Here is a 134,060-nt window from a genome sequence, read left to right on the forward strand (position 1 = left end):
CATTGGTGTAAGACACACCGATGGATACATTGAAGTGGACCACCACAGTGAGTGGTCCACACATACCCAAAAGATCCTATTGGTAGAAAGCAGCATCTTTCTACCAATCAGAGACATGCATATTAGCGGGGCTCTGACAGCCAGCCGCTGCCAACCCTTTCATAGATGATAAACAGTTTTTAGCAGATTTTAGAGGAAGATCAATTTACAAGCAATACAGTTCTCATTTTACCTAATCTAAGTCACTTGGAATCCTTTCTTATTTAACTTATATTTGTGTATTCAAATATAATTAACCTAAGTAATTACTAAGTACTTACGCTTCCTCATACACGTTGCGCAACGTGTAAGCTAAAGTAGTGAGTCAAGTTAGACCCACTACAACGACCACGTTAATGTGACAGCCGACGTCGAGACCCGATGCGCGGATATCGAGAGGTCCCTCGGCTCGCGATGACAGCCATCATGGACCCGTCTCAACGATCCGAAATTCACCGCGTGGAGCGCCAGAAGGCCCTCGACCTGATCTTCGATACCAAGACGTCCACCATTTGGATGCCTGCTTTGGAGATCGTCAAGGCCCAGAACGTCGTTGCCAACGCCTATGACGCCCCCACGATCTCGCGTAGCCAGATCCACTCTCTCTTAACAGGATCGCGCGCGGTCATCGAAGGCAGCGACCAAGTTGACGCCCAAGCGCCCCTTTCGAGTGTCGTTTGATTTCACTATGGAGAGCTAGGCTGTCCAAGCGCAACGGGTAATCGGTGCTACAGATCCTGACGTCGGGTACCTGGTCCCTCCAACATCAAGTGATACGTGTGCACTACGAGCGCACGCTCAGGCATACAAAAGTCAAGAGAACCAGAAAAGGTGTGTAGAGATACACGAGAACACGACCAGAGGAGACCACTGAAGAATCCGGAGGCCCTCAAGGTAAATGAAGAAGTTACAAAAAGAAAGCAGAAAACAGAGATAGATAAGAGCAAACAGAGTTCGTTTAGCGTCATAGAGCAGAAGTGGTTCCTGTGTAGCAATATATGGGACGTATATTCGTCAAGGGGCGACGACGACGAGGCAAGAGCAACGCACACCCTGGATGGATAGCCAAACGGAAGGCCCAGGGGCACGAGCCATAACAGACGGGCGCCAAGCAACACGTAACTGGATAATATATTGTGAAAAGCACTCAGTATGTCTAATCGGATAGTAAATCGGCTGATTTAGTGGCTTATTTAGATACGGGAACCCTTATTTATTTCGACCCATCCCTTATTTAGAATTGTGTACCCCTAATTATAATCGGTCTTATGCAGCATCGAGTCAAAGCTATTTTAGAGTCGGAATCGATTTGGTCTCTAAATAGGCTGAAATGTCAGCTCCAACCTCGGCATTCCGAGGAAGTCCGCACAAATAAATCCACCGAGCAAGCGGCTATGCAAACACTAGCCAAGATATCAGTCAAAATAGGAGGAATCAACAGGACGAGCACAACCAGCGTCCGTGTCGAGGACGCGGAGTTTCGCTTCGACCCAGAGGGCAGATTTGATGACCTCTACGCGAGAGTGGAAGAGCGCATCGTAGCCGCGCTAGCTACTTTCGATATTAGAACGTTGCGCCCTGATACTAATCTCTACGCTAAGCCAAGTCAAGGCGCCACTCAGCAGGGTTGGATGGCTTTAACCACAGCTCTACATCGAAATTCTGCGGCATACATTGTGTCTCCGCTGTCTCTCTCCCTCACTACTCTGTTCTGACAAGATGGCTTTAGAGCCCAGCTCCCAACTCCTACTTAAGCCGACTTACTCAGATTAGTACCCATATGAACTTCCTATTCAGTACAAATTACCACGTATCGTTTTTGCTCACAGCCCTGATTTACAGAGCTATACGGAGTGACAAAATCACCGGTTTTCACAATACTGTCCACCCGTGTATAAAACCTAACAGGAGTGTCCCGACATATTATTTTTACCATACAGGTGTCCCCGCTGAATCGGCAAAGGTGGGACCAAAAAAAACTGCGAGGTTACAATATCTGCACAGGTTGCGCATAGAAGCTAATGTACTGCTGTTATAGACGCTAATGTACTGCCCAGTCAGCAAGTGCGTGGATGCTGAAAGATCGGTTGCCGGTCTGCTTGTGCACCATCTCGCACACCATGACCTTCTCACCCAGCGTCAGGCGCACGTATGCCTTCTTGTTAACTTTGGACTGGTTCGTCATGAGGACTTTAGGTAAATGGAGTTGGTTGTTGTGTACACTGCATGTCCTGCAAGATATAATGTTCATTGTGGGCCTTTCATTTTCTACCGTGATCTAGCAACTCGATGTTTCACGCAGAGAGACATTGTCCCGCAATGATCTTACTAATTCAGTACATCTCACCAGACAGCTGTGGCAAATCTTGTGCACTGGCAGACTCCCGCACACTCTGTGTTCGCGGTAGATAGCCGATGGCAGTTGCAGATTCAGCGGGGACACCTGTATAATTTTTTCAGGGATACGTGTTTGTATAGTAATTGGCACTAGCACTCGAATCGCCCCAAAATAATACCAATAATAGATCCAAAATGAAAAACATAAAGTGCTGTCTCCATTAGGCGTAACCGCACATGTCTGTCTGTCTACGTTAACCAACAACTGGCGTTTCTGCTTCACGCGCTGTCGGGCGTACACTGGGTCGCCCTATTACTTTGGGTGGGTTGAGTAGGAATGTCAGCCATTTCGCTGGCCTTGTAGAGGCTTGTCCATTAGGAGCGCACCAATGCCACGAACGATTGCAGAAAACTTGTGAGTGCGACCCTGACACATGGACACGAAATCGTGCAGACTTCAGACTGGAATATGTTAGCAAATGAGAAGATACATCCAGGATCGCTCATGGATATGAGGTCGCATGAGTGAAAGCCAGAACGAAAGCGTTGGATGTTATGTCAATTAAATACTTATCGAGACTAAATCTACTTGTTTGTTGCTGGGATTACATTTTCTCGCAATCGATAAAGCTACCGCTCGATGCGGACAATCTTCTCCGAACAACACGAACTGTCCCTGTGGACAAAAGCCCCACAAATACAACACGGTTCACGGGTAGACTCAAACTCGTACAAATCGGACTCTCTCTCCGAATAGATAACGCGTTTTGGCTGAGGTATGCGCTCCTCGTACGTGATGATTTCATCGGCGGCATCCAGGTCAGGGTATGGGTGGCGAGCAATGGAATGTGGTGGGTGCTGCTTCTCGGCACGCTTCTTCTTAGGCACTTGTTGTTCACGAGTCTCGTGAACTTCACGAACGTGACGAGGCTGCCGCTGCTCACGAACTCGCATTTGACGGCGCGGTTGTTGCCGGTATGGCATTTCCATGACGGGGCTATTCTGGTTCCGATTTCGCTGAGTTTTCTTCTCAATATATTCAGCGACTTCCATCGACTTGCCAAAGACTTTAGATCGCTGGTGCTTGACGTTACGTGCAGTCTTGCGAAACTGTATGTACATGCCAAACACGAATAGCACCAAGATTCCTGCGAGGTATCCCCACCAAGCAGCAGGAACCGAGTATACTATTTTGCCCTCAATATCTTCCGAGGCGTATTGCTCCAGATCGTTAGCGCTCGGAAAGCCACCAGTAAAATACCCGACACCCCATACCACCATGCCTGAACCGAACAGACTCGTCGAGATGATCAGCACGGGCTTCCCCACCTTCAATGCCAATGCCCCGAAGAGAATTCCAAGTACCACGCATGCCAGCGTAAGCAAATCTTTCGTGTGCCCAGGGTAGATCATATACCCGAACGAGTTGGTCAGGATCATGGCTGTCATAACTCCAGTCGCTGCGCCAGCGAAAAAGGCGCTCACAGGGTACAGCCACGTGGCCACAGCGCCGCATAGAACACCGCCAGCTCCAAATGCAATCCAAGACGCCAGGGCCACCCACGTTTCGTCACGGAACATCCGCTCCACAATCATGGCGATGGCGACACCACCGACGACAACTCCTATGACGAAGAGGGCCGCGCGAATGAGCTTAAACCCTAAAACGAGCATCACCGCACCGGTGATCATGGCAGTCACGGCCAGAATGCTCCCTCCGAGCTGAATGCCGTCAGCTTTGCCAAAGAGCGACTCCATGCTGTCGGTGGCGGAGTCCATCACTGCCGAGACTTTGGGTAGATGCAGCGGGATTTGAACCAGCATTAGCACAACGAGTGCAAACTTCGGTGGCGACGACATGAGCATATGTGTCGGCGATTTCGGACTTCCTTGGCTTCAGGTAATTTGAAAGTGGGGAACGGAGACGTGCTTCAGTTCCGATCCGTATCCATCGCATGGTGACCACACTTCAGGGATCGCTGAAAGCACATGGGCATCGTGGCGCAATGGCCCTTCGCATTGCCAACGAGCGTCGCTAGATCTCAAGTGCGATTTAAGGGTTCGTGGACAGGTAATGGCCCTCAGCAGCCACTGAGACCCCTCCGAAAGCGAACGGCTAGGCAAAGCCAGGTTTGTGAGGATCATCTGACCATTTGTGAGAAGCACCATCCGACTTCATTCAGCCATGTACGTGTGGATCTTATCCACACAGGGACCAACGTAGCAACTGTCCGGCACCCTACGAAAGCATGTGCAGAAGAGCTAAAAGGCATCGCCTCCGACCACTACTGAGTACTAAGTGAGCGATGAAGGTGCCCAGGAACGTGCTGGCAGTCATTCACTCACTCGTGTACTCAATAGAGATCGCTTTTTGGCAAAGCTACATGTGTCTAAGCTCTGGCACAATTAGCTCGTATTGTTTGCAGCAATGCTGCGAAAGATCATAGCCGATAGCTACTAATATACGAACCACCAAAGTCGCTCGAAATCGATGTTTGACATTAATTCCCCACAGATCTACCGAGGTCCTCGGTCTGGGGATTACATCTTGTCTGCCCTCGAAGACTGCAACGTAACTGTTACTAAAAAGCATTGTCGCCGCACGTTGCGTGCAGCTGATAATTGCTCGGGGATGTCACTACTATATGGACGATAATAATCTCTTGATGAGCCACAAAGGGGACAAACAAACCCAAACCAATGAATAGTGTCCATACACGCACTCACCTAGATGCAGAAAGCACAACAGCAGAACTAAGTAAGATCCATGGCCGATCGGTTGACAACTAGGTTTTTGCCGTGCCATTCATTATGGATACGCGCAAGTAAACTTCACTTTGAGGAGAAGAATTTTACTACAACAACAAGGATAAATACTGAACCAGCAGCATGGTTTAAATTAGTGTCTTTCGCTTGACTACTTCTCTGCCTATTTAATTAGAGTTCCTCTTCCTGAATTTGGCTCGTCACAGTCATCGAGGACGACGGCTGAACGCTTGGCCTCAAGTCCAGCGGGCTCTTCGTCGCTAAAGATTGCTCTCTCGCCTCCAAGAATTTCGACCGCATTTTGGTGAGCGACTGCGCTTCCGTGTTGCGCGAGTACAGCATGCAGAACGTTTCGTTGGCGGGGTACGACGACGAAGCGTCGGACTCTCGAGTCGTCGGGGCAGTCTGGGACTGACCAAGCACGGGAATTGTCGGACGCTGCTTGTCGTTTTCAATGAACGGCACAGCGTCGATCGGGTAGCCGAATCCGTTGGGTTCGAAGCCCTCAAACTCGTCATTTATTCCCGCGTGCGCCACGTTGCGCCCGGTCTTTCGAAACTGGAGGAACGCACCAAGCACTGCAATCACCACAATGCTGCCGAGGTAGGCCCACCAAACAGTCGGAAGAGTGTACACTAGCTTGCCGTTCGCATTCTTGACAGCGTACTTCTCGAGGTTGTTCGGGAACGGAAAGTCACCTACAAAGAAGCCGACGCCCCACACGAGGCTGGCCGCGCCAAAGAGGCTGATCGCGACGACCTCAACCGGCTTGCCGTGCTTCAGGTCGAACGCAGCGAACACGGCGCTAAAAACGACGCACAGGATGGTGAAAAACTCTGTCGTCTTCCCCGGGAAAACGTAGCACGCTGCTGAATTGGCGACGAGAACCGCGAGCGTCATGCCTCCTGACACTCCGGCGATAAAGCTGCTCTTCGGGTGCGCCCACATGACCAGGCCGCCGCACAAAGCGCCACCAAGGATGAACGCAATCCAGGAACCAAGAGCCATGTAGGACTTGTCGGCGAGCATGCCCTCCGTGGTCACCGCGATGCACACGGCACCGAGAGCGAAGCCGATGACGAAGAGCGTCTCGTACAGGAACCGGTACCCGAAGGTTACCATCCCTCCGCCCAAGAGCACGGCGACCACGGCGAGAATGGAGCCGCCCAGTCCGAGTCCGTTGGTAGAGTCAAAAATTGAGTCTTCTGGAGCTGCTTCTGTTGCCGACGCGGTGCTGTTCAACGTGGCCTGTGTGCTGGTCGCGAGCAGAGCCAATTGGCTTAGCATTAGCGTAACTACGAGCACGTTCGAGCTCGCCATTTTGGAGACGCTGTCAACTGCACCGAGCAGCGAGAATCGGGGAATGGGACTCCGCCGCGCTAAGTCGTGCAATGCACTGGTTCTAACGGCGCCATGCGGCACGAGCTCTGCTACCAATATTCCACATGTCCAGCATTAGGCGCTTGACGGACTTGCGGGCCACAAAGTCCTGCTTGCTGAAGTTCTGAGGCTCAACGACAACACGCAGCCGATAGCCTATACAACAGCTGGCCGTTCAATGGCTCGCACTTCACACTGAAATACACTGCGTTCAGTATGATGGGGGACTGCAATGCGAAGGGATAATGCAGATGGCATTAACCCCGCGAAAATGTGACCTGCTCTCTCGCGCCGAGGTCTCGACACTGCGATACAGTACTGTACACCAAACTGTGGTAAGGGCCTGGGAAACGCCTCGACACCTGTCAACTTGCACTTGGTCGCGAATGCCCCTTCAAGATGAGACCCTTGATCCCGTCCTTCAATTAAGGGTTCCCCTCCTCCGTCACTCCACCGCAGCAACCAGTACGTAACAGCAAGATATTTCCAAGTTGGCATTCTTCGACTCACTTTGGTGCAGACGCACGTTGGCTCGACCGGATGGAAACGCGCTAAACGCATCGAGATGCAATCTTTGAACCGGTGAACAGGCAAAGTACAAACAAGTCTGTGTATATACACGCAAAGCTACACGTAGTGTGAAGATGTTTCTGAAGGGTTATCTCAGTGTTGTCGGCCTGAGAGCGTGTGGACGGTGCCAAGGCACTCCATCCAACCTACGTGTTGGCTGTGCGGTGGTTTTCCCTTGAGTACGTCCCAAAAGCCTTTGACGTGACTAACCGGGTCGCCGTAGTGCACGTTATGGTGTGGGGTGCCTGCCTCCACGAACATGCACTGCACGTTCGGCGTCTGGTGGCCCATGGACACTCAGTCCCGGTGGAGGGGTCGAAGAGACCGAGCACGACAAGCTCAGGAATACTGGTCCACCAGGCGGCCGGGATCGACAACTACTCCACGAGTAGAACCGGTTGCCGTTTGATGTCCTTCGTCGCGTACTTCTTGCCACTGGTAAGTACAAGTACACCATGTGCATGTACTAGAGCTTCGCGAAGGCAACTGCTTCCCATCATTTTCTTACCTCGTCCTCCCCTAGACGATTGATGTTATTAAAATACCAGTACGGTATCCCGGCATACACCATAGAACTATGATTCGCCATTCTTCTGTTCTCAGATTTGGCTCATGTGGGAAAAGATGGCCAGGCTCGCGTTGGCCTACCCGATTGTTCGCGTGGCTGGCAACTTCTTCGGTGTCGAGATCGACGATATCTTGACAGTTGACGATGAAGGACGGCGCGTGGTTTCCAGACGATGCTGCAGCTACTCTGCAGTTGGAGGAAGGGGTGCTTCATCCCGACGTTCGGGCGATGTTAAGTGTTAAACAGTTGAAAGCGACGTGGCAAATTAGGGAGGTGCTGGCAGCCAACGACATGGCGAAGCACGCTCCACAGTCGAGGCAAATCCACGTGGTGGTGGTGGTTCAGCGTGAAAGTCAATTGGAGTGGCAGTCAGCTCAACTGCGACCCCACATCTACGACCCCATCTCGAAGTACTTCTTGCGAGAGAAGGAGGTTATGGGTGATTCAGGGCTTCCTCCGAGCCACGTGACGCTCTACTGCAGACCCGCCTTCCACATGCAGATCGAGTTATTGCGTGAAATGGTGCGGAGAGAATGCGGTTGGGGTGGATTCTTGGTCCTCCAAGAACGGGAACGTCAATCACCGCCATGGCGTTCGCGTTAACTGTCGACCGGCGCGAGTGGGTAGTGGCATGGATTCATGTTGACAAAAACCTAAAGTGGCACTGCTTACGTCTGGTTGGTAGCGAACGACAGACTCGAGTCGTTAACGTTACGTAATTGAAGGACGTAGTCGAGTTCGGTGGTGACACCAAGTACCATCTAGTGCTGGTTGATGGCCAGACTGGTGCAGACTCCTTCGCTGACCTTACTCTCAGTCATGTGTTCCGAGTGGTTCTTACAGAAGGACGTCGTCATCGCACGACGACTCAAATTTATTTGTTCTGTGGCCGTTCGTGGTAAAATCAGATAATATGGACCTGTTGAATGGAGCGATGGAGTACCAAGTGTGGTCATGGACTCTGGATGAGTACCTTGATGCGGCTATCGACGGCGATTTTTCAGAAGCGTCACCAAATCTGGATGCCGTGGGATTACTGGTAGGCGATAAATCAGCGATGGTGCGGACTAAGTATTATTACGCTGCTGGATCCTGTCGCTATTTGTTCTGCTTTAACACGGAGCAGGTGATGAAAAAGTTGAATCGCGCTGTGGATTCGTTGAACGGTGCTGCGATTGTTGCTGCAACTGGCCATCGTTCGTTTCTAAGCGTCAATCATTTGTTCGCGATGTTCAAGAGAACTTCTCGAGTGGGTGAAGTGTCGCCTGTGGTGGGTGGCTATGCCCCCGCAAGAACTGGCGTTAGATGTGACCCGGGGACAATCAAAAGATTCATGCTAATGCATCAAGGTGATTCGAACTCCGCGTCGAATGGGTGCATGCTGGAGATGTTATTCTTCTCGAGCATTCGAAATAACGGCCTCGATATGACTGACGCGGCAGGGGACAAGACAGGCAATTTGAAGGAAGCTGTTGTTGTGGTTTCGGATGGAATTCCTTCGCTTCCACCTAACGACTCACGCCAGAAAAATGGAACCAAGGGGAATATGATGCTATCATGGTGGATAAGAAAAATTGCCACGTGCAGATGATACAAAGAACCAGTGCTCACACGTACACACTTCACCTCAACTACTTCTATTTGTGGTTGGATGCGCTTGTCAAGTCGAGAGAAACTTTCGAGATCAACACACTGGACATCATCTTCGTTGTCACGAGTATCGACTGTGATTGAGTAGGAATGGTGAAGTTCGGGTGGAAGCAATTAAAGAGTTTTAGTACGAGAGGATTGTAGGGATTCGCGGTGTATTTAATCTCTCAAAGGCTTAGTATGGTACTGAAATTGCAGCCCCAATTCCATCGTTGGTTTCTGGCACCAGAGCATCATTGAATATCTGTTCGCAAAAGTGACCGACCCGAAATTCAACCGACGTCACTGGCCCGATTTTCGCGTTTGCTATATTCAGTTTTAATTATTAAAGTCCATCCGTTTCGTCACATCTTGGGCACTTGTAACAGACTAGGCGAATTCCTATTTTCTGACGACATAACATAGCGCCTCCGAACAATTCGCGTGAACGCGCCGCGGACATTATTCCATGAAGTAAGTGCTGCTACCAAATACGAACCGCGGCTACTTGCTTCGCATTTTAGCAGCCGTTGGCAGACAAATTCGGTTCAATGCATACAGCGCAGCAAGAAAGAAACAACAGCAGAATTCGGCACATATTGCGTCAATGTATCCGTGAAAACGTCGAATAGCGAGGTGGATGCCATGTTCAAAATCAAAAGCAGACCGCCGAACCTCGTCGGAGCCTCCAAAGCGTCTGCGTCAATCGCCCGAAGTTAGAAGACGCGATCACTAATCCCGAGAACCACTCGGATCGAAGCCGAGACGGCCGAAAAACCGACAGAAAGCTCCCGTGGTAGACGCGTCCGGACCACCTCTCGACGTGGTGTGACCGCGAAGTGTGCGGCCCGAATGGCAGTCTCCATAACGCAACTTGCTCCCACCAACCGAGTCAAGTTACCAAGCTGAAGCACGTGCTCCGATCGACCGAGCAATCGACCGGCCGACCGACAGGATCATGAAATGCACTGCTCTCGCCGTCGCTACCGTGCTCGCCACCGCGAGCGTCGCCGCTGCTGAGTCTCCTGCGCTCCGAGCGCTGGCTGACGTGGCGAATCCCGCCGCCGCAGCAGCAGCAGCAACAACAACTGGAACCGCCGGAGCGGTCGAGGCCGTCGCGCAACCCGCTGCAGGCGAGCCGAAGGACAAGAAAGAGTGGGGCTGGGGAGGTCCGTGGGGCTGGGGAGGTGACTGGGGCCGTCCGTGGGGATGCGGCGGAGGCTACGGAGGCGGCTGGGGCTGGGGCGGTGCCGGCTGCGGCGGAGGCTGGGGATGGTAAATGCCGTCACATTGTTCGCCTCTGCTCGAGCTGAGCTCACGAGCACCAATGCCACAGCTTTGGGTGCTGTCGCCGTCCGTTTGGTCGTTGCATTCGGTCGGCCGCCTTTGAACTCAAGAGCAAGTCGAGCCTCGCGAGCCGAATCCACTGGCGTTTAGTTCGTCTTGCCTAGCTAAACTTCAATATCAAAATTGCAATCGTCATTTGCTTCACTGTCTCAGGTTAGCCATTCCATCGTTGGCTTCTGGCACTACCAGTGAACCCGTGAAAATCCGTCCGCATGGGAGGCTTCCAACGGAGCTTTGTTGCTTTTTGCCAAGTGACAACAGTAAACCTCACTGCCACGATAAACTACGCCAAACCTCAAAGGCAAAATCAAAGGAAGGTAATCAAATAGAGGCAAGATCACACCTCGCACTGCCAGTCTCCTTATTGCGCATTTAGCTGTAGCGTATCCTGGATTCAATCGATTTCGCTGGTGAGATTGTTGTTTTTGCCGTTTTTAATGCTTTCGTTTCGTTTCAAGGGCAGGTTAGTGGTTATGAGAACGAGTCGGCATGAAAATATATACTTTCCAGCGTCACGTGAGCGAATTCGTGGTTTCTGACGACATAACATAGCGCCTCCGAACAATTCGCGTGAACGCGCCGCGGACATTTTGCAATGTAGTAACGAAAGAAAAAATCGAAATTGATTAACTAGCTGCGACACAACTCGTAAAGTTCAAGAAATTGACTACTGACGTGGTACCTAAATGTGATTGTTCTATCCTTTGTAGTGCTACGAGCGGTGAGCTGGCTTGGACGGGTGGTCATGGCGACCTACCTGCCTTACGGAATGCCTGGTGAAAATGATTGTGTGGGGAATGGCTAGCAATATGTACAGCACTTTTGGCCAATCGGATGAAGCTCTCCACCATAACGCGAATGAGATACGCTTTCACAAACAGCGTCGTTGATAAGCATCTAGGATTAGACTTGGTGTAATTATTGGATTGTCAACGCACCAATATTTGAAATTGTAACCTTCATAGGTTGCGCTGGCTCACATTTTTCTATATTGGCGTTACGAAAATGGGAGAATGCCACTTAAACCTGTTAAGAATTGATAGCTCCATTTGGACCTTCTTTGATACACGAGCCCATAGAAAAATATTCGTACTTTACAGGATCAAATCTTTTGAGCATGTTCGGCTCGTCATTGGTCAACAAAAATGACATTTTTGGCTTCTTCGCAAAATTTTACCCCTAGCGTTTAAATAGCTAGACCTACATGTTTGGATAGAGTGGATCAAGATCTTTCGATTCAGCCATCAATCGCAGAAATCGTGTTTTGGGAAAAGTGACATTTTGTTCTGTGCGGTCTCACCATAGGATGGATATGGCCACCTTGAATGAGAACGCTATTTTGATTTGGTTTACTAATGTCACTTGGCATAATTCCGTAGGAAACATCCTTGTCGACGGATTTCCACGGGTTCACTGATGTCAGAAACCAATGACGCGATGGCAAGCCTGCGGTGGTAAAGCAAATGACGAGTTCAATTCTGATATTGAAGCAAGAGAAGATAAACCAAACGCCACCCTTGTGCTCAAAGGCACCCGCCGCTTTCACTAATGTTGTCACCCTATCAGGGCTTCTTAATCCTTTCGTGAACGCTCGGTTTCGACTTGATTTCATTATACTATACAAACTAAGATGTTAAGCCATGAACCGAGGCATTTTGCCCCTCTTGATTTCACCACGGTAGTCGAGGGGTTGTTAGGTGTAGGTGCTCAAATAATCATGACGGGAGGCATTTTGCCCCCCTTCATTTCACTACGGTACTGCAAATTAAATTTTCTCATTAGATAAAAAAAATCAAGTTGAAAAGTTTTATGCCCCACGTGCCAGCGATTTGCTGAAATGGACCAACGATTGGCTAAAACGGTGGCTGAAACGATGACGTATACAATTCCGATCCTGAAATATATCGGTACAATACACTGTACCACTGTTAAGGCGTCAATGATTTGGAGAATGCGAGCACACCACTAGAGCCGTGGAGGCGCTTTCGCGCCATTATCTAATGGAATGAATTACAGCAGAGGTAATGGCGCGGAAGCGCCCGCCAATGCTTACAAGTACGGGCGCCACCAGCACGAGCACTGCACGAACATCGCATCAGCACAGACGCCGCGACACCAGCACGAACGCCGCACTACCAGGAAAGCAGCGCTGACACGAACGTAAAACTATCACTAATGTAGCATCTTCACAAATGGTGTCCAAACAGGAACGCCGCACAAGGCTAACGACACACATACACGAAGACCATCTACCGTAAATTTGGTCCAGCCACAGATAGCAGAACAAGCACATAACGCACTAATTCTAGACACACGCGGGAACAAAGGCACCGTGTCTCCGTACAAGGTAGACGACAAGACCAACACGACCGCTGCGCCGGCACCCCGCGATAATCCGCAGGCAGGGTTCGGTAGTAGTCTCCAGAATAGTAGCGTTAATAGGCATATTATCACTACTATTGCTATTAGTAATACTATGTTCTGGGGTTGGAGCCATTAGTAGTGCTATTATCACTATTAATGTACCCATACGTATGATCGTGACCTCCGCTGATGTTCGGACCTCTCATCCCTCGATTTCGTCACCGGAGTGCCATGTCGGAGACCTCTCCTTGCTTTGTGCTACCACAAGGCAGTCATGAACTGTGGACCACAGGTAAACAAACACTAATGTTCACAGTTGCTTCGTGTCACGATGGTAGGACGAAGATAGTCAACAAACAGACGCTGTCGCACGTGTACTCGTCACATATTCTGCAGCAGAAGTAAATGCAGTCCACTTGCTCATGGCGGACACAACGGGGCACGATGCCTAGCGCTTGCGGCTTGGGCTGCACTGCTTGCAGATGAAGACGGTTGATTTGAGCAAAATGGCGAGTTGGGGGCCGTGGACAAAAAAAGCGGAAATTTCTACAACTATTCGTGTTTGGCACGGCCAGTGCTCAGTCGCACCATACGACACCGCCGCAGAAGTTGGTTTTTAAACGCAGGAGGTATGGAAGGACGAGAAGCCGTAGGAGGTGGGGGAGGATGGCAAGGTGGAGGGGAGGTGGAGGAAGAAGTAGCGATTAAGTCGTGAGTAGTTGCGTTACACAGCTCAGCCAGAAGTTGCTGTGCTTACGTCTAAAAGAAATAGAGGTGTAAAACCGATGGCACGTTAGTGTGCTGCGAAGTATACCGCGTTCTGTCGGTGTTGAGCATATTGACGTTCTTTTATAACTACCACGCTGAATAAGTAAGTTTCCGCACTGTAACTGAAATTATTATTACAACATTTACCACGCCACGAGGCACTAGCAAAAGCAAGTCTCATACGCCCAAGCAACTTGAGCTAACGTGTGGAGATGTGGCTATTATATGTGTTACAGTCCCTTCGTAGGTCTGCTAGATGCAACTCACCGAGTTCGCTTTACTCACGCATAAGACAGTAAGCTTACTTAAGATGATGAAACACACCAATAGATGAGGCTGAAAACGGCCAACCATCACATAATACATGACGCACAACGATAGCAACTACACCAGTAGAGTTCTCTTGTCAGCGAGACCTAGGGTATTGTCCAGAAATTTGACGTAGGCGAACACATGACGATCCTTTGAGTACCCTGAGTATGTCATAATATTCGCGCTTCTACTTTATCTCAGAGGGTTGGTCTGCGGATAGCGGATCGCAGCGGCCATGCCCACCTTTCCTGTTAGCATATAGAGGAACCCGGTATACGAGTCCGAGTTGTCGAATTGCTCAATCAACGGAGGAAGCAGGAATCATGCCCTATGGATGCGTTTTCTCAACCGATTTTTTCGCGATAACTCCTCCAACGACGAGAATTGACAACGAGAGCACTCAGTGACAGCTCATACTTCGCCACAACCGGCTGGAGATTAGGCGTATAGAGGCCAGTAAGCGCCAGATCTGGTAGCTTGAACTCAGTGACATCAGTAGTCACATTAGTACCGTCGAATCCTCACTACTAATAGATATAGCATTCTACTATTGCCCGATTTTGGATAGTAGTAGTAGTATGATTACTAGCCGAAATTCCCACTACTACCGAATCCTACTCACATGATTGTAGGTATTTATCTAGGTTTTATCATGTAAATCCAATGTGTGTGTCTACGTTTCAATATGTAAATGCTAATGTGTGTATGTGAATACGTTTCGGTATCTAAATTAGACAGGCAGACGATTGTCCCAAACGGGGCCTCACAACCGAATCACGCGCGGCCAAAGCAAAAACGATGGAGAGCACCGACACCTCACAGAAGCAGGAGGTGGAGGTGGAGCTAGTCACTGAGTGCCAGACGCAGACGCCCGTATACAAGCCAGTCAGACTTCACTGGAAAGATCAACGCTATCAGCAATCGCGACGAACTCGCAACAGCCGCTGACCGCGGAGAAATTGCATGAGCTGCCGGTAGCAGTGACGTTTCGACCGGAGATGGACGCGTATGGCTTGGTGCAGGCGTCGACCCCGCTGGACTTGTAGCAGGCGTTAGCCATACACGGCTTGAGGCAGGCGCCGGGTGTGAACAACTTGCAGCGTCTTCAGGCGCTGGCGCCGTGTGCCCCGTGCGCCGCATCTTGTTGACAACATCCTGTCACGCTACACGAGCATCCGCGTATTGGCGCACTAGCTGTACTAGCTCCTTGTCGTCGTCGAACGTGAACAGTGTTTGCGTGACTGGCAGATTCTGATTGAGGCGTGTAATTTACCTTTAGTATAGAAATTATTCACGGCCACTTGTTGGTAACGGTAACAAAGGCAACGCATCTTGTAAACCTGAGCACCACGTCGACGCGTCACGTAATATACTTTCATTTGCTGACGCAATCGCTATAGATTTCACACTTATCGGAGTATTTTGCAATTATGTGTGCTACATAGTGGACATAAACGCTAAATTACCGTGATGTATGCCACATTAGAAGAGCTGTGGATAATGCCGAAGCACTACGATTGGTAGTTACAAAAGTGTGTTGAACTTCTGTCAACAGGGGAAAATGCCCCCCTTGAAGGCTTGATTGTCAACTTGTTTTGAACTAGCCTTCAAACGGCGCAAAATGCACCTGTTGACCACGAAAGGTTAATCGGACTTTGAGTGTAATAATCATGATTCTAAAGTCAGTTTATGAAACTGCAAAACGGACGTCGGGTCGAATAACTTTAGCCCTCAGAACTACTTTACATAGCAAGATGCAAGGGCTCCTCTCTGGAACTGAAGAAGGCACGATGCCTAGTACGGTTCGTTGCTGCTTTGACGCTAAAGAAAGGTGAACCACTGAGTAGGGACGAGTGGCTCGATTTGATTTCACAGTCGTATGTCATTGTAAGCGATAAAACCCCTAATGACTACGTGATTCGCGGCATTCGGACTTTCTCGTCCTCTAAGGACTGCTAACTTGCCTCTAATCTGAGTTTTGACATTAGCAAATGTCATGACAAATCCCGTTTTGGACCCTAAACTCGTGTATCTTATTCTCAGTTTAAGGCCCGTTCTCAACCGAGGCGGACGCGTGCGTTTTCGGACACTTTTTGATCTGCTTGGTTAACAGGACGTTACAAAATGATACTGCACAACGCATGCGTTGGCAAGCGTTAACTACTTTTGGCCAATCAGTGCACTGCATTATTTGCATTCTCCCTCGAAGCACTCCCCTTCCTCTGACATGGCGTCGGTCCAGCTTCGACGTGCTTCTCCCCCGCGCTTCACCCACACCGCAAGGTAACGGCGTCGCTGGAAAGCTGAAGAAGGCCTTCTGGTTTGTTTGGTAGCCATCAAGCGACACCAAGCAGCACGAAAAACAAATCCAACAGTTCGAGAGCGGGTTTCGTGGCGAGTGCATGCTTCTACGCTATTAGAGATTCAGCTTTCAAAAGATACTACAGGGGCTTGGTGGGTTGGACCAGCTTCGCTCCCCATTGCCGGACCGGGGAGTCTTGGTCAGCGCTTCAGATATTGTTGAGTCGTGAACCACACGTAGATCACACAGAGTAACAGTACAATGATTGGATAATATTGATCAAACACTGGACCAATCAAATTTGGTCAGTTTCATTCTCAACCGAGCATACGGGGTAGGGCACGCATGTAACGCACGCGTCGAGAAAAGCGCTTTGGTTGAGAACCGGCCTAAGACAACGACTTGGCCAAAATGTGTGAAAGGCACTTGATAATAATAACGCATTATCGGAAGTGAAAGAGCGCGCCGCCCCCCTCCTCGTCCCCGTCCCGTCGCCGTGCCGTCTCTCTGATAATTCAGTTATCAGAAGTGTCACCCTCTGAATAACAGCTGCTATCATAAAATTTAGCACATTTTTAACCCCAATATTGTCATTCGCGAAAAAGACGGGAGGCGATGAAGAGCCCTGCGCGGGGCGGTGCAGGCCGAATCCAGCGGGCCAGAGGAGAGGCTGCGGCGACGAGGAGGTGACGGCCTCGCGCGCGGCGGTGCAGATGAGCATGTAAGTCTCCATTGAGCGTATGTAGTGGGTCTAACTTGACTCACTACTTTTGCTTACACGTTGCGCTACGTGTATGAGGAAGCGTAGGAGTTTATTAATAATTTGAATTAATTATACTTGAGTACACAAGTATAATATAAATCAAATAAAACACCAAGTAGCTAGTTTAAGGTAAAATGAGAACTGTATTGTTTGTAAATTGATCTTCCTCCTAAATCTGCTAAAACTGTTTATCATTTATGAAAGGGTTGGTAGCGGCTGGCTGTCAGAGCCCCGCCAATATGCATGTCTCTGATTGGTAGAAAGATGCTGCTTTATACCAATAGGGTCTTAGGGTAGGTGTGGACCACTCATTGTGGTGGACCACTTCAATGTATCCATTGGTGTGTCTTACACCAACGTGAGGAAGTATCTAAAACTTTTAACAGATAACCTATCTGTTAAATTCACAAGTGGCTTGTAGCCACTTGTACGTGTAACCCCGTTACACCATCCCCCCCTTAAGGTTAGACGCGCGGGGTCTCCGCACGTCAATCTTCGGAATTGACCACTCGTCAATTCTCCGCGTTTGGAGAAGAAATCCGCGCTCATTCAACGATGAGCGCGCTTCAAGAGAAGAAGACTTCAAAGTCGGTGGGGAGTCATCTCTCCATCGACGACTACTTCGAGCGTCAGAAGGCGAAGTACGGCGACGTCGTCGACTTCGACGACGACGATGAAGACATGGAGGGCGAGGAGGACTCGCCCTCAAAGCGTAAAGACTCAGTGTCGAGCGAATCGCTCGACCCTCACGCCAAGAACGTTCGCCCGCGTGAAGGGGACGAATCGGACGCTTCGAGTTCGAAGCGTTCGCGTACTGAGAGCGATACCCCACTCGCTTCCGCTGGGGCCCTCAGTACTCCGCGCGCTGCTGCTGCAGCGCGTGATGTTAAAGCTCAAGGCGATCCATGGATGCCGTCCGCGTCCGAGATCGCGGACCGGTATGGGAACTCGGTACCTCCGAATGAGATGCCGCTGTACGTATGTAGCGCCATCAAACATGACGCTGTGGCTGTCGAGCTGCACTTTGATGCGGAAACGCATCAAAGGCGCGATTATTACATCGGACTCTTTCATGAGCTCCGATGGTTTCAAAGCAAGAAGACCTCTTCTCGCAGCAAAGTGCCCGAATGGCAGGCACTTTGTCAAAGCTGGAACGCCTTTGTTGAGAACTTCAACAAGAGGCCGAGTGCTTACCGTGATCGGATTAAGCAAGCGCGTGATCGCTTCGAGACGTACTCGAAGCGTGGAAAGCTGGAGCAACTTCATGTTGCTGCTGAGGAGGCAAATGTGCCGTGCGCTGTGCCCGAGGGCTTTCAGTGCACGAAGTGCTTCCCAGGCGCGGTCCGCTTGAGCGACCGCGACCTGAACGGGTACACGTCGTTCCGTGTGCCCGAGAGTCTCAAAGAGCTCCGTGCTAAGTTCTTAGCACGTGAGGGTTCGGGCGCTGGCGATGATCGCAGCGCTCGTACTACTTCCGCTGCGCCAGCGCGTATTGCTCCTCGTACGCCCTCACCATTTCCGGAACGTCCTCCAGCAAGACGTTCCGCGGCTCCCATGTATCTCGATGGGGAGGAAATCCTCTCCAACGAATACGAAAACGAGCCCCTTGAGGGTTCGTTTTCGGGATACTATGGTCAACAATCCGCTCAACAATCCAGCGGGTTGAGCCGCGGGCGTCACGGATCGGCGGTGACGGGGGTGGGAACACGCCCCGGGTATGATCAGCCCCGGGCTGATCAATATACGCCTCTCCACGACCGGGTGACCGTCGTGGAGCGTCTGCAGGGCGCTGAGTTCGCCGCCCTGAAACAGGAGCTGGCGAACCAGAAGGCCCAAGTCGCGGCGGTCTCGCAGACCGCCTCGAATATCCAGGTCGAGCTGGGGACCCAGATGAAGGGGTTGCTCCAGCGCGTCCGCGCGCTGGAGGAGAGGCTGCTCGTCGCCGAGGCCAAGGCTTCCGCTTCTGCCTCGGCTCCTGCCGAGGCGTCGGGTCAGCCGAGCTAGATGGCTCGTGCTGCAGGTATGGCTTCAGCCGTCCGACGTAAAAGGTCGGATGGAGGCGCATGCTAGACGGTATGTCTAGTGTGTATGCGTTGCCGTGCCGTGCCAACACAGTGAACGGCCCGATGAAGCGCGGAGCACGCTTGCTTGCTCCGATATTGTTTAGGCAGGTTTTGAGTAGCTAACAAAACCAATGAACTAACCTTGAATTCATTTGTGTTGCCTCTGCCCACATTGTCTGCGTTCAGCTTCTGTTGGTCAACAGAAGCTGCTACTGCGTCTTGGACAAACCGAATTACGGCTTGTCTTTTGGTGATGAAACTGATTGCATCCGAGCTGAAGTCATTCAGCTCGCTCTCCGCTAGAGGCCCGGCCTCTGCGTGGTTCTTTGCGGTGTCTGCGCCCTGCGCAGACCCGTGGTCGTTGGCCTTGTTGTTGGGGGGAGTCTGCGCCCTGCGCAGACTCATGTGGTTTGTCCATTGTTGCAGCTGACACTGTGCAAGTGTCAGCGGTTTTCTGCGGCTGCTGTATTGCAGTCGTAGATCCTTCCCCACTTAAAGTGGGAGCCCTCACCCCGAGTAAACTCGGTAGACGTGGATGTCGCATGACATTCACGTAGAACGGTGTATGCCCGGTCGAGGCATGCACTGAGTTATTGATGGCAAACTCTGCCATCGATAAGCACTCGCTCCAGTATTGGAACGAGTGAGCGTAGCTCTTCAACATATCGACGAGCACGCGATTCACGCGCTCGGTTTGACCGTCCGTCTGCGGATGATCCGCAGTCGACATGGAAAGCTGGCTCCCAAGAAGTGTAAACACTTCTTGCCACAGGTGCGCTGTGAAGCGCGGGTCTCTGTCCGACACGATGTCGGACGGTGTTTGAACACGTCGACGAGCAGACGGGTCGTCTGTGTCGCGGTCACTTCTGCCGGGACCGTAGCAAGATGTACCATCTTGCTGAAGCGGTCGACGAAGACCACAACACCGGTATTCCCTCCGCTGTCCGGGGGAAGGCCAAAGATGAAGTCCAAAGACATGGACTTCCAACACTCCGACGGAGTCGGTAGTGATTGTAACGGAGCCTGCGCGAATGGCGCAGGCTTTACGCGTTGACATACCTCGCAAGCACGGATGTACTTGCGCACCCACTTATACTGGTGCTACCATTAGAAGTCGCGCGTGAGAAGGACGTAAGTCTTCTCACGTCCGAGATGTCCCGCAGTCGGGGCATCATGATACTCGTACATGATCCTGAGTCGCAGGTCATGGTCATTTGGCACGACAACGCGATCCGCGTTGTCGTCGACTGCATTGTAAAGCAGTAGTCCGTCGTGCACACGAAAGCGGTGTGCACGCGCTCGAAGGTGCTTGGGCAACTTCTGACGAGCCTTGCCAGGTGTTGTGCCATAGGCCAGCAAGAGTTTTGCGTCCGCGTCGTGCGCGTACGCGGCCTTCACATCGTCCAACAGAGACGATGTGGGTTTGCTCGATCGCATGGCGTCAATGGCATTGACGTCAGCAGCTTCTGCGTAGTCCGGCCGACGTGATAACGCGTCGGCCACCACATTCAATCTTCCGGGTTTGTATTCGACCCGGAAGTTATACTCCGCAAAGAATGAGAGCCTCTTTGTGATATGTGTGGCGACTTCACTGCGGTGCGCAGTGAAACATGGTCGGTGTAGACCACGAATGGTCTACTTCCAAGCAAATACACTCGGAACTTTGCGAGTGCGTACTTCATGGCAAGGAGTTCCTTGTCATGTACCGGATAGTTGCGCTCAGCTGGCTTCAGCTGACGCGATTGGTAGTAGACGACACGATCACGGCCCTCGTGATCGTGCTGCATCAATGCGCATCCGATCGCAAAATCCGATGTGTCACACACTACGTGAAATGGGCGATCTTGGTCAGCCACTGCCAAGTTCGGCGCCTCAGTCAAGCCCCGCTTGACTGCATCGAATGCCTTCTGGCAATCGGGTGTCCAATTCCACACAACTTCTTTCTTGAGAAGTTGTGACAGCAGGCGGATCTTGCCCGCGTAATCCTCCACGTACTTGCACAAGTGCGTGGCCAAGCCAAGGAACTGCCTCAGTTCCTTGACACTTGAAGGCGTTGGCCATTCATTAATCACTCTGACCTTTTCCGGGTCAGGGCGAACGCCATTCTTCCCTACGAGACACCCGAGGACGGGTATCTCGCTCGCCCCGAAGATACACTTCTTCAGGTTCGCGTAGAGCTTATACTTTCGCATAAGCTCTGCGAAGCTTCCGGAGATGCACCCTGTGCATCTCAATGTCGGTCTTCCCGTCCACAGCCCGGCTGTGGATGAATACATCATCGAAGTAGCTCGGTGCGAAGTCGCGCACCGAGCGCAACAAGTGCGTCACGCACCTGTTGAAAGTCGCAGGGGCGTTCTTAAGCCCCTGCGGCATTACCAGCCATTCCCAGAGCATGCCGCTTGGCGTGCTCACTGCCGTGAGAGGAATATCGCTCTCACGCATTAGGATCTGATAGAATCCGTCTCGCAAGTCGAGAGCACTGTAAACGGTGCTCCCGGCCATCGAATCGATGATAACATCTTTCGCGGTATCGGCGTCTGCGCGGTACCGTCGCATCGTTCAGCTTGTTATACGCATGAACGATGCGCCATCCGCCCTGTGGCTTTTTGACACAGAACGTCGGAGCACTGTGCGGGGACTTTGATTCCCGCACTTGTCCTGCTTTGCGACGACTTTCAAAGAAGTCGTCGATTGCGTTTACTTGCTCTCGCGGCAGTGGCCACTGCCGCGTGACACAGTACTTCGTGCCCGGCACGAGATCAATCTCGTGCTGAATGCCCTTATCCTGCGGAAGCTCCGCAGGAATGTCTTCCGGGAGTACGTCTTTGTACTCCCTCAACAATTCGTAATAGGGACTCGACTTCAGCGAGTCCCAACCTTGTTCCTCGAAGCGCTCTCGCTTCGTCTTCGCACTGAGAGTGTCTTCACTCTCAGTGGTACTTCCCATGAAGAGCTGCCTCAGCTCTTCGCTCTCGCTCGCCGTTCTTTCGCTGTCCGAAAGAACGCAGACTTGCTCGATGCATCCATCGTGCAAGTCGCGCGTGAAGCGCTTCCAGCTCATGGCTGGAAGCGAAGTCAACTCCGACGCCGTCGGAGGAGGATTAGCGAGTTCCATCCCACGATACTGGAATCCAGTATCGGTGCGCGTCAAGACGCTTAGCGTCTTGACATTCGGCGTCACCGCCGCAGTCTGCCCAGCAGACTGCTCTTGTTGCGTCTCGGTCCCGGACCGAGACTTGCGCAGCGTTCTCCGCTTGCGCCGTCTTCTTGTTGTGCGGAGCCCGGCTCCACACGGTGGTTCTTCTGGTCCAGGAACGACCATGGACGGTTGTTCGCCGGCGGACCCTGTCCGCGGGCGCGCGGTATCAAGCCCGGCTTGATCGCATGCCGCTTCGTCGTGCAGCCCGGCTGCACGACAGCATACAAATTGCGTCAGTGCGGTACGTTTGCAACCGTCCGCACTGTTTGCAGCGTCAACTCCCGGAGTTGACACGCCTTCGCCACCTCGACGTCATTCATTGGCGGAGCCCCTCATCACCGAGGGTGCGTCGGCTCCCGGAGCCGACGCGTCGTTGTCGACCTGACCTCTTCGGGTCAGGGACTGTCCCTTACACGCTTGAACGTGGGTGTTGGTTCACGGAACCAGCACATCTTTTTCTTCCGACGTCGGCAGCATTGCCGACGTGGGTCTCACTTGCGCGCGCCCTCGCGCACTTCTTGGGCACTCCGGGACAGCAGCATTAAGCGCTGTCTCGACTGGTGAGCCGCGCGTACCTGCTGGTGCGTGCGCTGCGGTAACAGGGTCATCGCCCTCTGTTCCGCTGTCGCGGCCGAAGCGCACGAACGTGCGCTTCTTCCAGTCTATCACCGGATTATGCCGTGCAAGCCACGGCATGCCCATTACTACGTCGAACTTATCGTCCAGGTCCAGGACGATAAAGTGTTCGACAAACACTCGTTGTTTGTACGAGAAGCGCACGTTCACGACGCGCTTCTCAGTCTTCAGGATGGCACCTGTTGCCAGTCGTACCTCCAGAAGACTTCGAGGTACATTTACTTCCTCGTAGTCAAGACTCGGCAGGCTCCGTAGTCGAACAAAGTTGTTCGACGCGCCTGAATCTACCAAAGCTCGAAGAGAGTCACTCGCTCTCTTCGAGGAAACCTTCAAGATGACTACGTTCGACCTGTCATCTTGTTTCTTGCAGTGAGAGCTGGTCTCACTGGGGGCTGCGGTCCTCAGTGTCGCGTGCCCGATGTCGGCACGCGCGACTGCATTACCAGTAGGGCGCCCCGCGCCTACTGGATGTTCGCGTTTTTTTTGGTCCGCGGCGATGCCTAGCATCGCCACGACGGTCACCTCCAGGGGGCATGGGAGCTGTGCACTCCCGTGCAAAGTGACCGATCCTTCCGCAACGGAAGCATCGCACGTTACCTCCCTGCTGCTGGTAACCAGCAGTTGTTGCGTTCGAGAGGTCCATTGGTTCCGGACCTCCCGGCCTCGCTACCGGGCGCGGTTGCGACCTCGGCACGTTCACATGCAGTTTAACCTGCCGCAGGCTAAACTCTTCTTGCATGGCAAGAGTAATCGCAGCTTCGAGAGTACTCGGGTACTCTCGGAAGAGATAGGTCTTCACAGGCCCATCTCTAAGCCCCTTCATGAACGTGACGACCTTGGTCGCCTCGTCAATCGGGTTAGTCACGATATTTGATACCAAATATCGTGCGCGTTGCGCGTAAGCATGGATGTCATGTTTACCCTGCTGAAGGTCGAGGAACTCCGCCCTCGACCGGAACTCGTTTTGCGGGGGCTCAAACGCTTGTTTGAGCTCCTCTTTGAATACTTCGTACGTGCTGAAGCACGTAGGATCGGAGAGTCGGCGCCCATACGCCCAACTCCTTGCGCGTCCGCCAAGGCAGGACATGGCGAACGCGACCTTCGACAGCGGGTCGACGATGCGTCGAGCCGCTATGGCTGTGTCGAGCTCGACAAGCCATCGGAGGAGAGGCTCGCCCTCTCTTCCCACGTAATTGCTTACGCTCAACTTTAATGGTTGAGCACGCGGTGTCGTCCCTGACGACGCCGTCACTGAGGAAGCAGCATCACGCTGCTCCTTCATGATGAACCCCAGAGCAACACCATGTTGCTCCGTCGGCGATAGCGTACGCAGCATCGTAGCTATCGCCGCTTCTCCAATGACTGTTGACAGTCGTTGGAGGGCTTCCCACTCTGGGTCAGACAGGTGGGGGCAGTCAGCGCGTGCAACATGCGTTGCAGGCGTGTTGGAGCTCTCCATGGGCACCTTTGTGCTCATGGGGTTCTCGGCTCCGCGTTCGTACACCGCGTACGAACGTCAAGCAGTCGGTCGTTGGACGGACTACAAAGTGCTACCAGGTGTAGTGGGTCTAACTTGACTCACTACTTTAGCTTACACGTTGCGCAACGTGTATGAGGAAGCGTAGGAGTTTATTAATAATTTGAATTAATTATACTTGAGTACACAAATATAATATAAATCAAATAAAACACCAAGTAGCTAGTTTAAGGTAAAATGAGAACTGTATTGTTTGTAAATTGATCTTCCTCCTAAATCTGCTAAAACTGTTTATCATTTATGAAAGGGTTGGCAGCGGCTGGCTGTCAGAGCCCCGCTAATATGCATGTCTCTGATTGGTAGAAAGATGCTGCTTTATACCAATAGGGTCTTAGGGTAGGTGTGGACCACTCATTGTGGTGGCCCACTTCAATGTATCCATTGGTGTGTCTTACACCAACGTGAGGAAGTATCTAAAACTCTTAACAGATATTCTATCTGTTAAATTCACAAGTGGCTTACAGCCACTTGTACGTGTAACCCCGTTACAGCGTGAATATAGTTCTGCGACAAGTGTACTAACGCTACAGTGCATGTGTGGCCTAGGCCTCTCTACCTTTTAGACTCTCGCTCAATGCGTTCAACGTTAGGTGCGATTGTGTTCTGTGCTTCTCCAGCATGCATACTGCTTGCTCATAAGTGACGTGTTGCTGTTGTGCCATCAGGATAACTCGGTCAATTATACGTTTTCTGCGGAAGAAGAATCGCTTTTCGGCTGCGTTGCTGCGCCAGCTCGATCCAAGTTGCTCTTCAAGTTTACGCACGGCAAGGGCCCCCATTTATTCCGACCTCCCATTCCTGCCACAGTCTTGATGGATCTGAGGAGCTTGTACGAAGCTGGAAGTGGTGTGTGACGCGGATGCGTTTCTGTCGAATCCGCTGTACAGCCAGAACGATCTTGTGCACTGCTAGAAGCTCCCCAGTCGACGCTCAGACTGACAGACGCAGAGCCGGAGGTAATTTGGATGAACATTTCTTTAACATGCACCACTGACGTTTGAAGTTCACTGACCTTGTTATCGATGTGTGATATCACTTGCTGCTGCTATTGTTTCAGATGATCCATCAAGTCCGGTACCACTTCGTGTAATTGCTTCACTTGCGGCGACTGATCATTTAGCATTTTGGTTTTCAATTCCTCGGCGAATTCTTTAAAGCCGCCGGAGTTGAACAGAGAGTGCGACCAGACTTTGTGAGCGGGATGAAGCTCGCGCAGTAGCACAGAGTCTTGCAAGAGGACAACCCGAAGGTACAGTAACAAGTTAAGAAACCCCCCTGTGGCAACGTGCGGTGCTGATTGTTGGTTGTAGGCTGTCATGTAATATTCCACAAAAGGAAATACTTCGCGCTGAAGGCTATCGGGCGGAGTGAGTGCTGCCCGCTCCAAGAAAAATGTGCGGCGATCAGGCGAAAACCCAGCCAACGAACGCATTGCTTCTCGAGGCAGTGCAGTCAGGTAACATCCCTCCGTCGCTGTTGCATTCCATCTGCCTAAACGTCTAATTTGAGATTGTGTCGCCCCTGCCAGCTCAGCCATTCTGGACCCAGAGCGGTGAAAGCCTTCACGGTTGCGTCGTAATGAGCCCGGTAAGACAGCGCTTTGTTTGTTTCTATTCCTGACTTGAGCACCTTAATATCATACCAATTTTGTGGGATCAGAACGTCTGGTATCGCTTCCATTTGCACACACCATCGATAGAAAAAATACAAAGCGAGAATGCTCCGATAGGACAAATCTCGACATTGTTGTGTCGAATGCAAGAGCCAAACTCGCGGCGGCCAAATTGATTCGTTTTACCTTGTTCCATAATCATCACGAGCGCTCTGCATTCTGTGAAGCCTTCGTGCTCCAACTCCACACTGAAAAGATCAGGTAATTCCATGTTACGCACAGACTCGCCTCGCAGAAGGCAGGCATGGCACAAGAAATGGCTGAGGCTATTTCGTAAGTCTCCACCACTATTCAAGTTCATGTAATAGCGAGAGATTGCCACGAGATCGTTAGTAGTGCAGTAACCATCTAATAGAGACCCAATACCGCGATCAACGTACTCACGCTTGTTCTTTTCGTGTTTCTCGCGCTTCAACGAAGTCAGGAGAGCCTTAATGAGGCTGTTGCGGGGGTGAGGGTGTGCGTTTGCGCCCCTGCTGTGCTGGTCGTTGTACAAATCCGACAGAGCGTTTACATACATTTCAATTGTAGCTATGCTGACTCTGCGAGTAGACTTTTTGGCACGAATTTGGCGATCTACAACTTCCTCTTGAAGCAAAATATGCATCTTGGATGCTGTGACCTGGTAACGTGTAGTTTCGTGGAAGCCTTTGCGATCGCACTAAGCCTTGAACTCCCTTTCGGCGCGTCCGCGCGAGTAGTATTTGCCGAACGGGCAGCTCGACTGCGATCTAGAGTTGTGTTCGCGCTTTCCTCCAGCTCCACTAGTAGATATGGTGACTCCATGGCTGCTGCAAAATGTTGACTGACTTTTTGACAAAATGCTATCTACGATCCCCAGCCACGGAGGGACGCCGTCCTCCATACTATAGAGCGCTCGAATGTAGTCACACCTACCCCTAAGGAGATAGCCTCTCATTATCTTAGTAATCGAGGCATGAGTAGAGCTGTCGAAGTTTAGCGAAAAACCTACTTAGCCTCCACGCCCCTTGGCAGGTTTCTAAACCTCCAAAAACGTGATCGTTAACGTCTTGTCGTGTGTGGTCCACATCGCCTGAGCTGGAGGTGACGGAGAGCAACCATCCGAAGTAAAGGACGACGCTGCTGATCGAGCAGATGCCACCGAGCGACGCTAGCGACAGCGACGAGAACCAGTATGTCGACAGACCGCGCCCACGGGCATACGAACTGCTGTGCTGCTACAACATTCACTCTCGCTCCACACAAGTAACCTGCTGACGCTGGCACTAGGCAACCCGCAACACGAGGACTTTGTCGAGCTCCGCGGCCTCAGACCGCCTCATAGGCGGCAAGTGCGTCGTAGAACAGCGCTCGACGCACTCCAACAAGGAGACCAAGGAAAGGAGGGCCACAGAGGAGAAGGATGTGACCGCTGAACGGTCAAAGTGGCCAAGGAAGTATGGCTACCTCGGAGGATACCACGGACACGACCGAGGAGATGCCGTCCACGAGCGAGATGGCGAGTGAGATGATTGAGATTGTGGATGGTACGGGGTTAACGTAGGACACGAAGCCCAAGTCGATGAAGCACCGCAATCCGAAGCGCAAGCCAACTGCGGGCACGACCGAGGCGACCGAGGAGGAGACCACGGAAGTGACCACCGAGACGGTCGAGACGGTTGCGACGACCGACGTCAAGCCCGAGGAGATGACGGGAGTGACGACCCAGACAACCGAGGAGGTGCCGTCCACGAGCGAGGTGACTGGTAAGACGACGGAGACGGAGACGACTGGTAGAGACTGCATTGACGTAGGACAAGAAGCCCAAGTTTAACAAACAGCTGATTGATCACACCAACGATCCGGAAACAGAGTAAGGTAGTTGCAGTGACGAAGAATCAAACACAATTACTTCAGTAGATGCAAATTTTTCGTTTTCTGCTGAATACGATTGAATTTAACGCTTACTTGCTCACCCTGCGTGAGTTTTCTGCGATGAAGACCAGATCCCGAACTAGCTCTGGTGCCAAAGAGCTTCGTTTCGCGGTTATGATGTTTCCGCTAGTAGAGAACGCTCTCTCCGAAGGTACACTTGTTGCTACTGCTCCGAGCCACTTCCTTGCAAGCCTAGCGATGTTCGGGTACGTTGATTTGTTGGTACGCCACCATGCAAGTGTGTCGAACTTGTCCCGGTCTTTTAGTGATATCACTATAGGTTTAGCGGCAGCGAGATACTTGCCAAATTCTTCACTGCATGCCTGCTCTGTTCGTGATGCGGCACAGGGCTGAAGGGGTCCAAACATTGCGTCACCAATACAGTCTGGGCTTCGTGTTTGCTCTGTAGAAAATTGCTGGGTATGCGGGGGTGTCGACGGAGTAACATTTGCGAGCTCAGCGACAGCTTTCATAAACTTTTCATCAGTTTGAAGTCGTTCATGTGGCCTCACGTGATTCATTGTCTTCGCTACGCGGGGATCCAGGTACGCAATCCAGGTCAAATCGGTGTTCTTTAGCTTACCAAATCGACTTTGAAACACGCGAAGAATAGTGGCTTGCACATCCGCCATCAACACTTGTACTTCATCAACATAAGCTTCGCTTCCAGCGCCATTTAGTTTGCCGTCCAAGAGATGCTTGTTCTGAAGAACAGTCTCAACACCAGTAATAGCAGATATGACAGGCGGTAGACTAGGATAACGTTGAGCACCTAGCATTGTCGACACTCTTGCAAACTGCCTCAGAAGGAGGCACATGTAGTCAATTGCCAGCCAATCCTTATGCTTTGGCTCCGAAAGCTTGTTGCGCATATCTTTAAACTCCACGTGCCCGTCTGCAGAATGCAAGTGTTGAAAAAATCCATCTAATGCTCCTTGAAGCTTTAGGCATCGCTCCAACATGTCGCAGCAGCTATTCCAGCGTGTTGGACAGTCGACAATCATGTTAACTGCAACAGAGTTGCTGTCACTTTTTTTCTGAATCTCAATGAGCCGGTAGCGTGCTTTCGCTGACCTTCTGAAGTACACAGACAGCGATCGAAATGATTGAACGATTTCGCGCATAGTCTCCATGGCGTTTTTCTCCAGACCAACGAGTACTTCGTCTGCAAACTCTAGAACTTCGTCAATGGCGAGGTCTCTAAGTCGCTCCATGTCACTTCTCTCATTTTCATCAAGGTCATCGTCGCCCTCATATTTAATGGTAGTTGAGTCTTCCTCGTCGTCAACAAGCGATGCCCACGCTGGACGTTCTGTCTCGGATGACTTATTCTTCGATAGTGCTCCAGACACTACAAGGTGCAGCTCGTGTGCGATGCACGGTGTATTTTCAAAGTTTAATAGCTCGGCAGCACCTACAATATTGCTTCCTGAATCGTGAACGAATCGTGTGCATTCATTCCGGTTCAGATTCCACAAACCGATCATCGCCGTCAGTTTTGCTGCGATTACCCAACCTGAATGAATCCCAGGGATCTCCGTCACCTCCAGTGTCCAATTGCGATGCTCCAATTCTTCTGTCACATAATGAATCGTGAAGGAGATATAGCTGTGAGCCGTTCGAGCCGTCCAGATATCACTAGTGATTGAGAAATAGAAACATGATGCATCAATGTCATTGCGAACTGTGATTCTGAGGTCACCAGCAAAACGCACGATATAGCCTCTGTAACGGGGTTACACGCACAAGTGGCTGCAAGCCACTTGTGAATTTAACAGATAGGTTATCTGTTAAAAGTTTTGGATACTTCCTCGCCTTGGTGTAAGACACACCAATGGATACATTGAAGTGGACCACCACAATGAGTGGTCCACACATACCCAAAAGATCCTATTGGTAGAAAGCAGCATCTTTCTACCAATCAGAGACATGCATACTAGCGGGGCAGCCGCTACCAACCCTTTCATAAATGATAAACAGATTTTAGCAGATTTAGGAGGAAGATCAATTTACAAACAATACAGTTCTCATTTTATCTTAAACTAGCTACTTGGAGTCTTGTTCGTTAACTTATATGTGCGTATTCAACATAATTAAGTACTGCCAATCAAGACTACGCTTCACGTACACGTGTCGCGCTAACGTAAGCAGTAGTGAGTTAGATCTGATCCCACGTTGTTTCGGCAGTTGGTCTTTGTAGTTCGTTCATCTGATCGATTGTTGATCGCCAGACGCGGTGTACGAACGCGGAGCCGAGAACCGATGAATCGGAGGAAAATGGAGATCAACACGCCGCAACGCATAGCCAGACGGCGCTGATTGTCCTGTTCTGACCCAGAATGGGAGGCCCTCCAACGACTGTCAACCAGTCATTGAGCGGAAAGATGTACGCGTACGCTATCGCCGACGGAGCAACATGGTGTTGCTCTGCTTCATCATGAGGAGCAGCGTGACGCTGCTTCAGTGACGGCGGTCGTCAGGACGACATCGTAAATAACCATTAAAGTTGAGCGTAAGCAATTACGGGAAGAGAGGGCGATTCCTCCGATGGTTGTCGAGTCGATCGATTGCCATAGACGGTGCCGACGTCGACCTCGCTGGAATCGCAACATGTCCGTCGCCGCGAGTTGCGGCATGATGTCGACCTCCGATATTCATGCGCTTCGTTATGTTAGTTAAGCATTTAGGCAACCAGTGAGTTATTTCGGACTGAATGCGTTTGAGCCCCGCAGACGTTCCGTCGAAGCATAGCGGAGATCCTTCAGGTAAAAATGAACTGTCCGATACATGCAGCGCGTTAATACGATATTTTGGCATATCTCTCAGATTCTTAGATCATGTCGTCAATAAACATGAAGGGCTTAGAGTCGGGCCCGGTACCGAAGACTATCTCTTCCGAGAGTACCGAGCGAATCGCTGCGACCTGCGATTAGCTTCGTGTGAACGCAACGCAACGCCCGGTAAGAGCCGGGAGGCCGATGAAAACCGTTGGTCCATACAGGGTCGCCGCTGCGGAAGGATCGAACAGTGCACGTCTACTGAGTCTGTCGTGGCGATGTTAGCACGCCAAGTAACGCGAGGGCACTGTAATGCATCGCGCGTTTATCACGGCACGTGACACTGAGGACTGCAGCCCCAGTGCGTGAGACCAGCTCTCGCCGCAAGAAACAAGATGACAAAACCGAGTCATCTTGAAGGTTTACCGAAGAGAGCGAGCGATTCTCTTCGAGCTTTGGTAGATTCAGGGCACGTCGAACAACTTTGTTCACTACGAAGCCTGTCGACATTCGACTTCGAGGAAAGCAAATGTCACCTCGAAAGTCTTTCTGAGGTATCGGCGAACAGGTTATCGTGAAGACGAGAGCGCACGAACGCGCTTCGTACAGAACACTTCATCGTCCTGGACCTGGACGATAAGTTCGACGTAATGGGCATGCCGTGGCTTGCACGGCATGATCCGGTGATAGACTGGAAGAAGCGCACGCTCGTGCATGACGCGACAGCGGAACAGAGAGCGATGGCAATAAAGCGTTTGTGCGCAGCGCACGCACCAGCAGGTACGCGCGGCTCACCAGTCGAGACAGCGCTTTAATGCTGCTGTCCCGGAGTGCCCAAGAAGTGCGTGCGCACAAGAGACCCACGTCGGCAATGCGCCGATGTCGAAGAAGATGTGTCGGTTCCGGAACAACACTCGCCTTCAAGCGCAAGGAGTCCCTGACGAAGCGGCGTCAGGTCGACAACGACGCGTCGGCTCCGGGAGCCGACGCACCCTCGTCATGAGGGACTCCGCCAATGAATAGCGTCGAGGTGAGGCGTGTCAACCGGAAAGTTGACGCCGAAACAGTGCGGACGTTGCAAACGTAACCGCACGGCACGCAATTTTATGCTGCGTGCAGCCGGGCTGCACGACAGAAGCCGGCTTGATACGCGCGCCAGGACAGGGTCCGGCGAAGGACGATACGGTAGCCGGGCACGAAGTGAAAATGTAACGCCGGGTTGAAGGGTCTGCGCGAGATCAGGGTCCCGGCGGGCGTTCGGTCAGAAGTTAAATCGTGGAGCCGGGTCCGCACAGAAGACGGCGCAAGTGCGGAAAACGCTGCGCAAGTCTGGTCCGGGACCGAGACGCAAGAAAGCAGTTGCCGGGCAGACGCCGAATCAACGCTGCTGCGTTGACGCGCACCGATAATCGATGATTGCAGTATCGTGACATGGAACTGCCGACGGCGTCGGAGTTGACTTCGCTTCCAGCCATGAGCTGGAAGCGCGCACGATGGACGCATCGAGTTCGCGTTCTTTCGACAAGCGAAAGAATTTAAGAGCGAGAGCGAAGAGCCGAGTAATACCACTGAGAGTGAAGACACTCAGTGCGAAGACAAGCGAGAGCGCCGAGGAATGTGCGGGACTCGCCGAGTCGAGTCTGATTCGTGTTGAGGACAGACGTACCCCGGAAGACGCGGAGCTTCCGCAGGATATTCAGCAGGATTAAGGGCACGAAATACTGTCACGGCAGGCCACTGCCGCGAGAACAAGTAAAGCGATCGACGACTTCTGAAAGTCGTCGGCAAAGAGGACAGTGCGGGAATCAAAGTCCCCGCACAGTGCTCCGACGTTCTGTGTCAAGAAGCCACGGGCGGATGGCGCATCGTTCATGCGTAACAAGCTGAACGATGCGGTAAGCCGGCGCAGACGCCGAAAGTGTCATCAGGTCGATGATGAAGCCGGGAGCACCGTTTACAGTGCTTCGAAGCGAGACGCGATTCTGCGCCTCATATACCTTAATTTCATCAGTTATGCCCTCTACGCGGCAGTAAATGACACACCAAGCCGGCATGGGAATGCCGCCGCCGCACAGTCAAAGCGACCTTCAACAGGTGCGACGCATTGTTGCGCGGTGCGCGACTTCGCACCGAGCTACTTCGATGATGTATTCATCCACAGCCGGGCTGTGGACGGAAGACTTCGACGTAGAGATGCACAGGGTGCGTCGATGCTACTTGAGTGAGAACATTAAGCATAAGCTCTACGCGAACCCGAGACGCATAAGGGAATACGTCCTCGGCAGTCTGTAGGAATATCGAATGTGAAATCAGAGTGATCATCGAATGGCCAACGCCTTCAGCAAGGAACCGAGGCAGTTCGGCTGACTTTGGCCACGTACTTGCAGCAGTACGTGGAGGACTATGCGGGCAAGATCCGCCCGCTGTGCACAGCTTAAGAAAGAAGCGTGAACTGGACACCGACGTCAAAGGCGATGCGGTCATTCGGGCTGACCGAGCGCCGGTCTTTTGGCAATGGCCGATCAAGACGCTCATTTCACGTCGTAGACGCGTTCGCGATCGGATTGATGCAGCGATCACGTTTAGGCCGCGCGTCAGCTGAAGCCAGTAACTATCGGTGCACGACGGAACTCCTTGCCATGAAGTACGCACCGCAAAGTTCCGAGTGTATTGCTTGAGTATCATCGTGGTTCACGACATACCGCACCGCTGTGAAGTCGCCAATTCTCTCAATAAAGAATGGCGAGATGGTCTCATTCTTTGGGAACTCGGTCGAATACAAAACCCGGAAGATTGAATGGTCGACGCATCACGTCGGCTGGATTAAGAACGCTGCTGACGTCAATGCATTGACGCCATTGATTATATCGATGACGAGCTACCCACATCGTTCGCCACGATGGACAGGAAGTCGTACGCGCACGACGCGGATGAATGGTCGCGAAACTTTGCTGGTTACGGCATAAAGCGCCTTCTGACAAGTCAGAAGTTTATGCAAAGTAATATCAATGCTTCGTGCGCACGACGTTACGACCATTGCGCTTTTGCAGTCGACGACAACGCGGATCGCGTTGTCGTGCCAATGACGATTGTGATCAGACCTCAGGATCATGTACGATACGATGTTCCGACCGTGGACAGGACGCGAGAAGACTTCACGTCCACGCGCGACTTACTGGCACCACCAGCATGTGGTGCGGTACATCCGCGTTTTATGCAGCCAGTCAACGCAGCGTAAGCCTCTTCGCCATTCGCGCAGGCCACCGCATCTGTTAATCAGACTCGTCGGAGTGGAAGTCCGATGTCTTTGACTTCGATCTTTACAGCGGAGGGAATCGTCGGTGGTGTGTAGATCTTTGCGTCGTTGCGATGGAAGCGCTTCTTCTGCTGCGGTGCCAGGCAGATCGCGAAACAGACGGCCCGTCTGTTCGTCGTCGAGCGTTCAAACAGCGCATGGTGAAAGATGCCGACCGAATCGGTCAACGAGACCAGCGTCAGCGTGTGGCAGTTACGTTTGTCAATCTTCTGGGACAGCGTTTAATTGATCACTGCGGAAGAGTTCATCCGCAGACGGATAAAACAAACCGAGCGGTGAATCGCGTGCGATATGTTGAAGAGCTGCGCTTCGTCATCAGTTTACCAATATTGAGCGAGTGTTGTCGATGGCAGTTCGCCATCAACAAAAGCGTCGTAACATGGAGATCGTGATGTCGGCGGCGGCATCCACGTTTACCGAGTTTACGGAGTGTTGGCTCCCACTTCATGCGGAAGATGACTCGCACACAGCGAGCGAGCCGACACCTGCACAGTCGCTGCAACACGGACAATCAAGAACAAGCCTGCGCGATTGGCAGGAAGGATCAGCAGGTGCGCTCAACAGCCGAATAGAGCACAGAGGGAACACCGCACGGGTCAATGAATTTTTTAAAGTTGTTCATTAAGCAGGGTGCAGTCACCGCGAAGCCACGCCTCGGGCTCGATTTCGAGCGCCAGCGGGTCAACATGCCGTCGGGCGATTGAATTTGTTCATGTTATGCTGGGACAGGGTCGTACATGGTAGGACACGCCAGACAATGTTCATCCGCCTTAAAGGCCGAAGAGTTCATCTGCCGCATCAACGCGGAGCATGGGTTATCGGAGAGCGAAGTAAGCTATCAGATGACGGTGTTGAGCATATCGCAGATGTTCGACCGTGATTTGCATGCGGTCTGCGACGGCGCAGGTTTTGGTATGCGTTTAGCGGTTAAAGTACCTCTTCGAAACACGCTGTTATCGTGAAGCATCGTCAGCCCTGTCTTCCACCATACCGTTGACTGTCGAATGCCGATTAGCTGACCATATCAGTCACGAATCCCGACCATCGTTCAAGCCGCGAGTTCGAGATGTTCGTCCGGATCGATGGTACAGAGCGGGCGGTGAAGGTAGGCCGTCACACGAGCGCCGTATGAAGGTCATACGCTGCCCGGTCGTTAACCTCCAACTAGCGCTTCGGAGACTTCCGTGGAATACCGTTCAGTTCACGTCTGGATCGTCGCGAAAGTTGTTGATTTCAGCATTAGCATATTACCGGATTGTTTTATTCGCTGGAGAGGTTTCTTTCGACATTTTGTTGGTTCGATCACGAAACGTTCAACACGCACTACTCTGAAAGTGCTCGCCAAGGTAATTTAGAAGATGTTTGATGAGTCATTTGAAAAGTTAGCTCAGCAAAGCTCAAAGCGTCATCGATGGCATATAGCGGCACCTTCATTCGGAACCGTTATCCCGGACGCGACGTTAATCCACGCGCGCTGCAGGCGCAGCGCGCGGAGAGCCTTGATTTAACATCACGCGCTGCAGCAGCAGCGCGGAGGGAGCGAGTATCGCTTTCAGCGAACGCGAACTGAAGCGTCCGATTCGTCCCCTTCACGCGGACGAACGTTCTTGGCGTGAGGTCGAGCGATTCGCTCGACACTGAATCTTACGCTTTGAGGCGAGTCTCCTCGCCTCCATGTCATCGTCGTCGTCGAAGTCGACGACGTCGCCATACTTCGCCTTCTGACGCTCGAAGTAGTCGTCGATGGAGATGACTCCCACCGACTTCGAGGTCTTTGACGCGCTCATCGTTGAATGAGCGCGGTTTCTTCTCAAACGCGGAGAATTGACGAATGGTCAATTCCAAAGATTGACGTGCGGGGACCCCGCGTCTAACCTTAAGGGGGATGGTGTAACGGTTACACGCACAAGTGGCTACAAGCCACTTGTGAATTTAACAGATAGGTTATCTGTTAAAGTTTTGATACTTCCTCGCCTTGGTGTAAGACACACCAATGGATACATTGAAGTGGACCACCACAATGAGTGGTCCACACATACCAAAGATCCTATTGGTAGAAAGCAGCATCTTTCTACCAATCAGACATGCATATTAGCGGGGCTCTGACAGCCAGCCGCTGCCAACCCTTTCATAGATGATAAACAGATTTTAGCAGATTTTAGAGGAAGATCAATTTACAAACAATACAGTTCTCATTTTATCTTAAACTAGCTACTTGGAGTCTTGTCTAAGTTAACTTATATTTGTGTATTCAAATATAATTAACCTAAGTAATTACTAAGTACTTACGCTTCCTCATACACGTTGCGCAACGTGTAAGCTAAAGTAGTGAGTCAAGTTAGACCCACTACAGACAACATCCAGCTCAAAGTCTGCACCAGCTCGACCGCGTAAGATTTAGCGCTCAAGTGGTGACATCCGCACAAATACGCGCCGTCAGCGCAGAATTGTGGAATTCCAATCACATGACAGCCCCGCATCAAGTTATGACGCCAATTCTGATAAGAACACAAACCTGAGTGGCCCTCCTCCTCATTGTGACCCAAGATCACAGCTAGCTGCAACTTATCGTGACTTGTGCGCACCTGGATTACACTTCACGGTAAATCCACCTCGACTGTTTACTGCTCAACGTCAACACAAGCCAGTACTGTGGCAGTTTGTCACTTTGTTTCTTCATCCAGATCATTGGGACATGGCCGATTCAGAAGCTCAAAATCGCTATGCTGCGTTCGCTTTTTGCAAGAAGTGCATGGTGTCGATATACTATGCACCCGCAAACCACAAGGTTTCTGCGCACATGTCGAAGTTTCACCGTGCCGAGATGGTCGAGTATGAACAGAAACAACATGAAAACACGGAACTCTTGCCACGCACAGTCACCCGGGGATTAGCAGCCGTGACAGATGTTCGAAGTATCACCCCAGCGCAGCAGGAACGTGTGAATATGCTGCTTGCGCAATGGATTGCAGCGCATTTTCGGCCACTTGTCATAGTTGAAGACGAGGGATTTTTGAAGTTTGTTTCCTACGTTACTCTTGAGCTTGGCCGTGCCTGCGTGGATATCCCAAAACGGAATCAATTGCGAGGCTGTAGTGGGTCTAACTTGACTCACTACTTTAGCTTACACGTTGCGCAACGTGTATGAGGAAGCGTAAGTACTTAGTAATTACTATGGTCAATTATATTTGAATACCCAAATATAAGTTAAGTAAGAAAGGATTCCAAGTGACTTAGATTAGGTAAAATGAGAACTGTATTGCTTGTAAATTGATCTTCCTCTAAAATCTGCTAAAAACTGTTTTTCATCTATGAAAGGGTTGACAGCGGCTGGCTGTCAGAGCCCCGCTAATATGCATGACTCTGATTGGTAGAAAGATGCTGCTTTCTACCAATATGATCTTTGGGTATGTGTGGACCACTCACTGTGGTGGCCCACTTCAATGTATCCATCGGTGTGTCTTACACCAAGGCGAGGAAGTATCCAAAACGTTTAACAGATAACCTATCTGTTAAATTCACAAGTGGCTTGTAGCCACTTGTGCGTGTAACCCCGTTACACCATCCCCCCCTTAAGGTTAGACGCGCGGGGTCCCCGCACGTCAATCTTTTGGAATTGACCATTCGTCAATTCTCCGCGTTTGGAGAAGAAACCCGCGCTCATTCAACGATGAGCGCGTCACAAAAGAAGACCTCGAAGTCGGTGGGGAGTCATCTCTCCATCGACGACTACTTCGAGCGTCAGAAGGCGAAGTATGGCGACGTCGTCGACTTCGACGACGACGATGAAGACATGGAGGGCGAGGAGGACTCGCCCTCAAAGCGTAAAGATTCAGTGTCGAGCGAATCGCTCGACCCTCACGCCAAGATCGTTCGTCCGCGTGAAGGGGACGAATCGGACGCTTCGAGTTCGAAGCGTTCGCGTACTGAGAGCGATACCCCACTCGCTTCCGCCGGGGCTCTCAGTACTCCGCGCGCTGCTGCTGCAGCGCGTGATGTTAAAGCTCAAGGCTCTCCGCGCGCTGCGCCTGCAGCGCGCGATCTATGGATGCCGTCCGCGTCCGAGATCGCGGACCGGTTTGGGAACTCGGTACCTCCGAATGAGGTGCCGCTGTACGTATGCAGCGCCATCAAAGATGACGCTGTGGCTGCCGAGCTGAACTTTGATGCGGAAACGCATCAAAGGCGCGATTATTACATCGGACTCTTTCGTGAGCTCCGATGGTTTCAAAGCAAGAAGACATCTTCTCGCAGCAAAGTGCCCGAATGGCAGGCACTTTGTCAAAATTGGAACGCCTTTGTTGAGAACTTCAACAAGAGGCCGAGTGCTTACCGTGATCGGATTAAGCAAGCGCGTGATCGCTTCGAGACGTACTCGAAGCGTGGAAAGCTGGAGCAACTTCATGTTGCTGCTGAGGAGGCAAATGTGCCGTGCGCTGTGCCCGAGGGCTTTCAGTGCACGAAGTGCTTTCCAGGCGCGGTCCGCTTGAGCGACCGTGACCTGAACGGGTACACGTCGTTCCGTGTGCCCGAGAGTCTCAAAGAGCTCCGTGCTAAGTTCTTAGCACGTGAGGGTTCGGGCGCTAGCGATGATCGCAGCGCTCGTGTTACTTCCGCTGCGCCAGCGCGTACTGCTCTTCGTACGCCCTCACCATTTCCGGAACGTCCTCCAGCAAGACGTTCCGCGGCTCCCATGTATCTCGATGGGAGGAAATCCTCTCCAACGAATACGAAAACGAGCCCCTTGAGGGTTCGTTTTCGGGATACTATGGTCAACAATCCGCTCAACAATCCAGCGGGTTGAGCCGCGGGCGTCACGGATCGGCGGTGACGGGGGTGGGAACACGCCCCGGGTATGATCAGCCCGGGCTGATCAGTATGCGCCTCTCCACGACCGGGAGACCGCCGTGGAGCGTCTGCAGGGCGCTGAGTTCGCCGCCCTGAAACAGGAGCTGGCGAACCAGAAGGCCCAAGTCGCGGCGGTCTCGCAGACCGCCTCGAATATCCAGGTCGAGCTGGGGACCCAGATGAAGGGGTTGCTCCAGCGCGTCCGCGCGCTGGAGGAGAGGTTGCTCGTCGCCGAGGCCAAGTCCTCCGCTTCTGCCTCGGCTCCTGCCGAGGCTTCGGGTCAGCCGAGCTAGATGGCTCGTGCTGCAGGTATGGCTTCAGCCGTCCGACGTAAAAGGTCGGATGGAGGCGCATGCTAGACGGTATGTCTAGCGTGTATGCGTTGCCGTGCCGTGCCAACACAGTGAACGGCCCGATGAAGCGCGGAGCAAGCTTGCTTGCTCCGAAATCCGAAACTGCATGTCTAGGCAGGTTTTGTGTAGCTAACAAAACTAATGAACCAACTTTAAATTCATTTGTGTTGCCTCTGCCCGCATTGTCTGCGTTCAGCTTCTGTTGATCAACAGAAGCTGCTATTGTGTCTTGGACAAACCGAATCACGGCTTGTCTTTTGGTGATGAAATTGATTGCATCCGAGCTGAAGTCATTCAGCTCGCTCTCCGCTAGAGGCCCGGCCTCTGCGTGGTTCTTTGCGGTGTCTGCGCCCTGCGCAGACCCGTGGTCGTTGGCCTTGTTGTTGGGGGAGTCTGCGCCCTGCGCAGACTCATGTGGTTTGTCCATTGTTGCAGCTGACACTGTGCAAGTGTCAGCGGTTTCTGCGGCTGCTGTATTGCAGTCGTAGATCCTCCCCACTTAAAGTGGGAGCCATCACTCCGAGTAAACTCGGTAGACGTGGATGCCGCATGGCATTCACGTAGAACGGTGTATGCCCGGTCGAGGCATGCACTGAGTTGTTGATGGCAAACTCTGCCATCGATAAGCACTCGCTCCAGTATTGGAATGAGTGAGCGTAGCTCTTCAACATATCGACGAGCACGCGATTCACGCGCTCGGTTTGACCGTCCGTCTGCGGATGATCCGCAGTCGACATAGAAAGCTGGCTCCCAAGAAGTGTAAACACTTCTTGCCACAGGTGCGCTGTGAAGCGCGGGTCTCTGTCCGACACGATGTCGGACGGCATGCCATGGTGTTTGAACACCATGTCGACGAGCAGACGGGCCGTCTGCTTCGCGGTCACCTCTGCTGGCACCGCAGCAAGATGTACCATCTTGCTGAAACGGTCTACAAAGACCACAACACCGGTATTCCCTCCGCTGTCCGGGGGAAGGCCAAAGATGAAGTCCAAAGACATGGACTTCCAACACTCCGACGGAGTCGGTAGTGATTGCAGTGGAGCCTGCGCGAATGGCGCAGGCTTTACGCGTTGACATACCTCGCAAGCACGGATGTACTTGCGCACCCACTTATACTGGTGGTGCCAGTAGAAGTCGCGCGTGAGAAGGACGTAAGTCTTCTCACGTCCGAGATGTCCCGCAGTCGGGACATCATGATACTCGTACATGATCCTGAGTCGCAGGTCATGGTCATTTGGCACGACAACGCGATCCGCGTTGTCGTCGACTGCGTTGTAAAGCAGTAGTCCGTCGTGCACACGAAAGCGGTGTGCACGCGCTCGAAGGTGCTTGGGCAGCTTCTGACGGGACTTGTCAGAAGGCGCTGTGCCATAGGCCAGCAAGAGCTTCGCGTCCGCGTCGTGCGCGTACGCGGCCTTCACATCATCCAACAGAGATGATGTGAGTTCGCTCGATCGCATGGCGTCAATGGCATTGACGTCAACAGCTTCTGCATAGTCCGGCCGACGTGATAACGCGTCGGCCACCACGTTCAATCTTCCGGGTTTGTATTCGACCCGGAAGTTATACTCCGCAAAGAATGAGAGCCATCTCGCCATTCTTTGTGAAATGTGTGGCGACTTCACTGCGGTACGCAGTGAAGCATGGTCGGGGTAGACCACAAATGGTCTACTCCCAAGCAAATACACTCGGAACTTTGCGAGTGCGTACTTCATGGCAAGGAGTTCCTTGTCATGCACCGGATAGTTGCACTCAGCTGGCTTCAGCTGACGCGATTGGTAGTAGACGACACGATCACGGCCCTCGTGATCGTGCTGCATCAACGCGCATCCGATCGCGAAATCGGATGCGTCACACACTACGTGAAATGGGCGATCTTGGTCAGCCACTGCCAAGACCGGCGCCTCAGTCAAGCCCCGCTTGACTGCATCGAATGCCTTTGGCAATCGGGTGTCCAATTCCACACAACTTCTTTCTTAAGAAGCTGTGACAGCGGGTGGATCTTGCCCGCATAGTCCTCCACGTACTTGCACAAGTACGTGGCCAAGCCAAGGAACTGCCTCAGTTCCTTGACACTTGAAGGCGTTGGCCATTCATTGATCACTCTGACCTTTTCCGGGTCAGGGCGAACACCATTCTTCCCTACGAGACACCCGAGGACGGGTATCTCGCTCGCCCCGAAGATACACTTCTTCAGGTTCGCGTAGAGCTTATGTGTTCTCATAAGCTCAAGTAGCATCCGGAGATGCACCCTGTGCATCTCTACGTCGGTCTTCCCGTCCACAGCCCGGCTGTGGATGAATACATCATCGAAGTAGCTCGGTGCGAAGTCGCGCACCGAGCGCAACAAGTGCGTCACGCACCTGTTGAAAGTCGCAGGGGCATTCTTAAGCCCCTGTGGCATCACTAGACATTCCGAGAACATGCCGCTTGGCGTGCTCACTGCCGTGAAAGGGATATCGCTCTCACGCATTAGGATTTGATAAAATCCGTCTCGCAAGTCGAGAGCACTGTAAACGGTGCTCCCGGCCATCGAATCGATGATAACATCTTTTCGCGGTATCGGCGTCTGCGCCGGTACCGCCGCATCGTTCAGCTTGTTGTAGGCATGAACGATGCGCCACCCGCCCTGTGGCTTCTTGACACAGAACGTCGGAGCACTGTGCGGGGACTTTGATTCCCGCACTTGTCCTGCTTTACGACGACTTTCAAAGAAGTCGTCGATCGCTTTCACTTGTTCTCGCGGCAGTGGCCACTGCCGCGTGACACAGTACTTCGTGCCCGGCACGAGATCAATCTCGTGCTGAATGCCCTTATCCTGCGGAAGCTCCGCAGGAATGTCTTCCGGGAGTACGTCTTCGTCCACCCTCAACAATTCGTAATAGGGACTCGACTTCAGCGAGTCCCAACCTTGTTCCTCGAAGCGCTCTCGCTTCGTCTTCGCACTGAGAGTGTCTTCACTCTCAGTGGTACTTCCCAGGAAGAGCTGCCTCAGCTCTTCGCTCTCGCTCGCCGTTCTTTCGCTGTCCGAAAGAACGCAGACTTGCTCGATGCGTCCATCGTGCAAGTCGCGCGTGAAGCGCTTCCAGCTCATGGCTGGAAGCGAAGTCAACTCCGACGCCGTCGTCGGAGGACTAGCGAGTTCCATGCCACGATACTGGAATCCAGTATCGGTGCGCGTCAAGACGCTTAGCGTCTTGACATTCGGCGTCACCGCCGCAGTCTGCCCAGCAGACTGCTCTTGTTGCGTCTCGGTGCCGGACCGAGACTTGCGCAGCGTTTTCCGCTTGCGCCGTCTTCTTGTTGTGCGGAGCCCGGCTCCGCACAGTTGTTCTTCTGGTCCAGGCCCTGCCGTGGACAGTTGTTCGCCGGCGGACCCTGTCCGCGGACGCGCGGTATCAAGCCCGGCTTGACCGCATTTTCCTTCGTGCAGCCCGGCTGCACGGTATCGTGTCCCTTCGCCGGCAGACCCTGTCTGAGGGCGCGCGATATCAAGCCCGGCTTGATCGCATGGCGCTTCGTCGTGCAGCCCGGCTGCACGACAGCATGCAAATTGCGTCAGTGCGGTACGTTTGCAACCGTCCGCACTGTTTGCAGCGTCAACTCCCGGAGTTGACACGCCTTCGTCACCTCGACGCCATTCATTGGCGGAGTCCCTCATGACCGAGGGTGCGTCGGCTCCCGGAGCCGACGCGTCGTTGTCGACCTGACCGCTTCGGGTCAGGGACTGTCCCTTACGCGCTTGAACGTGGGTGTTGGTTCCCGGAACCAACACATCTTTTTCTTCCGACGTCGGCCGCATTGCCGACGTGGGTCTTACTTGTGCGCGCCCTCGCGCACTTCTTGGGCACTCCGGGACAGCAGCATTAAGCGCTGTCTCGACTGGTGAGCCGCGCGTACCTGCTGGTGCGTGCGCTGCGGTAACAGGGCCATCGCTCTCTGTTCCGCTGTCGCGTCCGAAGCGCACGAGCGTGCGCTTCTTCCAGTCTATCACCGGATCATGCCGTGCAAGCCACGGCATGCCCATTACTACGTCGAACTTATCGTCCAGGTCCAGGACGATAAAGTGTTCGACAAACACTCGTTGTTTGTACGAGAAGCGCACGTTCACGACGCGCTTCTCGGTCTTCACGATGGCACCTGTTGCCAGTCGTACCTCCAGAAGACTTCGAGGTACATTTACTTCCTCGAAGTCAAGTCTCGACAGGCTTCGTAGTAGAACAAAGTTGTTCGACGCGCCTGAATCTACCAAAGCTCGAAGAGAATCACTCGCTCTCTTCGAGTAAACCTTCAAGATGACTAGGTTTGGCCTGTCATCTTGTTTCTTGCAGTGAGAGCTGGTCTCACTGGGGGCTGCAGTCCTTAGTGTCGCGTGCCCGATGTCGGCACGCGCGACTGCATTACCAGTAGGGCGCCCCGCGCCTACTGGATGTTCGCGTTTTTTGTTGGTCCGCGGCGATGCCTAGCATCGCCACGACGGCCACCTCCAGGGGGCATGGGAGCTGTGCACTCCCGTGCAAAGTGACCGATCCTTCCGCAACGGAAGCATCGCACGTTACCTCCCTGCTGCTGGTAACCAGCAGTTGTTGCGTTCGAGAGGTCCATTGGTTCCGGACCTCCCGGCCTCGCTACCGGGCGCGGTTGCGGCCTCGGCACGTTCACATGAAGTTTAACCTGCCGCAGGCTAAACTCTTCTTGCATGGCAAGAGTGATCGCAGCTTCGAGAGTACTCGGGTACTCTCGGAAGAGATAGGTCTTCACAGGCCCATCTCTAAGCCCCTTCATGAACGTGACGACCTTGGTCGCCTCGTCAATCGGGTTAGTCACGATATTTGATACCAAATATCGTGCGCGCTGCGCGTAAGCATGGACGTCATGCTTACCCTGCTGAAGGTCGAGGAACTCCGCCCTCGACCGGAACTCGTTTTGCGGGGGCTCAAACGCTTGTTTGAGCTCCTCTTTGAACACTTCGTACGTGCTGAAGCACGTAGGATCGGAGAGTCGGCGTCCATACGCCCAACTCCTTGCGCGTCCGCCAAGGCAGGACATGGCGAACGCGACCTTCGACAGCGGGTCGACGATGCGTCCAGCCGCTATGGCTGTGTCGAGCTCGACAAGCCATCGGAGGAGAGGCTCGCCCTCTCATCCCACGTAATTGCTTACGCTCAACTTTAATGGTTGAGCACGCGGTGTCGTCCCTGACGACGCCGTCACTGAGGAAGCAGCATCACGCTGCTCCCTCATGATGAAGCCCAGAGCAACACCATGTTGCTCCGTCGGCGATAGCGTACGCAGCATCGTGGCTATCGCCGCTTCTCCAATGACTGTTGACAGTCGTTGGAGGGCCTCCCATTCTGGGTCAGACAGGTGGGGGCAGTCAGCGCGTGCAACATGCGTTGCAGGCGTGTTGGAGCTCTCCATGGGCACCTCCGTGCTCATGTGGTTCTCGGCTCCGCGTTCGTACACCGCGTACGAACGTCAAGCAGTCGGTCGTTGGACGGACTACAAAGTGCTACCAGGTGTAGTGGGTCTAACTTGACTCACTACTTTAGCTTACACGTTGCGCAACGTGTATGAGGAAGCGTAAGTACTTAGTAATTACTTAGGTTAATTATATTTGAATACACAAATATAAGTTAAGTAAGAAAGGATTCCAAGTGACTTAGATTAGGTAAAATGAGAACTGTATTGTTTGTAAATTGATCTTCCTCCTAAATCTGCTAAAACTGTTTATCATCTATTAAAGGGATTGGCAGCGGCTGGCTATCAGAGCCCCGCTAATATGCATGTCTCTGATTGGTAGAAAGATGCTGCTTTCTACCAATAGGATCTTTTTGGGTATGTGTGAACCACTCACTGTGGTGGCCCACTTCAATGTATCCATTGGTGTGTCTTACACCAAGGTGAGGAAGTATCTAAAACTTTTAACAGATAACCTATCTGTTAAATTCACAAGTGGCTTGCAGCCACTTGTACGTGTAACCCCGTTACATTGTCCCTCTGCTCGATCGTTGGAAAGATTTCGGGGTCCTTGTAGCTTGGGATGGGTGTTCGCCGAGAGTCCTGGGCGGCGTCTTGGACGCGCTGCGGAGCTGGTATCGGCTGGCCGACTGCTCACGCAACGGAGTCTCGAATTCGTAATCCAATCGAGTCTGATCGTTTGAATAACGACCACGACTAGGTGTATATCTGCGAGGCGTCCTTGCGCCATGACTCACAGCAACTAGAGGCGGCGTCTTGGACGCGCTGCGGAGCTGATAGCGGCTTGGGGAGCGGTCACGCAACGGAGTTTCATAGTGAGTCTGACCACTTGAATAACGGCTACGACTGGGCAGCCATCTGTTAGGCGTCCTTGGCCCATAGTCCACAGCCTGCAGCATATCACTGCATTCTCGTTCCAGATTGGAGCTGGTTGTTTGGCGGGCCGGATCCGGAGCTCGGAGCTCGTCCATCGCGTTCTTCAAAGTGAGGCGCCTCCGCAAGATCCTGCCCTGATTTAACTTGGAGATTGTATGATAGGTTTTCAGAGGTTAACGTAGGTTACGCAAGTTTCTGGAGGCAGTTTAGCTGGAGGTTAGTTTAGGTACGTTAACTTAACTGAGACGACAGCACTAGGCATGAGTGAGTGCAACATGGAAGAGATAGAGTCACCAATTGGCTTTCCAAAACAGCAACTTCAGTGCTGACTGCAAGTTGTGGTATGACTCGATCAACTACACGCTGAATTAGAGTTGCAAACTTAGACCAAGTATCACATGTGTAAAAGCTTCTTGAGCGTTACTATCGAGTCTGAAAATGTGTGGCCTGAAGGCACTGGCCTAGTGGTACATCCTACGTGGTTGCTGTGTGTTGGAATTTCTCTGCCCCCAAAGCTTTAGACGTGGCTGACCGGGTTGCCGTAGCGCACGTTCTGCTGCGGGGTGCCTGCTTCCACGTACTGCACGTTCGGCGTCTGGTGGCCCATGGCGCGCGACTTGTGGTACACTCCGTCGCGGCCGGTCTTGCGGAACTGCACGAAGAGGCCGAGCACGAAGAGCACGAGGATGCCGGCGAGGTAGGCCCACCAGGCGTCCGGAATCGAGTAGACCCAGTCGCCGTTGATGTCCTTGGTCGCGTATTCCTTGAGGTCGCTGGTGGACGGGAAGTCGCCGGCGAAGTAGCCGATGCCCCAGACCAGGATGGCAGAGCCGAAGAGGCTAGTGGCGACGATCAGCACGGGCTTCTCGAGCTTGAGCGTCAAGACACCGCCGATGATACCGAGCACGATGCACAGCACGATGAGCACGACCTGCGGGTGGCTCGGGTAGATCTCGTAGCCGACCGAGTTGTGGATCATCATGGCGAGCGCCACGCCGGCCGCGGCGCCGGCGATGAAGATGCCCAGCGTGTAGAGCGAGACCACGATGCTGCCGCAGATGAGGCCGCCCACCACGAAGGCGATCCAGGAGGCCGTGACCATCCACGACTTGTCGTCGAACACGTGCTCCACGACCATGGCGACCACGACGCCGCCGACCACGAAGCCCACGGCGAAGAGCGTGGCGCGGAACAGGCGGTAGCCCATGACCACCATCACGGCGCCGGCCGCGATCGCGGCGATGGCCAGGATACTGCCGCCGACCTTAATGCCCTTGGCCGAGTCGAACAGGGACTGGACCGTGTCGCTGGCCGAGTCCGTGGCGCCCACCAGAAGCGACACTTGGCTCAGCAAGAGCAGGAAGAGCAACGACATGCCTGGCGCGGAGCGAGTCATTGTGATGATTGTTGTTGTTGTTGTTGTAGTTGGAAGCAAAAAGCAGAATGAAAGGAGCGGTACACGAGTCAAACCGTAGGCGGTAGGACGCACCCACGCGGCCGTTGGACACGGCCAATTTTCTGGGTAACGTTATCCACCGGGCGCAACTAGCAAAAGCGACAACGGCGCCTTGTGATTGGCGGAGAGCGTGGCAATTAAATGGATTTTTGACATGGGTACACTGCAGATCGTGTCGATAGGCAAGTGGTGCCGCATGCCCATCCGGTCGCGGTAACAGGTGGCGCGGAGCTCGCTGTTCGAGCAAGTAGGACACTGCGCTGCGTTCAGGGCGCGGCGGTCAGAAGTGAGACGCAAAATCCGCGTCGCTGAGGTCGAGTCGTGCATGGCCACTGCGGACACTCTGCGATACGACTCGAATAGACTCATATCATACGATCCCCCGCTGCTGTCCTACGTTGAGTCAGCTAATAGGCTACCACTGCAACTTGCAGAGGTCTACATGTACATACCAGAGGTAACCTGTAGGTACAGCACGCAAATGATCTTGATATCGTTGATCCGTTGAATAAGGCCAAGAGAATCCTGTTCGGCGGGTTGGCCATGGTCGCCGCTGAAGAAAGCGCTTAGTCACGCTCACACCATCTGTCAAACGTTCAAGTCTGAACTTTTAGTCCGAAGATACACTCATGCGCTGTGTGGCCAAGCTCAACAGCAGCTCACGAGTCTGTAATGATAGCATTGCGCATTTCACCCCGCCAGGACCAACCAAAGCCAAACAAGCTCAAGGCAAAGCGGATTGACAGGGAGCTATGGACACAAGAACAAGCAAGGTAGGTTGAGATGAAACGTAGTGAAATACATTTTACGAAGAGCACTGTACGGTATAGCTCGGGAGACTGTCGGGGGCTTATACGGATCCCTCGAACTTGCCTTCCTCCTCGCCCTCGAGTTCGTTCTCCTTGTTCTCCGTGGCGTCGTCCTTGACCAGTACACCGGTATCCATCGTCTCATCCTCCGAGGCGTCCTCGTCAGCGCTCGCTTCAGCAGCCATGGCGGCAGTAGCCTCATCGTCGTTCAGCGTCGATCCGCCAGCGGTGCGGTTGCGCACACGACGGACTGCAAACGCGAACGCCACAGCGACCACACCAACAAATGCGCCAACAACCGCACCGGCCTCCATGAAAGTAGAGGATCTCTCTTGGGCCGTCTCGCTAGCAAGGGCCACGCTCTCATCATTCGTCTGCTGCGGGTCCACAGTCACCGTGTCGCCGACTGAGCCCGATCCGGAGGCCGAAGTCGACTCCGTGCCGTTCAAGAAATCCTTCGCATCCTCGTATGCGTCCTCCGTGCCGTTCTTGACGTGTTCATAGGCGTCCTGCGTAGCGCTCTTGGCACTGTCGTAGGCGTCCTCGGTAGCGTTCTTGGCGTGCTCGTACGCGTCCTCCGTGCCGTTCTTGACGTGGTCAAAGGCATCCTGCGTAGCGCTCTTGGCACTGTCATAGACGTCAACAGCGTCGTCAATCAAGTCCTTTTTCTTCTTCTTCTTGTCCGTAACCTCCTGTTCGTCAGCCGAGTCGTAGGATTCCTCGCTCTCGCCCAGGTCGTTGATGTCCACCCACTCGGCGTTCGAGCCAGAGGCAGAGGTCGACTCCGTGCCGTTCAGGAAGTCCTTGACATCGTCGTACGCGTCCTTCGTGCCGTTCTTGACATGCTCGTAAGCGTCGTCCGTAGCGTTCTTCATCGTGTCGAAGGCGTCGCTAATCCATCCCTTCTTGTGCTTGTGCTTGTGCTTCTTGTCCTGCTCCTCGCTCTCGCTGCCCTCGTCGGACTCGCTCTCGCTGCTTCCCTCCTCCCCACTCTCACTTCCCTCTTCACTTCCCTCGTCGGACTCGCTGTCGCTTCCCTCCACCTCGACCTGCTCTTCCTCCTCCTCCTCTTCCTCGCCCTCCTCGCTGTCTGTAAACTCCACAGAGCCATCCAGCGACCCGGACGCCGACGCATCAACGAACTCCACCGAGCCACTGAACGAGCCCGAGGCCGACTCCTCCACGATCACGACCTCCACGTCCGGGTACGAGCCCGAGGCGGACGCCTGCACCTGCTCGCTCTCGTCCACGACATCCTTCTTCACCTTGCTGCTCTTCTTCTTGCCGCTCGTGTGCTTCTTCTCCACGACCTCCTCCTGCTGCTCCTGCTCCTCCGAGGCCGAATCAGACGCGGACTCAGACTCGGCACTCTCGTCCTCCCCGCTCTCGCTCTCGTCTTCTCCGCTCTCGCTCTCCTCGTCGCCCTCTCCGCTCTCGCTCTCTGACGCGTCGGACTCTGATCCGTAGTCCGCCTCATCGCTGTCGGCGCTGCCGCTCCACTCGGGCTCCTGCTGGCCCACCATGTCGGGGACGCTGCCGCTGCCGACGTCGGGGACGTCCACGTCCAGGCTGCCGCTCGCGGACGAGGACAGCTCCGACACCGCCTTCTTGTGGTGGCGGCCGTGGTGGTGGCCCGCCTGCTCGCCCGAGGCTACGCCGGCGGCTGCCAACGCTGCCACGAACAGGAAGAAGGTTCTGCGGAACGCCATGGTCGGGTTTCTACTGTGTGTGTCTGGTGAGAGACTTTGGGCCGAGAGAGGAAATCGGCGAATGATGTGGAGGTGTGAGGGACGGTCTCCAGACGGTTTGACCGGCTAGCCGCGAGCCCGGAAACCGACAAATTCGCTGACATATTTGTTATGGCGGGGTAGTGGACATAGTTCGTGTGGTACCCCTGCGAAACTGACCCGAATTTTATGCGAAGATGGAGGTTTCGTGGGTTGAAAAATCAATGTGGAAATCCGTCCACCTGCGAGACAATCGTCGCTGCAGCTGGCGGTGGGATGTTTGCGAAGGGAGCGCGGTCGCGCGGTTGGGTCCGTCCGTAAGCGCAGCCATGGCCCATGACAAGCATTTCGCTCGGTGTGCTCAGCGTGGCTTGCGTGGGCGTGGGGGACATGATCGCCTCTGGGCTGTTGCTGACGTGGCGACAAGTCTTATTTGAAACCGCCGCCAGTCACCGGCTTCTTCAGTCGTCGTCACGTCCGCTTTGAATTGCGAAACGGGGCCACCACCAGCGCCGCAGCGTTTGCCACCATTGACTGCTGCCGCAGGCTGTTTCTGATTCCTGCGCTGCATGGAGTGGATAGTTGCGGGCAGATGGCCTTGGGCAGTGATCATTGCACCCCGGCTGGCCGTGTGGCGCCGGAGATCACTGCCAGCCTGCCCGCACGCAGCCATCTCAGCCGACTGAGTCAACCCACACGCAACTACGTCATTGCAAGTCTTGCACGGATTGTCCGCCCTCCGCGGCTGCAAGCTGAAGTCAATGCGCCTCACCTTGGTGTTTACGAGCAGCGAAATATCATGGCTGAATTTGGAGACTGGAAAGTGAGTTTTTCAAAACGATCATGGATACGACGTACCTCCTATTTGGTACGGAAGAGTGGACCACACTAATTATACGGCGTACCTTCTATTTGGTACGGATGAGTGAACCACACTAATGAGACGACGTACCCTAATATTGGTACAGTGCGCCGAGTACCGAGGTTTTTCTCGACCTCGCAGGCGACATACATTCGGCGAGAGGTTTTTCCTGCTGGCCGCTCGTCCGCTGCGCGGCGGCGTCCCCCTTGGAGGTCACCACCAGAAGCACAAGCGGAAGCGCAGCGGAACACAGCCAAGCCTCAGCCCACGTAGAGAACGATGCCGCCCAGCGTGAACCTCGTCAAGTTCTGGTCCAAGTTCGGCAACGAGTACGGCCGCACGGTGCGCCACCTGTCGCCGTACGAGGTGCACCCGGTGCGCAGCCTCATCACCACCATGCCGTACAAGACCATCCGCAAGATCAAGGAGAACGGCCTGGTGCTCATCCCGGCCACGCTGCTGCTCGTGGGCACCGTCAAGTGGGGTGTCAAGGCCAACGATGAGGAGCACCGCACCCACTGGAGCTAAGCGCCGCGACCCGCCAGCGGACGCGATCAGAGCTAAAGTGGAGCTCTCAGCAATGCAGGGCGCCGCTCTTCTCTTCTCTTCGGGCGGCAAGCATTCGGCCAGGATCAATGACTGCAGCTTAGGATGCATCGTCTTCTTTGATGGAGTATATGAGCCTGGTGGAGCAAGGCAGCAGCAGGGAGGACAGACGGGTGGCGTCGTGCAGCCGTGCGACTCGTGGGCTTTGGAGCAAGCAGCGATGGAAGGGAAGCTGGAGCTCCAGAGCTGGCGAGACGTTCGGGGTGCTGGGGGTGGTTAAGTACACGAAATAAAAGAAGAAACACGCAGAAAAAATGGTGAACATGCAACACACAGCGCGCTTCTTATGGTGTCCTCTTCCTCCTCTCGCCATTATGGTCTCCTGTGACAGAGCTTGACGAAGGCGTTAGGAGATCCCGTGCACGGTACGTCATATTGGTGTGCAGCACACTGCGGTCTAGGAAAAGGAAGGAAAATCCGTCAGGTTTATTCCCATCTTTATGCTCAGAAAAAGTTCCGTCCTTTGAACCGGCAGTTCATCGCGCGTGCCCACATCATCATCATCGCAGCTCCTGCCCTACGGGACGTCGCAACCGCCTGACCTCCCTCCCTCCAGCCATGCTCAACGCCTCGTACGCCGCCGACTCTGCTGTGCAGCCGCCGCTCTCCAAGTCGGGCTCCGTCACGTCCTCGGCGTCCAGCAGCCGCTCCAACTCGCAGCGCCCGCCGCACCCGATGCGGAAACCGTCGACCAAGGCGCTGATCCTGCAGCAGAAGCAGCAGCAGGAGGACCAGCAGCAGCGTTCCACGCTGGCCAGAGCCGACACGGCGGACGACGCGCTGCTGAGTCGGGCGGAGTCCGAGGCCCCCGCGCGCCTGACGCCGGAAGAGGCGGCGGCGGCGCTGCGCGAGCGCTCCAACTCGCTGGCGGTCATGGAGTCCATGCGCTCGCACCTGCCAGGCAACGGCCACACCATGGGGGTGAAGGCCACGGCCAAGCTGAAGAAGGAGATGGACAACGCGGCGCGGGTGGTGGAGTCGTTCCTGTCCCCGAAGCTGCTGAAGGACCAGTCCATCCCGCACGAGCTGCTCGCGGAGGCCTACGGACTCGTGTTCGTGACCATGTACAAGGTGGGCTTCTTGTTCTCGGGCAAGATCGGAACGGGCTTCATCATCTCGCGCACGACGGGCGGCTGGTCGGCGCCCAGCTTCCTGACGTCGGGCGGCTTCGGGTTCGGTATGATGGCGGGCGGAGAGGTCGTGAACTACATGATCATCTTGAACTCCAGGAGCGCGGTCAAGGTGTTCACGCGGAATGGCCAGGTGCAACTCGGCTCGGAGCTCGATATTGCAGTGGGGCCGATTGGGAGGGCTGCTAGCGCTGCGCTGAATGTTGGGCCCGGAGGCATTGCGCCCAACTACTCGTACAGCCACAGCAAGGGTCTGTACGGAGGTATCGGACTCAGCGGCGGCGTCATTTGCACGCGCAAGTCACTGAATGCCAAGTGCTACGGACCCAACGTCACTGCGCGACAGCTTCTGGGCGGAGAAGTCGCGTGTCCGCTGGCTGAGCCGCTCTGGAGAGCGCTGGACAAGGCGCTGGGCATGCAGCGCGAGTACGTGAACGGTTTCCCGGTGCTGGCGCCCACGTACACGGGTATGGCGTGCGACGCCTGCGGCCACCTCCACACAACAGACATCAACCCGAACGTCTGTGCCAACTGCGGGAACCTGCTGGTCTACAGCGTGAGCGTGCACTCCGGGCGACGCAATACCAGCCAGCTTATTGCTTCGACATCGACGACCAACCCGGCGGCGTGAGTCGTGTGCTTGGGGCTGACGGCGTCCTAGCCCCAGCTTTTTCGTGTGCGCGCGCGTCACCGTGCGCTTTATTTTATACTACTAGTAGTTAAGAGAGGAGGTTTAATCGAGTGAATGAAGAAGCGCTTCCTCTCGCTCCTGTTAACCTCGCTGCTTCAAACAGCAACGTGGAGCAACGAGGCACTTCAACGTGGTCATGCGACGAGGCAGATTTTCCCTCTGGAAAATGATAAATCCGCTCTGTTGCATTGTGTCGGAAGATCTGCGATGGAGTTCGGCGGCGAAGGACTAACGCCGCGCATCAGCGAGCTCTACGGCGCCAGCGGCGGCGCGTTCCGCGTGGGGGAGGCCGACGCGTACGCGCAGGACCTGGACGAGCTCGAGCGCGAGGAGCGCGCGCTGGAAAACATGGTGCAGGAGCTGGTGAACCGCCCGGCGGCGGTGCCGATTGGGGTGAAATTCCACCGCGAAGGGGGCGGCGCCATGCTGCAGCAGGCGGCGGCGACTGACGCGGACAGTTTCAGAGCGGGCGAGGTGGCGGTGGGCCCGGATATGCGCTTCGCAAGGGCGAGTTCGTCCGAAGAGGAGGAGGAGGAAGGGGAAGACGAGGTGGAGGAGGACCTGGACGAAGACGAGATGATGATGGACGAGGACGACGAGGAGGAGGAGGAGACCACGGGGAGAGCGACGATTGTCAGGGGGGAGGGAGGACCTAGAGGAGACGACTCCTTTGCGCGGGATATGGAGTCGGGCGAGGACTCGATGGACATGGAGGAGGAGCTGCCGCCTCCCCGTGACTGGCAGTAGCTTTGTGGCAATTTGACACGGTAGAACAGCCTAGACGTGATGCTCTTTGTTGCGGTGCAAGATTCATCCAACTAGCAGTTGTATCAGTGCTGGGTAAGGCCTTGGTCGGACTTACACGCAGAGCGTGGTGAGCAAGCAGCCCCATGAAGTGGCGCGGATGGTATCAGAAGTGGCCGCGCAAACCAAGCAATGCGCGTGCTTTGCCGCTTCAGCGCGCGTGTTTAATGGGAGCCCATTTCAGCTGTCATCACACTGCGGTGCCGTCGCCACTGCATTGGGCGACGGGCGAAAAGCGCATATTGCGCTGTCACCTTCCGCTCGCATTGCGCTCATGCCCAGCAAGCACATCGAGCACATTCGTCGGCATACAATAAAGGCTTAGGTTGAAGCTAGAGGAAGAGTTGCTGTTTTTCTTCCTCCTGGGGCGTCCATGCTGCAGCTCAGTATCTCTGCTGCAGAGTACGCACCAAGGGCCGCATCGATCGGCTTTCTCGCGCTTCACTCTTCGATTCTCCTCAAGGTGCTCAAGCAAGACTACCTGCAACCAACCAAGACAGCAAACATGCTCTTCCGCATGACTAGTAACATCGTCAAAACCACCGTGGATCACCCAACGGCGCTGAACACGCTGTCCAAGTCGCTATCGGCGAATCTCGGTAAGCGGCGATATTCATGATATCTCGATTCTAGTACCGATCTGATTTTCTGCGTTCGTGCTCGCTGATACTAGCCGCGAGTATTCAGCCCCACCAGCAGCACCGGCCAGCCCAGAAGACCAAGGAAATCCGAGTGCAAGAACCCACCCGGTCTGTCCCCACCAAGAGACCAGTGTCGCCTTGATCAAGACAAGAGTGAGCCTGCTCAAGCGCAACAGCGTCGACACACTTATATTTCCCTACACAAGCCTAGGCCAAGACCGTAGCGTAGCTATCTGATAGTCAAATGTGTATTGTATCCCATACATAATGTATCTTCGGCGCATCCACATCGTCCAATGCTGTTTTTTATTGAGGGGCATTATGGTCACTTAAGCAACTATGTAATCCTAGATGCTCTCCAATGATGTTTGCATCGTTACCGCTAACTTCAAGCAGTTTAGTATGGAACTTGGAGCTTGCCGTGTATGTCTCCGTCGTGTGTTCTAGTTCGATACCGCGGGAAACTTTCTGGACATCGAGATGCCTGCGAGTTTCCAAGTTCTGGCATGCCAAAAACGGATATTTAGAGCGTTGTTAGACCATCACGAATACTGTTCCCTACAAACTCTAGGGCGAGCAGTCAACAATGGCAATATGAAACTGGTTGAGTGGCCTTACGAAAACGTTTGCATTAAGTGTCGTCGTGACGCACTATCAATGAGTGCTACGACTCCTGCTAAAGCTGGGCATGTACACGTGTTAAAATGGATGAACACTTCCCTGATTTTTTTTTTTAGTAATACAATGGATGTAGCTGCTGGAAATGGTCACATGGAAGTTATCAAGTGGCTTCACAAGGCACCCCAGAGAAGGGAACTCGGACTGGGCACCATATAACGCTGCGGAAAATGGACACTTAGCTGCTCTTAAATGGCTCCGCGCACATTACCCGAAAAAAAATCAACGAGACGCAATGGGCGCAGCCGCTGAAAATGGCCACCTCGAAATCGTCCGATGGTTGAACGAAAATCGCAAGAGGTCATGTATACTACCGCTACCGGAGGCCACCTCGACACCTTCCTGTATCTACTTGTGCATCTGCAAATTCACGTAAGGTGCCATTTCGGTTCGGATATCCGAGGTCATGAATGCGCCCATCGAGTAACTACAGTAGTGGTCAATCGACGATGCTGAAGATCGCTTTCGAGCAGCACCCACGTTTTGTCCGCGAATCCTTATCGATGCTGGCGGAGACTGGATGTATTAAGGGTAACACGATGGTTAAACCAATCTAGGATCGAGTGTCATCATATCCGCGATGTTGTTCGAAGAGTACTCGGCAGTGGTTTCAGGAAAATTTGAGCGATGTGGAGACTTGCCGTTGGTGTATCTCGACATTAATCAAGAGACAGCTCGATAAGACCGACGCAACGGATTCACCGTGAGCGAGGCAACGGCTGGACTGAGGTTACGCCGTCGGTCTTGGGTAGTTGTCACCGTAAAAAGAAGGAATGTATCTCATGGGATCGAAAACGGGTTTCATGATCTCCGTTTGTTGAAGTTGTCCCAAAAAAAGCTCGCATGGTCACACAAGTGAATAGTGACATCTCGACAATAAATAATTGCCGCCATTTCGTTTCGCGCAGGACACCCATGAAGGTGGAGGACGTGCAGGAGGACGCGAGCGCCTCGGCGGCCCCAGCGTCGGCGGGCGAGGCGGCGCTGGCGCAGATGAACGCGGCGTTCGCGAGCTGCCTGTCGCTGGTGTGCCCGCCCATCCAGTACCCGCCGCACTGCCGCTTCAACCCGGTGCGAGACGCGGCCGACACGGCGGAGATCGAGGCGCGGCTGGAGGAGTTCTTCCTGCACGCCAAGCAGCTGGAGCAGCTGTTCCTGAACGACGCGGCGCTCGGCCTGGCCGCCATGAGCCTCGAGGCGGCGGACGCGGACGCGGAGCAGGCAGAGACGGCGGCGGGGCGGCAGCAGCAGAGCGAGCTGGAGCTGGAGATCCTCAACCTCGAGGCGGAGCTGGCCGAGAAGAGCGACCTGGTGGACAAGTACACGGACGTGGTGCGCGGCTGGGAGGGCAAGTTCAAGCGCCTGGACCACCGCATGTCGCCCGACAGGGAGTGAAATACACACAAAGATACTGACGAGAGGAGCGAGACACAGCGAGAGAGAGAGAGCTGCATGTTGTGTGCTACTTTGTTGCTTCTGAGGTCGTGCACGTCGTGCTGCTAATGTACTGCATAGGGCAGAAAGCTTTTTACTGCAGCGGCTCCCAGGCCTTGAGCAGTACTGCGGTCTGCTCCGGGCTGCGGACGGCGATGCGCACGAAGGTGGGGAGGTTGTAGCCGGGCTTGCCGCTGCGCACGGGCACGCCGTGCTCCTTCGCCAGCTTGCAGGCCTGCTCGGCCGCGTCGACGGACTTGGTGTCAAGCCAGATCCAGGACAGGAAGGGCTTGCCGAAGAACTCCCACGTCGGGAAGCGCGTGGAGAGCTGCTCCACGGCGTGGGCGCGCCACTTGGGGGTCACGTCCCACGTCTGCTGCAGGTAGGCGTCGTCCTTGACCACGGCGGACACGAAGGCCAGCGCCATCGAGTTGACGGACCACGGCACCTGCTTGCGCTTGATCTCGGCGGCGTGTGCGGGCGTGGGCGCCACGACGCTGCCGATGCGCAGCCCCGTGCAGGACCAGATCTTGGTCCAGCTCGTCATGACCCAGACGTTGATGCGGCGCGTCTCGCTGAGCTGCTGGACCCACTGGCGCTGGTGGATGAGCGAGTCCTGGCGCCACTGCGGGCCCACCCAGGGCTGCATGCTCTCGTCGATGATGATGGTGTGGTCGTCGGGGCAGTGCGTCTCGATGTAGCTCTTCATCTGCTCCACGTCCATGTAGTCGCCCGTGGGGTTCGTGGGGTTCACGAGGCACGTGAGCGCGGCCTTGGGGTCGTTCCACGCCAGCGTCTCGCGGCCGTCGGCCTTGCTGGAGCGCTCGTACTCCTTGTACTGCGTCACGGTGCCGCCGGGGCGCCAGCCGCCGCGCTGCACGCTGCGGATCACCAGGTCGATGAGCTCGCTGGCGCCGTTGCCCATGAGCAGCAGCGGCAGGTTCTGCTGCCACGTCTCGGGCCACAGGAACTCGGCCAGGTGGCCGATGGCCGGCTGGAAGTCCGCGGGCGGGTAGTGGTGCACGGTGCTCATGGCCTGCGTGGCCGCCGCCAGCGCCTGCGTGGGCGTGCCCAGCGCGTTGGTGGTCACGCTGAAGTCCTCGGCGAAGTTGGCCAGGAACTTCCAGTCCTGCCCGCCGTGGAACGTCTGCGTGGCCGCGTCCCACACGGCGGGCGAAGAGGAGGAAGAGGAAGAGGAGGAGGCCATGGCTGCTCTGCAGTCGCTTGCTTGGTGCTTGGACACGTCGGCGAATGGGCACGAGGGGGCAGCTTGTGACGTAGCCGAACGCGGCGCTTGTTGCCGCACGTACTGCGATAGACAGGTAGGTTATACCTTGATAACGAGTTGAAGGAGATGCTATGTTGAATTGATTCCGTTTTGTGATACAGAGCAGAAAATGATATCGGAGTAGAGAGGTTTCGATCTAACTCAAGCTACCAGTATTCGCATTCATTTTCGGGCTCGAATGTAATAAGCAGCCGCGTTTTATTAGTTCAGTCCAACCTTTGCTTCGATCTCGATCAACCCGTTGCCTCGATCTCATCGAGCTGTCTCTTGACTGATTTCGAGAAACACCAACGGCAAGTCTCCACATTGCTCAAATTCTCCTGGAATCACAGACGAGTAACTCTTCGAACAGCGCTGGATAGCATCACGGATACTCCTTTGCGCGCCTTCGTTTTGAAACAAGAATCCGCCATACAACTTCGCGATCATCTCTCACGAGCGCCTCACGCACGAGGTCTCTCTGAGTATCCTCAGCTACCCACCAAACTATCTCGATGTGACTGTAGTTAAAACCCATCTCCGTCGGTCCCTGCTCAACCAGCCACCGCAATATCGGATCATTACAGGAATTTGTAGCATGCTTGATCAGCTCAAGCGACACATTCTCGCGAGCCTACCACCAACGAACTAGTTTTAGTCGCCCGCGTCGGATTGCCAACACGACCAGCTCCGGCCCAGCGACCTCAAACCCGTTCTCGCAAAATCACCGCTACATTTTAACGTCGCCGCGGCGGATAGCGACCGCAATAGGCGTTGTCGAGGAAAACTCAATCCCAAAAAACAGGTACAACCATTCCAGTATTGCAATGTAACCCTTCCTGCATGCAACCCCCGCTAGCATCCGTAAAACACCTTGTTGCCATTCTCAAACGGTCCTTAGGGCTTTCACTAGTGCTGTTATCGTGCCATTGGTATCCTCCACTGATGTCTACGAAAATCAAAGCCAAAATGACACCTAACGGTGAATATCCAGATGCTTCGTCAATGCATTGCATGATGTATGGACGCCAACCTCCCGTTGCGGGAAGTACACACGACCCACGTACCGCTTCATTGCGCCTGGAAATCGATTTTAAACACGCAGTTTTAAAATCGATTTGGTTTGTGGATCCATCACTGACGGTCCAGCTCATTCAATCATTGAGTGAGGCCTAGTTTTCGTTTAATTATTAGGTCATCAGCTAACACGGCGCAACACTTGTCAAGCGATTGCGGCGAAATAAGTTCCTTCTGGAAGTGATAGATGTCGCTCTATCGTTCGCTGAAAGTGCTTGTGTCGTGCTCCTGCATGATCGAGCTCTTTGTTTCGTCGAACTCGCCTTCATCTTCCTCGTTGACTGGAATCTCCCCTCGGCAAACCTCAGCGAAGTTGTGAGCGCAACCGCCATCGAACGGGTTGTAAAATTCGTCCATGGGCGTTTTCAGATAAGGATACTTGTCCTTATTGAACACTTCATTCGTCGTCAGGTTCCGGCTCACGTTGCGAAGCTGAATCATCAAAAGCGTGGCTGTAGGCATGCCAAATACAACCGCACACAGCAGGAGCACGGCATGAATACCGTGCAGCAGTAGCGTCGATTCAGAGTGCGAGTGAGCTCCTCCAGCCAGCGCCCATTCAGGCGGCTGCAGCCACCGCCACGGCCACGATGCAGTGTCTCCGGGACCATTGTTAATGCTGGTAGCAGACGGGTGCAAAGGTACACGACCCAGCAAAATACTCAACGACAGAGTACCGATCGCGAAGCAGAAACTTGACAACGTGACGAGGAAGATTAGGAAGCTGCGGTGGTTACCAATCCCCACGCAGTTATTAATCCACGGACAATGGTGATCGAATCGATACACGCAGCGTCTGCAGGCTGAGCAGTGTTTAGATCGCTGTGGCTTGCGTGTGACACAGGTCGGGCACGGTACAGCGTTATCTTCCGTAGCCAGCAATTCGTAAGCGGGATGCGTGGAGCGCGGCACGTACCCCGGGTCCTTGATGCAAACGTACACGTACATGATACACGTGAAAGTCAAAAATGCCAGCCCCATCGCCTGGTGCCGTACAGTCTGCGCAGGTGTCTGGGGCAGCAGGCATGGCACCGCAAAAATCAGCGACATCGTGGCCGTGGTAAGCACCATACCAAAAAAGAAAAACACGGAAGCGCCCTTACGCGAAGCCCAGGCAACCAGTCGGTCCGATGAACCAGCTTTTAACGCGCTTGCCGTGTCGAAGTGCGCGCCTTGCCGCGCGATGTCCATCGCCGTTCTGCCGTGCTTGTCCTTGGCATTCACGGGCGCTCCTTCTACCACCAGTTGCTTGGCCAGAAAGGCATCTCCAAGAGCGCTAGCGATCATAAGTGGTGTCTGCTTTTCGGAGTCGCAGATCTTCTGGTTGGCCCCGTACCCGACCAGCAGCATCGCCGTGTACTGGAAGCCTTCAAACACCGCCCAATGCAATGCCGTCGCCCCGCGACTGTCGGTTTGGTTCACATCAGCTCCACGATACATCAACAAACTCACAAACGCCGCATTCCCTGTGCTGGCCGCGTAATGCATCGCCGTCATCCCCGACGAGTTCATGGCGTCCAGCGATGCGCCGCTGTCAATCAGCGTGGTGGCGCACGCCACGGACGTACACAACATGAGCGCCGTGGCGCGATGCTTCGACTCTCCGCAGCGACTGTCCAAAAAGTCCTGCAGCGTGCCACACGCCAGTTCCTGTTCTTGCTCCTGCTCCTGCGTCTCGGTACTTGCATTACTGTTGGTCTCGTCCTCCAGCCTGTCCATCTCGTCCTTGTCCGACGCGCACTCGGGGGTGGTCCCGTGTCCGTTCTGCCTTCCCCTGAGATGAATGTGCCTCTTCCTGTCCGCCGTCCTCATCCGGAGCAGCGCGTCCCTGTCTCTCGGGAAGTGCTTCTTGGCCACGGCCACCAGGTACGCCACCACGGTCGGTGCTCGTAGAGCACCGCCAGGTGCAGCGCGTTCATCTGGTGGCGCGCCTCGTGCACCGTGAGCAGGCGGAAGATGCTGTCGGCCACGCGGCGGCGCGCGGCCTCGGTCAGCTCCCTGTCCGTCCTCTTCTCCTCCTGCAGCAGCTGCTGCCTCTCCACAGCCTGCGTGGCCTTGCTAATGGCCATTTCCACGGCGCTCTGGGCCTGGAAGAAGTCTCCTTTCACACAGGCGGAGCCCAGCACCTTGGCGGGCGACGCGAAGTAGGCGTATTGGCTCTCGGTGGCTTCATCTTCTTCATCTTCTTCTTCATCTTCTTCTCCTTCTTCTTCTCCTTCTTCATCTTCTTCTTCGCTCGGCGGGTCGTTGTCCCCGTCCGACAAGAGCGCGGCCAAGTTGCCGGCGCGTGGAGACGGCGCCGCCTTGCGGTCCGCCGGCTGCAGCGCGAAGGGCGAGAAGGCCGAGGACGACGGCGACGACGCCGCGTAGCTGGGCGACAGCAGCGGCGCGCCCGATCCAGAGCCGGATCCGGAGGTGGAGCGCGCCGCGCCGATCAGAGGCGTCAGCTCCGTGGCCGCGTCGGCCTTGGGGGCTGCGCGCATGGAGTCTCTCTTATCTTATCTAGTTCTCTCTCTCTCTCTTCTTCTATTTGTGGCACGACTGGGTCGAGAGTGGGCGTTTAGAGAGTGTTATCGACCGGGTGGCATCCCAAGCGTGGGGCGGAAAACGGAGGCGGGACACTGGAAGATCCGCTGGGCTGGGACTGAGGTCACAGGCGAAGCTGTGCACGGGAAGGATCGGGCTGCAGGTGGCAGAGGACGGAGAACTCAGCGGTCACTGTTCTATGCGTGCGGCGTCAGTCGGCCGAGGGGGGTGCGGGCTAATTCAGTACGTGTTGGAACACGGAAGAAGAGGCTCTTGACTCGGATGTTGGCTCCCGAAACATTGAGAAACAACGAGTAGATCCATCACTTGATTTTTGAGCTAAAGTCTCGCGACTACAACGGATCGTGAAAGCTGCTCCATTTCCCCTTTTTTAAAAGTTGCGTTGCCATTGTCGCATATGAATTTGAATGAAGCAGACCCTGCGCATCCGTACAGCCACGCGAATTGTGTGCAGAGATTGCTTCCGCTCTACGGGAGGTTGGTTTCCGCATGTGCTCCAATGCATTGACGACTATTTGACTGGTGGCTTGAGCCACAAAGCTTTGAGCGCTGCGTGCGAGGCAGGAGCATCGAAACACACTTTGGACTACGTTTTTGACAGGGTCGCACCTGACTGGAAAAAGGCCGTACAAGCAGCCGTACGGGGCGGTCACATACATGTGCTTCGTTGGATGACTGAGCGTGAAGATCGCCGCGGACCATGGAAAATAGATTTTGACAATATGCTCGAACTGGCCGCAATGCAAGGTCATCTCGACGTGGATGCATGAACATTTTCCAGGGTCTTCTCTATCGCTGCAATGGATGCTGCTGCGAGAAACGGCCACATCGACGTTATCACGTGGCTTCACAAACACCGCAAAGAAGGGTGCTCGCACTGGGCACCGTATAATGCTGCGCAAAATGGACAATTGGCCGTTCTTAAATGGCTCCACATTCATTACCCACATACCTTTCGACCTATCGTGATGGATGGAGCGGCTGGATATGGCCATCTCGAGGTCGTCCGATGGTTGCATGAGAATCGTCCCGAATCATGCAAACGTGACGCAATGTGGGATGCCGCTGCAAATGGTCACCTCGACGTATTCCTGTACTTACTTGAACACCGAACTGAAGGATTCTGGAGTTGTGTAATGTATGAAGACCGAGGTATCCAAGTAACGTGTCATTTCAGTTCTGATATCCGTAAATACCAACGCTCCAACCGAGCAACTAGTGATCAGTTGAAGATGCTGCAGAATGTGCTCGAGCAGCGTCCAGCTTTTGTTTGAGGTTGCTTGGGGTGTCTAGCGGCGGTTGCATGTCATACAGGAAACATCGCAATACTGGACTGGGTGAGTCAGTTTGGAATCGAGCTGCTTTCAATAGCACCTCTAGCCGTCGCTGTTGGTGGTGGCCACGTTGAAGTATTGCGATGGTTTTTCGAGAATGGCTTTGAGGTTACAGATCCGAGGCTGCTCGAAATGGCAGTTGAAGACTGTAGACTAGGAGTAGTTCCTTGGTTGTTGGAGCACGGGTATGCTGTGAACTCACTTGTGCTGATCAAAACTGCTGTATATTTCCCGTTTGTGCCAGTATTGCGATGGCTGGTTGAACATGGGCCACCGCTTAACTCGCTACCAGCAGCGCGTTTGATTTTCAAATACAGCTTCCTCGAGACTGCCTGGTGGGTAGCTGAGGATATTCGGAGACTCCTCGTGCTTGACGCGCTGCAGGGATGTAATAGACGAATTCTATGGTGGATTCTCGCGCATACGCAGTTTGAAGACGAAAGTGTACGACGAAGCATCCGTGATGCTATCCAGCGCTGTTCGGCGGATACTCTACGGTGGCATCAGGATAACATGAGTGATGTGGAGACTTGCAGTTGGTGTTTCTCCAAATCAGTCAAGAGGCGGATCGAGGAGACCGAGGCAACGGCTTCATCGAGATTGAAGCACAAAAAAGTTTTGCTAGCGTAGGGCTGCATCGATAAGTCTAGGAATTGCGAGGCTGCTGCTGCGAATGAATTGCCCGGCTTAACGCACACCATTCACTCATTCATGGTGTTCACTTTAAACATTTTCTTACGGCGTGAAGCCCTAGCTCGGAATGGTACCACAGTTCGTGCTTTCGGTTGCACTCTGTAGTACTTCTAGCTGACAGTAGCTGCGTTTACTGCGTTAAAAGTTAATGTACTATTATTGCCCGATACATGTTGTGCTATGTGGGTCCTATTTTACCTGCTTCCTGGTGGTTTACTGACGGAGCTATAACCCTTGGCAGCCTGTACGATCTCGCGAGCGATCTTCTTCTCTTCCTTTATCTGTAACAACTTTTCTCTCTGGCGCGCATTGTTCAGCGCGTCGTGCCGCTTCAACTGCACGCGGCGACGCAGCTCCTCCTCCTCACGCTGCTTCTTTCGTTCCGCCTCCTCGGCCAACTTGAACTCCTGGTCGATTATGAAAAGTTTCGACTTTTGCTTGTCCAGATCCACGATGCGGCCACGCTGGTCGATCAGCCCAAGATCGTTGAGATGGCTTTGAAGCGGACGGCTTTCAAAATGGTGACGCAGGTTCCGATCCAGCAGCGCGTTGTACTGCGGCAGGCGCTCCTGGTGCACACCCGACAGGTTGAAGCCGTTCTCGCGCTGCTTGAGATACTCCTCGCTCTTCTTTTTCGACATGGAGTTTCCAACCATTCTCTCTTGGGAGCTTCAGGGAGTGTTTCTGAATGATGCGCTCTCGTCGCTCTACTGCGATAAGACCACGTTGATCCTGAATTTCTGTGCGCTATTTCAAGCCCGGAACTCAAGTCGAATGTTAAAAATAACGTTGGTGATCACTTGGGTGTTAATGGGGTGGAGACTGTCGCTGCCATCCAGTACGAGGCATGAAGGCGCTCCCATGGCTTCCAGCTGTTGATCAGACGCTCGTTCGTTGATTGACGGACCTCAAACCGCAAGGTGCTGTTTGCACTGCGTTGTTTGATCTCGGCTAGAACGTGCGTGACGCTTTGGACTAAAGCGAAGTCGGTCTCTGAAGTGTCATTTTCCTTCTGGCAAAGATGCTCCGGGGCAGTGACTGCGTCTTCAAGCAAAGACTTCATGGTTATCAACAGTTCCCGAGTAAGATACACCGTACGAAACGCCTTGTCATCGGTCTTCATGTTCAAACTCGCGAACGCAACCACATCCCGAGGAAACATAAACTTGTTCGATCCGAGCAACGGCAGCACCTTGACCACGCTCCCATCCCAACGTAGATGCCGATTGTGAGGGTTGGGTCCAATATCCTTTTCGTCACTCGCGATTCCGCCTTCTTCATGAGCCTGCAGGTCTTGAGTCAAACGCTCGTGCTCCACCACCTCAACATGGTGTTCGTTGCACTCTTGGGATGGCACGAAATCCATCAGCAAGATATCTCGCTCCACGTATTTTTTAAGCTGCGTCAGCTCTTTCGCAAAGCTACTGGAAGGGGATTGCGACGGAGACCCACGCACCGTCGAAATGCCTAACGCGAGCTGAAGAGTATGGAAGTTATCCCAACATGGAGACTTCTTCGACGGAAACGAAACAATCTGCGTGCTTTCAACCAAGACGCAGTCTAAAACTCGTAGCTGTTCATCATAGTGCGATACCTCCAATCCACTTAAGCACAAAATTGCGCCCTCTTTCCAGATATTCTTGTTTCCCCGACGAAAAACAAATGAGGACGACGAACCACGCTTTAACGGTTTGTCTCTTTTAGACTTCGCCATGACGACCTCCATTCCGGACACGCGAATACTCATAAGATGGCAACTTTCATCCGTAACGAAGACATGCTCAACATAACGAGATTCCGTCGGCTTGATAGCTGGGTCGAGAAGTGATGTTTCTGCCTGCCTCTTCGCTGTGATACTTGAATCATCCTGCGTTTCACGACCAGTAACTAGCACAACACAAACGCAGACGTCAACTGTCGGCCGCTTTTCGTTTCTGCGGCCATTCAATCCATTTTCGAAGTTGGTTCTGTAATCGGTTGTCGCTTGTTGAACATCAACACACACTCGGCGACTCCGGTTGAATTGAGTAGTATCCCTATCTGCATTATCGGTCATCACGTGGTCATCTTGAACTTCCTCAAAGCCGCTGTGCTTTGTGGAACTCAGTCTTAAAAATGCATCTTGTCCACGCCCGCCATCAACCTTCCAGTTGACGGTCAAGCTACTGGCGAAGTACTCGGCACCTTCCTTCAGTCCACCGGAAAGCAACTCCTCCGAAGGCCTCCAGATAGTCAAAATGCCGCAACCCACGCCTTGATTTTCGCTAGAAGAGGAATGTGTGCATTCCACATCCACCTTGATAAACGGTATTGGTGGTGGCACGTCGATTTGATTGTCACCCAACCAGTCGTCTGTCATATCGCCCGCACCATCAGGGTGGCTTTTCATTATCGCCATCCGCACATACTCAGACCGAAGCTCGAAGTACAGCGGTAACTGGTCCTCGCAGATAATTCGCGGTCCTAGTGTCCATTCTTTGGACTGGAGATGCAAAACTGGAGAAACGCGAATCACGCGAACCCGCACTGATCGAACCATCCCACCGCCGACCTCTAAGCTTTTCAGAGGCACACTCTTCAACAATGAAAATGTGAGTTGTGGCTGTTGTTTTCGGTGCCGTGAGTTGTTTGGAATCACGTAACGTAGTTTTTCCACTCCCAATCTGGTATCGAATTTTACACGGCGCGTACTATTGTAGCGCAAATGAAGATATGGCCACTGCGTCAGATCCTCTTTTGCCAGCAATGGATTTTTCCACTGTGTCTCGCGAACGATTGCGCACTCCAGCGGATCGATTCCCTCAGTAGAGTTTTGCAATGATGAGTTCCACGTCGCAAGTTTAGTTCCAACAAGATTTGACTTCGAATGAAGCTTCCACAATACCGTCGCTAATGGGGCGTCTGGGATGGCGTACACAGAATACCATCCATCTGTGAGCACGAGAGCCATATTCCAACAGGGTGGAAATTCCTGGTCCACAGTGCTGTAGCTTTCGGTAGGGAATGGCAGCACCGCTGCTACACAGAGAACCATACAGCTTAGTGAGCTTGCATCACGGTGAAGAATTTTTTTTAGGATGGAACGCTGCGCGTTGTTCAAGTCCCGCTGGTATCGATATGTCACCTGCTTCAGGATTTGATCCTTCGTCAAATATTTCCCCATTAGAACGCGAGGGAAAGATCGTTCCATGGCAGCTAATTTCCACACAATCCACCGATAGTGATTCAGGAACCACGTAAATGTCGCTCCCATAGTTTTAAGAATATGACTTCCCGCTCTGAGCTGGCGATAGAGCTCACGCGGACCAATCGTGGCGTTATCAGAGCTATCACGGGAGCAAACCAAGTCGCCATCATGTGTGAAGCGCACCTCGAGAGCTTTTTCTGCCGTGATAGAGTCCAGCACTTGAAAGCGAGACAGATCGCAGCCTTCACCAAACATATCATGATCAAGCTCACGGTCTTCGCGAAGTCCCATGAGTAGAGTAAATGAGATTTTCATGGCCTCTTCGTGAATAAGGGGCCGGGCCTCAGAGCCACCTACTTTCTGCTTCTTGACCACTGTACCTCTTGGATAACGAGTTTCTTCGAGACTTTTTGAGATAATGTTACCCGGTTTCCTGCTTGCAACAGGCGGGCGAAATCGCTTTGTACCACTCAAATTTGACCGAGACCCCACGGATGGCTTCAAAGCCCTTTTAGCCTGTAGTTGTCGCGCAAATTGTTGATCAGGATGCTGGGCAGATAATCCCGAGTTTAATCGATTTGAACCAAGTGTCGATCGCCACTTTGAAGCTTCTAATGCGGCCGTCTTTCGAACGAGAACGTTTTCAGGGTGTACGTTTTCCTTGTCTGCACCTCGAGCATGGCGAGAGGGGGATTCACTTGAAGGATATGCTACTTCCCGCGGCCGTGCGAAAGAAGTCATAGCACCGTTGTTGCTACCATCTCCACTAAACTCGTTCAAAGGTGTGAGTAAATGACCACGAGACTGTCCAGACAAATCACCTACAGAAACCGCATCTCCATCAACAGCAGATCCACGATCGCCTTCCAAGCCATTACTACCAGCAGCGGCATCCGTTATAGCGTTCAATGCAACCGGCTCCTCCGCCGCGCACAGCTTCGTCTCGTACGCCTGCAGCCGCTCCTTCGACACCGACACCGCGCGCCCGGACCCCGTCGTGAACAAACTCGCCACCATTGTGGAACCACTGCCGCCGCTGCCACTACGACCGCCAGCGACACCTACGTTCCCGTCCGCTGCAGGCTGCGTCACAGCGCTCAATGCCACCGGCTCCTCCGCCGCGCGCAGCTTCGTCTCGTACGCCTGCAGTCGCTCCTTCGACACCGACACCGCGCGCCCGGACCCCGTCGTGAACAAACTCGCCACCATTGTGGAACCACTGCCGCCGCTGCCACTACGACCGCCAGCGACACCTACGTTCGCGTCCGCTGCAGGCTGCGTCACAGCGCTCAATGCCACCGGCTCCTCCGCCGCGCGCAGCTTCGTCTCGTACGCCTGCAGCCGCTCCTTCGACACCGATACCGCCCGCCCGGACCCCGTCGTGAACAAACTCGCCACCATTGTGGAACCACTGCCGCCGCTGCCACTACGACCGCCAGCGACACCTACGTTCCCGTCCGCTGCAGGCTGCGTCACAGCGCTCAATGCCACCGGCTCCTCCGCCGCGCGCAGCTTCGTCTCGTACGCCTGCAGCCGCTCCTTCGACACCGACACCGCGCGCCCGGACCCCGTCGTGAACAAACTCGCCACCATTGTGGAACCACTGCCGCCGCTGCCACTACGACCGCCAGCGACACCTACGTTCGCGTCCGCTGCAGGCTGCGTCACAGCGCTCAATGCCACCGGCTCCTCCGCCGCGCGCAGCTTCGTCTCGTACTCTTCCACTGAGCCGCCAGCGACACCTCCACACCGACACCGCGCGCCCGGACCCCGTCGTGAACAAACTCGCCACCATTGTGGAACCACTGCCGCCGCTGCCACTACGACCGCCAGCGACACCTACGTTCGCGTCCGCTGCAGGCTGCGTCGCAGCGCTCCTCACCACACCCTCTCCACCTTCTTCCACCTCACTGTCCTGCGTAATTCCGGCTTCTTCCTTCAATTGCGTGGCCGTAGCAGCTGATAAGTACTGGCTGAAGCTGCTGTCCGCCACTTGTGACTCTTCTGCACTCGCTGTGAAGCTCCACAGCTCGCTGCTCTGCGTGAAGCCGCTCAGGGGAGGGCTGGGAGGCTCCGCTCTCGCCGTCTGCGACGCGCCCGTGCGCCTGCGCTTCCTGCTGGGGCTGCGTGCGGCGTCTCTGGCCCTCGCCGTCCTCCGGCGGCTGCCGTGCTGCGCGTCCTCGAGCGACAGGCGCGCCACCTTCTCGTCCTGGAACATGAGGATCTGCATGGCCGTGTCGAAGTCCTGCTCGAACACCAGCAGCGCGTCGAACGCCGCGCGTAGAGCGGCCGCGCCGCCGCCAGCCGCAGCCTCCATGCTAATTGCGCACTAATTGACTTGTGTGCGGCAACTTTTTGGCGCGCACTGAGTGTTCACCACACTAAATGACCATCACTCTGTGTTTTGTACCCATGTGTATGGGGAATCTTGAAGAGACAAGGTCAACTTGCACCACAACTTGGATACCGTACTATTGTAGTCAGAGCTGCGAAGAACGCGTACCCTCTAGCTCACTTCCGATTTCACCCAAGCGTCTCTGGGCAACATGCAGTCGGCGCTGCGTCTTCTGAGCTCGTGGGGCTTGCTCGAGCCTCCGTCAGCTAGCACCGCGGTGAAACTCCTCCTCACGGCCGCCGTCGCCAGCCTGCTGACGAAGGTTGGCGCGATGTTTCACCGCAAACTGCGTATCGCGCGTGGGCTGGCACCGCTAAGCGGGTCCCCGGGAGTTTGGTTGCTGGGCAACATGCCAGCTTTCATCGAAAACCGCGACCGCATCTACCATTTCTTGGTAAACCTTGGAGCTTTTACCTTCAGTTGGCAAAGCTAACAGTATATTTCTTTTGCAACCAGGAGGACCTGCTGAAGCAACATGGTGGCCGTATGAAGATGCCGTGGCACCTTTTCTTCGACGGCGCCATTTACGTACGCAGGTTATTGCCGAAGGGTGCAGCTTGGAGGTTGTGCTAAGTTATCCTTTGTGTCTTTCACAACATAGATCACGGACCCGAAGGACGTACAGCACATCTTGTCAACGAATTTCAACAACTATCCATCTTCGATGTCGCTTTTGGCGTGCCTCTAAGCGAGGTCGAGGGAGCAGAACATTTTGCTGAGCAAATTAACTTCGTCAACGAGCACTGCGCACAGAGATTGTTTGTGAAACAGTACTATAACTTGTTTTGGTGGGCAATGTCCAGTGAGCGTGAACTGCGACGATGCACGCGGGAAATTCGAGCAGTTGCTGACACCGTATTGCTTCGACGTCTACAAGAATCTGAAGAGAAAATCAACGCACGGTCGGATCTGCTATCGTTGTTCATCCGCAAGGCTCGTGAGCTTTCCTCCGAAGGGACTAAAGACCAGAACGCCGATGTCGCCTCGTTGCTGGGACCGAACACGCTCCGCTCTATCATATTGACATTCATCTTCGGTGGTCGAGACACGATAGCTGAATGCCTTACATACAACTTCTACGCAATCGCTAGGGACCCGCAAGTCCAACAGCGAATTGTGGAGGAGCTGGAGTTGGTTAAGGCGGACGGTGGATCAAGATCCACAGCTTTTACCTGTGACGAAGTGAGCAAGATGAAGTATCTCGACGCTGTCGTACACGAGGCCTTGCGGTTGTACCCGGCAGTGCCTTACAACGTCAAGAGCGCAGTGAAGGACGACTACCTGCCCGACGGCACCTTCGTCCCCGCAGGTGTTGACATCGTCTACTGTCCGTGGTACATGGGTCGCAACAGCGAGCTCTGGGGTGATGATCCATTGAAGTTTCGTCCTGAACGCTGGTTGGAGATGTCCAAGCGCCCGAGCGCGTACGAGTTTCCGGTCTTTCAAGCGGGTCCACGCATCTGTCCGGGGATGAACATGGCCATACTGGAGAGCAAGTTTTTCCTTGCTACCACGCCCAGTCGCTTTCACGTAGCGATCGCCCCTGGAGCGAAGCAGGAGCGAGGCTACGTGCTGAAAATGGCGCTCTTCATGGACGGTGGCCTGCCGTTGCAGATGACCCCACGAGTCCAGCAGTAACTAGCGCTGCCTCTTCTCCCTTCATCAAGTACCGTTTAGCCAAGTCGTAGTCGTAGCACAGCACGATATGCCGCAATACACAGCTACAAGTTGACGTCACGCCAGCGACACCTACGTTCGCGTCCGCTGCAGGCTGCGTCGCAGTGCTCCACACCACACTCTCTCCACCTTCTTCCACCTCACTGTCCTGCGTAATTCCTGCGTCATCCTTCAACTGCGTGGCCGTAGCAGCTGGTAAGAACTGGCTGAAGCTGCTGTCCGCCGCTTGCGACTCTTCTGCACTCGCTGCTAAGCTCCACAGTTCGCTGCCGGGCTGGGAGGCTCCGCTCTCGCCGCCTGAGACGCGCCCGCGCGCCTGCGCTTCCTGCTGGGGCTGCGTGCGGCGTTTCTGTCCCTCGAACACCAGCAGCGCGTCGAACGCCGCGCGCAGGGCAGCCGCCGTGCCTCCGCCAGCAGCCTCCATGCTAATTGCGCACTAATTGACTTGTGTGCGGCAACTTTTTGGATCGCGCGGGGTGTGCGGCAACTTTTTGGATCGCGCGGGGTGTGCACCACACCAAGTGACCATCACTCTGTGTTTTGCACCCATGTGTATATGGGGAATCTTGAAGAGGCACGAGCAGAAACGATGGCTCAGCCCGTGCTCGACCTGGGGCTTCTGGGCGCGGCCAGCAAGGGTGCGGTGGGCACGCGTGGCGAGGAGAGCAAGTTCGACGACGTCATGGCGCTGCAGGAAGAACCCATTAAGGTGAGGCGGGTTATGCAGCGGACTGAAGGGCTGCCAATGACAGGATGACGCTTGTGTATGGAGATCACGTTCCTGCTTCCGGACGACTCGACGGCAACGAGCGAGGTAAGGAGAGTCGGAGCTGTGGATGTTAATAGGTGCTGAGTTGTTGGTGCTGCTCAGTTCAAGAAGGGCCACACTATAGCGGTGCTGAAGGCCTTCCTCGAGGACGAGTACGACCTCAAGCAGGAGCAAACGGTGGGTGGTGCTGCATCTGGCTGGTGAGCTAGGTGGTGGGGCGGTTGTTGATGCTTACACTGTACGAGCAGCAACTTTGTCTGGACGGGACCTTGCTGCTGGACCCGTTCTCCTTGACGGACTTCCCCAGCGTCTTGGAGGCGTCGGCAATCGACATCCAAGTGAGGCACAGCAGCTCCGACGACGCCAAGAGTAGGAAGTGACGAGCAAGGTCGAGCTGCTGGATCGAAGAGGCTCGATACACCCCTACAGGCCTTTATCTATGCTAGATATACTCGAATACAGGTCTGCCTTGACTCTGGGGCAGTATCTTTGAGCAAAAGCTGCCCAAAGTTGCGCGATTTTCGGCACCTTTTTGCACCTTTAACAGTAGCGAAAGGTAGACCAGGCGAACTCCAGACTAACTTCAGCAGCAACTAGATGGACAGCATCATGGATACGTAGTGCTTGCAGACTGCATTTACTACTAGGTAGCATGTTGATGAGAGAAACCCGCTAAGACTTTAGCGCAATAATATGGCGTTTCTACATGTACACGACTGAACTCGGATTAGTCCTGAGTACCAAGAAGACGAATCCTGAGTGGACTTACAATAAGTATAGTTGCACAGCTTCCATTAGATTATGCTCAACTAACGTTATACCTGTCATAACTCCCCGAAGTCGGTCGAGGCAAATTTCTAGGTCACACCATGTATTGACTCATTGCTGCACTGCAACAACTTGCTAACACTTTTGACGTGGAAGGCAGCAAAATTGCGCCTGAGCTGCCTCCACACAGTTGAGTGTCTAGTGTAACCATACGCTAAGCGTACATATCGTGCGTGAATCCTACCTGGTCACGAATTGTGTGGCTTTCCACGTCCGCGGTTAATCTCAACTCTGAAGATGCATGAAGTTGCCCAAGGTGCACGAAGCATCGCACGGGAAGCGCGCTTTTGCGACGATATCATAGCTTACCAAAATTGATGCCATTGGATGATGCATAGAGCTCGCAAATGGTGATTTCCGCCCCGCCATATCGCATCTCTTGGTTCACCTCGGGTACCGCACCCGCCCGACAGCGCAGTTCGGATACCTGAACTTATCCGGCCCATTATATACTACAAACAGAGCCATTCTAAGAGTAGTTCCATCGGTAGAGTAAAGGCGAGGCACAAATTGCTGATTCTCCTGAATTTGTATGAGCAGCTCGCTGTATTTGTATCAAATCTTCTGCGTTATTTTCTGCGTTCGGCGCATACAAATTCGAATATCCATCAGAGTGGTCGAATCGAATAGCTGTCATTTATCCGAAATTATCCTCGGGTGGGTGCAGGTATACCCAAGTCTACCGATAATATAGTCCGCGGTGCATTCCGGTGTCAAGAGCGGTGTCGGAAAGCAATTCCTCCACTGCGGGAACCGTAATGTATAATTCGCGGAGTTTCCTCAAGCGATCGATGCTAGACGATATTCTCGTAATGACATCTAATAGCGATCTCATCGACTGAGAGTAAATCAATTAAAGATGAAATTCACAATATATTGCACGCTTTGTTAAAGCAGTTCCACTGGTATCCATAGGGGTAAACGTGGACTAAAGCTATATTTCCTCTCAGAATGCAACAACAGGTCTGAGAAAACGTGGAGTATATATGCCAACGGGGTAAAATCGGGGATAAATATGGCAGCGGGATCGCCTTGCGGCGTATGACAATGGTAAAAGGATAGCCAATGAGGGCCCGAGGAACCTCGTGAACACCGAGATGGAATAGTCGACGATTTTGTAGCGCCAAGGCTGGTATGACTCCCTTGGCCTTCCTACATGCTTGGTAATCGATAGGGCGAATGCATACGCTGAGTATTTTTCAGTTAGTGTCTTCTTGGGCGCCAATTGCACTCAAGATACGGCGTACTACTAAAGTATTATTCACTTGCATGGAGTTTGTTTTGCTCGTCGCTTTTTCCATCGTTTTACTGCATCCGGTGCGAAATCGGGAAGAGCATATTTACAAACACGTTCATTGTCGCACTTGAAAATTTTGGACTACTCCAGAACCGAAGTTCGGGTACTCGATCGGGTAAGCATTTTACCCGGGTTCGGGTACTCGATTGCGAGCTTTGCAGCATTGGTGCATGAGAAAGAATACCTCGAAGTACATGAGTTCGTGCATGCGCGGAGACAAGACAATAGGTTAACTTGTATCACGGTCAGAGCTGCACCCTCTAGCTCACTTCCGATTTCACCCAAGCGTTTCTGGGCAACATGGAGTCGGCGCTGCATCTTCTGAGCTCGTGGGGCTTGCCCGAGCCTCCGTCAGCCAGCACCGCGGTGAAACTCCTCCTCACGGCCGCCGTCGCCAGCCTGCTGACGAAGGTTGGCATGATGTTTCACCGCAAACTGCGTATCGCGCGTGGGCTGGCACCGCTAAGCGGGTCCCCGGGAGTTTGGTTGCTGGGCAACATGCCAGCTTTCATCGAGAACCGCGACCGCATCTACCATTTCTTGGTAAACCTTGGAGCTTTTACCTTCAGTTGGCAAAGCTAACAGTATATTTCTTTGCAACCAGGAGGACCTGTTGAAGCAACATGGTGGCCGTATGAAGATGCCGTGGCACCTTTTCTTCGACGGCGCCATTTACGTACGCAGCTTATTGCTGAAGGGTGCAGCTTGGAGGTTGTGCTAAGTTATCCTTTGTGTCTTTCACAACATAGATCACGGACCCGAAGGACGTACAGCACATCTTGTCAACGAATTTCAACAACTACGTGAAGTCCCAGGACTTCCTGGATGCATTCCAAGAGGCCTTCAATAACTCACTCTTCATTTTGAATCACCACCCCCAGGCACCGGACAGTGGGGCTGGTTGGCGTCTACAACGCAAAGTCGCGATCAAGGTGTTCACTACGGCCAATTTCCGCATATATACGGAGAAGATTTTCGCCAGACATGCCGAGGAAACGCTGGTGACTGCACAAGTTGAAGCAATCAAGCCAAGAGCCCAAGCGGATCAGAGTGAAGTCAGTGATGGAAGCTTCTGCTGCGATATGCAGGTCGTCAGCGCGAGATACACGTTCAAGTCCATCTTCGATGTCGCTTTTGGCCTGCCTCTGAGCGAGATCGAGGGAGCAGAACACTTTGCTGAGCAAATTAACTTCGTCAACGAGCACTGCGCACAGAGATTGTTTGTGAAACAGTACTATAACTTGTTCTGGTGGGCAATGTCCAGTGAGCGTGAACTGCGACGATGCACGCGGGAAATTCGAGCAGTTGCTGACACCGTATTGCTTCGGCGTCTACAAGAATCTGAAGAGAAAATCAACGCACGGTCGGATCTGCTATCGTTGTTCATCCGCAAGGCTCGTGAGCTTTCCTCCGAAGGGACTAAAGACCAGAACGCCGATGTCGCCTCGTTGCTGGGACCGAACACGCTCCGCTCTATCATATTGACATTCATCTTCGGTGGTCGAGACACGATAGCTGAATGCCTTACATACAGCTTCTACGCAATCGCTAGGGACCCACAAGTCCAACAGCGAATTGTGGAGGAGCTGGAGTTGGTTAAGGCGGACGGTGGATCAAGATCCACAGCTTTTACCTGTGACGAAGTGAGCAAGATGAAGTATCTCGACGCTGTCGTACACGAGGCCTTGCGGTTGTACCCGGCAGTGCCTTACAACGTCAAGAGCGCAGTGAAGGACGACTACCTGCCCGACGGCACCTTCGTCCCCGCAGGTGTTGACATCGTCTACTGTCCGTGGTACATGGGTCGCAACAGCGAGCTCTGGGGTGATGATCCATTGAAGTTTCGTCCTGAACGCTGGTTGGAGATGTCCAAGCGCCCGAGCGCGTACGAGTTTCCGGTCTTTCAAGCGGGTCCACGCATCTGTCCGGGGATGAACATGGCCATACTGGAGAGCAAGTTTTTCCTTGCTACCACGCTCAGTCGCTTTCACGTAGCGATCGCCCCTGGAGCGAAGCAGGAGCGAGGCTACGTGCTGAAAATGGCGCTCTTCATGGACGGTGGCCTGCCATTGCAGATGACCCCACGAGTCCAGCAGTAACTAGCGCTGCCTCTTCTCCCTTCATCAAGTACCGTTTAGCCAATTCGTAGTCGTAGCACAGCACGATATGCCGCAATACACAGCTACAGGTTGATGTTGAAGTCGTGCGCACATAACGATTCATGCGAACTTAACGCGTCAAATCGTTGTTGGTCGCGCGAAGGTCGTCCCAATCGACAAATGTTGCGCGAAGATTTCGGCGGTGGAGGGCCGCTCATTACTCTCGGGGAAGCGGAGACTGAGATGCCGTACCAAGTGCTGCCCGGCCTCGTGGTCATCTCCGTGGCCTTCTCGCTCATGGGCGTGGGCTACGGCGCCGTCAACAAGTGGCAGGCCCGCAACAACATGCAGGTGCGTCCCCCGCCGGCTCGCGCTCCCTTCGCCCCGCACGTTTTTCTGACAAATTATTGCGTTGTTTGTGACGTGCAGAGCAAACTGGAGCTGCTCACGGACTGGGACCGCATGATGGACGAGCGCGACCGGAAACTGGCAGCCAGGGCGGCGGCGTTCAATGCGAAGCAATAGCCGGGCGATGTCACCAGTGAGGAGCGAAGAGCGGCCTCGACAGAGGCGAGCTGGCGTCGCGAGACGGACAGACGATCAGCCAGCAAGGAGGCAGACTCAGGTGCTCGACCAATACAGTACAGGGACGATCGCCAGGGATGTTGCCAGTCTGGAACGTCGTTCTTGCGCTCGCAGCTGACTCGTGTAGCCTAACTGCTCTTTGGCGCTCTGGGGGAAGAAGTGAAGTACGTGAAGGAGAAAAGAAGAAAAAAGTAAGGAAGCAGCCGAGGCAGCACGCACGCTCGGGGTCTCGAGATGTATTTGGTTATATACCCGCGTTCATCAGCTTGCTCGATTGGGTCTTATGGTTCGGTCAATACGTGCTAAATGCCTACGCGTCTACATCGACTGCTCAGCCGGCGCAAGCGGCGCCTTCTGCTGCTCGCTGGACGTGGCGTTGTTGGCCTTGGGCACGGGCAGGAACAGCTTGAACTCGGGCGGCAGCTCCTCCTCGGAGTAGAGGCGGTCGGAGAAGTAGATGCGGCGGATGCGGCAGTTGGCGTGGATCTGCACGCGCAGCGTCTCGATGTAGTTGGTGCCGTAGGCGCGCCGCGTGAAGTCCGAGAGGTTGAACTGGATCTGGTTCCAGCCCTCGTCGAGCCGCATGGGCATGGTGCAGATGAAGGGCTTGACCCGCGTGGAGCTCTGGTAGTTGCTCGCGCGGAAGCGGCGGCGCACGTTCTTGTCGTCCAGCACCTGCACCTCGAAGGTGAAGTACTTCTTGAGGTTCTTGATGATCATGACGAGGAACGGCAGCTTGATGCCCAGCGTCTTGGCCGGCTGCGCCGGGCACGTGATGAAGTTGGTGCTGACGTTCGTGCCCATGATCTCCAGCACTGACGACTGGATGTCCTGGTCCGTGATGCGCTTGATGTGGCCATTGCGCACCTGCTTATCCCAGATCTGCAGCGGTTTGCTCCTGCAGGCAATGGAGATGGCATGAGTCAGCGTCTTCAGTATCTGTATACCTATCTAACTAGCTGCATTAACCCCGCACCCGATGCTGTAGAGGATGGAGAGGAAGCCCGACTGGAAGGTGTTCTTGAACATGGCGCGGAGGAGCTCGTCGGCGCACCGCAGCACGTTGGGAATGCAGCCTTGGAGCGCGACGCCGCGGACACCTCGGACGGTTATGGTGCGGCGCTTCAGCGCTGCGTCGCTTCAAGATGTGGTCGCCACAAATAGCACATCGATACATAAATACAGTCGTTTGTGTCGACAACAACGCGCTGTTCATTGGTCCTTTTCCATTTTGCCATAAGTAAGTCGAACCCGGGCCGCGCTCACCTCATACTGAACAAAGTACGCTAAGAGGACTGACCCGCGGGTCAACTGCTTGTGGCGGACGGGTTTCGCCTGTTTGTGGCTCGAGTCACTTGGTGGTCGCCGCTGGTCGTCGCAATGGCGTCCGCGGTGCGCGTGCTGCTCCCGTCGCAGGCCGCGTCCCCCGCTGCTGCACGAACCTCCAAGCGAAGGCGTCTGAATGACACGTCAGCTCCGGCAATTCACGCGGTTCAAACGCCAGCTGAAAACGCCGCCGCTCCCGACGTGGAGATGACAAGCGACGACGATAGAGAGGTGGACGACGAAGAGGACGACAGTGGACGCCGCGGCTGCACGTGCGCCGAGTGCGACGAGATCTTCGCCAGCGCGGCGGAGCTGGTCGTGCACAGCCAGGAGACGTGGCACCGGCCGTTCGCCTGCCGCCACGAGGGCTGCTCCAAGCGCTACTCGAAGCGCGAGCACCTGACGCGGCACGTGGACGCGGTGCACGTGCGCGGCTCGACGCAGACGCTGGAGGAGCGCAAGCCCTTCAAGTGCGAGCTGTGCGAGGCCAGGTTCACGTATAACCACGGGCTCACGCGCCACACGAAGCGCTCGCACCGCAACGTGAACCGCCCGTTCGAGTGCGCCGAGTGCCTCAAGGTCTTCAAGAAGAAGAGCGAGCTGCAGGCGCACTCGTACGTGCACACGGGTGTGCTCCCCTTCGAGTGCGAGGACTGCGGGGAGCGGTTTCTCAAGAGGTTTCTACTGACCAGGCATCAGCGGACCCATGCAGCCAACAGGGACGGGGACACGCAGGTCTTCGTGTGCGACTGCGGCGAGATTTGTTTCGACGAGGATGAACTCAAGAGCCACAAGGAGGTGGAGCACGGAAGCCAGGAGAAGGCAGATGAAAATGGTGCCGATAGCGGCGCGGATGTCACCAAGCAGCCCGCGTCTTCGGCTCACGTGTGCCTCGTGTGCGACCAGACATTCAGCCGAAAGCAGTATTTGCGCGCTCACCTGCGCACGCACTTCGAGTCGCTGGACAACCGCAAGCAGTACTCGTGCCCAATGGCCGGGTGTGAAAAGGCCTACACGCGATCGTCCAACTTGATGGCACACTACAATGCCGTGCACGATGAACGCAAGTCGAAGCGCTTTGCGTGTCCACGCGAGGGCTGCTCAGCCCGGTTCGGCTACAAGACGGTGCTGAAGCACCACATCGAGAGCATTCACGACAAGCCTAAGACCCCGAAGCGGCGCGAGCGCAAGTCCGCGGGCGTTCTCGAGCGTGCTCTCGGAGTGAACCAAGTGGGCGAGCAAGTGGCGCGGACGATCGTGTTTGCTGACGATAGTGAGGCCAAACCAACGGATGAGGAGGAGAAGGAGCCGACAGCGCAGTCATAGTGCGACACAACTTGTAGAAAATGTATTTTATTGAAAGACGAGATGACGTTAGAGCTGTTGATGTCAACCTCGAGCCGTTGCTAGGCGATGACAACGCCTCGTGTCTAGCAGAGACCCCCGCGGTGGCAAACGCTTCCAACCACTTGAGGACACTGTTGCACATCTACACGTAGTACTCAACGCCAACGTCACTACTGCACCTGTAGACGTATACTGGTAGTCGACACGAGTGTGAGCATCGTGATTCACGACGTGACAAGCAACCAGCCAAGATTTCTGAGCATGCATCAGCAGTCTGTGCATTGTAGTACTGTTTGAACAGGTCATGTCACCCTGTAATTGACACGAGACCACGCACGCACACACGAATGTAGCTTTTCACACATGTTTCTTTACTTTAGCTCGCTCGAGAGGTCGAGACGGCACTGCTGCCGCGGTCTAGCCTCTTTCGCATACTAACTTACAACTTGGGGCCGAACGTGGAGTAGTCCGTGACGCCAGGGGACACGTACTTCTTGAAGTTGTTCACAAACATGCCCGCGAGCTTCTTGGCGGTAGCGTCGTACGCAGCCTTGTCGCTCCAGGCCTCACGCGGGTTCAGCACGTTCTCGGGGATTTCGCCGAGCTTCTTGGGCACCTGGAAGCCGAAGTTCGGGTCCTCCGAGAACACCGAGTCCTTGATGGAGCCGTCCAGGATGGCGTCAATGCAGGCGCGCGTGTCCTTGATGCTCATGCGCTTGCCCACGCCGTAGCCGCCGCTCGTCCAGCCCGTGTTGACGAGGTAGACCGAGGTGTTGTGCTTCTGCAGCTTCTTCTGCAGCAGGTCGGCGTACTTGGTGGGGTGCAGCGGCAGGAAGGCGGCGCCGAAGCAGGCGCTGAACGTAGCCGTGGGCTCCGTCACGCCACGCTCCGTGCCAGCAACCTTGGCCGTGTAGCCGGACAGGAAGTGGTACATGGCCTGACCGTCGCTCAGCTTGGACACGGGCGGCAGCACGCCGTAGGCGTCGCACGTCAGGAACACAATGTTCGAGGGGTGGCCGCCGCTCGAGGTGGGCTCGTGGTTCGGGATGTGGTAGATCGGGTACGACACACGGCCGTTCTCCGTCTTGGACGTGTTGTAGAAGTCAGGCTCCTTGGTCTCGGCGTCCACGAACGTGTTCTCGAGCAGAGCGTCGCGCTTGATGGCGTTGTAGATGTCCGGCTCGTTCTCGGCGCTCAGGTTGATGGTCTTGGCGTAGCAGCCACCCTCGAAGTTGAAGATGCCATCGTCGTCCCATCCGTGCTCGTCGTCACCGATGAGGTAACGCTGCGGGTCAGCCGACAGAGTGGTCTTGCCCGTGCCCGACAGGCCGAAGAAGAGGGCGGTGTCGCCGTTCTTGCCCTTGTTGGCCGAGCAGTGCATGGCCATGATGCCGTCGAGCGGCAGCCAGTAGTTCATCATAGAGAAGATGCCCTTCTTCATCTCACCGCCGTACCAGGTGCCGCCGATGACGGCCACGTCCTTCTCAATGTTGAAGGCGACGAACACCTCCGAGTTGAGGCCGTGCTTCTTGTAATCCTGGTTGGTGACCTTGCAGGCGTTGACGATGGTGAAGTCGGGCTTGAAGTTCTCGATCTCCTCCTTCGACTGCGGGCGCAGGAACATGTTGGTCACGAAGTGGTGCTGCCACGCGAGCTCCGTGATGAAGCGCACTTTCTTGCGCGAGGCCGGGTTGGCGCCGGCGTAGCCGTCGAAGACGTACACCTTCTCGGCCGAGCCGTAGTGCTTGGTCACGGTCTCGTACAGCTCGTCGAACACCTCGGGGCTCACGGGCTGGTTGATGTCGCCCCACCAGATGTTCTGGCTGGACGGGGCCTGGTCCACGATGTACTTGTCCTTGGGCGAGCGGCCCGTGAACTTGCCCGTGTCGATGGTGTACGTGCCGTTCTTGACGAACTGGCCCTCGCCGTTCTTCTCCTCGTGGGCGGCGATCTCGTCGTAGCTCAGGTTGCGGTGCACCTTGGTGTTGGCGTTCGTCACGCCGAACTTCTCGATGCCGAGCGACGCGGCCGTGGCGTTGGCGAAGCTGCGCAGGGCGAAGGGCTTCGCGAAGGCGGCGGGCGTCGACTGCGCCATCTTCATGGCGCCGAGGCGCTGCACGCGCAGGCTCGCGCGCAGGGCAGACGTGAACATCGTGAGCTTCTCGAGGGGCTTCGGCGGAAGGCGGCGGATTGAGATGTGAGCCGCCCAAAGATATAAGGTCGCGGCTGTCGAGGTGCTGACGTTCGGCGGCGGGCAAACCAGCCAATGGGAGTGCGCAGTGCAGAAAAACGCGCGATTCGGATCCTTGATTGGTCAAACGGAATACTTCAACCGGCCGGGTCAGCAGAGACCGGCCACGTGCGACGCGCGCCGTGCTGCTGGCCATCGGTGCCGCCGACTTCGGCGGCGCGAAACATCGGCGCGTCACCGCCTGGAAGTGCTGCAATTGCAGTTCTGGCCGCGCAAAGCGCAGGATGGCGCGCCAACTGGGGCACAGCGCCGGCTTTCGGCGCTTTTGGGCCCTGAACTTCAGGCTGAAGCGGGCGGTCCGCGCTCACGGCGAGCATGCCAGCCGGACCGCTTGCTCGCCGTGACAGCGCCACCGTCGACACGCCACTCTGGCGCGCGTCTATCGCCGCGGCGCTGCGTTTTGGATTTGAAAGGCCCTGCGCTTCAGCTTCAGCTTGTGCTTCAGCTTTGGTACATTTTGCCTTCTGAACTTCCGCTCCGTCACATGCGGGGGCGTCCGCTCTGCAGTTTCACCGCCAAACAACTACGGCAGGCGATGCCTCGCTCCTGAGGCTCACGGGCAGGGACCCAAGCATCGGCATCCGCTTGTTAAAGCCGAACACGTGGCGGCATCGCATCACCATGGGGCATCCAAGCAGAAATAGCAGAAATGGCTGCAGACGCAAAGATACGCTCGCGAGTCGCGCCCCAAGCACCAGCCTTCAGCACCAGGAGATTTTGCCCAGCGTCATCGAACGGGGTCTCTACACTGCACAAGATCCACCGAGCTGCCGCCAAGGCCTCATCAGGCTGATTGTGCCGCCGCGCAAGGAGCGCCACAAGAGCGTGCTGCACGCGGCGCGGCCGCCACGTGCCACCCCGCCGTCGATCGCAGTACCCAATAAGCGACTCGGTGTTGAATGCTTGGTAGTTCCAGCCTGGAACTTCTAGACGCTCGGATACATCTTCTAGTCTAGGCAGGTCCATGGGGATTGCGCGCGGGATGGTGGAAGCCTGATCTGGAAGGCGCAGGTGGTGGTGGCGGTAGGATGAATTGCCATGAGAGGTGCGGCACCAATGTGCGGAAGCTGCTGTGCTCGAAGCTCTTGGTGCGATTGCCGATGAGGAAAAGGCGTTTGCTGGACCACCGGACCGAGGGTGGGTTTCGTGCAATGTCGGAACGTACCTCCTCCCTCTTGTTAAACAGTCTAGCACTCACTGCGAATGACACGCAGCAACCGGAACGCTGTGCTTCATAATGCGAAGGTGATACCGCGACAGAATACTGCCGTGCCACACGCTGGGTGTCATTTCAGTTGGGAATTCGGTCAGTCCAAGCATTCGTTACTCTTCTAACAGGCACCTTTCCGCCAAATACACGCATTACTAGTACTACTAGTAGTTAGATTAAGCTTGCAATAGCTAGATCTGCCATAAAGTAGTTGTTGTGCTTCGACATGCTCGCAAAACGGGAGGGTGCATGCGCTGTAGGGAGCAAACAGCAAAACGTTGAAGTGCAGTACATGTACTGGTATACCGATATTGCGGTACAGACGACGGATAAATCTACTGCGGGCAATACACAAAAATTCGATTGGATCATCCGACCGTAAATATGGGTACCTAGGAATATGCACATGGCACTCATGAGACGAAGGCGTACTTTCACTATTTCTTAGCTTCGTGCCATGACATTTCGGTGAGCTTATCACACCCGGATATGCCATGGACCTCCCAACCTCCCACACCACGGCGCTGCTCGCTCTCTCTCTCCCCGCATGCTCCAGATGCCCCACCACGTCCCCAAGACGGAGGCGCTTCAGCCGTGCTCTATCCTACAAGGGAACTGGGTGGCTCATGAGCATCCTTCCTGCCGACGGCGGCCTGCAGAGCGGCGCCTAGCGCTACCAGCTGCTGGACTTGTTCTAGTCAACACGCAGCGGCCGACGGCGCCAATGCTGCGCTTGCTCGACGTGCTTCCGGGCTTCCTCATTGCATTTGCGGCGTGTACGCGCCCGGATTTATCCGTCGTTGTCCTTGCGCGTCATCCATCCGCACGCAAGTCCGCGGTCTCTACGTGCTCTCTTACAGCTCCGTCCAGCTCCAGGAACGTCCTCCTGCGCATCTCCCTGCTGCTCGTTGCCCCCTGCGGGTGCCGCTCGCTTCGCTGGCTGCTGCGCTGGCCGCCACATCAAAAGACGTGGCAGGAAGCAGCGCACTGGAAGTCTCGAGTCGAAATTCTCGACGCGGGGGGAGAGCCAAAGGGTTGCTTGCTTGGTGCTGGCCGGCGCTTGCTCACACCCGCTTCGTGTGTCTTTGTCGTGGCTCCGTTCATAAAACAGGGAGGGCATCGAGCCCGTGGACGCCTTCCTCCGCAGCGTCAAGCGCCGGTATGCAGGATCGCACGACGCTTCAACACTCGAGTGGATCGTCAGCAGGTTCCCGACGCTCGTGTGGCTCCATGAGCCGCTGCAATGGACCCCGAGCTTCTGCATGGAAGTGATTTGCCTCGTGGGCGTCACCATGTCCGTGCTGGGCGTTATCTCGCCGGCGTGGCGCACTGTCGGGCCGCTGGCGCTCTTGTGGCTATGCTACTTGTCCATCGTGCAGTGCGGCCAGACGTTCATGCAATTCCAATGGGACTCGTTCCTGTTGGAGGTCGGCGTTCTGGCGGTGCTGCTGGCCCCGTGGTGGCGGCCGTGCCGCAAGACAGAAGATACGTTCGAGACACCGGCCGCTGCAATCTGGACGCTACGATTCCTGTTCTTCAAGTTCATGCTCATGTCCGGTGCGGTCAAGATCCAGTCGCGCTGCCCCACTTGGCTTGGACTCACCGCGTTAGATTTCCACTTCGCGTCGCAGCCTTTACCTTTGCCACCCGCTTGGTACGCGCTACAGGCCCCGGTGAGTAACGAGGATCACGCAAGGTGATCCTTAATGGCGATCGAAGATTTATCTGACGATTCCTTTGTGTGTGTGTGTGTGTTTTATCGTAGCCGATTATCAATCGCGTTGCCGTAGCAGTCACTCTGCTGATCGAAGGCCCCTGGACGTTCTTCCTGCTTGCGCCTCATACCGCGATGCGGAGAATTGGTGCCATCCAGCAGATCGTTCTGCAGATTGCGATCCTCCTCACAGGGAACTACAACTTCTTCAACCTGTTGACAATGGTCCTGGCAGGGGCTCTGCTTGACATCGACACTTACGCTGCAAAGGACAATTTTCTGAGCGCGAAGACAAAAGCGACAAGCACGCAGAAGTCGTGGATAGCTCGAGTGGAGCGGGGATGGCACACATTTCAAACTCACCCTGTTGTCACAAAAGTAGTTTTACTGTGCAGCCTTGGATTTTGCATCTACACGTGGGTGGAGGTGTTTGAAATGACGACTCTGAACGAGCCGCCGAGAGCGGAGCAGCAGCGCAGCTTCTTGGAACTGGTGCTAGCTACAAGGATCCGACTACTACCGACTGTGGAAGACACCCAAGCATGGCTTGCGCTGATCTTGCCTCGTTGTGTGCTGTTCGCCGCTGCTCTCACTGTATGTTCAAGCGCCTGGCAGATCGTTCGTTTCTTCTCCCGCTTCGGTCGCAGTTCCAATGTAACATTTCGTTCCAAGACGCGATTCGCGTTGGGGCTCGTGTACCTGGCGATTTCGACGATGGCGAGCTTGTGGGTCTTTATGAGCAGTGCTCTCACTCTATCGGTGTTGGACCAATCTTTCCAGCGGTCGCTACCCTCGTTTGCCGTCTTCGCGTACCACTCGACTGAAAAATACCGTGTCACCGGCGCCTATGGATTATTTCGCACCATGACTGGCGTGGGCACCGTGCAACTGGATGACGGACAACGATTCTCGGTGGTCGCTCGACCGGAAATCGTATTGGAAGGCACGAAAAACGGTGGGCTGACCTGGGAGGAGTATCACTTCAAGTACAAGCCGGGCGATGTGAATTCCGCACCGCGCTTGGTAGCCCCTTTCCACCCGCGACTGGATTGGCAGATGTGGTTCGCCGCGCTCGGCGACTACCAGGGCGCGCCGTGGCTTGTGCACCTCGTTGCCAGGCTCCTGGAAGGCTCCCCCGATGTGAAGGAGCTGCTCGACCTAACTCGCGACCCGTTTCCTGACGCCCCGCCGGACGCCATTCGCGCTCAGCTCTATTACTACGACTTCACGCGTTTGAACACGTCGTGGAACCGAGCTATCCCGACGGCTAAGATTCTGGACAACCACAGCTACTCGCAGTGGTGGACGCGGACCTTCGTGAGAGAGTATCTGCCGGCGCTGGAACGCGGAAACCCGTCCCTTGCATCGTTCGTGCAGCACCACTGGCCGCCCGAGTCCACTCCAGCAGCTTCCACGCTGGCACCAGACACCACCGAGATCTCCGCGTTGCATCAATGGACCGACCAAGTGCTGCAGTGGCTGTGCCAATCTCCGTGGTCGCCCGTGGGTCTTGCAGCTGGCGTCGTGTGTTCCCAGTCCGGTGTTGCAGCGCTGTTCCGCTGGTTGCACAGTCGTACAGCCAAGTTGAAGCTGGACTAAACGCGCGGCGCCGATTGGTCAGCTCGCGGGTCGTAATTGTAGCCAATGGAGACGATTTCGGGCGCTGATTGGGGGATATTGCGTCGGACCTTGCGGAGGGATGACCCACCGCTCCGGGTCGGTGCTGGCTGTTCCATGTTTGACTGGCACTGGGCGCTCGGCGGAGCTCCTCTCGCTTGCCTCCAACGACCCGATGCAGTCACCGGTGAGTCTGCGTCACGGCTCGTTTCTCACACTTGACCTATTCGATCTCCCGCCTTCGCCGCCCGCAACCTCCAGCGGCGATCTTCGGGCTCACTTGGCCCCAGTATGGCCGCTCCGGGTCAAAGAAACGGCACCGGAGGGGGGAGCTGAAGATGTCGCCCCTCCCGGCGCGGCCTTTGGGTCCCGAGGTTTTATGCGGAAAAACCTCGAGCGCCCTGCGACCAATCTCTTGGCGGACGCGTGGGCCTCGGCCGGAGCTCTTCGCGTGTCATTTCTGCGGAAGAATCGGAGCCAAGAGGTCGTAGCCAAGAAGGATGGAGTCTGCCGACCAGCGCAAGTGCCACAACTGCGGCCAGAGCGGCCACCTGCGCCGCGACTGCCCCGAGGCCCCCTCGCAGGAGGGCGGCTTCGGCGGCTACAACAGCGGCGCCGCCTGCTTCGGCTGCGGCAAGGTGGGCCACCTGAAGCGCGACTGCCCCACGAGCGCCGGTGGCCGCGCCTGCCACAACTGCGGCCAGGTGGGCCACATCCGCCGCGACTGCCCCGAGGACGTGCAGCCCCCCAAGTGCCACAACTGCGGCGAGTCCGGCCACCTGCGCCGCGACTGCCCGCAGGAGCTGCGCGAGTCGCGCAAGTGCCACCACTGCGGCCAGACCGGCCACCTGCGCCGCGACTGCCCCGACGACAGCGGCCCGAGCGAGGACAAGTGCTACCAGTGCGGCGAGACGGGCCACTGGGCGCGCAACTGCCCCGGCGCCAAGGCCTAAGCACGAAGGATCCAACTGCGAGAGAGAGGAGGGAGGGGAGGGAGCGAGCGAGAAAGGAGAGGGTATAGATGTGTGATGACGCGCGGAACTGCCCGCTTTGTACTAGTATTTTCCCGACGAGATCTTCGGCCTTTCGTGGTAGCGAGACACGTAGTGAAGGTGCGAGAGAGAGAAGGAGCCTCTGTGCGCGGGACCCTCGGCGCGGTTCCAGCTAGTGGAGTCGCGGCGCGGACCACGGCAGGGCTCGGATTTCTTATTAACTAAACTAACATGTCGACAACACAAACGCACCGAACCGACCTGCACTGCACTGCTCCATGGGTGAACGAGTGGGTTCGTTCTCCGTGAGCGGGGGAGAAGTACTTGAAGCGATCTTTCTGGCGCTGCTTGTTGAGCCTGCAGATGACAGGCGGGACCTCAACGCTACGACCGATGGGTCCCGTGGAATAGCATGGTGCGATGAAGGTGGGAATGCAATTACATGGGTTAAAGGCTCTAGCTACCCTAGCGCTGTAGCTGGTTATTGTTGACTCACTTCCGGGACTTGCCCTTGGCAAATTGGTCTGCGAGCCACTCGATACCCTCCTCCACGCCGCGACCAGTTACAGCGTTGCTAGCTCTGCGTGCCGAGAAGGAGAAACAACGTAAAAGAAAAATGGTTAGCCTGCGTACAAAGGCATAGATTGAGGGAGTAGTTGAGTCAACGTACGTAATGTGCCAGGACTTGCTGCCGAGGTTGTCGAGCTCGAGCATTTGCATGCACTCGACGGGTGTGAGCGCGTTGGGGAGGTCCATCTTGTTGGCGAAGAAGAGGATGGGGACTTTCTTGGACGCCAGCTCCTTGTGCTCCACGAGCTGCTCCAGCTCGTCCTTGGCCACGCACATGCGGATGGTGTCGGTGGAGTCTAACACGTAGATGATGGCCTGCACGTCGCTGTAGTAGTTCTCCCACAGGCTCCGGTAGCGGCTCTGGCCGGACATGTCGAACACGGTGAAGTTGAGGTTGGATTTGGTGAACTCCTCCACCTGGAAGCCGATGGTCGGGACGACCTCGCGCGCCTGACTCTTCTTGGGTTTGAGGTGGTTCACGAGCGTCGTCTTGCCGCTATTGTCCAGCCCCACCACGAGGATGCGGACTTGGGTCTTCTTGATGCCCAACGCGCTCGCCAGCAGTTTGAAGAGCCCCATTTCTCCGGTCCCCAGCGATATCGCGTCCTGTGAGCGAGGAGGATGTCTGTTTATGGCTCTAAACAAGGCCCCAGCGCGTCGAAACCCCGCCAAGAAACGACACCAAAGTCCTCTAATTTTAGGGAACTATTTGCCAGTGGTGTCAATGAACAAGACCAAGTTCATGTTGTGCAGCTAAAGAGAATGCAAAGAAATGGACAATAGTGTCGACAATTTTTTTAGCTGGGAAGTCTTAAGCTGATGCTGCTGACTGAGGTCGCGGGCTCAGTTGAAGCGGCAGGCCACCGTCCATGAAGAGCCCGGATTTGAGGATGTAGCCTCGTTCCTGCTTCTCGCCCGGTGCGATTGCTACGTGAAAGCGGCTGAGTGTGGTGGCAATGAAGAGCTTCGCCTCAAGCACGGCCATATTCATGCCCAAACATATACGTGGACCCGCTTGAAAGGCGGGGAATTCGTACGCACTCGGGCGCTTGGCCATCTCCAACCAGCGTTCGGGGCGGAATTCCAATGGGTCGTCACCCCATAGTGCACCGTCGCGACCCATGAACCACGGACTGTAGACGACGTCAACACCTGCAGGGACGAAAGTGCCGTCGGGTAGGTAGTCGTCCTTTACGGCGTTCTTGACGTTGAACGGTAGTGCAGGATACAACCGCACAGCCTCGTACACGACGGCTTCGAGGTACTTCAGCTTCTTCATTTTATCAAACGTGAAGGTTGTACTGGTCGGCCCAACATTTGCCTTGGTCGATTCCATCTCCTCAACAATTCGTTCCTGGACTCGCGGGTGCCTAGCGATCGCGTAGAAGCTGTATGTGAGGCACTCAGCTGTTGTGTCTCGACCAGCAAAGACGAACGTCAAGATGATGGAGCGGAGAGTTTTGGGCCCCAGCAAGGAAGCGACGTCACGTTTACCGTGCTCCTCTTCTGGGTCTTTGATATCTTCAGAAGCGAGTTCACGGGCCTTGCGAATGAACAAGGACAGTAGATCCGACCTTGTGCTGATTTCCTCTTCGGATTCTTGTAGACGTCGAAGCAAGACAGTGTCGGCGACAGCTCGAATTTCACGCGTGCACCGTCGTAGTTCTCGCTCGCTTGGCATGACCCACCGAAGCATCTTGTAGTACTGTTTCACAAACAGTCTCTGTGCGCAGTGCTTGTTCACGAACCCCATGTTCTCTGCGAAGTTATCGGTCCCGTCGATCTCGCTCAGCGGTAGACCAAAGGCGACATCGAAAATGGAATGCAGCGTGTATCTTGCGCTGATCTCCTGCATATCACAGCAGAAGCTTTCGTCCCTGCTTGCGATCTGCTTATCTTGTTGTGCGTTCGCCTTCGCTTCTGTTTGTGCAGCCACCAGTGTTTCCTCGGCGTGTCTGGCGAAAATTCTCTCCGTAAATATGCGGAAGTTGGCGGTGGTGAACACTTTAGCAGCCACTTTGCGTTGTAGTCGCCAACCAGCACCGCCGTCCCGCGCCTGAGGGTGGTGGTTCACGGCGAAGAACGAGTTCTCGAAGATCTCTTGAAACGCATCCAGAAAGCCTTGAGGTTTCACATAGTTGTCAACATTCGTCGCCAAGACGTGCTGTACGTCCTTGGGGTCTGTGATCTATGTAGTGGAAACCACGAACAATTAATTTACACAACCTCCAAGCTGCATTTTAGGTAAGTTGCGTACGTAAATGGCTCCATCGAAGAAAAGGTGCCACGGCATCTTCATACGACCACCATGTTGCTTCAGCAGGTCCTCCTGGTGGACGAAAACACAACGAAAGACAGTGTTAGCTTGAAGTGCTGAGCCAACTGAAGGCAAATACTTACCAAGAAATGGTAGATGCGATCACGGTTCTTGATGTACGCTGGCATATTACCCAGTAGCCATACTCCTGGGGGCCCGCTCAGCGGTGCCAAACCACGTGCAATACGCAACTTGTGATGTAATGACGTTGCCATCTTCGCCAGCAGCCTCGCAATGATGGCCGTGAGCAGAAACTTCATGATCGTGTAAATAAGTGGAGCTTCATCCAAGCTCAGAAAAAGCAACGGCGACTGCATATTGCTGACGCGGGTGGAACTTGATGGTCTCTGGGCAAAAGCGGGAATGAGCCGGAACTCAAGGAAAGGACCCACCAATAGGCGTACGCACCTGCAACTATTGCTTCATGTTGTCGTGATCTCATTTTGCGTTTCGATAATCGAACAAGCACAATGTTGAAGTTACCTTTTATATTGCACATGTAGCCCCTCCCCTCACTAAAGCTGCTAGACCCGCTGCTAGTTCCTATTCCCTCCAGATACAACAATCAAAGCTCTCTCCTTGTAGAGCTACTAGTACCTCAGATTTGGCGTTGAAAACTGCGTTGCTAAAAAGAAGTCAATACTTTCATTTCTGCATACACAAGCAAAATTTCGTGGTGTCGTAGGCCGTTGTAGCGCGCCTATCCCCGTTGTGCCAAAAACCTGGAAAAGTAACAGCACTTTATGATGCGAATGCGAAGTGAATCACCATCACGATTCAATTCTAGCGACGCGTTGCAGTATAAGCTCAACTTGGATCAACTCACCCGGTGAATTGATAGCACATGAAGTGATAATGTAAAAATGCTAGACAAAGTGCAGGTCACCTTAACCATTCTAGGGTTATGCCATGCTGATACCAGCCTGCTCAAGAGTACCGTTGATGGGCATGGGGCTTTTTAAATGCAGACATACAATATGTATATACAACATATTATGTTGTTGTCAGGCTCGAGCAGGGCAAGCTATTCAGCTATTCAGCGCTCACGGGCCGCACGTACGTGTCCGTGCCCAGGCCCTTTATCGTGCTATCGAAGACACCCGCCAGGAGCTCGAGCGCTCGAACACCATGTGACGTGGAACAGCAGCGCCGCCTGGCCGTTGCCCTTGAACTCGCCCTTGATCGCCGTGACGATGCTCGTCTTCTTGTGTATGCGGCGTTGACGTTCCGCGGGTGCTCGATGGGGATCGACATCACAATCCGAATGAGGGTTTCTTCCTTCATCGGTGCCCACTTCCCTTCTCCAGCTTTGTTTAGCACGTCCGCGTCCGTAGCGGCTTTGGCGCTTGTGAGCAGCGCAGGATCATAACTCGGTACGTCTCCCTGCATCGCAGCCAGGACGACTTTTTTCAGGTCGCCACTCTGAGCTCACCACTTAAGATCTTCACCGGGTTGTCGTCGTAGAGATACCATGAAACTGGAGCACACGGAACAAACGCAACCAACTTTTGACGAGCACCGCTCCTGAGGTTTTAGAGCTCCTCGAAAAACCTCACGAGCGCGCTTCGCGTGCTCGTCCTACTGCAGATGTCATTGGACCAAAATAGCAATTTACATCACTGGCCAATATTCGATGGAAGCGGGAGAATAGATTCGCCTCCTTCCTCCCATCAGAGAATAATTTTACCTTCTTCCAGCAGCAAATTTGCCACCTCCCAGCAGCGCAATGGTGTTAGCCTGAGCTCAAGCGGCCTTGATCAATTTCAATGCCGCTCGAAGACAAAAATTATCTTGGCTGAATATCTACCAATCACAGTCGCTCCTGAAGTAGCACATGGCTACATGAACGAGCACACAGTAGTGCAAATGGCTACAAGAACGAGCTCGTACCCATTTTCCTGGCGGCGTGCTCGTTGCTCCCGTACTTAACTGAAGGAGCACAAATTTCGGCAGTTTCGTGCTCGCGCGATTTCGAAGGAGCACGTTTCGCCTCAAAATCGTGTTCCCCTACCTCGTGCTCGTCCGAGGCTCGAACGCAACCAACGCCAGCATGCTCAAGTCATTGGCCAACCTGCCACAGCAACAAGCGTAGCTACCGTACGTCCAATGAGCGAAATCGCGGCGCGGAAAAAGACGAGTTGAAATAGGCTATTAACAAAGCAGGACCAATTTGCAAGGAGGAGGTATCCGCTCCCGTGTCGTGGTAGGAGGAAGTTCTACTGATACTTACTTTCCCATTGTTAGGATGATGGCGAATCCAAGGAGCGTGTGTCGTCACCACAAACCAAGGGCAAAGCGAATGTCTCCCGATGAAGGCGCGAAGGCTACGCGAGCTGTTGTTGTGAAATACTGGTCCGCACGGTTGCCTCTGTGCCAGGTTGGCTTTTGATCCAGTACAGTTACGACGTCGACAGATCGAAGCATAGTCAAGTCAAGCATACTGAAGGCTATAATAAAAGTCAACGAAGTGATAGAAGGTAGCTAGCCAAATCTAACAGCAAACAAGAAGTTAATTTGTCGAGAACAAGCCGCCAGGAAGAGCTGCTCTCGTCAAAGAAACCTATTTGCCGAGAACCAGACAATTCCCTCCCGCCGAGAGCAGCTCGACGGACCCGGAGACGACTCTAGCGGTGCGTGGAGGACAATCTGACCTGAACATTGCCCGGGGGCCCAAGACGACGGTCGGTTTGAGGCCTCCCCGACGTTGCGAGCGTTGGATGAGTGGCTTCTCGATTGTTTCAAACCGAGTCGGGCTAGGATTGGGGTATCGCACCCTGGGGGATCTGCTCTAGCTTCATAACCAAGTTGCCACGTCTATTGCGGACGTCCATTTCATGTTTCCCTACTGTTGTTTCAGGTGGTTGTTAGCGGTTACCCCTGAAACTGAATTGATTTACTGCTGTGTGATAGGACTGCATTTGTATTGTATTATGTTTTCCTTAGTGAGGGTGGTGCGCGAACGCTGAGTGCGCATCCAGTACTGACCAGTGTAGTGGGTGAAGACTCGGTTGTTGACTGGTGAATAGGTCCCCCACCCAAAGGCCTCAAAGAATAATTGGTGGTTGAATATTGAGTGACGTTTAGCTTGGCATTGTATTTCTGTGTGGTTGGTTATTCTGAGTTACGGGTCTGACTGTGACTCCTACCATTCAGTCTGATCAGTACTCCCTCCATCCAGGACAGTTTTGGAGCAACTTACATTTTTGTGTAACTCAATTGTATATTATTAACAACTTTGAAGACCGGTAACATTCAGGAAACCATTGGCCACCACATTCACGCGTATGTTTGTGTTGCGTTAGCTACAATCTATGACCTATAGGCTCAAGCGACATTCTCGAATTAAAGGCTGGGGGGGGGGCAATGAAATTATATCGGTTAGGCTGTTCACCCAGCTAAAGCTGTCCTCCCAGTATTATTTTTGAGTGTGTATATTTCCAGACCTTGGTGTGTGTTCAACTGGCAAGAATATATCGGTTATATAACCGAATATAATGAGATCCCTTACCCAGTTCAAAGCGGCAACCGATCTGCAGAAATCTACCGTTCAACGATGGCGAGGTCACTCAGTGGTTCAAACACGTCGACAGTTTGCGAGCCAAGCACCCCACGAAGGAGACGTCCACGATCTCGACACTCACCGCTCATTACCGCATCGATACGCTGTATAAAATGATTGGAAGAGCCACAACACCACAAAATTGCAAAGCGAGAAAACGAAGCACTGGACAACCGTTGTGAAAGACCCTGACGGCGTCGTTCGTTTTATGGGGTTGGGAAAAATGACGAAAAACATTCTCAGCAACCCGGAGTTCACCACTTGGGAAAGGTAAACAAGCATCATTTGCGTCTTTAAATGAGGGTTTTGGGGAGCGGGCGCGGTCTCTTTACAACGCTTTCCAGCCAATGAGCGCCAACGCAATGCTCAATAACTCCAAACCTGTAACTCAATGCAACTTAACCCTTTCACGATTCAAGGATACATTTTCGCCTTTTTAGGCATTTTACAAATCCTGGTGGAAACAAGCGTGCTAAACGGCACATTTTGGCCCTTTTAGCTTAAGAGCTATCAATTTTGTTACTACCAATCATATTATTGCGGATAGGTTTATTAGGGATCTGCCACATCATAAATATCGAAGACTTCATAATTAAAAAAATGCCATGTAGCCTGCATCACACTGAATGTTCGCGACCCTGCTGGCAGGGCTTTGTTGACGCTGACAGAGCGAGCCCGTAGACAGAGGCGCCATGCTGGACGGCTCAGCCGTCATGGCCACGACAGCCCTGCGACCACCACATCCCGACCCAAGACGCCATCGCTGACGCCCACTCGTCATTGCTCGCATCGGCAGCCGGAATCTGGCCCTCACAGGTAATTTAAAGCAAAGATATTTAGTTTTCTTGATAGATTTCATGGAAGGTATACAATGAATAGACTATTGAACTAGTCGTGCACGATAAATATGAATAATACCCAATCGGTGTTTACCTGGAATAGCACCGTCATTTTCTTAAAGGGCGCTTTCTGCGCCCTTTGAGGATGTAGAGGTGAGCGGATGGGGGCAGACGGGAGAACTTGATTGAGAGAGGGAGAAAGAAAGAGTAGATTGAGATGTTAGTGGTGGAGAATCTAGTGGCCTCGTACACTCTAGCGTACACTATAGTATGGTCAAAGCCAGTAAAATCAGATATGATCATCTTAGAGTGGGTTCAAGTACCTCGGGTACAGTGTACCACGATAGGAAGAGGCACTATCTTTAACAGCCTCATTGCATCTTTCTATGGTCATCTGTAATAAAGCAGGATTGTGCAGGTTATGATCGTTGCACATCTCAAAAATTGCCATTGGTCTGTGAGGACAGTCCCGTAAGATAACATGGGACGGATACCGCGGATTTAGACCAGCTGCTTAGCCCTAATATCTAGCTAAATACCGGGTTAGCTGATCTAAGACTTCGCCGGCGTGGTTCTGTTGCGTTTGGAAGTTTGGGCGACGGTAAGTTAAAATGGCTAGAACTAAGCAAACCGCAAAGAAAAGTACTGGCGGAAATGCTCCTCGTGTCCAACTGGCAACGAAAGCTGGGCGTAAAATTGCGTCTAAAAAGACCGATGTGACCTCCGACGGCAAGTATAGCATGGCTGTGCAGAAGTGGTTTGCAGCCAAAATTGTGGATCGATGCACCACCCCTAATAAGGGCCACGAGTATCGTGTCTTTTGGATCAACAACAACCGCAAGAACCGCAAATACTACCCCCAAACTTGGGAGCCCAAGAAGTTCCTTTTGGAGGATGGCTTCAAGGAGAACATCGACCTTATCGACCGCTGGAAAGCCAGCAATGTCCGTGAGCTGGAGTCCTTTTGCGTGGACAGCGAGGACGACCAAAAGCTGATTGCGCAAGCACGGCAGGTCACTGCATGTTCGAGGCTCTCAAGACGGCGGCATCGTTGGCAGGACGCCCGGACATCGTGACCAACAAGGACATCGACATCTTCGTTGCTGAGGCGCTGCACGGGTTTGCCACCGACATCGACAAGGTACCAAGCGGAAAGTATTCCTCGCCTTCCTACGCCAGCGTCGTGATGCCGGACGCGATTTCATCTTCAGGGCCATTGAACTTTAACAATTTCGCACCGTATGGACAGCGTGGCGCTCGCGTGCTTGGCTCGATTGATCTCAATGATGGCATCTACCTCGTCACCGCGTGCAACCCCGAGTGGGTTGGCCACTGTTTCGTGCTTTAGGTTGACGGGAAGCAGCGTGCTGTGTACGACAAGGATAGGCGTCTGGCCGTGGATGATGAAAAGCGGAACTGGATCAACTTCGTCGCGTTTATTCGTCCGTTCATCGTCTTCAAGAAGAAGTAAGGTGATAGGAGTCGGTAGGAATTTCCGCGGGTTTGTCTTGCCGATAATGAATTCGTCCTAGCAAATTGCCTTCGTGCATCGATTGTATTGGACATATGCCTATATAATTCGGTACTAGACCAAGGAGGCCTCAAATGAGGAAGAAACCTTGTGCGAACAAAAGATAAAAAACCCAGTGGGAAAAATAAAATATCGCAAGAGTAGGTATGCTTCATGCATTTAATGTTATTCTCGTCTTAGTCGGAATGACTAGCCAGGGATTGCATCCTGAGTTTGGTCCTTAGTTCTCTGAACTGATGCTTGTCAAAAGCTTTCGTAAAGATTTCAGCCACCATCTCTTTGGTTTGCAATAGGCGACGGTGAACTCATGCCGCTCAACTTTTTCTTGCACAAAATAGTATCGAACATGAATGTGCTTTGACCTCCCGTGGAGTTCGGGGTTGTAGCAGATTTTGATGCAGCTCTGGTTGTCCTCATGGATAATGTTGGCTTGCATCGTGGCAAAACCTAACTCTCGGATGAGCAGTTTGAGGAATATCATCTCTTGCATGCAGTGGCACAGGGCGATATATTCTGCCTTTGTTTTGAGAGAACCACAGTGTGGTGCTTGCGCAAAAGCCATGAGATTGGACTGCTTGCTAGCATGGTCACATATCCACCGACTGAGCGTCTCGTGTCGGGGCAGTTGGTATGGTCAGAATCACTGTAAACTGTCATGGTGTCGGCGAGGTTATCGGGTGTGATGTCGAGTGAGCCACCGAGGAGAAGACCATAGTCCTTCGTTCCCGATAGATATTTTAGACCTCTTACGACTGCCTTCCAGTGTTCCATTCCAGGATTAGCTAGAAATTGGCTAACCTCACGCATGTAGAACGCCATGTCGGGTCGAGTGCCTACCATAAGATACATGATACTGCCAACGGCTTCACGATACGGAATATTTTTCATCGCATCTTTCTCTGCCTTGCTGCTGGGCTGGCTGCTTACGGAGAGTTTAACGTTCCGTTCTGCTGGAGTTGCAATAGGGTACGGATAATGGTCGCTTAACTCAAGGACCGTCGTAGCGTACTTGTGTTGGTGGATAAATATCGCTCGGTTCTTACGGTCACGTTGAATGGACCAGCCGAGTAAGTACTTCACCTCCCCTAAATCTGTCATGGAAAATCGCTTTTGCAGGGCTGATATCAGCTCACTGACGAGGGCTGGAGTTGGCGCAATGATCAAAAGGTCATCGACGTACACTGCAATGTGGCAAGTGACACCGTCAACCGTGCGTTTGAAGACAGGACTGTCCTTTATGAGTTTTTGGAACCCGATACTCTCTAGGAAGTCAGCCAGCGTTTTGTACCAGGCACGGGGAGCTTACTTCAACCCGTACAAGTTCTTAAGGAGTTTGCACACTAAGTGTTCCTTACCCGGTATTTTGAAACCTTCCGGTTGAGCCACGTATATCTCCTCCTTGAGCAATTACGATGAAGCGCGTTTGTTAAATGAAGGGAAGAGAGCCTCAGATCTGATGCCAAATAGTGCAATCATTTCGCACACCAGGTCTGGCAACCGGATCCTCAGATGGACACAATCATTTCGACATGGGTACATATACTGGTGCAGATCGACCGATACCAGGAAATGGCACACCCGCATTAACTCCGACCAAGGTGCCAGTTTGGCAAAGATGAGGCTGGGAACCGCCGACACGTGGCGTACCTTAGGAGATGGCAGAGAAAAGGGAGAAGCAGTGTAGTTTTAGACTTGGCAATTTACCCAGTTACACGGAGAGAGATTTTCCTTGCAACTAGCGCCTTCCATATTCCGGAGCTGGGAAGTATATTGGCCCCCTCCGACGACCAAGGAACGATAACTAACGCAGGGAGAAGGCACCCAAATTCCCGGATAGCTTGGCCAGGCTGCACACATCTCTCCACCGCTCAGGTTCCCGCCAGAAGGAGGCGGTCAAGCACGAAAGAAACAAGAACGATTGGAACACACCCAAAGAACAACCCCGCGTAGATCAAGTTTATTCAAGACAAGACCTACACCCTAACGACTGCTGCGTGAAGCATTTTCACGGCAGCATAAACCGAATCCCCCAAGTGCCGTCCACACGTGCTCAACCCGAGATCAAGCCCGACATCTTCCAGAGTCACCTTGGAAGAGCGTAACCGCCCACACCGACGGGTACACAAGGTGAGAAAGATTTTCAGGCCCTTCACGGCAAGCGGAGTACCCCTTCCGTTAGTCGGTAGTCTGGGCGCCTCTGTGTGTGAGTGCATGCCGCGTCGTAATCTTCGCGAAACCACTACGCCACACAATCCGTTAAGCAACGCCGTCTTTACATCCATCTGATGGATTTCAAGATCGAGTAATGCTGCGATTGTGAGAAGGAACCTGAGTACCTCCATCTTGATAACAGGTGAGAAAATCTCGTTGTAATCAATGCTGTAACGGGGTTACACGTACAAGTGGCTGCAAGCCACTTGTGAATTTAACAGATAAGGTTATCTGTTAAAAGTTTTGGATACTTCCTCACCTTGGTGTAAGACACACCAATGGATACATTGAAGTGGGCCACCAGAATTAGTGGTCCACACATACCCAAAGATCCTATTGGTAGAAAGCAGCATCTTTCTACCAATCAGAGACATGCATATTAGCGGGGCTCTGACAGCCAGCCGCTGCCAACCCTTTCATAGATGATAAACAGTTTTTAGCAGATTTTAGAGGAAGATCAATTTACAAACAATACAGTTCTCATTTTACCTTAAACTAGCTACTTGGTGTTTTATTTGATTTAAATTATATTTGTGTATTCAAATATAATTAACCTAAGTAATTACTAAGTACTTACGCTTCCTCATACACGTTGCGCAAAGTGTAAGCAAAAGTAGTGAGTCAAGTTAAACCCACTACAAATGGTAGCACTTTGTAGTCCGTCCAACGACCGACTGCTTGACGTTCGTACGCGGTGTACGAACGAGGAGCCGAGAACCACATGAGCACGGAGGTGCCCATGGAGAGCTCCAACACGCCTGCAACGCATGTTGCACGCGCTGACTGCCCCCACCTGTCTGACCCAGAGTGGGAGGCCCTCCGACGACTGTCAACAGTCATTGGAGAAGCGGCGATAGCTACGATGCTGCGTACGCTATCGCCGACGGAGCAACATGGTGTTGCTCTGGGGTTCATCATGAAGGAGCAGCGTGATGCTGCTTCCTCAGTGACGGCGTCGTCAGGGACGACACCGCGTGCTCAACCATTAAAGTTGAGCGTGAGCAATTACGTGGGAAGAGAGGGCGAGCCTCTCCTCCGATGGCTTGTCGAGCTCGACACAGCCATAGCGGCTCGACGTATCGTCGACCCGCTGTCGTAGGTCGCGTTCGCCATGTCCTGCCTTGGCGGACGCGCAAGGAGTTGGGCGTATGGGCGCCGACTCTCCGATCCTACGTGCATCAGCACGTACGAAGTATTCAAAGAGGAGCTCAAACAAGCATTTGATCCCCCGCAAAACGAGTTCCGGTCGAGGGCGGAGTTCCTCGACCTTCAGCAGGGTAAACATGACATCCATGCTTACGCGCAACGCGCACGATATTTGGTATCAAATATCGTGACTAACCCGATTGACGAGGCGACCAAGGTCGTCACGTTCATGAAAGGACTTAGAGATGGGCCCGTGAAGACCTATCTCTTCCGAGAGTACCCGAGTACTCTCGAAGCTGCAATCACCCTTGCCATGCAAGAAGAGTTTAGCCTGCGGCAGGCTAAACTCCATGTAAACGTACCGAGGTCGCAACCGCGCCCGGTAGCGAGGACGGGAGGTCCAGAACCAATGGACCTCTCGAACGCAACAACTGCTGGTTACCAGCAGCAGGGAGGCAACGTGCGATGCTTCCGTTGCGGAAGGATCGGTCACTTTGCACGGGAGTGCACAGCTCCCATGCTCCCTGGAGGTGGCCGGCGCGGCGATGCTCGGCATCGCCGCGGACCAACCAAAAACGCGAACATCCAGTAGGCGCGGGGCGCCCTACTGGTAATGCAGTCACGCGTGTCGACATTGGGCACGCGACACTGAGGACTGCAGCCCCCAGTGAGACCAGATCTCGCTGCAAAAAGCAAGATGACAGGCCGAACCTGGTTCTCTTGAAGGTAACGTCGAAGAGAGCGAGCGACTCTCTTTGCGCTCTGGTAGATTCAGGCGTGTCGAACAACTTTGTTCGACTACGGAGCCTGCCGAGTCTTCTGGAGGTACGACTGGCAACAGGTGCCATCGTGAAGACTGAGAAGCGCGTCGTGAACGTGCGTTTCTCGTACAAACAACGAGTGTTTGTCGAACACTTTATCGTCCTGGACCTGGACGATAAAGTTCGACGCAGTAATGGACATGCCGTGGCTTGCACGGCATGATCCGGTGATAGACTGGAAGAAGCTCACGCTCGTGCGCTTCGGCCGCGACAGCGGAACAGAGAGCGATGGTCCTGTTACCGCAGCGCACGCACCAACAGGTGCGCGCGGCTCACCAGTCGAGACAGCGCTTAATGCTGCTGTCCCGGAGTGCCCAAGAAGTGCGCGAGGGCGCGCACAAGTGAGACCCACGTCGGCAATGCTACCGACGTCGGAAGATGAGGATGTGTTGGTTTCGGGAACGAACACCCACGTTCAAGCGTGTAAGGGACAATCCCTGACCCGAAGGGGTCAGGTCGACAACGACGCGTCGGCTCCGGGAGCCGACGCACCCTCGGTCATGAGGGGCTCCGCCAATGAATGGCGTCGAGGTGACGAAGGCGTGTAGACTCCGGGAGTTGACGCTGCAAACAGTACGGACGGTTGCAAACGTCCCGTACTGACGCAATTTGTATGCTGTCGTGCAGCCGGGCTGCACGACGAAGCGCCATGCGATCAAGCCGGGCTTGATACCGCGCGCCCGCGGACAGGGTCCGCCGGCGAACAACTGTCCACGGACGGGCCTGAACCAGAAGAACAACTGTGCGGAGCCCGACTCCGCACAACAAGAAGACGGCGCAAGCGGAGAACGCTGCGCAAGTCTCGGTCCGGGACCGAGACGCTACAAGAACAGTCTGCTGGGCAGACTGGGGCGGTGACGCCGGACGTCAAGACGCTAAGCGTCTTGACGCGCACCGATACTGGATTCCAGTATCGCGAGATGGAACTCGCTAGTCCTCCGACGACGGCGTCGGAGTTGACTTCGCTTCCAGCCATGAGCTGGAAGCGCTTCACGCGCGACTTGCACGATGGACGCATCGAGCAAGTCTGCGTTCTTTCGGACAGCGAAAGAACGGAGAGCGAGAGCGAAGAGCTGAGGCAGCTCTTCATGGGAAGTACCACTGAGAGTGAAGACACTCTCAGTGCGAAGACGAAGCGAGAGCGCTTCGAGGAACAAGGTTGGGACTCGCTGAAGTCGAGTCCCTATTACGAATTGTTGAGGGAGTACAAAGACGTACTCCCGGAAGAGATTCCTGGGGAGCTTCCGCAGGATAAGGGTATTCAGCACGAGATTGATCTCGTGCCGGTCACGAAGTACTGTGTTACGCGGTAGTGGTCACTGCCGCGAGAGCAAGTAAAAGCAATCGACGACTTCTTTGAAAGTCGTCGCAAAGCAGGACAAGTGCGGGAATCAAAGTCCCCGCACAGTGCTCCGACGTTCTGTGTCAAAAAGCCACAGGGCGGATGGCGCATCGTTCATGCGTATAACAAGCTGAACGATGCGACGGTACCGGCGCAGAAGCCGATACCGCGAAAAGATGTTATCATCGATTCGATGGCCGGGAGCACCGTTTACAGTGCTCTCGACTTGCGAGATGGATTCTATCAAATCCTAATGCGTGAGAGCGATATCCCTCTCACGGCAGTGAGCACGCCAAGCGGCATGCTCTGGGAATGGCTAGTAATGCCACAGGGGCTTAAGAATGCCCCTGCGACTTTCAACAGGTGCGTGATGCACTTGTTGCGCTCGGTGCGCGACTTCGCACCGAGCTACTTCGATGATGTATTCATCCACAGCCGGGCTGTGGACGGGAAGACCGACGTAGAGATACACAGGGTGTATCTCCGGAAGCTACTTGAGCTTATGCTTTCGCATAAGCTCTACGCGAACCTGAAGAAGTGTATCTTCGGGGCGAGCGAGATACCCGCCCTCGGGTGTCTCGTAGGAAAGAATGGTGTTCGCCCTGACCCAGAAAAGGTCAGAGTGATTAATGAATGGCCAACGCCTTCAAGCGTCAAGGAACTGAGGCAGTTCCTTGGCTTGGCCACGTACTTGTGCAAGTACGTGGAGGATTATGCGGGCAAGATCCGCCCGCTGTCACAACTTCTTAAGAAGGAAGCTGTGTGGAAGTGGACAACCGATTGCCAAAAGGCATTCGATGCGGTCAAGCGGGCTTGACTGAGGCGCCGATCTTGGCAGTGGCTGACCAAGATCGTCCATTTCACGTCGTATGTGACGCATCCGACTTCGCGATCGGATGCGCGTTGATGCAGCACGATCACGAGGGCCGTGATCGTGTCGTCTACGACCAATCGCGTCAGCTGAAGCCAGCTGAGCGCAACTATCCGGTGCATGACAAGGAACTCCTTGCCATGAAGTACGCACTCGCAAAGTTCCGAGTGTATTTGCTTGGAAGTAGACCATTTGTGGTCTACACCGACCATGCTTCACTGCGCACCGCAGTGAAGTCGCCACACATATCACAAAGAATGGCGAGATGGCTCTCATTCTTTGCGCAATATAACTTCCGGGTCGAATACAAACCCGGAAGATTGAATGTGGTGTCCGATGCGTTATCACGTCGGCCGGACTACGCAGAAGCTGCTGACGTCAATGCCATTGACGTCATGCGATCGAGCAAACCCACATCGTCCCTGTTGGGTGATGTGAAGGCCGCGTACGCGCACGACGCGGACGCGAAACTCTTGTTGGCCTATGGCACAACACCTTCTGGCAAGGCTCATCAGAAGCTGCCCAAACACCTTCGAGCGCGTGCACACCGATATCGGGTGCACGACGGACTGCTTCTTTATAATGCAGTCGACGACAACGCGGACCGCGTTGTCGTGCCGAATGACCATGACCTGCGACTCAGGATCATGTACGAGTATCACGATGCCCCGTCTGCGGGACATCTCGGACGTGAGAAGTCATACGTCCTTCTCACGCGTAATTTCTACTGGCACCACCAGTATAAGTGGGTGCGCAAGTACATCGGTGCTTGCGAGGTATTCCAACGCGTGAAGCCTGCGCCATTCGCGCAGGCTCCACTGCAATCACTACCGACTCCGTCGGAGTGTTGGAAGTCCATGTCTTTGGACTTCATCTTTGGTCTTCCCCCGGATAGCCGGTGTTGTGGTCTTCGTCGACCGCTTCAGCAAGATGTACCATCTTGCTGCGGTGCCGACAGAAGTGACCGCGAAGCAGACGGCCCGTCTGTTCGTCGACATGGTGTTCAAACACCATGGCATGCCGACCGACAACGTGTCGGACAGAGACCCGCGCTTCACAGCGCACCTGTGGCAAGAAGTGTTTACAATTCTTGGGAGCCAGCTTTCCATGTCGACTGCGGATCATCCGCAGACGGACGGTCAAACCGAGCGCGTGAACCGCGTGCTCGTCGATATGTTGAAGAGCTACGCTCACTCGTTCCAATACTGGAACGAGTGCTTATCGATGGCAGAGTTTGCCATCAATAACTCAGTGCATGCCTCGACCGGGCATACACCGTTCTACGTGAATGCCATGCGCCATCCACGCCTACCGAGTTTACTCGGGGTGATGGCTCCCACCTTAAGTGGGGGAGGATCTACGACTGCAATACAGCAGCCGCAGAAAACCGCTGACACTTGCACAGTGTCAGCTGCAACAATGGACAAACCACATGAGTCTGCGCAGGGCGCAGACTCCTCCACCAACAAGGCCAACGACCACGGGTCTGCGCTGGGCGCAGACACCGCAAAGAACCACGCAGAGGCCGGGCCTCTAGCGGAGAGCGAGCTGAACGAGTTCAGCCCGGATGCAATCAGTTTCATCACCAAAATACAAGCCGTAATTCGGTTTGTCCAAGACACAATAGCAGCTTCTGTTGATCAACAGAAGCTGAACGCAGACAATGTGGGCAGATGCAACACAAATGAATTTAAAGTTAGTTCATTGGTTTTGTTAGCTACACAAAACCTGCCTAAACATGCAATTTCGAACTTCGGAGCAAGCAAGCTTGCTCCGCGCTTCATCGGGCCGTTCACTGTGTTGGCACGGCACGGCAACGCATACACACTAGACATACCGTCTAGCATGCGCCTCCATCCGACCTTTTACGTCGGACGGCTGAAGCCATACCTGCAGCACGAGCCATCTAGCTCGGCTGACCCGAAGCCTCGGCAGGAGCCGAGGCAGAAGCGGAGGACTTGGCCTCGGCGACGAGCAGCCTCTCCTCCAGCGCGCGGACGCGCTGGAGCAACCCCTTCATCTGGGTCCTCAGCTCGACCTGGATATTCGAGGCGGTCTGCGAGACCACCGCGACCTGGGCCTTCTGGTTCGCCAGCTCCTGTTTCAGGGCGGCGAACTCAGCGCCTGAAGACGCTCCACGGCGGTCACCCGGTCGTGGAGAGGCGCGTACTGATCAGCCCGGGGCTGATCATACCCGGGGCGTGTTCCCACCCCCGCCACCGCTGATCCGTGACGCCCGCGGCTCAACCCGCTGGATTGTTGAGCGGATTGTTGACCATAGTATCCCGAAAACGAACCCTCAAGGGGATCGTTTTCGTATTCGATGGAGAGGATTTCCTCCCCATCGAGATACATGGGAGCCGCGGAACGTCTTGCTGGAGGACGTTCCGGAAATGGTGAGGGCGTACGAGGAGCAGTACGCGCTGGTGCAGCGGAAGTAATACGAGCGCTGCGATCATCCCTCACGTGCTAAGAACTTAGCACGGAGCTCTTTGAGACTCTCGGGCACACGGAACGACGTGTACCCGTTCAGGTCGCGGTCACTCAAGCGGACCGCGCCTGGGAAGCACTTCGTGCACTGAAAGCCCTCGGGCACAGCGCACGGCACATTTGCCTCCTCCGCAACAACGTGGAGTTGCTCCAACTTTCCACGCTTCGAGTACGTCTCGAAGCGATCACGCGCTTGCTTAATCCGATCACGGTAAGCACTCGGCCTCTTGTTGAAGTTTTCAACAAAGGCGTTCCAACTTTGACAAAGTGCCTGCCATTCGGGCACTTTGCTGCGAGAAGAGGTCTTCTTGCTTTGAAACCATCGGAGCTCATGAAAGAGTCCGATGTAGTAATCGCGCCTTTGATGCGTTTCCGCATCAAAGTGCAGCTCGGCAGCCTCAGCGTCACCTCATTCGGAGGTACCGAGTTCCCATACCGGTCCGTGATCTCGGACGCGGACGGCATCCATGGATCGCGCGCTGCGCCTGCAGCGCGCGGAGCACTGAGAGCCCCAGCGGAAGCGAGTGGGGTGTCGCTCTCAGTTCGCGAACGCTTCGAGCTCGAAGCGTTCGATTCGGCGAATGTTCTTGGCATGAGGGTCGAGCGATTCGCTCGACGCTGAGTCTTTGCGCTTAGAGGGCGAGTCCTCCTCGCCCTCCATATCTTCATCGTCGTCGTCGAAGTCGACGACGTCGCCGTACTTCGCCTTCTGACGCTCGAAGTAGTCGTCGATGGAGAGATGACTCCCCACCGACTTCGAGGTCTTCTTCTGAGGCGCGCTCATCGTTGAATGAGCGCGGATTTCTTCTCCAAACGCGGAGAATTGACGAATGGTCAATTCCGAAGATTGACGTGCGGAGACCCCGCGCGTCAAACCTTAAGGGGGGGATGGTGTAACGGGGTTACACGTACAAGTGGCTGCAAGCCACTTGTGAATTTAACAGATAAGGTTATCTGTTAAAAGTTTTGGATACTTCCTCACCTTGGTGTAAGACACACCAATGGATACATTGAAGTGGGCCACCAGAATTAGTGGTCCACACATACCCAAAGATCCTATTGGTAGAAAGCAGCATCTTTCTACCAATCAGAGACATGCATATTAGCGGGGCTCTGACAGCCAGCCGCTGCCAACCCTTTCATAGATGATAAACAGTTTTTAGCAGATTTTAGAGGAAGATCAATTTACAAACAATACAGTTCTCATTTTACCTTAAACTAGCTACTTGGTGTTTTATTTGATTTAAATTATATTTGTGTATTCAAATATAATTAACCTAAGTAATTACTAAGTACTTACGCTTCCTCATACACGTTGCGCAAAGTGTAAGCAAAAGTAGTGAGTCAAGTTAAACCCACTACAAATGCCATGTTCCTCAAGGAAATCTATAATCACTAGATACGCTTTAAAGCGATCAATTTCGCCTGTGCCGGTATATTTTACAACAAAGACCCATCGGCACGTTAAAATCTTCATTCCGTTCGGAGGGGGTACCAGCACCCATGTTTGGTTTTCCATGTGGGATTTGTATTCCAATTTGGCTGCTTTATGCCATCGATTAGCGGGAGTCGACTTCATTACCGCTCGATACGTGGTAGGCTGTCACATACCGAATAGCTAGTAATGTATACAGTAATTTCCTTCGCTGCTCTTGATCCTGTAAATCTTCCTCAGCGTTGAGGGTTACATCCGCGTCGGTCGAGCCGAGGCGGGGTTTCTTAGACGTAAGAGCTGATGGAGGATCATTTATCATCTCCGCACAAAACGTGTATTGCGAGCGTTTAAGAGCCTCCCTGAGTGGGGGCAGTGTAGGCAACGCTGCAGTAGATGTCATTGCAGGTAAGGGTGCGAGATGTTCCGTTCGCACATTGAGCTGTTGCTCTTGCGATGATTGCTCAGGGTTTGCAAGGTTTGCTAAAGGAGGGAATTCGTCCTCTTTGAAAACCACATCGCGACTGTAGACAATTGTATGGGTATTCACGTCCACGAGGCGGTAGCCTTTTTTGTGCTCAGGTAGACTGAGGTACATGCATAGTTGGGCACGTGCGTCAAGTTTATCACGATATTGTTCTGTGATGTGCACGTAAGCACTGCATCCGAAAACTTTGATGAAATCCATGCATGGTATGCGGTCGGACCATAGCTCGTAAGGCGTACGGTCATTCGTCGTTGAGCTCGGTGTCATATTGATCAGAGTGGTCACATGACAGTGTGGTGGAGCGGGGAACCAAATTTCTGCGATCTCAACCCATCGTTCATGATACATCGGAAGAGTGCCAAGATCACAAGAGTGGTGTCACGGAAGCCAGCGGTCCAATACCCGACATATTTGATCAGGATCGACAATATCGATGTTGACAGGGATGACGCTGATCTTGAAGATGGACACCGAATCTCAATCCCATTGATGATGCAAACACCATAGAGAGAGTCAGCGAGATGCAGGGAGCCAGTAATAGCGCGCCAAGATTAGTGGTGTAGGAGAACAAATAGGGCCGGTACTAGGACATGGTAACACATTAAACAGAATTGATTTTTCCTTCTTCATCACAAGTGGTCTTCGCCTTCGCGCTACCGGGCACGGGATATACTTTGGCCCACCCGACGTTACGCCAAGTCAGCGACGCCTCCAAGATCGAATCACCCCGGACGCCAGGATTGCTTGGCTCAGCGTCCGTCAACCCTCGTTTCAACCCACCGCTAGAGGAAGAGGCAAGCAAGGAAAGGCAAAACAAGGTCACACACCGACCACAAGGCAACCACAGGCCAAGATCAACATCGGCCTACGAGTCTCGATCCAGACAGCCCAAGATCAACGACTCGACCCTACACCGGCGCAGTGCGTAGAAGTATCCCCGCTGCCGCCACAAGTTCTCACTGTCCGCCAGAGTCCAAGACTCGACCGCAAGCGTGTCTTCCGAGAGCACCCGACGAGCGATCCAGCCCACCGACGGGTACACAAGGTGAGGATCAGCAACTTCACGGAAGATCGGAGTACCCCCTCCGTTAGTCGGCAGTTCGGGCGCCGTGTGCAAGAGGAACCCCGCGATCTGCAAATTTCGCGGAGCCGCTTCGCCACAACAGACGCACTCCGCCCATAGCAGCTTGAGTAGATTGTCATCAAGCAAGAGGGCTCGAAGACGCCACATGATGGTTCGGTTGTGTCGTTCGGCTACATTGTTCTGTTGAGGAATGTATGCATTCTTAAATGGCGCGTGTGTTCCGTATTTCTTGAAGATTTGGCGCCCTAGATTTTCATACACCTTTGCATTGTCAGCCTGCAGATAGATGTTGGGTATTACAGTTCTCATCAGGTCACGGATACATCTACTCAAATACATGAACATTGCGCCTGAAAATGTTCAGGGATTTCTTCCCGAAGTCCTCATAGCACTCATAGAGTTCGCTTAGGTTTGTGATCGGATACGTGAACATGTACCGAGAGAAGTCATCAATAAAGATGAGGAAACAGCGACGTCCAGTAAGACTGGGAATAGTCATGGGACTGTATGCACTTTTTCCAAATGATGTTTGGCACGTTCAGCAATTCTATTAGAATTAAATGGAGATCGATGTGACATCGCTAACGTGCATGCAGTACAGGATAACTGCGCTCGTGGGTCGACAGATGCATCGTTGTCTAGTCCATGAATGGCCTGGCTCCCGGACGGAGGTTTCAGCTCGTCATCGCTGTCCTCGTAGTCCACAGCGTCAAAAATCGATCTCCTCAGCCGGCTTGGTCTTCGGCGAGTCGTCTACGTCGGACATGTCGCACCCGCTGTCTTCGCTCTATTCCTCGGATATGCCATCGTAGTCGGGCTTCGTCACGAATCCGAGCAGGTGTTTGCCCTCGAGGGCTACGCACACACGGATCTTCCAGACAGCGAAGTTCTCTGCGCCGATGAGACGCGGGAAGTCGTCGCTTGAGGCTTGGCCCGAGCACATAACCTGTTGAGGTGAGCGGATGGGGGCAGAAGGGAGAAGAGACTTGATTGAGAGAGGGAGAAAGAAAGAGTAAATTAAGATGTTAGTGGTAGAGAATCTAGTGGCCTCGTACACTCAAGCGTACACTATAGTATAGTCAAAGCCGGTAAAATCAAGTACGATCATCTTAGAAAGGGTTCAAGTACCTCGGGTACGGCGTACCACGATAGGAAGAGGCACTATCTGTAACAAAAGAATTGCATACGTTACTATTACGTTACTGTCACAGCTCGTAAATGGTTGTGAAAAGTCCGGACACGTGGGGAGAGTACCACATTTTGTGCCTTATCAGGAGGAAGTATCTTAAGTTTGTATACTATAGTTCATCCCTTAGGCTCGCGAAAGGGTTAGAACCCCATTTACTGTATTGGTTTGTAAGCTGGAAGGATCTGCAACATAAGCGGTAATTTTGGTTCAGAGCAAACCAATTCTTTCACGTTTCATGGTCATAGTGTGCTCAAAATATCGGTCTTCTAGGTGTTCGACTGAAGCCCACGGCCACCCACGGGCTGTCTCGAGCCGGCGCGGCCGGGTACGGCCAACCCGATTTTCAGCGTTTGCGACGACCACATTGTGGTGGAACCCTCGATGTCAAAGGGGTGACCTACGAACTGGGGAGAGCAAGCGGAACAAACTGAACTGTAATACTGCTGCGCTGTCGCCCAAGACATGGTTTTGTCTTTACGAGGTAGTTCCTGACAGCGCTTTTAACTTCTCGGCATACCTCTGAAGCAGCTCATCGGCGAATGGTAAATGCTTAAACCGCCTTTCAAGAACTTCCAGCGGTTCCTTTTTAGTTACCCATTTGTTGACCAGAGAGCTCTCCAAGTTCATCGCTAGCTTTTCTGTCTTGGGTTCCTCCTTCGCTGCATTAAATATCCTCAGTAGATTGATGTCGTTGTAGTTAGCCCGGAGTCCGTCGATCATCGTCGTTTTGGCCTTGGGATACCGACGGTTGAAGTCGTTCAGGTACTTAGCCCACGTTTTGAAGTTCGGACTGGCAAGAGTCTTTTCACCTGCCCTTTCGAGGTCGAGAAAATGGAACACATGCTGGGGGGGAATTTCCTTGTCTAGGTAGTACTTCGATTGCTCCCTCTCCAGCAGTTTGGCAAGTTTCGTGATGCTCGGATTGTTTTTCGCTCTCTCGATCATACCCTCGTAGTTATTGTAATAAATACGGATTGGTGTGAACCAAGATTCTTGGTACTTCGGATTTTTCTTTTTGAAGTCTTTCGCGTACTTCATCCATGTCGTGAGCAGAGGGTCACTAAATAAGCCGTTTCCCACGTGATCAAGATCTAGCCATCTAAAGACCTGTAGAGGAGTTTGATTGCTCGCGAAGTAGTCTTTGATCTTCTCTGCCTGAATTTTACTTGCAGCGCTCTCCATGCTGGGGAACTTCATGGCTGCTAAAAGGATTTGGTTGAAAGGCTTGTCCGTAAAGCGATTCTCCAACTTTGTCAACAACTCAGTTGCCTTTCCAGGGTTCTCCTTCAGGACGACATTCATGTACGAGACCCACGTGTTGAGGAGAGGATTACCCGTGAAATCACCTATAAGATAGAGACGTAGCAACTCTCGTACATCGTCGACAGATTTCCCACTTCTGAACCACATCTCGAGCTGGGCAGACTCCAATTTTGTGGCAATACTTCGTGTTGCATCTTCCGACATTGCCGCCCCAAGCATCTGCGCCACTTGCTTATCGCCGAATTTTCGCGTTAGCGTCTCGATCACTGTCGACTTCTCCTGAGGATACTTTGTGCTGTAGGCAGTCGTGTACTTAAGCCAACTGCTGAAGAGCGGGTGTTCCAAAAGAGAGTTCCCTGACATGCCGAGTCCGAGTTTTTGCAGAGCCTCATCCGGAGATTTTCGACTGTGGAGCCAGACGTTGACCAGTTGATCTTGGAGTTTGGTGGCGATACTTTTGGTCCCCTCCACGCTCATCGCCGTCTCAGCCATTCGGAATAGAGTAACATCATAGAAGTTCTTTAAGAGCGCCGGAACCATCGACGCCTTCTTTTCAGGATGCTTCGCGTTGAAATCGTCCACATACTTGGCCCAAGCGGAGAACTCCAGGTTACTGAGAATATCCTTCTTCACTTTGTCCAACTCCATAAAATGAAAAACATCGTCAGGGTCTTTTGCGGCGGCCACCCAGTGCTTCATTTGCTCGTTTTGTAATCTCGTTGCAAGTCCCTTCGTTCTTGAGATCTTCGTCGCTTCGTCAATCATTTTGTACACCATAGCGTCGCCATAGTAGGCGGTCAGCTTCGAGATCGCGGACGTTTCCTTTGCAGGGTTCTTGGCACTCAAATCGTCGACGTACTTGAGCCACTGAGCGAAGTCGTCGTAGTAAAACAACCCGTCTCCGGCCTTGGTAAGACTCATGCGAGCGAAAACTACGTCAGCGGATTTTTCCTCGTCGAGCCATTTCTGGAGGCGCTCTGGGGTCACTTTCGACGATGAGAAGAAAGTTCTGACCTTTTCGGCGACAGACAAGGACGGCCCCGCTCTCTCCTCAACGTCACGGTCGTCGTCGGTAGTGCTAGTTCTTAACAACCTTGTCCCGGAGACACTGTTTTTGCTCGCAGTGTGGGTGCGATCCCAGACGGACATGAGTCTTGTCGCTGGTGCGACTGCGCCGGTAGGCCGGACGAAAGCGAGCAGTATAACGGCAATTAGTAGGTGGGTGCGCATCGTTCGGCTTGAAGGCTTATGTGCGTGAAGAGTGAATTGAAAACTGAAAACGACGTGGACTTCGATAATAAGCGTAAATTATTAATACCACGGCATAATCACGATAAGCATGGTCATCATTTTGACGATGGGACTACAGTGGACGCCGCCTAAAACGGCAAATGACAAACTGATTCGCGGGCATTAAAGGCCTGCTTGATTCGCAGTGCAATGACTTTTGTATTTTGGAATTTGATTGGGTATCAATGTAGAATTAAGAGCATCTCCGCCGGTCGTGGGTAAATCTAAAATTCGTTCTTTTTACCAAATACAAGTAAATCGATAAGTTTGCTTTGTGCACTCGAAATTTCCGTAATGCAAAATATAGCTCTGTGATTGGATAAACAAAGCTGCATGCCCTATCACGGAGGCAAAGTATGGTCGCGGAGGGGAATTTGTTAGAATAACGGTGGAAAGTAGTGCACCCGTGATACTCGCCTATTTATTGCACAATTGGACCTCGGGGTATCAAGGTGATATCGATCTACGTTTGTCAGTAACGCCCCTCAGTGAGTATGCGGCAATCATTGTAACATGTCGTTCTGGTACACTAAAGTTTATGTGATAATATTACCATAGGTACTGTATTCGGAAAGACTGCGTGGCTTCGGTACGTTTGTGATGTGTCAAATAAGGAGGATCATTGACGCACTGTACTTTTTTAAAAGCGTCCGCATGGCCAGAGACAGCAGGCGATGCACTCTGTGGCCACAATCCCACACCGCACGATCCCCGTCGTTGACGCCACCAGCTAGATCAGAGCAGCAGCAGGGGCAGTAGCTGGAGCGGTGCCGACGCGGCTCGTAGACCACGGCTGCAACAACGCGCAGGCATCGAGGAGCCACCTCGTGTCACGAGTCGTGACACCTCAAGCCTGGCTGTGCCAGTCTGCACCTGGCTCTCTCAGCGACGATTATGCATGGCGCGGTGAAACTAAAATCTACCAATCTACCTCTTGTTAACAGCGGCCCAACATAACTGAGGTTCTGATGCGAACCGTTTGATGCGAGCCATCTGCGCTCCCCCAGCAGATCTCACGATTCGGCGGCATCGCCTCTTCCCAGGGAAGAAGCGATGCACTCCAGAATTTGCACAACCCACTCATCATCCCTACGGCAAGAACGAGGACTATCTAACAGAGGTGCTAGCCAGATATGCGAACCTACTTTGTTCTGCTCCTGGCAGTGGTCGCTCTCTTCAGCGTTGTCTCGGGTCTGCTGCCAACCTCCATGCGTCCCAGGTCCTAATTTAATCAACCGACGCTGATGAGCTGGAGACCACCAAGGGATGATTGCTGCTGCGAACTGCTGCGAAGACGGACGAGACCACCGAGAACGCAGAGAGGGGAATCACGGATGCTGTCAAGAATCTGAGTACATCAACGGCCAAGTTGCCCAAGGCGCCGCCGATTATACATATGTGAATGTCAAAGCGGCGGTTTTTGATATCGAGAAAACGTCGGATGCGTTCCTCAAACGAAGCTTCAATCCAAACCAGGTGTGCACGTGGTTGAGGCTTAGCGATGGCAACAAAAGGCCCGAGCGAGATCTTTGGATTATGTACGCAAAAAAGTACAAGGCCTTGCACCCCACGTGGAGAAGCAAGTACTACTACATTTAGTTGAGAGGGGAGAGCGCTATCTCCTTGAACAACTACTGTACATGAACACACAGACGGCGGCAGTGAGTGTTTTGCGCGGAAATTATATGGACCGAAAATGCACTCTATCACTCAAAACGTCTCCCTTTAGTTGCTGTCGAGCTCCGCGTTGCAGTTCCTATTACAGTCAACTCGCTACCTTCAATCTAGCTAAATTCATCGTGCATCGTATGTTCTCGAGCACAGGGACTTTTCCACCACCACGCCGTTTAGCTTTTTCTGGCGCTCCACACGACCAAGGTCAAGGATCTTGGATTCGTCGTCCTCACGATGATCCCAGATCTCGGTTGTGCTGTAACTCCTTCAACGCATTCGATTTTATTAACAAGGGATACGAGTAATTAATTTAAATTTTTAGGACGTAAAAAATGCGAAAAGCTATATTAAATTATATTTTATTTTAGCTAGTTTAAAAATACTATTATTAGTTTAACTGATATTATTCATATTATTAAATAAATAAAATATGTATAAAAATAAAACAAATTAAAAAAATACTTTTTAATAAACAACATTTTAATAAAAAAAATAATCATGTGCCGTACTTAATATTCTGCACCAGGTTGCGTTTGAGCCTCTTGGCGGTGCTGGTCACAATTTGGGCAGCTCGGGCATGCATCACTTCGGCTAAAGCCGGTGTTGATTACCGACATGGATAACCCCAACCCAATTTGTAGTCACGTAGTGAATATCAAGAAAAAATTAGGTGGCTTTCTCACGAAATGCTTCCAGCGTACAGCTTTTAACTGTGCAAATGATTGGAATTGCAGAGTGAAATGGTGCCCACTCTGTCTAAATGAACAGAGCGAGCTTACCCTAGTATTTCGAAGGACTTAGACCATGTTCGACACTACCGCCATTTAAAAAAATCGTGATATTCCAGGCTCCATTCGGCAGGAAAAGTATTCTCAAGCCGAACAAAGTATCACTTCAGCGGTGGTCGTGTTCGAAGGAAAATGGGGGGGGGGGGGGTTAACGGCGTTCTATTTGGTATTAGGTTTTATCTATAGAACCCTGATATGCAGCTAGACGACGTGTTCGAAGAAATCACATTACAACGCCGCCGAGTGTGTGGTCCACACAACGACCAGACAGCATATTCAGAGTCGTTCTTCCTGAAGGTAAGCTCCTACTCTTACTCTCGTGCTCTCGTGTGTTGCGCGTCACCCTGGGAGGGACGGCTAAGCTGCTGGGTAGAAGTTAGGATAGAACGGACAGTAACAACGCAAAGGCAACCAAGTCAAAATGCAAAGTGGCGTCGGTCGCTTTGTCGGACCGGTTTGGGGCCGTCCGCCGCTGTATGGGAGTAGTAAATGCTGCCTGTAGCTTAGCTAGAAACCAGGTCGAAAATTACAATTAAGCAAAAATGTAGAAGTTTTTTCTTCCTTTCTGTGACCTGTGTGGTCCAAAGCTAAATCACAACTGACTGGCGAAAGTAGCCCTCCGCTACCTCCACTACTTCTGGCTCGCGACTGCCTTCGCAGCCTTCTTGACCTTGCGCTTCCTCTCGTGTCGGGGGTACCCATATCGTCGGGCACACCCCTCCGCACCTCTGAGTCGTAGGCTATCATAGTCTAATAAACACATACAAATGACACCCGTCCGCGAAGTCCCACCTAAACACCAGGGGACCTCCGCGGCAGCGGGGCTACCGCTCAGCAGTGGGATTAGTGTCTGCAGCTTCGCAAGGTCCAGCCCCGAGACCCGCAGACCGTGGTCCGCGATCACAAAACGTCTCTATCGCCAGGCACTCGCCTGTATCCATCCCGGGATGGAACGGTCCGAGCCAATGCCAAGGGGGTAGAAACCGTTCCAGCTCGGGACAAAAGATCTTAATTGTTGCTTGCACGGCGCAAATTCACGACTGACTGACTTGCATCACACGGCACAGCTTGCACCACGCACACTCTTCCTTCCAAAGCTCGGTCGTCGACGCGCACGCCGACTTCAACCTTCTTCGCCTTCTCGCACGGGTTCCACACACCCTTCCAGGGTTCTTCATGCCCCTCCTTCATTGGTTTTGGCACCACTCCAGCCTCGAGCCACGGCAGCACACGCGACCTTCATCCCGTCGTCCTCGCCGGCGTTCAGTCGCCGAACGCTCCGGCGCTTCGATCGGGGTCAGGCGCCTCACGAAACGGTCGCGTCGCCAGCTAGTCCTCTCCAAAGTCCGATGACTGCTTGGTCAGCTCATCTTTGAATAGCTGATCCTCTCGAATCTGATCACAGGTAGCACAATCAATCTTGAAAGGATGGTCGTCTCCGTACCTGAGACGGTTGCCATCGTTCCCACTGGGGACACGTGACTTTGTATTTTGTATTTATTCGGCCGTAGAAGGTGCTGTTGTAGCAACAGGACTAACTGGAAATGCTACCTCCTTGTCTCCTATGCTGTGCTGTTGATGACCGTTTTGTTTATCTTCTTTTCTTCTTTTTTATTTTATTTTATTTATTTATTTATTTATTTTTTTTGGGGGGGGGGGTCGGCTAATTCGAAAATATTTTGTGACCAGCAATGGTCATCACGGATGGGGGGAGGGGGTAGAAACAATCAAACCCACGGAGATTGCTCGTCGTGGCTGACATCCACATTAGGAACTTTCTCCTTTTCAAGCGACTCCATCTTCATCTTCATGTACGTTTTTGTCGTTCGCATTAGCAACATCAAAGACTTCGCGACGTCGGCCACGGGTTTCTTCTTCTTAAGCGCTCGACTGCTCTTCTGTACCCCGCCTCGGATGCGCTTGACCTTCTCTACACGTTGGTGATGACTACTGGGGGCTTTGCTACTGCTTGACGATACTTCAGCATTTTCTGCGGGGCTCCCCGGTGCTGATGTACTCACTTCCGATGACCTTCTTCATTGCCAGTACCACCCATGTTGTTGGCGTCGGATCCCTTGCTGGAAAGCTCGGTTGCTAGCTCTGAAATGATGGTTGCGTGGGCACCTGTAGCACGGGTGTCTCTTGCATCTATACCGATTAAAAAATGTTTGAAAAGAGTTGTACAAAAACACCTTACCTGCGATCAAAGAGCAGACAGCCGCATGTGGAAAACCGTGCTCGCGCATCGTCACGATTTTGGATCTCTGCTTTGGCTTTGACTGCAGCAGGTGCGCCCACAAGTAGTCGTCAAACGTCGGCTTTCCATTATCAGGACAGATTCCTACACCACTTAAACCCATGAGGTACCTGGACAGATCATTATAAGACGCGTGTACCTCGATTTGTACTGCCCTATCGTCATTGACATGCACCAGTAGATAAATGGTTATTAACAACAATGTAGTTCACGCGAATCGATAATAGTACCTTAATCCAAAGCACGATCGTGCTTGGTAGTATGACACGAAGCGGCTCCACAGAATTTACCCAAGCTCCTATCCGGTAACCCTGCCTGCAATGGGTCCAGAATAAGGCATGCGACGCTGGAGATCGTCAACCATGGGCCCAAATAAGTGGAGGTAGAGCGCAGAAGAATGCTGCCCGAGAACGCTTGATGAAGATATATACTGAGCGCAAGTCATCCCCAGAATCCCCAGTCTCCCGACTTCAGACGAAGAAATTCCGAACGCCAGAATCCGAATGCCGACCTCCCGACAGAGCGACCGGTCGCGACCCGTCGCCGCCTGAGGATTTGCACACAGAAAATCCGGAGATGTACCCAGAAAGTCCTTCCAAGTTTCAAGTATAGTCCGGACAAGATGTTAACGACCGACCAAGACGACCGACCATGATATGTTATGCACCGACCAGATTCATGTCCGATCCATGACCTCTCGACGAGCGACGTGATTACGCCACGCCCGACTATAGTGAATTCAACATAAGATGACTGCTTCCAGAGAGATTGTAGATACACATGCCTAACAGACTAGATAATCGGAGAGTTCAATTCGCCAAGAGAGCGCAAGTGCCGCTGAGTCCTTAGGGACGAAGTTGTACTGTCCATCAGTGAGAGGAACAAGCCTTGCCCGGAGGAACCAACCCTGTTGGCGGCCCTAAGCTGTGAGCCCTGCGTTTGAACGCGTCGTAAACGACAGACGCGTCAGCTCCATCTCGGCGATCCAAGCGTCGGTCTCCACCATCATCGATTTCAGCATCCGCGAGTACTCCGAGGAGGCCAGGACAGCAGACACGTACGGCGTTGAAGCCGAATGTGCTTGAGGGCAGTCAATGTTGACGTTCGGAGGAACGCTCCATCCCGAGAAGTCCCTTTCCCATCGTCGCACTTGATCAGCCACATGCGCTTTCACTTGGACTTCGGGTGGAGACACCGATGTCGACCGCGCGTGGACTGGCGTTCGGGCGGAATCCGTCCCAGAAGACTTCGGCGAAGACACGTCCATGTCTTCGAGCTCTTGGTCATCCTGAACCGTCATACAGTGGTCTTCCTTCTTGACCACCGGCCCACTTTACACCAGCTGCACCTCATCGTCATCATCGTCCGAATCCGAATCGACTTCCACAATTTCGGTGTCGCCAGCCGGACCCTCCAGAGGCTTCTTCGTTCCGACGTATTAGTCTTCGTAGTCGACGTCCGAAGCCTCGATCTCATGTTCCGGTTGGGGGAGTCCAAAACCCGACCTCCCACCGGGGCTCAACCTCCCTGGCGCCTCCCGCAGACGCCTTGACGGACATGTCTGGAGCAGACTTGGCCTCGACGTCCGGACCCAGCTTCGAGTTCGCCGGCATGAGGGCGCCAGCCTCCGAAGGTGAGGCGAGACAGGAAGAAGTTCCTGAAGGTGTTCCGTGAGACGTAGTACAAAGCGAAGACCTCAGACTCCGAGCGCTACTACACGATGGTCCAGAGGAAGTCCGAGACCCCGTAGGAATTCTACTACCGCTTGAACAAGGTGGCGGACAAGGTGGGTATCGACATTGACTCATCGTACATGCAGCGGGAACGGCATCTGAAGGTGTTCACGAAGAAGCTCTTAGACTCCCGTCTTCGAACGACATTGCGAGGCCGGCGGATCCGGCTACTACCTGATCTGGAATACGTCCTGACGTCGCATGAAGGGATGCCTCGGGGAGACGACTATGATGCCCCTCCGCCCAAGCGAGGCTTCCGGGCAGACAACGCTCCACAAGGACGGTTCCACCCGAAGCGCTCTGGACGTGCTTATGTGGTTCAGGATGAAGATGCTTCGGACAATGAAGACGACCGCAAAGTGCGTATCCAAGACACTGTTGAGGAAGTTTCCACCACTCCGTCGACAGCGAGTTTGGCTGTCGGAAGGGCGTTGACCGGAGGTGACTCCAGAAAAGATGAAGATCATGCACAAGATATCTCGAGCGCTGTATTCCGAGTCATGGAGAACTCCGGTTGGAGACCTCCAGGCGGAGACTTCAGGGCGGCACCCCGGTCACCTTGTTTCGAGAACCGGAATCACACCAAGTTTTGTGAACGCTGCAATGAATTTGAACATCCTACGGAGAACTGCTGGACTGGCCTCAAGTGTGACCGCTGCGGCCGAAAAGCGGACCCCACCCGCCTGTGCAGAGTTCGACCCTGCCTATTCTGTAAGAAGTTTCATGAAGACCCATGTGAAGAACGGAAGAATCCCAAGCCGTGACGACACTCGCTCGTCAAGGTCCACTGAACCTGCCGCCTGTAAACCGGAGTCAGCTCCTGGACGGGGACGCTGACTCTGGGGAACAACAGTTAACCTAACAAGCCCGCTGGATGGGGATCCAGAACGCGTCGGGCTGAAGACTACCACAGACTTGTGTGTCTTAGTGTATATTAGACCCGAGTTGAGGAGCAAGAACCAAGATAGCCATCAATGCTTGACTGTGATTTCAGAGGAAATGACAAGTATCAATCCGATCAACAGCACTTGGAACAATCTCGTTCGAAAGAGGACCGCCCAGAAGACAATGCTCTGGATGATCCGCAAAAGAAAGCCTGTGGGCGAATCGGCCGTTGTCCGGATTGACTACGGTCAGAGCAACCCTCAACGTGACGTCGTTCCGGCCGACCGAGGTGATCGCTGGGTGACACAGATTATCTACGCCGCGAGGTCATAGCTGGTCACAGCGAAGGTGGTAAACATTTCGGAGAAGACTGTCTGGATTGACTCCTGGACGTCGGTGGCTCGGGTTATAGAGTTTGGAAATTTCCTGGTGGTTGGAAGATTTGTTCGCCCGGGGATATGTTGCTATGCGGGCTCCAAAATCAGGGAATAGCCTCGCGGCTAGACCTCGATCTCAGACCACTCAACTTAGAATCTGAGATTAGATCTCAGATCCCAAGCTGGGTGAGGCGTGTGTTCCTCACTCTTGCAATCCCTTGACTTGGTTCTTCCTTAGGCTACGCTGTGGGCCCAGACCTGCGTCGGCCACACCAGCTGCCTCCGAACTCGACAGTTCCCAGATGCCCCCAGACGAAGCTTGCCACTTGCTTGGAAGGCCCTTGTACGCACGTGCTGAGTCCGCTGTGCCCCGTTTTCTTGGATTTATACACGTCCACTTCACACACACTTAGTCCACTTCTCTTCTCAGGCCCTCAGACTCTGAGCCTTAACAGCCTCCTCCTTGCTCAGCGACTCCAGCTTCGAGTCGCTTCCAGTCACGACACTTCCTCCGGCGGCTCAGACTGAGAGCCGCACAACGGTCTTCACTCGCCCCTCAAACCAGAGTGGCCCCGAGAGTTGGCTCGGTCTGAGCCTGCCTTGATCCAGGGTTCTCGCTCTGCACCCTGGGACTTCCGCGCACCACGCCTTGATGTAGGCGACACAGCGAAGCTGGGAACCACTATCCCAGACTATTCGCGCCACACGGATACCACTAGCAACCCCAGAAACCACTATCCCAAGTGTTGCTCTGCCGAAACCTCAGAGCGGAGCACCATCCGCCCGAAAATATGAAGCACCGCCAGGAAACCAGCCCACCAGCAAGGAAAACCAGCAAAACCAATGTCCCGCGTGTGGAAATACAACAACGAAGGCAAACCGGGCCGAAACACGAAAAGGCTTGGTTGTTGAACTTGAATTTATTTGGAGTTAGCTAAACTTGACCGTAGAACACTCGTAGCGACTCCACTTGACCTTGCGCGCGCCGCCAGGGCAGGGACTTGGTCCCTGTGAAGCAACACGCCCGTCGGCGCAAAACGAACTCCGCAGCTTGCGGTCTTCGGGGCAAAACAAACTCTGATTATTATCATGCACATGCACATACAAAGGGTCTATCAAGTAAGGGTGCAAACATCTCCTGGGTACACCTTGAACAAGGGTGAGACACCCACTAAGCTACTGGCTTGGCGGCGCCCGTGAATGCGCGTCGCTGCCTTGGCGTCCTTCCATTGGCCTGTCTGGGTCAGTCATCACTTGATTACACGGAATACACCTGGATGCAAATCAGTGATATCCTGATTACGCCAGGATCTTGTGGCCGGGATTGGCCGGATTTGGTCTGTCATCACCACCGCATCGCCTCTGTCCTAGGCGAAGTTTTGTCCTAAGCGAATTATTATTTTAGCCAATAAAAACAATGCATTGACACCGCATGTCTGTAGTTAAAATTCCATGTTGACCAGCTAATTATAGGCTGCCACCAGCCATTCGGTCTCAGCGTTCAAAGTGCTATGGGTAGACCACGCACCACAGGAACCGGCAAAAAGCCAAAGCGCTACACCCGCATTGCAGTCGACTATACGCACAAGCGCCGCCTTCTCGAATTCCTGGCTGCTGGCTATTCTGTAAACGAAGCTATTCCACACTTCTACCCAAATTGCAGCGAGTCCGATACTCTGCGGAAACAGAAGCAGATTTCAAAATGGAAAAAAACAACAGGGTCACATTGTAGCGGTCTGTGATGAAGGAAAGGGTCACCTCAAGAATCTACGCTACAGTAGACAGGGCACCGTCCTCTCTAGTGACGCTGAAGGTGATGTTGTGCTGTGGATCAACTCTGTGTAAGGATGGCTGTCCTGTTTCGTGCCAGATGCGTAAGTACACGGCGCTGGAAGTTACAGCCGACGAAGGACTTTCCCTCGAAAATTTTAAGGCGTCTCATTCATGGCGCTGTCGGTTCATGCGCGGACACAAGCTATCTATTCGAGCATCGCAATTTTATGCGGATGGACGCGGGTTCAATTCCCGCCGTGTCCATGCTTCTTGATTTGTTCAAAATACCAAGAATTATTATAACTTTTATTGTTTATCATTTAATTCTGAGACTTGGTAACAGATGTACCGTAAACTGTGTACATTGCAGTTCGCTTAGGACAGGGGCGATGCGGTAATTACACTGATTACTCTGGGTATTAATCAGGTGTAATCCGGATGACGCCAAGATTATGTGGCCCCAGTTGGCCCAAACCCATAGGCGACTGGTCAGGCCGAATCTTGAGTGCCAGACACCAGGGGCCGAAAAGCCACAACGGAGCGACCCTTCAGAGCGACCCTCCAAACGGCAACCGCCAACTTCAAAGAGTAACTACCGCGGATCCCAGACCGGCAATGTTGTCATCGCTTGTGTACCCACTTCATATGCGAGATCACGAAGTCGCGCTTCAGGCCCTGCAGGCACGCCGTAGGCTTTTAGTCACGTCCTAGGCTCGGAGCGGCAGCGGTCTTTCACCAGTTGCCACTTATCTTCACGAACATCGTGCATCCAGACACCAACTTGCGCCCACAATCACCGTGTCTCAGTTTTGGCACAAGTTGAGGGACTGCCGGACTGAAAACCTGAGCTGAGAGCAAAAATACGTTCCATATCCAGGCTGTCCAACCGATTTGACATGTCTCAATTCTGGCTCGAATTCTGGGACTCTGAGGCTGGGAATCTGAGCTGGGGGCAAAATTACGATGTTGATTCCATATCTCAGCTGTGGCACCCCAGAGCCGAGATGAAATCAGACGCCGCACGCCACGCCCTCGTCCCAGACCGCAGACTGCACATGTCAGGGTCTAGTGCACAGACAAACCTCAGATCAGACTCCAAATTGCAAAGTCTCAGACTTTTGACATCACTCTCGGATCTCAGAACCCCTGGCACTTCAAACTGTCAGGCCACCAATCTGAGATCTGGGATCTGAGACTTAAACAACCATGGGACACCTAATCACAGATCCAAAAGTCCAGAGCTCAGCTCTCCGCCCATGGTCCGACTCAAGGTATGGAGTCCCGGATCTGTGGCCTCTAGAGCGAATCTCAGACCTCAGCCCCCAGACCGAATTCAAATCTCAGACCTGGGGGTCCGGGGTCGCTGCATCTTGGCGTCCACAGAGCCCGGGTTCCAGATGTAGTCAGTACAACTTGAAGTCTGTACAAAGACCAAACTTGGGTCAACAAATATCCACATTTCAAGTGACATGTGGCCGGTACGTGGTAGGGTTTGGGCTTCTGACTGATGGGTCCTGGCCAAGAATTGGCTTGGACCTCGTCACAGATACGCAGATACAAAGAGTGGCAGTTGGTGATTTACGAAAACACCAACTCGAGGGAACTGAGGAAGCGAGAAGAACAACTCGCTCGGATCCAACCGAGTTTTGAGCCGCCGTGTGTTCAGACGCCCGAATATCCATGGCCCAAGCGACTGCCCACCAGAGCGCCAGTTGGCTCGGGGCAAGTCGATATGGTGTGTCTCCAGCTCATGGCGTGGATATCCGCATGTGTATCGACTATCGCGTGGTGAATGGGTCCATTCGACTATCCAACTATCCCGTGCCTCTAATCGACTACTTACTAATTGGCTTCGAGAGCGCGATGTCGTTCATGAGTCTGGATACAGCGAGAGGACTCAGGGCCATCCGAGTGAACCCAGTCACAACGAAGCTGATCTCAGCTTTTGTCTGCCCGTTTGGACACTTTCAGTGGGCCCGCATGCCGTTTGGACTCAAGAATGCGCCTTTGGTGTACCAGGCAGCAATTAATAACTGCCTGTGGGGTTTCGTGAGACTGTCACCCTCCTGAAGAAGAAGCTGAGGCGGGCCAAGACGTTGTGGACTTCCTTGGTATGGCTCCGTCGACACGGAGTGAGCCTGAGAACCAAGTGTCGACACTAACCGACACTGTGACGGTGTTCCAGATGAACACCAAGGTTCCAGCAAGCATAGGTCCAGTCTTAGGACGAAGTTCGTACATCGACGAAATCGCACATGGAGCAGCCGCTTTGCGGGGAGCTGAATGCTCTTCTATCTCGCCTGCGCTACTGAATCATCTCCGTCAGTCTGTGACGAGGTCCTAGCCAATTCTAGGCCAGGACCCATCAGTCAGAAGCCCAAACCCTACCACGTACCGGCCACATGTCACTTGAAATGTGGATATTTGTTGACCCAAGTTTGGTCTTTGTACAGACTTCAAGTTGTACTGACTACATCTGGAACCCGGGCTCTGTGGACGCCAAGATGCAGCGACCCCGGACCCCCAGGTCTGAGATTTGAATTCGGTCTGGGGGCTGAGGTCTGAGATTCGCTCTAGAGGCCACAGATCCGGGACTCCATACCTTGAGTCGGACCATGGGCGGAAAGCTGAGCTCTGGACTTTTGGATCTGTGATTAGGTGTCCCATGGTTGTTTAAGTCTCAGATCCCAGATCTCAGATTGGTGGCCTGACAGTTTGAAGTGCCAGGGGTTCTGAGATCCGAGAGTGATGTCAAAAGTCTGAGACTTTGCAATTTGGAGTCTGATCTGAGGTTTGTCTGTGCACTAGACCCTGACATGTGCAGTCTGCGGTCTGGGACGAGGGCGTGGCGTGCGGCGTCTGATTTCATATCGGCTCTGGGGTGCCACAGCTGAGATATGGAATCAACATCGTAATTTTGCCCCCAGCTCAGATTCCCAGCCTCAGAGTCCCAGAATTCGAGCCAGAATTGAGACATGTCAAATCGGTTGGACAGCCTGGATATGGAACGTATTTTTGCTCTCAGCTCAGGTTTTCAGTCCGGCAGTCCCTCAACTTGTGCCAAAACTGAGACACGGTGATTGTGGGCGCAAGTTGGTGTCTGGATGCACGATGTTCGTGAAGATAAGTGGCAACTGGTGAAAGACCGCTGCCGCTCCGAGCCTAGGACGTGACTAAAAGCCTACGGCGTGCCTGCAGGGCCTGAAGCGCGACTTCGTGATCTCGCATATGAAGTGGGTACACAAGCGATGACAACATTGCCGGTCTGGGATCCGCGGTAGTTACTCTTTGAAGTTGGCGGTTGCCGTTTGGAGGGTCGCTCTGAAGGGTCGCTCCGTTGTGGCTTTTCGGCCCCTGGTGTCTGGCACTCAAGATTCGGCCTGACCAGTCGCCTATGGGTTTGGGCCAACTGGGGCCACATAATCTTGGCGTCATCCGGATTACACCTGATTAATACCCAGAGTAATCAGTGTAATTACCGCATCGCCCCTGTCCTAAGCGAACTGCAATGTACACAGTTTACGGTACATCTGTTACCAAGTCTCAGAATTAAATGATAAACAATAAAAGTTATAATAATTCTTGGTATTTTGAACAAATCAAGAAGCATGGACACGGCGGGAATTGAACCCGCGTCCATCCGCATAAAATTGCGATGCTCGAATAGATAGCTTGTGTCCGCGCATGAACCGACAGCGCCATGAATGAGACGCCTTAAAATTTTCGAGGGAAAGTCCTTCGTCGGCTGTAACTTCCAGCGCCGTGTACTTACGCATCTGGCACGAAACAGGACAGCCATCCTTACACAGAGTTGATCCACAGCACAACATCACCTTCAGCGTCACTAGAGAGGACGGTGCCCTGTCTACTGTAGCGTAGATTCTTGAGGTGACCCTTTCCTTCATCACAGACCGCTACAATGTGACCCTGTTGTTTTTTTCCATTTTGAAATCTGCTTCTGTTTCCGCAGAGTATCGGACTCGCTGCAATTTGGGTAGAAGTGTGGAATAGCTTCGTTTACAGAATAGCCAGCAGCCAGGAATTCGAGAAGGCGGCGCTTGTGCGTATAGTCGACTGCAATGCGGGTGTAGCGCTTTGGCTTTTTGCCGGTTCCTGTGGTGCGTGGTCTACCCATAGCACTTTGAACGCTGAGACCGAATGGCTGGTGGCAGCCTATAATTAGCTGGTCAACATGGAATTTTAACTACAGACATGCGGTGTCAATGCATTGTTTTTATTGGCTAAAATAATAATTCGCTTAGGACAAAACTTCGCCTAGGACAGAGGCGATGCGGTGGTGATGACAGACCAAATCCGGCCAATCCCGGCCACAAGATCCTGGCGTAATCAGGATATCACTGATTTGCATCCAGGTGTATTCCGTGTAATCAAGTGATGACTGACCCAGACAGGCCAATGGAAGGACGCCAAGGCAGCGACGCGCATTCACGGGCGCCGCCAAGCCAGTAGCTTAGTGGGTGTCTCACCCTTGTTCAAGGTGTACCCAGGAGATGTTTGCACCCTTACTTGATAGACCCTTTGTATGTGCATGTGCATGATAATAATCAGAGTTTGTTTTGCCCCGAAGACCGCAAGCTGCGGAGTTCGTTTTGCGCCGACGGGCGTGTTGCTTCACAGGGACCAAGTCCCTGCCCCTGGCGGCGCGCGCAAGGTCAAGTGGAGTCGCTACGAGTGTTCTACGGTCAAGTTTAGCTAACTCCAAATAAATTCAAGTTCAACAACCAAGCCTTTTCGTGTTTCGGCCCGGTTTGCCTTCGTTGTTGTATTTCCACACGCGGGACATTGGTTTTGCTGGTTTTCCTTGCTGGTGGGCTGGTTTCCTGGCGGTGCTTCATATTTTCGGGCGGATGGTGCTCCGCTCTGAGGTTTCGGCAGAGCAACACTTGGGATAGTGGTTTCTGGGGTTGCTAGTGGTATCCGTGTGGCGCGAATAGTCTGGGATAGTGGTTCCCAGCTTCGCTGTGTCGCCTACATCAAGGCGTGGTGCGCGGAAGTCCCAGGGTGCAGAGCGAGAACCCTGGATCAAGGCAGGCTCAGACCGAGCCAACTCTCGGGGCCACTCTGGTTTGAGGGGCGAGTGAAGACCGTTGTGCGGCTCTCAGTCTGAGCCGCCGGAGGAAGTGTCGTGACTGGAAGCGACTCGAAGCTGGAGTCGCTGAGCAAGGAGGAGGCTGTTAAGGCTCAGAGTCTGAGGGCCTGAGAAGAGAAGTGGACTAAGTGTGTGTGAAGTGGACGTGTATAAATCCAAGAAAACGGGGCACAGCGGACTCAGCACGTGCGTACAAGGGCCTTCCAAGCAAGTGGCAAGCTTCGTCTGGGGGCATCTGGGAACTGTCGAGTTCGGAGGCAGCTGGTGTGGCCGACGCAGGTCTGGGCCCACAGCGTAGCCTAAGGAAGAACCAAGTCAAGGGATTGCAAGAGTGAGGAACACACGCCTCACCCAGCTTGGGATCTGAGATCTAATCTCAGATTCTAAGTTGAGTGGTCTGAGATCGAGGTCTAGCCGCGAGGCTATTCCCTGATTTTGGAGCCCGCATCGCCACAAGTCTTCCAAAGAGTGAGTTAGGAAAATTGTTGATCGCTTACCTGTCGCACGAAATCAGTACGGGAGGGATTCGGGCGGTTCCAAAGATCGCTAAGGGAGTCCAGGATTTGTCGACGCTGAATGGGGTGGTGCAGTATTTCCTTGGAAGTCTAAACTACTATCCCAAATTTATTCAAGACTTCCCGGTAGAGGCTGCAGACCGGTACGATCTTTCGGATGGCCAAGTGCACTCAGGACGAGATCTCACCCGGGCTAAGTCTGCGTTCAAGGTCCTCCACAAGAAGATTGTCTCGACCCCGCTGATTCGCCTCCCGGATCGCTCGAAGCCGTTCGTGATCATTCGTCACGCCAACCGCTGGGCTGCTTGTGCAGTCCTGGGGTAGGAATTTGATGGGAAGATCCGACCGGTGCCTTTTACTGGACGCGTTCTGAATGACGCTGAGCTCTGATATCATATCGCGGAGAAGGAGGTGATCGCGGTCCTGAGAGTTCTCCAAATGTTCCTGACACTCCTCGAAGGCTGTCACCTGGAAATTTACATCCGGCATTCCGTTTTGAAGTGGACACTTCAGTCAAAGACGGTAGACGGGTGCTGTATCCCGTGGTGCGTCATCCGCTGACATTGGGATATTACCTTTCAAACGATCAAGAAAGATGAAGACGGATTGGCTGCCATTTTCACCCTTCTGGACAAGTTCCGGTCACTACGTTTGGTCCACGTAAAGCGGGAGTACAATTAAGCTGCTAACTACCTGACGTCGAAGCCGCTAGCTCTCGATGAGTCCTGGACCGTTAGGATGCCGAAGAGCTGATTCATTTGGAGAGAGTGTCGAGGATTGCAGAGAAGTTGATGAAGCCAAAGGTCGTTCACCTGGACGGAGATCACCCTCATGAGGCGAGGCGGGTGAACGCCTTTATCGTCAAGGTGTAAAGTGCGAGTACCCGTGCGGGGGGAGATGGAAATGGAATTCCACCCACCCACGGAGTACCTTTTTGTCTGTCACCACGATCCAGTCACCAACACACAGAATCAGTTGGAACTGGAACGGGATCAAAAATACTGGATTGGGAATCCATTATTGGCGTGTGTGCTTGTGTCAACCCCTGTCGGTACGTTTAACTTTGGCGGACCGGATTTTCCATCTGAAGATGTTAATGATATACAATTGAGTATACAGAAATGTAAGTTGCAGCGGGACTGTCCCGAATGGAGTATGATCGACTGAATGGTAGGAGTCACAGTCAGACCCGTAACTCAGAATAACCAACCACATAGAACTACAATGCCAAGCTAAACGTCACTCAATATTCAACCACCAATCATTCTTTGAGGCCTTTGGGTGGGGGACCTATTCGCCAGTCAACAACCGAGTCTTCACCCACTACACTGGTCAGTACTGGATGCGCACTCAGTGTTCGCGCACCACCCTCACTAAGGGAAATATAATACAATACAAAATGCAGTCCTATCACACAGCAGTAAATCAATTCAGTTTCAGGGGTAACCGCTAACAACCACCTGAAACAACAGTAGGGAAACATGAAATGGACGTCCGGAATGGACGTGGCAACTTGGTTATGAAGCTAGAGCAGATCCCCCAGGGTGCGATACCTAAGTCCTAGCCCGACTCGGTTTGAAACAATCGAGAAGCCACTCACCCAACGCTCGCAACGTCGGGGAGGCCTCAAACCGACCGTCGTCTTGGGCCCCCGGGGCAGATTGTCCTCCACGCACCGCTAGAGTCGTCTCCGGGTCCGTCGAGCTGCTCTCGGCGGGAAGGAATTGTCTGGTTCTCGGCAAATTGGTTTCTTTGACGAGAGCAGCTCTTCCTGGCGGCCTGTTCTCGACAAATTAACTTCTTGTTTGCTGTTAGATTTGGCTAGTTACCTTCTATCACTTCGTTGACTTTTATTATAGCCTTCAGAATGCTTGACTTGACTATGCTTCGATTTGTTGACGTCGACCTTCTTCACGGCATCACTCATCACTTGATGACATTGGTATCTGGGTACATCGACCATTCGCGGTCGAACTGGCCTTCGGCACCCGACGTGCGGCTAATGCAGTGTCGACGGGTATGTCGTGGCCTCACTCAGGCTGGGAACAAACTCCATAGTGTAATCACGGGTAGATTGTCCTGGATGGGTATTCACTTGACTCCATCCAGGGTGGTCATCCGGGGATCAACTCGATTCAGTATGGCACTTGGTAATTCAATGTGTCACGATCCGGGGTGCCACCATCCAGTCTGGTTAACCGTGAATCTTCATCAGTGAGGTGCTTGACACACGGGGTCATGTTGTTGGGGGATCATTTGGTCTTGCTTCAGTGCCTTGAACGGAGCCAATGCAGGCTGTAGCCAGAATACGTTCTCCGACTACACTTTTACACCCTAGGTTTTTCCTACGGTGAGGGTGTCCGCGAACGGACAGGATGTGTTACTCCTCGCTGAATATGAGCGCTCACCCAGGGGCACATCTCCAATCCTGTGAGCCCATACTAACTGCAAGCACCGGTAGTGCCAATTTTCCACACAAGCAATCGCTCTCCACGTGTCACACAGCACGCCACTGGATTCCAATCCAGGGCGACCAATCAAAACGCCATCGTATCCATCCAGTTCGGCAGTCGGATGTGGCCACGGGAAAAATTCCCGAGTCGCGTCGTGTCACTCAGCATCCGGACATATCGACCCAGTCGAAGGAAGCAGCAGAGGACATTGCAGACGCACAGTCCGCACGTCTTTCACACGCGGCAAAAGTATTCGCTGTGCTAACAAGGTCAAGAGCCAGGAACGGAGGGCGTCGGAACCCAGAAGTCGAGAGTACCCCTCCGAATGACGGCGAATCCAGGAGACCCATGAGTCCTTTGGAATATCAGGCCGAACGATGGAGACGCGTCCGGACTCACCAGGATCAGGACCCTTACCTGTCTGAGAGCAAGTCGTTCCTGAAAGGGGACGTCGAGAGGTTCTAGCCGAGGAAACTACGCAAGATCGCCAAAGTGTTAGATCTGTTCGCGCTGGATGCACTGGACGTCCTCTACCGTCCGGCCCGTTCGACTCGAGACCGCCCTCGTGACATTGCAGACGAACCAGAATTGGTAATCCCGGAATATTTACGTCCAGACATGTGGGCTTATGCACATGAGAACTTTCAAGGCGGTCACCAAGGCATCACCCGGACTTACGAGAAACTCGGTTCTGAGTTCAACTGGCGGGGCATGTACGTTGATGCTGAACGCTGCTTGAAAGCGTGTGTCGACTGTGCAAGTGGCAAGCCCCCCCCCCCCCCCATCGAAGGTCCGTCGCCCCGGAATATCGAGCCCAGACGTCCGTTCGACGTTGCCTCGATGAATGGATTTCGCGACTCACATGGCGGAATCCGAACGTGGGAACAATTTTCTGTTGTTATTCCAAGATGCATTCTCTGGGTTTGTGATGGACAAGCCGATGATGTCTATCACTGCTCAAGATGTGGCTAAAGTCTACGAAGAGTGCGTATTCCGGAGATTCGGGGCGAGCTCCATGACCAGGACCCCCGCTTGATGAGCGAAGTCTTCACGCGGTTTCGAGAACTTCTGGGGAACAAGCAGCGAGCTACTCTTGCGTATCGCCCGCAAGCCAGTAGCCAACAAGAGAGATCCGTCCAGACAGTTGACCGGAGCATCCGAGCTTACATTGCCGAGGCCGGCCAGAGCGACAGGGACGACCACGCAGAGAGGCTCGTGTTCGCTCTGAACACCTCGTTTGATGCCACGCGTCTGGATACACCGTTTTACCTGGTGCACGGCTGGGACGCTCAAGGGGCGTTGTCGGGTATGTTGGGTCCGAGACCTTCTAGTGTTCTGGAGAGGACGGCTTACGAGTGGCGTCGGAAGATTCAGTGATGTGGAGTAGCGCCCTCACAGAAATCTGCAAAGTCGTCCTCGCACAAACCCGTCGCGTCCGCTGTCGGTGGGCGCGTCGGATATTTCCCCGGGACTTGAGTAGCGTCTCTCAGGATAGGGTAACGAGTAGCTCAAGCTTGGAGCGTGAAGTCTTCCTTACTGGGACGGTCTTGTCCTTGATCCGTCTTTTCTCCTTTCTTGCCCTTGAACACGTGCAGTTATCGGTGCGTCGCGTCCTTGGGGTGCGTGGCGTTATCGGGGCCGACGCGGTCTTGTGCGGCGTTATCGGGGCCGGCACGGGTCTTCGCCTTCAGCAACGCGTTATCGGGTGTGCTTGAGCGGTATCGTTTAACGTGTCCCTCCTATTGGGCACGGGTCTGAGGGTGAGTGCACCGACGACAGAGGGACGGGGGCCGCGTTATCGGGGCGGCTCTGCTTGCCGGCACTCGGAAGCCTTGGACCGAAAGGGAGAAATCCACTTGAGCGGCACAAAGAAGATTCGGGGCTGAGCCTTACACCTATCCTATGCCACCGACTGACTACTTGAAGATTGCTAAGCTACGGTTCCATGCCTAACCCTACTTCGATGACGCATACCCTGATTTATGATGCTTGATCTCTGAGACGGGGTCCTCCAGACCGCGTCTCAGGGGTCCCAGGACAGGGTCGTCCCAGACCTGAGACGGGGTCATTCAAGCAGGGTGTCACTAAAGTGGGGTCGTCCTAGAGCCCTGAATGACGGCTCCGACCCCGACTTGGCATCTGAGGAGTCTTTCACCGCTTTCCGCAGAAGATTCCGTACAGATCGCGTTCCTTTACTCTGGGCAACGATCCTCTGGCGCGCCCCGCTCGTCACTTCTCGTCTCGCGGTCCGCTTCTCCACAGCCGTCCCGCTGGTGCGCGCGCGCACTCTCCAGGTGGGTGCGTTGCAGCAGAACCCGTATGCCTCCTTCTTTCCCTGCTCATCTGTGTCATGTTTTGCCTGGCAGGCTTCCCAGATGATGTTGCCTTGGCGGGGGCTGACGGTGGCTCAACGGGGTCTGGTTCCACGTCCTCGGGGACGTCCGCGTCTGTGGTTGCGACCTCTTCGTCAACTCCCGCGGGGGAACCTTCGTCCACTACGGCTTCTGGCGCTCCATCTAACCTTGGCCAGCCTTCGCTTCCTGCGCCGTCGAGTGTCGTGTCATCGTGTACGGTCCCGCTGCGGTCGGCAGCTGCCGCTCCTTCGTCTACTCCGGCGGCGCGTCAGCGCATTCGATCTACGGCGAATACTTCCGGTCCCGCTGCGACACGTTCGGCGTCCAGTTCAGCGCCGGCGACTCCGCGTCGCAGTCGTCGTGCATCGACGGCGGCCGACACTGCCGCTTCCGCCAGTGCTGCGGCGGCCCAGCGTGGGCGTCCAAGTGCGTCTCCCGGCGATCCTGCGCAGCGTGCACGTGCGTCTTCTCCGCCGGGGTCCTCCAGTGGAGATTCGTCGCCGCGCCATGTTCGGCGAATGAAGCGCCGGCGCCTTAGGCGCTACGCCTCCCGCTCTCGGTCACTTTCGGGGTCTGGCACTTCGCCCCTTGGGTCGTCCGGGGCACCGGCCAGTCCGAGTACGTATTCGGACACTGGCGGCGAGTCGCAGGCTGACTCTAGAGCGGGTCCTCCAGCGGGTGTCCACGACGGTTCTGTGGGCGGCGGCGCTGCTTCCGGCGGCGCGGAGAGCGACGAGTCCTCCTCGTCCAGCGCTTCATCGTCTAGTTCCTCGTCCTCGTCCTCTAGCTCGACGCTGACCCCTGCACTGGCTGGCGATGTCGCCTTGCCGTTCTTCGCGCCATGTATCCCTCCGCTGAGGAACGGATCGGAGTGGACTCGTCGGCGCTATCGCCCCTGGCCGAGCGGCCTTCGTCAGCTACGTCTGGGGGGGTTGACGGTGCATGATCTCCGGTCGGTCTACATACCACCTCGCGATTGGTTGTTCCCCTCGGCCCCTACGTCGCCGCCGCGGACCTGGAACGAGGCCTTAGTGACCCGGGCCAATGTCGACGCGTTGTACGCGACGCGTCCCTGGGCCTACCTGACCCAACCCACGGAGACGTTGACCTTCGCGGCCGGGGACGCGTCCTTACAGGCTCTGTAGACCCGGTATCGGTGGCATTTGGACCATTGGGCCCAAGCCTACTGGGAGGGCACCCACGAGTTGCTTATCCCTGCCAACGCGACCTGGGTTTCCTGGCACCGTCGACGTAACTCTCGCCGATCTCATGCGGGGGATCACTGGGCTCGAGTAGTCCAGTCCGTCCTAGAGCAATTTGGGCGAGGGCTCGCGGACTTGGACCTCTTGCTGGACCCGCTGTTCTTGCAGTTTCCACCGTCTAGGTCGACCATCGGGCGGTGGTATACGGGCATGGAGCACGCAACTCTGCAGGCGGCTCTGGACGCCATCGACTCAAACGAGGCATGGCGTCGCTTCTTCCGTGGCCAGCCCGACGCGCGCAGAAATGGCGCGATGGGGCGTGCTCACCCAGCGCACGCCCTTGATCGACTTCGCGGCAAGTTCATCCAAGAGGTCTAGGCGCTCCCCATTCAGTAGACCACTGTAGCCTCCTAACTTCAATATATCGTCGTTACAATCCTTCCGCGTTTGGTTTCTTCTCCGTTGTTTCTTTCCACTCTTTTCTTATGAGACGACCCTCCGTCGTCCCATCTTCGGCCAACGGGCCGGTCCGCCAGACTTCCCATCTACCCATCGGCCTCGCCCAGGGTTCCACCCTTCCTCCCGTCGACGGCCTTCCCGTCGACTTCCACCACACCACTCAGGCCGTCCCCCCATCGGGAATAGGCCCGTCCACTGCGCTCGCGTGCGACTGCATCGCCTCGAACCAGTTACGTCCCGTGCGTTGCCGGAGAAAGTCGTACAACAGGCCTCCACAGTTCAAGTCAGTTTCGTCGACCCAAGTAGAGTCAGGATAGCCCTTCCGCTTCACTTCAAATTCTCGCCGCGTTCGCCCATACCGCGTAGCCCGACCCTCGCGCATGTCAAGGATCTTCTCGGCCACGAAGACGACGTCCTCCAGTTCTTGCGCGTTCCAGCTGTCCTCCGGCAGGAGTTCCTCGTCGAAGTCGAAGCCTTCGTCCGCAGCCGGATCGCGGGTCGTGACGGGAACTCTCGGATGGGCTTCAGCTTGGAAATGTGAACGATTGGGAACAACTGATCGGGCGTTCCTGCCGTCTCGAGACAAACCGCAAACGCTTTCACTGGCTCTGCGACGCGGGACGGGCCGTGCCACATGTGCGCCAGCTTGCGAGCGTACCCGGGTTTCACGCGATCCAGGTACAACCAGACTTGTGAGCCCGTCTCGATCGAGTGTTGAGATGCGTCCTCGTTCTGGCGGAGGGCTCGTCCTGCGACGGCCTCTTGGACTAACTCGAGTGCTTGTGCACGCGCCATCTTGTAGTGCCGCTGGATCCGCATTCTCCAACGTCGGGCTTCCGCGTCGCAGTGTGACGTATTTCCGATCGAGAGCGTTGCCTCCAGCGTAGACCGCGCGTCCCAGCCGTGTACGAGGTATAACGGGGTCTCGTACCGCGTTCTATCGTGGGCCGTGTTCAACGCAAAAGTGAGTCTCTCGGCATACTCATCCCAGTTACGCTGGTCGACGTCTGTGATATACATCTTGACCGCTCTTGTTAAATTCGTTCCGCAGCGCCATTCGCCTGAGGACGGTGCGCGAGTGTCGCTCGCTGTCTCTGGCCCATCAGTTTGTTGAACGCCTTGATGAAGTCGGCCATGAAACCGGGCTCGCGATCGTGACGGATGGCTTCACTAGCGCCGAAACGTCGAA

General features: G+C 53.8%; 24 protein-coding genes across 26 annotated transcripts; 12 read left to right on the forward strand and 12 right to left on the reverse strand.

Annotated features, from left to right (window-relative positions):
* Positions 1 to 420: 420 nt before the first annotated feature.
* IUM83_13306 (uncharacterized protein) lies at positions 421 to 720 on the forward strand (the record flags this gene model as incomplete). Its single annotated transcript, XM_067937971.1, has 1 exon — positions 421 to 720. The coding sequence occupies one exon, from the start codon at positions 421 to 423 to the stop codon at positions 718 to 720; it is 300 nt and encodes a 99-aa protein (XP_067786862.1).
* Positions 721 to 3,006: 2,286 nt separating this feature from the next.
* IUM83_13307 (Transmembrane protein) lies at positions 3,007 to 4,155 on the reverse strand (the record flags this gene model as incomplete). Its single annotated transcript, XM_067937972.1, has 2 exons — positions 3,007 to 3,052; positions 3,170 to 4,155. The coding sequence occupies 2 exons, from the start codon at positions 4,153 to 4,155 to the stop codon at positions 3,007 to 3,009; spliced, it is 1,032 nt and encodes a 343-aa protein (XP_067786822.1).
* Positions 4,156 to 5,313: 1,158 nt separating this feature from the next.
* Positions 5,314 to 6,462, reverse strand: IUM83_13308 (Transmembrane protein; the record flags this gene model as incomplete). The annotated part of the gene is made up of 1 exon (XM_067937973.1): positions 5,314 to 6,462. One exon carries the CDS (start codon positions 6,460 to 6,462, stop codon positions 5,314 to 5,316), a length of 1,149 nt encoding a protein of 382 aa, XP_067786860.1.
* Positions 6,463 to 7,804: 1,342 nt separating this feature from the next.
* On the forward strand, positions 7,805 to 28,047 carry IUM83_13309 (putative crinkler (CRN) family protein; the record flags this gene model as incomplete). Its single annotated transcript, XM_067937974.1, has 2 exons — positions 7,805 to 8,182; positions 27,778 to 28,047. 2 exons carry the CDS (start codon positions 7,805 to 7,807, stop codon positions 28,045 to 28,047), a joined length of 648 nt encoding a protein of 215 aa, XP_067786943.1.
* An 18,269-nt stretch (positions 28,048 to 46,316) lies between these two features.
* Positions 46,317 to 47,174, reverse strand: IUM83_13310 (uncharacterized protein; the record flags this gene model as incomplete). The annotated part of the gene is made up of 1 exon (XM_067937975.1): positions 46,317 to 47,174. One exon carries the CDS (start codon positions 47,172 to 47,174, stop codon positions 46,317 to 46,319), a length of 858 nt encoding a protein of 285 aa, XP_067786866.1.
* Positions 47,175 to 48,105: 931 nt separating this feature from the next.
* Positions 48,106 to 49,773, reverse strand: IUM83_13311 (Dentin sialophosphoprotein-like protein; the record flags this gene model as incomplete). Its single annotated transcript, XM_067937976.1, has 1 exon — positions 48,106 to 49,773. One exon carries the CDS (start codon positions 49,771 to 49,773, stop codon positions 48,106 to 48,108), a length of 1,668 nt encoding a protein of 555 aa, XP_067786867.1.
* A 1,159-nt stretch (positions 49,774 to 50,932) lies between these two features.
* Positions 50,933 to 51,181, forward strand: IUM83_13312 (UcrQ family protein; the record flags this gene model as incomplete). The annotated part of the gene is made up of 1 exon (XM_067937977.1): positions 50,933 to 51,181. One exon carries the CDS (start codon positions 50,933 to 50,935, stop codon positions 51,179 to 51,181), a length of 249 nt encoding a protein of 82 aa, XP_067786963.1.
* A 636-nt stretch (positions 51,182 to 51,817) lies between these two features.
* Positions 51,818 to 53,020, forward strand: IUM83_13313 (SH3 domain-containing protein; the record flags this gene model as incomplete). Its single annotated transcript, XM_067937978.1, has 1 exon — positions 51,818 to 53,020. One exon carries the CDS (start codon positions 51,818 to 51,820, stop codon positions 53,018 to 53,020), a length of 1,203 nt encoding a protein of 400 aa, XP_067786964.1.
* A 267-nt stretch (positions 53,021 to 53,287) lies between these two features.
* IUM83_13314 (Transmembrane emp24 domain-containing protein) lies at positions 53,288 to 53,827 on the forward strand (the record flags this gene model as incomplete). The annotated part of the gene is made up of 1 exon (XM_067937979.1): positions 53,288 to 53,827. One exon carries the CDS (start codon positions 53,288 to 53,290, stop codon positions 53,825 to 53,827), a length of 540 nt encoding a protein of 179 aa, XP_067786864.1.
* Positions 53,828 to 54,257: 430 nt separating this feature from the next.
* Positions 54,258 to 54,667, forward strand: IUM83_13315 (uncharacterized protein; the record flags this gene model as incomplete). The annotated part of the gene is made up of 2 exons (XM_067937980.1): positions 54,258 to 54,483; positions 54,558 to 54,667. 2 exons carry the CDS (start codon positions 54,258 to 54,260, stop codon positions 54,665 to 54,667), a joined length of 336 nt encoding a protein of 111 aa, XP_067786865.1.
* Positions 54,668 to 56,118: 1,451 nt separating this feature from the next.
* Positions 56,119 to 56,598, forward strand: IUM83_13316 (uncharacterized protein; the record flags this gene model as incomplete). The annotated part of the gene is made up of 1 exon (XM_067937981.1): positions 56,119 to 56,598. The coding sequence occupies one exon, from the start codon at positions 56,119 to 56,121 to the stop codon at positions 56,596 to 56,598; it is 480 nt and encodes a 159-aa protein (XP_067786886.1).
* A 133-nt stretch (positions 56,599 to 56,731) lies between these two features.
* IUM83_13317 (Histidinol-phosphate aminotransferase 2) lies at positions 56,732 to 57,844 on the reverse strand (the record flags this gene model as incomplete). The annotated part of the gene is made up of 1 exon (XM_067937982.1): positions 56,732 to 57,844. One exon carries the CDS (start codon positions 57,842 to 57,844, stop codon positions 56,732 to 56,734), a length of 1,113 nt encoding a protein of 370 aa, XP_067786968.1.
* A 1,332-nt stretch (positions 57,845 to 59,176) lies between these two features.
* IUM83_13318 (protein S-acyltransferase 23) lies at positions 59,177 to 61,464 on the reverse strand (the record flags this gene model as incomplete). The annotated part of the gene is made up of 4 exons (XM_067937983.1): positions 59,177 to 59,809; positions 59,928 to 59,992; positions 60,085 to 60,755; positions 60,857 to 61,464. 4 exons carry the CDS (start codon positions 61,462 to 61,464, stop codon positions 59,177 to 59,179), a joined length of 1,977 nt encoding a protein of 658 aa, XP_067786967.1.
* Positions 61,465 to 63,749: 2,285 nt separating this feature from the next.
* Positions 63,750 to 64,211, reverse strand: IUM83_13319 (uncharacterized protein; the record flags this gene model as incomplete). Its single annotated transcript, XM_067937984.1, has 1 exon — positions 63,750 to 64,211. One exon carries the CDS (start codon positions 64,209 to 64,211, stop codon positions 63,750 to 63,752), a length of 462 nt encoding a protein of 153 aa, XP_067786863.1.
* Positions 64,212 to 64,351: 140 nt separating this feature from the next.
* IUM83_13320 (breast cancer type 2 susceptibility) lies at positions 64,352 to 68,335 on the reverse strand (the record flags this gene model as incomplete). Its single annotated transcript, XM_067937985.1, has 2 exons — positions 64,352 to 65,032; positions 67,568 to 68,335. The coding sequence occupies 2 exons, from the start codon at positions 68,333 to 68,335 to the stop codon at positions 64,352 to 64,354; spliced, it is 1,449 nt and encodes a 482-aa protein (XP_067786958.1).
* Positions 68,336 to 71,403: 3,068 nt separating this feature from the next.
* IUM83_13321 (Ubiquitin domain) lies at positions 71,404 to 71,963 on the forward strand (the record flags this gene model as incomplete). Its single annotated transcript, XM_067937986.1, has 4 exons — positions 71,404 to 71,523; positions 71,587 to 71,628; positions 71,686 to 71,760; positions 71,832 to 71,963. The coding sequence occupies 4 exons, from the start codon at positions 71,404 to 71,406 to the stop codon at positions 71,961 to 71,963; spliced, it is 369 nt and encodes a 122-aa protein (XP_067786957.1).
* Positions 71,964 to 76,050: 4,087 nt separating this feature from the next.
* Positions 76,051 to 76,332, forward strand: IUM83_13322 (uncharacterized protein; the record flags this gene model as incomplete). The annotated part of the gene is made up of 2 exons (XM_067937987.1): positions 76,051 to 76,158; positions 76,237 to 76,332. 2 exons carry the CDS (start codon positions 76,051 to 76,053, stop codon positions 76,330 to 76,332), a joined length of 204 nt encoding a protein of 67 aa, XP_067786956.1.
* Positions 76,333 to 76,710: 378 nt separating this feature from the next.
* IUM83_13323 (UPF0468 protein) lies at positions 76,711 to 77,421 on the reverse strand (the record flags this gene model as incomplete). Its single annotated transcript, XM_067937988.1, has 2 exons — positions 76,711 to 77,290; positions 77,369 to 77,421. 2 exons carry the CDS (start codon positions 77,419 to 77,421, stop codon positions 76,711 to 76,713), a joined length of 633 nt encoding a protein of 210 aa, XP_067786955.1.
* A 351-nt stretch (positions 77,422 to 77,772) lies between these two features.
* On the forward strand, positions 77,773 to 79,044 carry IUM83_13324 (zinc finger protein 37-like; the record flags this gene model as incomplete). 2 transcript variants are annotated; one of them, XM_067937989.1, is made up of 1 exon in its annotated part: positions 77,773 to 79,044. In XM_067937989.1, one exon carries the CDS (start codon positions 77,773 to 77,775, stop codon positions 79,042 to 79,044), a length of 1,272 nt encoding a protein of 423 aa, XP_067786953.1. The 2 variants fall into 2 exon arrangements, with proteins under 2 accessions (XP_067786953.1, XP_067786954.1); XM_067937990.1 differs by having other exon boundaries at positions 77,926 to 79,044.
* A 460-nt stretch (positions 79,045 to 79,504) lies between these two features.
* On the reverse strand, positions 79,505 to 81,217 carry IUM83_13325 (phosphoenolpyruvate carboxykinase (ATP); the record flags this gene model as incomplete). The annotated part of the gene is made up of 1 exon (XM_067937991.1): positions 79,505 to 81,217. The coding sequence occupies one exon, from the start codon at positions 81,215 to 81,217 to the stop codon at positions 79,505 to 79,507; it is 1,713 nt and encodes a 570-aa protein (XP_067786952.1).
* A 1,766-nt stretch (positions 81,218 to 82,983) lies between these two features.
* On the forward strand, positions 82,984 to 85,839 carry IUM83_13326 (lipase maturation factor 2; the record flags this gene model as incomplete). Its single annotated transcript, XM_067937992.1, has 3 exons — positions 82,984 to 82,994; positions 83,638 to 84,199; positions 84,292 to 85,839. The coding sequence occupies 3 exons, from the start codon at positions 82,984 to 82,986 to the stop codon at positions 85,837 to 85,839; spliced, it is 2,121 nt and encodes a 706-aa protein (XP_067786951.1).
* Positions 85,840 to 86,357: 518 nt separating this feature from the next.
* On the forward strand, positions 86,358 to 86,810 carry IUM83_13327 (universal minicircle sequence binding protein; the record flags this gene model as incomplete). Its single annotated transcript, XM_067937993.1, has 1 exon — positions 86,358 to 86,810. The coding sequence occupies one exon, from the start codon at positions 86,358 to 86,360 to the stop codon at positions 86,808 to 86,810; it is 453 nt and encodes a 150-aa protein (XP_067786950.1).
* A 531-nt stretch (positions 86,811 to 87,341) lies between these two features.
* On the reverse strand, positions 87,342 to 87,998 carry IUM83_13328 (ADP-ribosylation factor family; the record flags this gene model as incomplete). Of its 2 annotated transcripts, none has more annotated exons than XM_067937994.1 (2): positions 87,342 to 87,429; positions 87,520 to 87,998. In XM_067937994.1, 2 exons carry the CDS (start codon positions 87,996 to 87,998, stop codon positions 87,342 to 87,344), a joined length of 567 nt encoding a protein of 188 aa, XP_067786908.1. The 2 variants fall into 2 exon arrangements, with proteins under 2 accessions (XP_067786908.1, XP_067786909.1); XM_067937995.1 differs by having other exon boundaries at positions 87,424 to 87,427.
* A 232-nt stretch (positions 87,999 to 88,230) lies between these two features.
* Positions 88,231 to 90,053, reverse strand: IUM83_13329 (Cytochrome p450; the record flags this gene model as incomplete). The annotated part of the gene is made up of 3 exons (XM_067937996.1): positions 88,231 to 89,607; positions 89,677 to 89,748; positions 89,820 to 90,053. The coding sequence occupies 3 exons, from the start codon at positions 90,051 to 90,053 to the stop codon at positions 88,231 to 88,233; spliced, it is 1,683 nt and encodes a 560-aa protein (XP_067786959.1).
* Between the last annotated feature and the right edge of the window lie 44,007 nt (positions 90,054 to 134,060).

Source organism: Phytophthora cinnamomi (assembly GCF_018691715.1).
Source record: "Phytophthora cinnamomi strain GKB4 chromosome Unknown Contig63, whole genome shotgun sequence".
NCBI classification, from domain to species: Eukaryota; Oomycota; class Peronosporomycetes; order Peronosporales; family Peronosporaceae; genus Phytophthora; species Phytophthora cinnamomi.